The 108336-nt window shown below is 54.8% G+C and overlaps 4 protein-coding genes across 5 annotated transcripts; all 4 read left to right on the forward strand.

The window, feature by feature from the left end:
- The first annotated feature begins 14572 nt into the window (after positions 1 to 14572).
- GNA11 (G protein subunit alpha 11) lies at positions 14573 to 37851 on the forward strand. Its single transcript, XM_028520141.2, has 7 exons — positions 14573 to 14708; positions 28387 to 28571; positions 30633 to 30787; positions 31427 to 31555; positions 33442 to 33571; positions 33688 to 33841; positions 35130 to 37851. Exons 1-7 carry the CDS (start codon positions 14573 to 14575, stop codon positions 35318 to 35320), a joined length of 1080 nt encoding a protein of 359 aa, XP_028375942.1. The 3' UTR covers positions 35321 to 37851.
- A 6857-nt stretch (positions 37852 to 44708) lies between these two features.
- Positions 44709 to 65491, forward strand: GNA15 (G protein subunit alpha 15). The gene is made up of 7 exons (XM_028520186.2): positions 44709 to 45268; positions 52439 to 52623; positions 56700 to 56854; positions 57513 to 57641; positions 59959 to 60088; positions 61235 to 61388; positions 64591 to 65491. The coding sequence occupies exons 1-7, from the start codon at positions 45124 to 45126 to the stop codon at positions 64815 to 64817; spliced, it is 1125 nt and encodes a 374-aa protein (XP_028375987.1). The 5' UTR covers positions 44709 to 45123; the 3' UTR covers positions 64818 to 65491.
- A 6187-nt stretch (positions 65492 to 71678) lies between these two features.
- Positions 71679 to 73721, forward strand: S1PR4 (sphingosine-1-phosphate receptor 4). The gene has a single exon (XM_028520663.2). The coding sequence runs from the start codon at positions 72177 to 72179 to the stop codon at positions 73329 to 73331; it is 1155 nt and encodes a 384-aa protein (XP_028376464.1). The 5' UTR covers positions 71679 to 72176; the 3' UTR covers positions 73332 to 73721.
- Positions 73722 to 78035: 4314 nt separating this feature from the next.
- On the forward strand, positions 78036 to 97570 carry NCLN (nicalin). 2 transcript variants are annotated; one of them, XM_028521657.2, is made up of 15 exons: positions 78036 to 78656; positions 84213 to 84403; positions 85263 to 85407; positions 86947 to 87041; positions 88451 to 88531; positions 90371 to 90474; positions 91270 to 91358; positions 91475 to 91614; positions 92066 to 92244; positions 94049 to 94136; positions 94234 to 94272; positions 94356 to 94516; positions 95466 to 95519; positions 95641 to 95719; positions 95880 to 97570. In XM_028521657.2, the coding sequence occupies exons 1-15, from the start codon at positions 78473 to 78475 to the stop codon at positions 95937 to 95939; spliced, it is 1689 nt and encodes a 562-aa protein (XP_028377458.1). In that variant the 5' UTR covers positions 78036 to 78472; the 3' UTR covers positions 95940 to 97570. The 2 variants fall into 2 exon arrangements, with proteins under 2 accessions (XP_028377458.1, XP_028377457.1); XM_028521656.2 differs by having other exon boundaries at positions 78038 to 78656; positions 94353 to 94516.
- Positions 97571 to 108336: the final 10766 nt, after the last annotated feature.

A 108336-nucleotide genomic window follows, 5' to 3' on the forward strand; every position in this document is an offset into this window, starting at 1 on the left:
GGCATTTGAACGGAGGGGAGATGAAGGCACTGAGAGGTTAAGTGACGACCCAAATCACACAGCCAGGAGGTGGCAGAGCCAGGATGTGAACCCAGGTACTTAGCCTCCTGATTCTGGGTTACTGCCCTTCCAGACGGGGCATGAAGCAGGGCATGGCAGGATACTGGCTGGGGAGAGCGGGGGCCAGAGCTGCGCGGACCTGCCTTCTGCACTGAGGAGATGGGACTTGACCTGGAGGGCACTGCAGAGCCGTGGGGGGGGGGGGGGTTTCAAAGCAGGGATTCTGTCTTCACTGTTGACATTCTGGCCCCGATTGTTCTCTGTGGGGGACTCTGGGCACAGTGGGGTGTTGAGCATCATCCCTGGTCTTACCACTCTCCCAGGAGCACCTCCCTGTCCTGGAGCTGAAAGGTATGTAGACATTGCCCATAGGGGTGGCAGTGGGGGGCAAAATCATCCCCAGCTAAGAAGCCCTGGCCTAGAACAACGGAGAGAGACCGCCAGTGCTGAGGGATAGAAGGTTTTGCTGGTAGTGGGAATGGGGGAAGGCAAGGAAAGAGGCCACTAGATCGGGGAGGGGGTGGGAGTGGGGGTGCCCAAATCGAGGTTCAGGAGAGGGGCAGGCTGGGCTGGAGCTCTTTGGAGGTAGAAAGAACAGCACACAGCAGAGGAAGAAAAGGCAGGGTGGGATGCTGCAACCAAGAAGGGACAGTTTTGATAATGCAACTAATTTGGGGAGAATCAGGGCTTTCGAAGATCCTACTGTCTGGGCAGCTACCATTCCACACCCCTTAGCCCCTACTCAGCCACAGCCCCTTGGGTCCGCAGCCTGGTCTTTTCTCTCCCTGGGGTTCTCAGGACCACATCTGGGACCAGATTGGAGCGGGGATCTGTCTCACGTCACCAACCATCTGAGACGAGCCTGGCTGCCTGCTTACAAATGAGTGCTGGGCCCCATGGCCTCCCGGGCAGAGCCAGGCGCTAGCTGGCAAGTGATGGATGGGGCTGTGTGGCCATTAATCACAGGCAGGGGAAGGAACAGGTGGCCACCATTAGGGCACGGGGACTCCCTCTGCTAGGTCTGGCGGAGCTGGGGCCTCAGCTGTCCAGCTCCGCGCTCAGGCCGTGGCCTGCCGTAACCTGGTGGGGTGACCTGGGGCCATGTGATTTTACTGTTCTTGGTCTCCCCCACACCCGAAGGAGCTATTATTCACCTACTCTCTCAGCACACATCTATTGTACCTACTGTGTGCCAAGCAGGATTCTAAGTGGAGGCTGACAGCAGTGACCAGGGTGAACCAAAATCCCTCCCCTTGCAGAGCTGACAGGCTTCCAAAACTTGACTCAGATCCCATCCCTCCTCTGCCCACAGCCCTCCAGGGCTCCTGCTCTCCTTGTGGCAAAAGGCCAGGTCTTCCCCTTGGCCCAAATGACCCCAGGCAACCTACCCCTCCCCCTGCCCCCTCCCTGCCCTCACCTCCTCTCTCTCTCCCCCTTGTCACTCTGCTCCAGCCTCACAGGCCTCCTCCCTGTTCCTCCAACACGCCAGGCCTATCCTGCCTCAGGGCCTTTGCACAGGCCATGCTCTTTGCTTTGCAGGATCCTCCTCTAGATATCACCGCACTTCCTCCAGGTTTTGGCTCAGATATCAGTTCCTCAGACAGGACGTTGTGTACCTCCCTAAAATTTCATGACACCACTCACTAGCCCTTCTATATTTTTAAAAAAAGATTTTATTTATTTTTAGAGAGAGAGAGGAAGAGAGGGAGAGAAACATATGACATGTGAGAGATACATCCATTAGTTGCCTCTCACGTGCCCCCAACTGGGGACCTGGCCCGCAACCCAGGCGTGTGCCCTGACTGGCAGTCGATCCAGCAACCTTTAGGTTCGCAGGCCGGCAATCAGCCCACTGAGCCGCACCAGCCAGGGCCCTTCTATATTTTTCTTAATAATAATAGCTCTGCCTTTATATTTCCGTTTATATGCTTATTGCCCCCACAAGACCTGAGTGTCAGCAAGGCTCAGATTTAGTCTTTTTCATTTCCTGCACGGCACTTGCCACCCAGTAGGTGCTCAGTGAATCTCAGCTGATATAAAACTTACCTCTGTCAGGACTGGGCTGCCCAGTCAAAGCAGAATGCAGCTGCGTGAGCTTAGGCTGCCGTAACCAAACACCACAGACCTGGTGGCTTCTAAACAATAAACATTTATTTCCCACAGTCCTGGAGGCTGGGAAGCCCAAGATCAAGGGGCTAGCTATTCTCTTTCTGGTGAGAACTCTCTTCCTGGCCTGCAGACGGCCCCCTTCTTGCTGTCCTCCCGTGGCCTCTCTTGGGTGAGCACTATGGAGAGATGTCTCTCTTCCCCTGTTTTTAGAAGCACCAGTGCTGTCTGATCAGGGCCCCACCCTGACAACCTCATTTAACCTTACCTCCTGAAAGCCCCATCTCCGGATGCAATCATATTAGGGGTTGGGGCTTCAACACAGACATTGGGGGTGGGGTACAATATTCAGTCCCTAGCACAGCTAAACCGAGATCTGCTCTTCCAGCCTCATGCAGCCCGGTCCCTGGGACTGACTAGTGCCGTCTGTTCTGCCTGGAGCGTGTGCCTTGGAGCCTCAGGAAGGAAGGACGGGCTCCGGCTCCACCTGGTGCAAGTGTAGCTGGGGAGGCAGGCATTTATCTGATTGCCACTCTAATGTGGTTTCCCAACCAGGGGTGGTTCTGCCCCCAGGAGACACTTCACAGTATCTGGGAACATCTGAGGCAGTGCTCCTGACGTCCAGTGTGTGGGGGCCAGTGATGCTGCTTGACACCTCACAGTGCCCAGGATGGTCCACCACAGGGAGCGACCTGGCCCCGATGTCACCATTGCAAAGAGGGAGGGACCTTGGTGCCTTAATAAAATCCAAGTGACAAATTAGAAGAGGGTGGGGAGTTCCTTCCCAGGAGGGTTTGACAATGAACCTGACCTTTGCTGGAGACCCGAGGTTTGTCCTGTAAGGGTTCCCCTAAAATGAATGATGTGGGGGTTACCTAGTCGACAGCTGACTTGGTTGGAGAAACCTGCACATGCCAAAGCCCAGAGGAAGGGACCAAGCTGCTGAGACTGGGGGTCACGGGGGAGGCTGGAGGGGAGTGGGCAGGGGAGAGGAGAGAGGAGATGGGGAGCGTGAGGGGGCGGACCAGCAGGGCCTTGGACCCTGCATTTGTTCAGAGGGTGCTGGGGAGCCATAGAAGGTCTGTCAGTACCAGAGGAGGGCAATGTGATCTTATTTGGCTTCCGAAGCCTCCCTCTGGCTGCTTCTGGGAGAGCAAGAGGCAGGGCGGCCTTGTGATTTTCATGGGTCCCTTCCTCTGCAAAAAATATTAAGATATTTTACCATAGCGTGGGTACACAGACAGGTATTATCTAGGCTAGATGTATGATGATATACTTGTGATTATTATCATCACTGTTTTCTCCTGATTTTAAAGGAAATTAAAACATGTTACAAGCCCCTAAAAGCACGATGGGGCCTGGGCAATGTGCCCAGTGGGCACCTGAGTCCTGGTGGGAAAAACCTCAGGGAGCAGAGAGGAAACCGGGCAGGTGGAGATGGGATGGAGGCCGGATGGGGGTGGGGGCCAGGCAGGGCGGGAAGGGGCTGGATGCAAGCCAGATTCAGCAGGGTGGCAGTTAGCATTGACCAGCTGACCAAACGGAGGGGCGGCAGGGGCGGCGCATAGAGCCATCATGAGAGGGAGCTGGCCAGAGAGACCCTGTCCGGGTGGTTTGCTAGTTCCGTGTTGGACAAACTGAGTTTGAAAACGTTGTGAAAGGCCCACAGAAATATCAAGGAGGGGAAAAGGAGATACGCTGGACTTCACAGAAATTAAGAACACGAGTGAAAGACATCATGAGAAAGAAACTATAACTCCAAATGGGAGCGAATAGTGGCAAATCTTGTATCTGAGCAGGGTGCATTTTCTGGAATATATAAAGACTTCTACACCTTGCCCTGGCTGATGTGGCTCAGTGGATTGAGTGCCCGCCTGCAAACCAAAGGGTCGCCGGTTCGATTCCCAGTCAGGGCACATGCCTGGGTTGTGGGCCTGGTCTCTGGTGAGGGGTATGGGAGAGGCAGCCACACATTGATGTTTCTCTCCCTCTCTTTCTCCCTCCCTTCCCCTCTGTCTAAAAATAAATAAAATCTTTAAAAAATGAATTAAAAAAAAAAGACTCCTACACCTCAACAACAATAAATCACCCAAGACAAGAACGGGCAAAGGACTTGGATAGACAGTTTTCCAAAAATGCACACATATGGCCAAGAAGCACATCAAAAGACGCTCAACCTCACTAATTACTAGGGAGGTGCAAATCAAAGCCACAATGAAACACAACCTCACATGCGTGAGGACGGTTAATATTAGGAAATGGAAAATACCATTTTTCCTGGAGAAATCGGAGCCCTCGTGCACAGCTGGTGGGACCGGAAAGTGAGGCCGTGCTGCGGGAAACAGAATGGCAGCCCTCTGAAACGTTGAGCGTGGAATTACCGTACGACCCAGTGATTCCACTCTGAGGTGTATACTGCAAAGAATTAAAAGCAGGAACTCAAACGTATTTGTATGCCAATGTTGGTGGTGGCGTTATTCACAACAGCCAAAAGTGGAAACAAGTGTGCATCAATGGATGGTAGTTAAATACAATTTACTGTCTTAACCATTTCTCGGTGCTCAGTGGCATTCAGTACACTCACACTGTTGTGCAGCCATCCCCACCATCAGTCTCCATGACCTTCTCACCTTCCCACACTGGCTCACTGTCCCCATTAAACACTAACTCCCCTCCCCCAGCCCCTAGGTCCCACCCTCTACTTCCTGTCTCTCTGGATTTAACTCTTCTAGGGACCTCCTGTGAGTGGAGTCACACAGTGTCTGTGACCAGCTTATTTCATTCATTCAGCACTCCAAAGAAGAAGCCCCGTTCCCACCCCTCTCCCCAGCTCCCGGCAATCACAAATCCACTTTCTGTCTGGATGTGCCTGTCCTGGACATGTCACATACATGGAATCACACACTGTGTGGCCTTTTGCGTCTGTCACTGAGCATCACATGTCCAGAGTTTGTTCATGTTGCAGTGAGTGCCAGTGCTTCACTCCTTTTCCTCGCTGCATAATATTCCATTTTAGATATTTATCCATATCACATTTTATTTATCCTTAAGCTGATGGATATTTGGATTGTTTCCACATTTTGCCTATTATGAATGAAGCTGCTATGAATATTTATGTACAAGTTTTCCTGTGAACATAGGTTTTCATTTCTCTTGAGTGGACACCTAGGAGTGAAATGGCTAGGTCAGGTGAAAACTGAATGTTTCACCTTTTGAGGAACCTCCAGCCTGTTTTTCGCAGCGGCTGCACCGTTTTTCATTCCTACCAGCGGTGCCTGCAGGTTCCGCTCTCTCCACATCCTCTTCGGTGCTAGCTATTAGCCCCTCAAACCTGGAACCCCAGGTAAACATCTCCCTCGTCTCCCCCGAGTCCAGCCCTGCAGCGGAGACAGCAGCTCCCTTGTTCCCACAGCCCTCAGGTGTTTTTTCTACAGCTCATGAAATCCACGAAAGATAAACAAACAAACAGCAATAATGACCAGGCTGATGGCAGGGGCCTCGTATGTGCTGGGAGCTGTTCTTCTTCATGTATTCTTCCATTTACTAGTAACCCATGTGCAGATAAGCTCCATAGAGGCTCAGAGAGAATGTGGCCTGTCTGGAGGCTCCCCAGTCTAGAAGGGGCTGGGTACCCAAGTCTTTGTCCCTTCCTTCCAGGGTCAAGCTCGATGACGAACATGGTTTGTTTTTGTATTTCTTCTTCTCCCTGGAGCTTCTGGCTGCGCCCTTGGGAACCTGGCATTGGCAGGGCCAGGAGCTGCTGTCGGGGTGTTTAAAGGCCATTAAGAAGAGTTCTGAGCATTTCCTTGGCACTGTGAAATAATTAGGCATAGTGATTAGGGGGCCACCTTCAGCAGGCATGTCACTGGGAGTACCTGGGGACATTTGGGGACTGCAGGGATTGGGGAGGTGTGGCTGCCCACCTGGCTTGCCCTCTAGAGGCCCTTGCTGCCTCTCCTGAGACATCCAAGGGCCAAGTGCCTGCAGCAACTTTGCATCTGGTGGGCCATGTGGCTCTGCACTCGTGTCTGTAGGTCTCTGGGCTTCTGCTGGGTGGGCTTAGTGCCGCTGTAAGGAGAGAAAGAGACCAGAGCTCTCTCTACTATGTGAGGGCACAACAAGAAGGCAACCATCTGTGGGCCAGGAAGACAGCCCTCACTGGGCACCAACCCTGATGGCATCTTGGTCTTAGACTTGCAGTCTCCAGAACTGTGAGAAAATAAATCTCAGTTGTTTAAGCCACCCAGTGTATGGCATTTAGTTACAGCAGCTTGAGCAGACTAAAACAAGGAATTATGTAATTTAATCCCCTGAATGGCCCCAGGAGGAAGTTGCTATCACCAAGGAGACCCAGGGGCCCAGAGAGGGCAAGACACTCCCCTAAGATCACACAGCCAGGAATTGACAGACGTGAGATTCAGACTCAAGTCTGGCTAGTTCCCAGCCCTGCACATATCTCCCCAATCTTCCCTAGGCCCCTGCCCCTGCAAACCACTCCGGGGAGGCAGTTTGGGTTCACGGTTAATGGAGAGATGTGGGTTCGAATTCTTGCTCTGGCATACTGCTCACTGAGTGACAGCGACCAGGGAGCATCCTCTGTTTGAGCCCGTTTCCTCATCTGCAAATGGGAGTCCTAACAGTTCCAGAAAGTTGTGAGGGTAGGGAAAAATCAGGCATGATGGTCATTTAGCTGGGGTTTATTTTGATTTTTTTTTTTAAATTCTGAGAACATGTTTATTAAAGCTGAGGATAGTGAAACAAGGAGGGGCCTAGGACAGAAGAAGCAACAGGAGAGCCCAGGCGGGGCTGCTGGGATGTCAGAGAAAAGGGGCTGTGGAGACAGCTGAGGGGTTAGCCCTGGGCGAGCTGCCGCTGCCCATCACTCCCCTGGTTGCAAGTCTCATGGGGACCCTTGTGTTTAGGAGATGCACATCCGTGGGGGATGGAGAGTGGGAAGGGAAAGTCATGTGGGCGTGCCCCTTAGCTGGGGTTTAGCATGGAGTGAGAAAACTTGGGCAGCTGTCGTCTCTGACCTCAGTTTTTCTTCTATAACATGAGTAGAGCCCTGGCTGGTGTGGCTCAGTGGGTTGCATGCCAGCCTGCAAACCAAAGGGTTGCCGGTTGGATTTCCAGTGGGGGCACACGGCTGGGTGTCGGGCAAGGTCTCCAGCAGGGGGTGTGCGAGAGGAAACCACACAGTGATGTTTCTCCCCCTCTCTTTCTCCTTCTCTTTCCCTTTCTAGAAAAACAAAATAAATATAATCTTTAAAAAATAAAATGAATATAAAGTTGGTATCTACTTGTGTAAAGTGCTTGAGTCAAAGACTTGAGTGGATGGGAGTAAAGAGCTCAGAACAGGGTCTGAAGTTAGTAAGCATTGGATATACACATTAACTTTTTAAATGTTCATAAAAACAAACATGCCCACCAACCCAGAGACACACACACCAGCCCTCCAACCCCCTGTTTTCTCTACAAACTGAGCTATCCAGCCTGGTCATGGAGGGGCACACCTGGCTATTTGCATTTAAATATAGATTAATTGAAATGAAAAAAATTTTCTTCGTTGTTCTGGCACACACAGCGGAAGTGCTGTGACCACAAGCGGCTGGCATGTTGACAGCCCCAAGCTACAATAGTGCCGACTTTGTAGAAAGTGCTGGCGGCAGCGCTGCGTGGAGACGCTCCCCTAGGTCAGGCGGTGCAGGCAGCGTGGTCCCCGGCCCACGGGCGCGGTTCCACAACTGTCCACACGGGGGCAGCATGTCACAGGATCCTGCGACTTGGGCACAAGCTGAGCTAAGAGAACTACGTCCCTCAGCTTGCACGCCCTTGGGAAGCACCCACCGTGGGCCAGGCTCTGTGCTGGATACTGCACAGCACCCCAGACAGTCTAGTCCAGGGTCCCCCACTCTGCACTTGGACATTGGGGTGGGGTCACTTTTTGTGGGGCCACATTCTGGGTACTGTGGGGTGTTGAGCAGCATCCCTGGCACCCACTAACTCGGTTCCAAGAGCACCCCAAGTATGACAATCAGAAATGTCACCAACATTACTGTTTTTGGTAGGGCATAATCACCTTCAGGTGAGAATCACCGTTCACAGCTGCCTCACTGGAAAAATAAACTATAATGATAATTGTTATTATTATAACAAAAAACAACACTCAGACTGTTTACTGTGCACTAGACATTGTTTTAAGCATTTGGCATGAATTAAAACCTCTGAGGTAGGTAAATGTTGCACAGTATCTGTTTTACAAAAATGGAAATGGAGGAAGGTTGAATCACTGCTTCAAGGTCACAGGTCAATGTCATGGCATTGGGACTTGAACCCAGAAATTGTGGGATCAGAGTCTGGGTTATTATCGACCAGCCCACTTCTCACCATTCCCACAGTGTCCACTGTGGTCCAGCCCCCATCGTCTACTGCGTAGACCAGCACGGTTGGTCCCCGTGGCCCTGGTCTTGGAGCTGGAATCCTCGGGCCCCTAACACAGCCTGCCCTCCCAGAAGCAGCCATCAGGGGGCGCTTGCGAGCCCCAAAGTCAGGTCTCTGCCTATTGCACTACTGCCAGAACTCCCATCTCACTTAAGGTAAAAGCCCAACAAGGCCCTGCACCACCTGCCTCCCCTTTCCCCAACCCCCTTCCTGTTCCCTCCATGCCCTCACCTCCTTCTCTCCCCCTCAGCCACTGTGCTCCAGTCATATGTGTTCCTCCAACATGCCGGGCCCTGTCCTGCCCCATGAACTTTGCATGGGTTGTCTCCTCTGCTTGGATAGCTCTTCTTGCAGATATACTGATGCCTTGCTCAGAGAGGGACAACTGTTTCCTGAAAGTCACACAGCTTGAGGGAGGGGCTAGTGTGTGTGGGATAAGAAAGACCCAGACAGTCTACTAGCTGCTCAAAATGAGACTGCCCCGAGCATCTGTGTGCAAATCTTTGTGTGGATGTGTATTTTCACTTCTGTAGGGGAAATACCTAGGAATGAAAAGGCTAGATCCGATGTAGGTATGTGCTTAACCTTTTGAAAACCTGCCATGCCATTTTGCTTTCCCATCAGCTGGGGATAAGGGTTCTAGTTGTTCCTATTTAAAAAAAAAAGATTTTTATTTATTTATTTTAGAGAGAAAAGAAGGGAAGGAGAAAGAGAGGGAGAGAAACACCAGTGTGTGGTTGCCTCTCACATGCCCACTACTGGGGCTCACAACCCAGTTGTGTGCCCTGACCAAGAACTGAACCAGCAACCCTTTGGTTTGCAGGCTGGCACTCAATCCACTGAGCCACACCAGCCAGGACTAATTGCCCCTATTTTTATCGGCACTTAGAAAGGTCAGATTATTTTATGTTAGTCATTCTGGTCTAACTGTAACTTACTGTATTTTTTAATTGATTTTTCCTAAGTGCTTCTTGGCCATCTGTATGCCATGTTTTGGTAAAGAGTAAGAGCTAATCTAATGGAGCTGTGCCAAAAACATTCATGAGCACCTACTGTGGTTCAGGCCAAGAGTTGGGTGCTAAGAACAAAACCATGACCCAGACCCCCTAAGTCTTCTTGGCTCATACTATCTTTGAGAAACTAAAATTAAGTGGAAACAGCCCTGGCTGGTGTGGTTCAGTGGATTGAGTGCCGGTTTGAGAACCAGAGGGTGGCCAGTTTGATTCCCAGTCAGGGTTCATGACTGGGTTGTAGGCCAGATCCCCAGTAGGGGGCGTGTGAGAGGCAACTACACACTGATATTTCTCTCCTTCTCTTTCTCCTTCCCTTCTCCTCTCTCTAACATAAATAAAATCTCAAAAAAAAAAAAAAAAAGGAAACAAATGAATATCTTCTCTGCCTGCAGTTTGGCGACAGTGCTGGGTGGGGGCATAAGGCAGGATCTGGGTGTAAGCCACCTTTCCAGTTCTTCTGAAGCTGTGTCCACGAGCTAGAGCCAATTTTCTTTACAGGGGGAGGCAGTGAGCGCTGTTTTCAGCCATGAGGGGTGTAGAAGGGCAAGGACTTGAGTTCTGTGGAATCTGCCACCCAACTCCAGAGCTGGCGTTTTGACCCTAGATGCCCCTCTGCCTTGCCCGCCTCCAGCCCTGGGCCCCACTCACCTTTGCTCTCAGCTCTGTGCCAGGAAAACGGCTTTGTGCCCTGGCTCCTGGGCCCCCTCATAAAATCAAACTCCTCAAGGCATGGAGTCCAACGTCCTTGGGGAGGAGACGAGGAGGCCCAGTGAGCCAGGACAGCAGGCCCCCCCAGCCATCAAGGTGTGGCAGTGGTGGGTGGACTTTGTCGTCTGGGCCTGTGGATATGGGGAAGGCAGAGTCAGCATTCAGCACTGGCTGGGCCCCGGGGCTAATTCACCATCTCCCTGTGGGACTTGGTTCCCCATCTTATTCACTGGGGGCCTTCCCAGCACCTGCCCAGCTCTGGGCTCATTGCTGGCACTTAGTGGATGGATGAGAACGGAAGACGCCCCGTGGTGGTCTGCTCCCTGCTACTCCCCACTCTTCCCCCCTTGATGCCAGGGCAGAGCTGCTGCTGGGAGGGGGTGTGACAGATGACATTTAATGAATAAATCCTCAGGGGAATAAATGAACTCACCAATTCTTCTCCCATCTGATTTGTTTTTCTGCCCTTAACTGCAGGCCCCACACTGCCTGCCCCTGTTTAGTGTCCTTTTCAACATTTAAGCATTTATTAAGCACTTATTATATGCTTTACAAGTACCACCTCTTGGAACATTTATTATTTTTTTACAGCTTTATTAAGGTTTCAATGACACATTAAACTGCACATGTTTAAAATGTACAACTTGATGAGGTTGGTCATATGCCCCCCCACCCCCCGCACAACCGTGGGCAGAATCACAGTGGCGAACTGACATTTCGGTCATCCCCAAAAGTTCCCTTTAGCCCCCCCTGCCCCTACCCCATCCGCAGGCAGTCAGCAATCCACTTTTAGTCACACAGGACTTCCATAGCTGACATTTTCCAGAATTTTATATGAGTGGAATCAGACGGGACATCCTCTTTGTGACTGGCTTCTCTCACTCAGCATAAAGCACGTATGATCCCTTCATGTTGGCACAGGGCAGGAGGGCTTTTCCTGTTCGTGGCTGAATAATATTCCAGCGCCTGGGTTGACCAGTTCATTTGTTCCACTCACCCGTTGGCAGACATTTATTTCGGTCGTTCCCAGTTTGGAGATGTTATCTATAAAGCTGCTGTGAACATTTGAGTACAGGTCTTGTGTGGATATGTGCTTTTATTTCTCTTGGGTGCATTTGTATTAGAGATCAATTTCTGTGTGACAAATCATCCCTAAACATGGTGCCTTAAAACAAGAAAAACTTCGTTATCTTACACAGTTTCTCAGGGTCAGGAATCTGGCTGCGACTCAGCTGGATGGGTCTGGATTGGGTTCTCTCATGAGACTGCAGGCTAGCGTGTGTCCAGAGTTGCCTCATCAGAGGGCTCCATCTGTGGCTGGAGGAGCTGCTTCCAAAATGGCTCCCTCACATGGCTGTTGGTGGGAGGCCTCAATTTTGCCAGGCATGACTCTGCAGGAGGGTGGCCTCATCTTCTGTAAAGACTGGTACAAGAGGAAGCCAGAAGGAGCCCAAGATGTACACCAAAAACATTTCATAATTGAGTCACATCTCTGAAGTCACATCTGCCATATCCTATCTGTTAGAAGTGTAACAGTAAGTTCAACCTCCCTCCTGAACAGGAGAATTGCACAAGGCCATGAGTGCCAGGCCGGGGTGGGGCTTGCTGGGCCCACCCTGGAGGTTATCAGTCACTGTCCCCTAGTATTTAAATATGTATTTAAGCAAACATTTCTACTGTACACTTCACAATAATTGTCTCCTTGGCTATTTACAACAGCTCTCTGAAGAAGAAAAGAAAAAGAAAGAAAAAAGAAAACCATAACTAATATTATGCTTACCTTACAGATGGGGAAACAAGCCTAGGGAAGTTGTCACTGGCCTACTGCCCACACCAGAGTAAACAGCAAAAATAAGATTCAATCTTGAGCTTTGTAAGTTCTGCATGAGGCAGAGGCTGACAGCAGCAAAGAGCAAGAGCAGAAAAGGGAAGAAGGGAAGAAAGTGCAATTATTATTATATTCTACTCCAGAGAAAAGAGAAGCACCCAGGAGAGCTGGGTTCCTTCCTCAATTTCACAAACTTTCATCAATCACCTGCTCTATGCCAGGTGGTGTTTCAGGCCCTGGGAATGCCACAGAGAACGAGATGAACCAAGTTCCCTGGACATGTGGAACTCACGCATGGGTGACTAATTTCACTCATCAATATCCAGTCTAGCATCCAGCATGCAGGCGTACTGCTAGAGGAAAGGAGAGGCCCGAGTCTCTGTGCTGGATATGGGGGCCCTGTGGTGACCCTGATGCACGTGGTTACTGCCTACGTGGAGCTCACAGTCTCGTGGTGGATACGGATAGCAGACCATGTTAGCAAACAGCAAGCGACTCAACCATTCTTTCCTTCAATATTTATTGAGCACCTATTGTGTACCCAGCTGGGTTCTAGATATAACAGTGATCAAGACAGACACATATGCTATATTGTGGAGGGGAGGATAAACAAGTAAAGAGATAAATAAAAAGGATTATTTGGCGCCATGAAAGGGCTGGGTGGTCAAATCCCACAGGGTGGTGACTGGGGTAGGGGTGGTGTTAGGGAACCCTGCCTAACCTCCTCCCCGGGACAGCATTCTTCTTGTTTCCCTGGTTGTAAGTTCTTTGTTCAAATGGAACTTGTGTCTGTTTGCAAAAGGCAACTGGCTGAGGTGGAGGTGGAAGCCCTTAAGACAAGAGTTTCGAAGAGCTAATCTTCCCACCCTCCCAATCAACTAATAAATGGAGACTTTGACCCTCCTCTCACTCCTTATCTGAAGACAGGAGAGTACACCGTGTCAAGGTGCAGCTTTGAAGGTGTATGATGGGATCTGGGCAGTGCCAGGTGGGGAGAGGAGGTGGGGGATCCAGGCAGGTCTGGGCTGGGAGAGGTGCCATAGTCAGGGACCTGCTTGTCTGTGAAATGGGTTCCCAGTACCATGAACACTTTGGGCTTTTATTCTTTTTTCATTGTTCAGAACACATTGATTGAGCACCTTCTGTGCGTTTGGGCCTCATTCTAGGTCTCTTCCTGTAAAAGGTCAGAGAGTAAATATCTTAGGACTGTCGCCACGCCACAACTCAAGTCTGCTAGAACAGGGTGAAAGCAGCCAGAATTCTGTATGTAAATGAAGGGATGTGGTTGCATCCCAAGAATATCAACAGGGTAGTAGGGCTGGTTTAAGGGGCATAAAGCAATGCTTGGTATACCGTAGGCACTTCATTAATGCTTGTTTGCTGCCTGGAATGTAGCAGGAACTGCACTAATGCTTAGTTTACAGTAGGCACTCCATAATGTTTTTGCCCTCCCTGGTATATAGCAGGAATTGCATTAATGCTTTTGCCCTCTCTGGTATATAGCAGGCATTACATTAATGCTTGTTCATGCCTAGTTAGATAGCAGGTGCTGCACTCACGTCTGGCCCATACCTGGTATATAGCAGGTGCTACATTAATGCCTGGTGTGTGCCTGGTAGATAGCAGGTGCTGCATTAGTGCTTGATCCATGTGTGCTATACAGTAGTCATTCCATTAAAGTTTGCTGCATACGTGGCATATAGCGGGTGCTGAGTAAATGGGGGCCCCCCAGGCCCAGTATACAAGAGGTGTTCCATTAATACTTGCTCCAAGAATGGATGAGTGGCTCCCAGGAGACCACGAAGGCTGGAACCCCAATGTCTCGCGTAGGGCTGGGGTCTCCCAGCCCTGTGACTGCATTGGCGAGGTCCAAGCCTCCAGCTCTCCAGCGGAGCGGGGCCGACTCGGGCCGAGTTGAGCCGAGCGCCACACAGCCAGCCTGCCGAGTCCGCCACATTCCCACAATCCCGGGCGGCCCTGCCTGGCTCCGGGCTGAGCGTCCCCCTTCCCAGGTTTGCGCAACCAAACTGCGGGCGCGCCCGCCTCGCCCCGCCCCACCCCGCCCACCCTGGCCGCTAGTCCCGCCCTCGCGGCGGGCGCGCTAGCCGCCGCCGCCTCCCATTGGTTGTGCCGCCCGCCCGTCGGCTCTGTGCCCTGGAGTGTTAGGTTGTACGGCGCTGTCGCTGGGTCGCGGCGGCTGCGGTTGGCGGCGGCGGTAGCGGCGGTGGCGCGGACTCGGGGTGGCTAGGCTGGAGTGCGCGGCCGAGCGGGACCGGCGTTCTCAAGCAGCCGAGTGGACCCGCCGGCCCGGGGGCTATTGCTGAGGGCCAGGCGGGCGTGGACAGGGCGGCTCCAGGCAAGGGCCGGGCCGGGGGGCAGCAGCGGGGGCGGCCGGCGGGCGGCCGGGGCCGGGACGATGACTCTGGAGTCCATGATGGCGTGTTGCCTCAGCGATGAGGTGAAGGAGTCCAAGCGGATCAACGCCGAGATCGAGAAGCAGCTGAGGCGGGATAAGCGCGACGCTCGGCGCGAGCTCAAGCTGCTACTGCTCGGTGAGTTAGTCCGGGCCTGCTGGGGTCCGCAGCAGCCGACGGTTCGCGTGCTGTCGGGCGGGGCCGACACTGTCGGTGCTGTCCACGCCAGAGACAGGGGCCTGGGGGTCAGTCCTTGTCAGTGCTGTCCACGCCTGGGGTCTGGGGCCTTGGGGTCAGCCCCTGCCTGTGCTGTGTATAGATCCCGTTTACGGGGTGTATCCCTGCCTGCACTGCCCACTGTGGGGCCAGCCCCTGCCCGTACTGTGCACACGAGCTCTCAGGTTTCTTCAGAGCCAGTCGTTGTCACTATCATCCGTGTCGAGATTCTGGAACCCTGTGGGTAAACCCCTACCTCTGCTGTTCACATCCGTATCCCGGATCCTCAGGTTCAGCCTGTGCAGTCAATGGGAGATCCCTGATCCTTACTGGGTCAGCCCTACCTCGGTTCATGTCGGGCCCCCAGAACCCTGGAGGGTCTGCCCTCTGCCCCTTCTCACGAGATGAGCCCCCACCCTGCATAGGGCTGGCCCTCCCACTGTTTCTACCCAACTGAATATTCCCCCTCGTTTCCCCCAGCATCTGTTCAGGCCCAGACCTTTGGGTTGTAATCCGCAGACGCGCCCCTCACCTCCCAGGATCCCATCTCTGCTCTTCCCACCAGGTGGAGCCCTGTTCCCTACACGCAGGGCCTATCCCCGCCCCCCCCCGCCCCCCATTCCCTCAAGCTCTCTGTGTCTCCTTAGCTCTCCGACCCCCCACCCCCACCCCAGCTCCCCGATCCTCCCTTCCTCACTGCGGGGGAAAGAACTTTTTCCCTCCTGAAAAGGGAACACACTTTTGGGGAAAGACAGACTTTCTTCTCTTCTGGATGTTTCTGTTTTAGCTGGAGGTTGGGAGCAGGTGGGGTCCTAAGTCTTTGCAGGTTTTCAGAACTGGCCAACTCATCAACCTTCCCCAAGTCTTTTCGTTTGCCTTTGTGGGAGCTGATTCTCCTGGGTCCTCCTCCTCCTCCTTCTTCCGGGAAGATTCCTGTTGGAGTTCCTACCCCCTCGGGGCACACCTGTTGCAGGGAGTGAGTTGGCCTAGCTGTCAGCAAAGTGTTGTCACCCCAAATAAGGGCTGTTGAAGGACTTACCTATGCTGTCAAAGACAAGAAGGTCATTTACAAAACAGAAACCTGGGCCCTGCCCTTTATGAGTCCTGTTTCATTTTCATTCCTGGACTGTGGGGAAAGTTGGAAATGCTGGCAAGCTGCTGGGAGGTAGCTTTGATGGGCCTGGAGCAGGAGGTCCGGGAGTGTTTAGAGGCCTTGCGGAGCTCCTGATAGTGGATAGTGGCGTTGGGACGCAGCAGGTCTTGACAGAAATGCATTGCTTCTCCCACCTGCAGGGTCCTCCTTTTGGTGAAATACTTGCCCTATTTTGTTTTCCAAGTATATGTATTTTGATTTACCTAAAGACTATGAAAAGGCCATCTTTACAGAAGAGACAGGTAGCGAGTAATCTTAAAGTTTGGAGGAAATGTGCAGTGGTATTCGAGTGGCACTTAGAAGGACCTTGTGGTAGATGGCTTTTGCAGTGGGCAGTAGAGTTTATCTTGGAAGGGCGTTGGAAATTACCACCAGCTGGCCTCCATCAGGGGCTGTGTGAACCTCCAGGCACCCCCGCAGTCTGTCCATAGCATGTCTAGGCTTCAAGACTGATGTGAGGGTCAGGGCCACAAGTCAGCAGCCTGTGCTTCTGTAGCCTTGGTGTGCCTCCTCATTTTCCCTGGGCCCAGAAGCCCCCCAGGAACCTGGCAGCTGATCTAGAAGCAACCAATGCCTGCCTGAGGGCATGGGGAGTCAGCCACAGGGGCACCTGTGTCAGCATTTCCACTCTTCCTCTCCTGTGCAACTCTAGGGGGCCCCTAGCTCACAGCTGCCTGCACAGTGGGGGATCAGGCACCTATCTCTTGAGGTTACATTCGAGGCATGGGGGGCAGATAAGACAGGGAGGGTGACGTGAGCTCACAGGTCCATGGTGAAGGGTTCTGACATGAGGATAGCTGTCAATGCTGGGTGGAGGTCCAGGGGACGTGTGGGGATGGGGGCTGATCCTGAGGTGCTCCTTACCAGTGATCCTGCAGGCTTTGGGCCTGGGACTTTGGGAACCCTGGTGACCTTTATGTGTCCTGTCCTGAGTATATCAGGCAGCCTGTCCTGCCAGACTGAGGACACCTTTCTGGGAAGACTTTGATGACCAGAGGATGGGGTAGGGTGTGAGGATGCAAGGGAGGGCATCCTTACTGAGTACCCTCTGCCTGGTGCCAACCTGCTTATGGGACTCATTCCAGCCTCTCCCCTCCAGCAAGCCAGCCACTGGCCAAGGACTGTCCCATTTTGCAGGGAGAAAATTGAGGGGCGGACCGAGCTTTCCAGCTGCAATCTAGGCTGAAGGGGGCTTGTTTCTGTGAGGTTCTGGTGGTGTCTGCCTTGGCACCTGGGCTTGAAACCAGGGGGAGCAAGTCATCATCACTGGAGGAGCCCTTGCCTACTTCACGTCGGTCCGATGTCTCCCTGGGCCTGTGTGCACGTGACCGGTGGGGCACTCAGCCTGGTGGGAGTTGTTTTGTTTTTAAAGATTTTATTTATTTATTTTTAGAGAAGGGAAAGGAAGGAGAAAAAGAGAGAGAGAAACATCAGTGTGTGGTTGCCTCTCACGTGGCCCCCTCTGGGGACCTGACCTAGCAATCCAGGCATGTGCCCTAACTGGGGATTGAACCAGGTGGTGGGAGTTTTAATGTCCCATCCTGGTGGCGAGAGTGACCAGCCTATGGAGCTCTTGGAGCTATACTCTGGCCCCGCAGACTGGGGGAACTTACAGGCTCTGTCTCCAGTGCTTCCCCCATGGTTCCTTTTTAAGATGGATGTTCATCACCTCAGAAAGGCATCTCTTTTCCATACAGCAGGGTCTCCCCCTTAGCACTGGGGACTTTGGGGCCAGGTCAGCCTCCGTGGGGCACTGTGGGGAGTTGAGCAGTACCCCTGGCTCCACCCACCCCATGGGGGTGATGCCAGGAACACCCCCAGTCTGACAACCACAGATCTTCCCAGACATGACCTGGCGGGCCCTGGGGACGGGACCACCTCATCTCAGAGCCCCTGTCCCGTGGTGGTAGTACATGGTGTGAAATGTGTGTTGCAGTGCAGATCAGTGTACATTATCTGTCAGGTGTTTTGTGAGTGCTTAAAAAGTACGTATTTTAGTTGGGTCCAAAGTTGTGTGTATGTGCATGTATGTGTGCACTTAGCACACAGGGTACATGTGAATACATGGATGCAGGTCTTCAGTGTCACAGCTCCGGTGTTCCTGGCTGTGTCCTTGTTAACGCTGTGTCTGTGGTTGGGAGTGGGATGGCCAGTATGTCTGTGCTGCAGTCCCCACAGCGTGCATCGCTCTCCCGTCCTGTGAACCAGAGCCCCAAGGCCCAGTTGGGAGCTCTGGGGCGGGGGTCCCAGGCAGGCGAGGCGCTCTGCCTCTGGCATGGCCCTTTGCCATGGCTTTCTGCCATTTGGTAGAAACCACCAAGAGGGATCCCTTGTCTGTTCCTCCAGGCAGGTTTCCCATTTGAAACTCAAGGCCCGTCCTAGAGGCGCAGAGGCCCAGAGGCCCAGCGTCCTGACCAGGCTGAGCCCAGTGGCTCCAGGGATTTCTAAATAAAGCAGGGCGGTCAGTTCCGCAGGCTTCCTGTCAGCCAGCTCTGGGCCCCACAGAGCAGTGAAAAGGCCTGGAATCTGGCCTGGGGTGTGGTGGCTCCGGAGGGAAGGGCGCGCCTCCCAGTGCTTTGAGGTGCAGAGTGGAGTGTGGCCCCCAGCTTCTGGCAGAGCGCCTTGGCCGCATCCTCTGCAGACTGAGAGCAGAGAGCACCTTTGGGTGGCCTCTTGTTCGCCCCCTGATTCCCCTGGGGCTGTGAAAGGACCTCAACTCACCCCAGGAGTCTTCATGTACTTTAAATTAAATTCAATTAAATATTTGTGGCTGAAAAGGTCTGCTTTCCCTGGTGCAGTCCCTGGAAGTGCCTCAGGAGCCCAGACTGCCCTGGGGCCCAGCTCTCTGTTTTCCTATGAGGCCCAGGAGGATGCCCAGTGCCTGACAAGGCTCTGGCCCCTTCCCCTGGGCCTGCAGGGCCAAGCCTCTGGGACAGCTCCCCACAAAGGACAGTTAGTGTTGCAGGCGCTCAGAGCGTGGCCTCATCAGGTGTGTCACCGAGCTCTGGGGCCAAGGCTGGCGCTGCACTTCATCTGCACAGACACCCGTGCTTCCGGGCCTGGTTCTGTGTGTGCCGAGCTGTGCCGGTCACTGCGGTGAGACTGGAGGAAGTGCTCGGCCTCAGACATTTAACCACAGAAGGTTTCACTTTCTGCTTCTTATGGTGGAGCTCTCCTAGGTGCAGCCCCACACACCACTGCAGTCATCACTGCCTGTGGCCTTGGACATTTGGAGTGGCGTGAGGGAGACCAGATATAGCTTAGATGAGGACCCCTGGCAGAGGGGTGCATTTCTCTCTTCTCAATCCAGGCCCTGGGCTAGGTGCGTCTGGTCTGGACCTGTGAGCCATGCAGGGTGGACAGAGCTGGACAGTAGTGGGGGGCAAGGGTCCTATCTCTGGTCCCCCAAAGGGTGTTCCTTTTCTAGCTAGCAGCTGTGCCCTGTTCAGTGGGGACTGTTAGCCTAGGTAGCCCTGCGGCCTGGTGTTTGTGAGTGGTGGATGGGTTTTGTTGGTAGAACTCAGGATGCTCACAGAACCAGGACCCCAGACCTCAGCTGGTTGGCTCGTGGACAGAGTCGTTCATAGTCCTTGTGCCTCTAGGCCTATGGTCTCCCTGTGCCTCTCAGCCTTAGGGCCCTGGCCGGCTGTGGGCATGTCACTCTGCCCGGGCGATGCCTCCTCTTTCGATACCCCTCACCCCTGCCCCACCTCCAGGTCCTCACCACCCCACCACCATGTGTCACAGAGCCTCTCGGGCTTCAGAAATGTGTTCTGAGTGACTGATTTGTGATTGAATTCATTCCCCCCAGGCGGGTGGAATGGGAGTCACCTAGCACCCCCTGATGCCCCAACTTGCCAGCACGTGAGGCTCCCTGCTCAGGCAGTCCCATTACCACCTGCCTGTGGTCCTGTGCTCTGCCAGGTAGGTGCACAGGGATTCCGGGGCACAGCTCACATCTGCCTGTCTCTGAGGTCCCCCGAAGGGGGCTCGGCTCAACCACCCTGAGACCTTCTCCACGGACCCCAGCCAGGGTGGGCAGCAGGGGAAGTGCTTGCTCCAGGGTGAGACCATGGTCACTCGGCCGTGTTTCCCAGGCTGGGCTCCTCGTCTGTTGGATGCGAATGGTGCCCCTGCCTCTATGGTGGTATGAAATGGCATGCAGTGAAAGCTTTGCATAAGTTCCTTTTAATTATTTTTTTAGATTTTATTTATTTTTAGAGAGGGGAAGGGAGAGAGAGAAAATCAATGTGTGGCTGCCTCTCACAAGCCCCTCACCAGGGACCCTGCCTGCAACCCAGGCATGTGCCCTGACTGGGAATCAAACCGGTGACCCCTTGATTCACAGGCTGGCACCCAGTCGACTGAGACACACCAGCCAGGGTACAGAAGTTCCTTTTAGAAAGCTGCAGGAACTGGTGGTGGCTCAGTGGGTTGGGTGTTGTCCTGCAAACCAAAGGGTCACCAGTTCGATTCCAGTCAGGGCATAGGCCTAGGTTGCGGGCCAGGCTCCCAGTTGGGGGTGTGCAAGAGGCATCCGATTGATGTTTCTCTCGCACATGGATATTTCTCTTCCTCTCTCTCTCCCTTCCTTCCTTTCTCTCTAAACAAACAAACAAACAAACAAATAAATAAAATATTAAAAAAATAAAGCTGCAGGAGTAGCCCTGGGAGGTGTGTGTCTATGCCAGGACTGGGGTGGGAAGTGCTAGAACATGCCGGAATGCGGTTTCTGTCCACATGTGACTCCCAAGTCTCGGTTTTCTCTTATATGAACTGACAGCGGTTTAGGATTATTTCAAGGATAAGGTGCTCTGGTGATGGGTTTTAAGCTGGGGAGCACTGTTGTTTTTATTCACACTGTCCACACTGGCCAGCAGGTCCCTTGGCCAGTCCCAAGACAGGGAGCAGGCTTCCCTGACTTGCATTGGGGTCCCCAGCGCCTAGGTGGTGCTGTGGGAGGTGGGTGCACAATAAGCTCCTTTCACGGTGTGGCTCCAGCTGAAACGGGCAGAAGCTCCCTGTCCTGTCATGATGTCTGTCTGCTCGTGGACCTCGATGGGGGGCGTAGAACTGGAGGGACAGGAGTTGACAGGTCAGACTTCTCTGGGAGACTCCTGGGGGGTGGGAGTATGACCTGGGGGCGGGTCCTGTGTTTCTGCCCCATAATTCCTTTCATCTGAGTTGGTGGTGATGGCAGCAGGCTGGGCTGGGCATCAGGGTCCATCCCCACCTCTGTCTCCTGGCCCTGGGCCCTGCCCACCCACCTGCAGCTGGGCTAAAAGCTGGGTGCAGAGTGGGTGGGACTGGTGGCTTGTGCTGTTCCTAGTCAGGGCCCAATCGATGTTTCTCCCCCTTCCTCCCTTCTCCTCTCTCTAAAAATAAGTAAAGTCTTTCTTAAAAAAACACAGCATTTGGGGATAAAAATGGGGGCTCAGAAGACACCCACTGAATTGGTGGGCAGAGCCAGCGCCACCCTTGGGCTATTGCACAGTGGCCTCCGCTATAGCAGGTGGAGTGTCCTGACTGAGGGGTGTCGCACCTCGGAGGCCCCTGGGCAGGAGAGGTCAGCCCCCCCTCACGACTGCCCTGGGTGGAGATAAGGTGTGATGAGTCCATAGGTTTGTATTTCTGTCCTACTTCCTGTCTCTTATCAGTGTAGGTGGCTGCTGGGGTGTTCTCTCTCTGGTGGCCCTGTGGCTGCTGGCTGAGGAGCACTTCCCCCAGTGCGCTTACGTGTTCTCACTTCCCTGCGGCAGAGGTTGTGGAACGGGAGAGATGGGAGTCCTGGGGGTGCGGGGAGACACTGTGGTCGTGAAGCCAGAAGAACCTAGTCTTTTGAGGTCCTATGGTTCTGGCTCTGTGACCTCAGCAAAGCCGCTTAACGTCTCTGTGCCTCGGTTCCCTCACCTGTCCAGCGGGAGGCGGGGTGATAGTTGCATCTCGGAGTGAATGAAGGAACGGATGAGTGGGGCTGAGAGGTGCCTGTAGCAGCTCTCCCCAGCAGCATGAGGGTTTTGTATTTTCTGCATCTCCCTGCATGAGGCCGGCAGCCCTTTCTGGTCCCGGATCTGTTGACACAGCTCAAGCGAGGTCCGTGCTGCAGTCCCAGGCTGTGCTTGCAGGAGCCGTGCCTGGCAGTGCTGTGGCCTGGGCCTCCCTGTGGCCCCAGGGTTCCTGGTTTCACCACCCACACCCCAGAGTGGTGGGCAGCCTGGTGACTGCTCCAAACCCCAGTTTCTGACAACGACATTAAGCGTTTACTGCCAGACCGAGGCCGTCTGCTCACGGGGTGCCGACATGATGGCCGTGCACCTGAGTCTGTCAGTGGCACCAGATAAGCGCCATCCTTCCTGCACTCCAGGTTGCAGCTGGCACTGGGCCGAACCCCCTTTCTCTCCCACATTTGGGAGCATTTGCCAGGGCTTGGAGCTCAGACTCACTTCCTTTAATCCAGTCCGAGATCTCTACCAGTTAGCGAAGGCGGGTCGGCAGCCCCCTCGCTGCACAGAGGGGCTTGTTTTCCTCCTCCTTCTCCCATCGGTCTCAGCGGGGGCAGCACTTGCACTGCCCTCCTGGTGGTGGCAGGATTGGGTGTACTAGGGGGTGTCCTGCTGGCCTCAGCCCTGCGCTGTCCCCCAGCCCGCTAGGCCCCATGGACGGGCAAGCAGGCGCTGTCGCCACCTTCCAGGAGCTCAGCTGGGCGGCGGGGGGGGGGAGACCTTCGACCCCTGAGCTCTACTCCCAGGCCTGCCCCAACCCCTGTTCTCAGAGTAACCAGAGGTCAAGTCCAGCCTGCCTTAGCTCAGAGGACCTGGGGGCCTGTGGGAGTACATGACGGAGCCAGCACTGTGGATTGGGTCAGACTTAATCGGGGGATACTTTGTGCAGGGCCTTCTGTGACCTGTGCTAGGGCTGGGGCAGGAGGCCGCAGGCAGACCCTTAGTTTTTGGGAGCTTGCCCCCAGTGTGCTGAAAATGAGAACTGTAGACCTCACAGACACAGAGTAAATGGCCGGGGTGGCCTTTGGAAAGAACGGCTGAGGTGTCAGGGTGCTGGACGTTTCTTGGAAACCATGAATTTGGGCTTCTTGTGCCAGGAGCTCTGTAGGGTTGGAGGGGAAGGGCGCATGGGGGTGGTTTGTATTTAACAGGGGTGGGAGCGCTGGCACCCAGCTGCAGGTGCCCACAGACGTCCTCGCAAAATGCTAAGCTCGTCGTGTTACCAAGAAACTGTGGGGAGGCAGGGCTGGGGGTCCCATGGACGCAAATTTGAGGTCTGACTGTAGCCAGGACCTGCTTGGCTTCCTTATGGGGAGGTGGCGAGAGTGTCACTTCCCCGCAGTATCGTCACCTGAGCAGGCACCTGGACCCACAACCACTGTCAGGGCCTTGAGCGTTGCCAGCACAGGAGGGACGCTCCTGTCCCCCTCCCTATCTCGTTGCCCCTTCCAAGCACCCACCTACTCACCCTCCCTCTCTATAGCTGTCTCATCTCAGAAGTGCTCTGTAAACTGGACCGGAAGGCATATAGCCTCCTGGGGTTGAGTTGTTTCCCGCTTGGCACAATTCTGTGGCACATCAACCATCGGGTGTGTCAGCGGGGCTTCCTTGTCATCACTGAGTAGTGTCCATGGTGTGGGTGGGCTACAGGTTCACTGTCTGCCCAATGAAGGACATGGGGCCAATGCCACTTTTTGACCACTATAAATAAAGCTGCCTGGAATGCCATCTGTGGGTCCAGGTAGCTGCCCTGTGCATGGTTGGGGCGCAGTGGGTGCTGTGGACCAGCAAGCATACTTGGGCAGAATGAGACTCATCTTGGGCATCTTGCAGAGTTTTGCTTGAGGAGGGGGCTTGCTTTTCTCAAAGTGGGGGCAGCTGTGGAAGGGTGTGTGTGACAAGATCTCCTAGGAGGGGCAGGACTGAGTGCTGGGCAGGATATGTTGGAGGCAGGAGGGCACAGCTAGCTGACCAGGGCCCTGGAGAGTCTGCAGTGGACTGGGAGGGTGGCCATGGGGTCCAGGCAGGCTTCACACCCAGAGACTTCTCTGGGTAGGTGGACATTGGTTAGATGCATGGAGGATCCCAGGGCCAGAGAGTCTGTCATGGGTGACATGTACTGACAAGATGTACCAGTGGCTGAGTTGACCAGGAGACAGAGCAGCCAGCTCAAAACGAAGCCAGATCATCTGAAACAGGTAACGTGGGCCAGCATTGTGTGGTCCAGAGCCTGTCCCTCCCTTCCCCCTGGGCGCAGTGGTGGCTGAGCACCTCTCTGGCCAGCCGGGCTTGTCCTGTTCCAGGGCGGAGGACCTGCTGGCTCCTGCTGCCCATGCCACTGCTTCTGGCTTGGAGGTTCACGCTTGGAGCTGGCCCTGACGTCTCCTCACTCCATCTCTGTTGGCCCAGAACACGGGTGACACGTGGCACCCTCTCCAGCATACCTCCCCCTCTGTGGCCGCCGCCTGCACGCCCTCCTTTCTCTGACCTTCCTCAAAAAGTGATGGCTGCCCATTCCACATCCCAGGCCACATCGCCCCTGGGGTGTCCCCCCCGCCCAGCTTTACTGCCTCAGCTTTACTGAGACACCGTTGACGTGGGGCATGTAGTAAGTTTAAGGCATACAACATGACGATTTGATGCAGATATGTATTGCAAAACGACTGTCACAGTTAGATGAATTAACACCTGCACCGCCCTGTGTGCTTGAGCTTTTTTTGTGCCCTTTGCCTCCTCTGGAGGTTGGTCATGACTACTGTCGTTGTAGTGTGGGGGGACTTGCAGACTGATGGCTGAGGGTTTGGAGGGACCTCCGTGACCTTGGCCACTTGCCTCCTGACCCCTGGCATCTCCAGGGGCTGGCAGCTTCTCATCAATCATGAGGTGGCGTTCAGGACCCCTTGACAGACAGGCCCCTGCACTTTCCGCCCTGTCCTGGGGCCCAAGCAGTGTCTCATACTGGTTGACGTGGGCTGCATGCATGTGTGCATGTATGTGTATGTGTGTAGATGTGTGCACACGTGTGATGCACACCCCTCAGTGTGCCTGCACTGCCTCTGGAGAGCTCCATGGGGGGCTCTCATGATCACTTTTGCCCCCACTTTAAAACGCTGACACGAGCCCATGCCTTCCTCGTTCGGGCAGCAGTCGCGTGTCCAGCCTCCTCACTTGTCCCCCTGGCGCCCTCATGTGAAAGCCGAGGCTGCCTTTCCTTCTCTGTAGTTGGGGCAGCGGCAACACTGGGGCCTTGGGGACCAAGGGTGTGACACGCCTGGCCTGGCCTTATCTGGGTGTGTGGCTTTCATTCTTGTACCTGTTTGCTGTGGCCAGTGAGAGACCCTTCCAGAAAGACTGGCGGGGCGGTTACCTTTGTATAATAGTGTTTTGTTAGCACAGGGAGCCCGTCCTTAACCCTGACCTTATGGGACACTGGGTGGTATCTGGGGCATCTGTGGTGGTCATGACGGGGGTGCTCCTGGCTTTGAGTGGGTAGGGGCCAGGGATGCTGCTCAACACTGCACAGTGCGGGGGGCGACCTCCTGCCCCCAGGATGACTGTCAGCAGTGCCGGGGGCGGAGGGCCTGGTCAGGAGGAAAATACAAGTGACACTGCTAGTGCACCGCCCACCCCTCCCTGCAGCGCAGTCCCTCTGGGGAGACCTGGGGTCACGTGTGCGGACCCGCTGCCCTCTACTGCTCCTGGAGCTCGGTGGGTTTGGAGCAGGTGGGTGTTTGGCGTCTTGTACATTTTGGTGGAGGAGATTGTCTGAGGTAGGATGGTGTGGAGGTAATTACCACTTGATGACAGAACCAAAGCCATATTTATTTATTGCAGAAAGGGCCTGAGGTAGTTGATAAAGTAGCAGAAAGAGGCAGTTATGGCCAAGGTCCCTGCTTTGTGCTGTGTCTCATTTGTGTCTCGGGTCTCCCCTAGTGAGCTCAGGCACCTGTGGTCAGTTACTCAGACGCTGGCCGGGGGGCCCCTGGCTGCAGGGTGGTGTGGTCATTGTGGGGCCCATGGGGTTGGCCTCTTCTCCAGGAGCTTCTACTCAGAGGTTGGTGACAGACCCCTGTAGAGAGACTGCCCACACAGGTGGCGGCGGTGGTTCCCAGTGTCCAGGGCCAGGAGCTGCCTGCCTGGGGCGGAGGTCGTGAGCAGATGGCACCATGGACAGAGGCGCGGCTCTGGCAGCTGCATAGAGGTGGGCAGACACAGGGTGACTCACAGAGGGTGCTGAAGATGAGCCTGGTGGGGTGGGTTCCGGCAAGTTTGGGGTGTTCTGAGTCCCTAAAAGGGGGTAAGGGGCTCAGTCTGTGAGAGGGGACCTTTGTTGTGTTATTGAGTACGGTCTGAGACATTCTTGGAATTGAAAGGTTTTCTCTTGCTCCGTAATTGGATCACCCCAAAACTTAGTAGTTGAAGAGCCCAAGGGCAGGAATCTGCACGGCTCTGTCCGGGAGTCTCTCCTGAGGCTGCGGTCAGGCTGCTGGCTCTGGCCGCGTCATCTGAAAGCTCCCAGGCCTGGAGGAGCCCCTTCCACCATGGTTTCCTCACGTGGCTGTTGGTGGGAGGCCTCAGCTCCTCAGAGATTTGTGGACACGTTAGAACCACTGCAGTCGCTGTCCCTGGGAGCGGGGGTGCATGAAAGTGGGGTGACCAGGGCGGTGAGAAGCGGAAGCAGAGAGGGCCCCGGGCTGAACTGGTGCTGGAGTGGGGCTGGAGGGCTCGGAGGTGCGCAGGTCTCCCGGTCGAACCGCCTGCACTGGGGCGAGGGCTTCCTCTCCAGGTCGGGGCGTACGCAGCTGGCCCTGGGGCCCTTTTTGGGTGGCTTCCCTGACTTGGGTCTTGTGAGGCAGCAGAACCTCAGTGTGCCCCTCTCTGAGGTGGGGGGGGCGGGCAGAGTGCTCACCCTAGAAGAGCTCGGTAGGCTGGCCATACCCCTTGTGCTTTTTGAGGAAGAGATGAGACACAAAGGGGTTCGGTGAGGCGCCGATCAGCACGGTGGAACAGAGATAAGAGAGCGGATGTGGTGGTGGGAGGGCAGTGGGTGACACCCTCTGGGTGGACATGGGACGCAGTGCTGTGGTTGTGCTGGATAGAGCCGTGGGGCACCCTGGGATGTCTTCATGCTGGGTTGCATTACAGGTTTGGGGCTAATGAGAAAGGAGCTTCTAGGAACCTTGGGGCGATGACCCTGTGCCCTGCAACTTGATTTAGCCCTCACTGCCGCTGCCTTGGATGCAGATACCAAACTCCTACCCTAAAGGAGACTGTTCTGCAGTTGGGGGTGCGGTGGCGGTGTCGATAGACATTGTCAGATTAGACTGGGATCCAGGGTGGGCTTGGGAAGGGGCTGAGTGAACACCGAGGGAGACATGGCCGGTCGTCCTGACTAGGTAAGGAGGTGGCGGCATCTGGTGGAGAGACATGTAACTTCTGGGGGCCTTCACGCCCTCGTCTGCAGCCCTGTTAGTTCCGACCTGCGCTGAGCCGGACCCAGTGTGGTGGCTGCTTGCCCCCGTCACTGTGGCCCAGCGGGCACTGCAGGGGACAGACCTGCCTTCGTGTGCCCAGATGCTAGACGTCCTCCTTTCTCATTCCCTTTTTATTTTAAAGGTACTGTTTACCCTAAGATTGTGTTTTGCTGTGTATAATGTACACTTTTTTGTACACATTTTTGAGGGAAAAATAAGGATGTGTATTATGCATGTTACACATGGGGAATACCTGAAATACCTTCTATCTGTTCTTATGTCTTGTAATTATTTGTTACATAAAATTTTTTGTAATATGTTCAAAAATAAGTGCTAAAATTCCTTTATAGTACCAAAAAAAGTATTTAAATAAAAATAAATCAATAATTGAATTAAAAATAAATGAAGACTTTTCTCCTGAAAGTTTGGGCCAAAAACATGGGGGCACATTAAACTTGGCAAAATACGGTATTTGCTTTTAGAGAAAGGGGAAGCGGAGGAGAAGGAGAAGGAGAGAAACATTGATGTGCGATGTGCAAGAGAGACAGCTACCAGCTGCGTGCCTCTTGCACGCCCCCAGCTGGGGACCTGGCTTGCAGCCCGGCATGTGCCCTGACTGGGCATCGAACTGGTGACCTTTCGCTTTGTGGAGTGATGGCCAGTCCACTGAGCCACACCGGTCAGGACTGTCCTCCCTTTCTCTGATCCTCAGCGTCCTCTTGTGTAGGACGGTACAGGTGGGAGGATGACTGAGGTGGATCTCAGGGAGGTGCCTCAAAGAGTGGTCGCCTGTTGGTCAGGTGTGTCCTGTGCCCCATCTGAGGGCCAACGTTCCTGCGGCCAGGAGCATGTGTCCCAGAGGCTCGTCTCCTGGACCGCTGGGTGGAGAGGTGGTGGGGACATGGCGAGCTTGCGAGCTGTCAGCATGTTGGCCGCTGTGCTTTCTCATTGGGCCGTGTTGCGTGTCGCAGGCACGGGTGAGAGTGGGAAGAGCACGTTCATCAAGCAGATGCGCATCATCCACGGGGCAGGCTACTCGGAGGAGGACAAGCGGGGCTTCACCAAACTGGTCTACCAGAACATCTTCACCGCCATGCAGGCCATGATCCGGGCCATGGAGACTCTGAAGATCCTGTACAAGTACGAGCAGAACAAGGTGAGGCTCTAGGCTGTTGGGAGGCGCCACCTGGGTGGCATACGGGCTGCAGGAAGAAGTGGGGAAGTGCTGGGCCTGCACTTCCTGGTGGAACCCCAGCCTTCCCTACCAGGTAGGAGCGCCCTCATTCTGTGGGCTGGAAGCCGTTCGGTGGGTTAGTTGCCTTGGGGTGGGCTGTGTGAACTCCTGATTCCTGGCCCCTCAGACCCCTGTCCTACCAGGTGCTTTACACACCATATCTGACCCTCCTGGCGACCCCATGGAGGTGGCACTTCCCTTTTTTTTTTTGTCTTAAAGATTTTTAAAATTTATTTTTAGACAGAGAGGAAGGGAGGGGCTAAAAGAGGGAGAGAAACATCAATGTGTGGTTGTCTCTCATGCGCTCCCTACAGGGGACCTGGCCTGCAACCCAGGCATGTGCCCTGACTGGGAATCGAACCTGTGACCCTTTGGTTTGCAGGCCCATGCTCAATCCACTGAGCCATACCAGCAGGGGCTTTTTTTTTTTTTTTTTTTTTTAAGTAACAGCTCTGTTGAGATGGAATTTACATACCATACAAGTTACCTTTTAAAGTGCACAACTTGTTTTTAACATAGCAACAGAGAGTCATGCACCATCACCTTTATTCAATTCCAGAACATTTCCATCTCCCCAAAAAGATACCCTGTTCTCATCAGCAGTCACTTCCCGTTTTCCTCCGCAGCCCCTGGCCACCATGACCCCACTTCCCATCTCTGTGGATGTGCCCATTCTGGACATTTCATGGAATTTGAATCACACCGTGTGGCCTTTTGTGCCTCGCCCCTCTTACGAGCATCATGTATCCGAGGTCCACTCACATTGTGACGAGGGTCAGAGCTTCGCTCCTTTTCAGGACTGAGTAATGTTCCAGTGTGTGGATGGACCACATTCGCCCATCAGTAGACATTTGGTTGTCCCCACTTTTTGGCCTTTGTGAATTCTAGTGCTGTGACATTTGTGAACAGGTTGTTGTTTATCCCCACTGGAGAATATGTTCATTAATTTTAGAGAGGGAGGAGAGGGGGAGAGAGTGTGAGAGAAACATTGACGTGAGGAAGAAACATTGATCGGTTGCCTCTTGTACGTGCCCCCACCAGGGACTGCACCTGCAACCCAGGCATGTGCCCTGACCTGGAATCGAACCCTCGACCTTTCGGTTTAGAGAGTGACGCTCTAACCAGCTGAGCCACACTGGCCACAGTCGTGAACAAGTTTTTCTTTGCACACCTTTCCTCATTTGGCCTAGGCGTGTACCCAGTGACAGTTTGCTCTCCCCAGAGACTGTTCCAGCAGCTAGCACTCATCATAGCTCTCGCTGGTGACCTCCCTCAGCTTTGCTTTTGTAGATCTGTTTTGGGGGCTTCTCACACACCCAGCAGTTTTCCCTGAGTGAATGCATGGCCCGGAGTCCATTTCTGTCCAAAGAAGGCTTAAGTCAGTCCATTTACTTTTAGGTCTGAGAAGGTCAGTCAGGTTTCTGATGTGTCTCTGATGGGTGTGTTCTTACCTTTACCCCAATCACAGGTTTTCAGGGACCCCCACCAGTCCTGCCACCCTGGCCGTGAGGTCACCTGTGTGGGGCCACTTTGAGCCTGTGGCCCGCTGGGTCTTGGTTTGCATGATCTCTTCCGGCTGAGGCTCAGCAGAGTTGGTTCGCATTTGGACCACAGATGACCCTCAGCATCTAGGACAGAATGGGGCAGACTGCAGCCTGTTTCTGTAAATGCAGCCTTACTGGCACACACCTCCCTCACCTGCAGAAGCCCTCTCTAACACACGGGGACGTGGGGGCTGAGCAGCCCCTGTTCTGAGATGCCTCAGTCTCAATCTCGGGTTTGCTTGAGGACCTAGCCCTGAAGGACAGCTGTGGCCATCATTCTTGTTTCTTTCTCTTTTGTGTTCATGCAAAACTGGAGTCGGTGGCTCCAGCTCTGGTCAGCTGGGTGCTGAGTGTCCAGCCATGTCCTGGAACGAGGGGTGCTCCCTGTGTGTCCAGGCCCGTGGAGAGCCCACGGCCTTTCTCCCTACTTCCTTCACAGGCCAATGCGCTCCTGATCCGGGAAGTGGACGTGGAAAAGGTGACGACCTTTGAGCACCGGTACGTCAACGCCATCAAGACCCTGTGGAACGACCCCGGCATCCAGGAGTGCTACGACCGGCGGCGGGAGTACCAGCTCTCCGACTCCGCCAAGTAGTGAGTGGGGCGCTGCCCACCCACCCTACGGGAAAGTGGGCTGAAGGTCACGTGGGTCCTGGTCGGGGGTCTGGGAAAGAGAAAGGACTGTGGGGAAACTACAGCAACCTGGAAGAAAGGCGGACTTGGTTAATGACCCCGAGAATGCTGACTAGTTAGCGTGACGAGCGGGCTAGACTAACAGAAGACGTTCATGGTGGGGAGACTGGGTGCGTGCTGGGTGTTCCTGTTGAGTCTCTACAACTTTTCTGTGGATCTAAGACAACCCTAAAATAGTAAGTTCGTTTCTGGAAAGTTACCCCTCTAGCACAGCAGCCTCTCTTGGAAACCCTGGCGCTGGTCCCCTTTCTCCTAGAGCAGCTGTCCTGGGGCAGCCATAATTGGAGAGGGCCTCCCGAGTCTTTCCCTGGTCGGCATCATTTCTGTCCCATGTGACCCAGCAAATGACCTCCTCTGTACTGTCTGGATCAGGGATGGGGAGGCCTTGTCCCATCTTGTCCTGAATATTCCAGGCTGCTTCCACCCCTGCTGGAGAGACCCTCGCAGGCCCCTCCCGGATGCTTTGAGGGCTGGTGGTGGCTGGGATGTCCCCTCCTCTCACGGCCTGGCCTAAGCAGCCCTGTCTCTGCTCTCCTGCAGCTACCTGACCGACGTGGACCGCATCGCCACCTCAGGCTACCTGCCCACCCAGCAGGACGTGCTTCGGGTCCGTGTGCCCACCACTGGCATCATCGAATACCCTTTCGACTTGGAGAACATCATCTTCAGGTGCCCGTGTCCTGGCTTCCTGAGGGCAGGGGAGCCCTGGGGCCGCTCTGAGGGCTCTTTGTTCCCAGACTCTGAGCCCCCGTGGTGGGCAGCAAAAGATGCATTGGACCTGGTCTTTGCCCCCAGGGAGCTTCTGATCCAGAATGGGAGATGAGGTCTATAAATAAGTAACTGTCCCCAAGTGCCAGAGTGAGCCAGGCCCCAGTGACTGTTGGGGGCTGGCCAGAGGCGGCCTGCGGGAGATGGCCTTCTGGTGGGGTCTTCAGGAGAAGAGGCCACACGGGGCCGTGCGTGAGGGAGGGTGCTGAGCGGTGCTGGAGGAGAGGGAAGTGGTCTGGAGTTCCTACCAGCACAGGGGTGCTGTGGGGAGTTGAGGGGTCCTGAAGGCCCCTTATCCAGCTGTATCTCATCCAGCTGTGCCCTCGTCCAGCTGTGCACTGGTCTGGTTGTGTGATCACGAAAGACAGACCAGAGCCCTGGCACCGAGCTCATGGCCCAGCCCCAGTCGGCGCTCTGATGTCCTCAAAGGACGGCCTGATTGCTCCAGTGTGGGAGAGGAGCCTGGTCCCAAGGGGGCTACCTCATGTGGGCCTGGTCCCTGGGGGCCTAGGTTTCAGCTCAGCTCTACTGGGGAGGCTCATGCGCCGGAGAGGCTGTGGCCCCAACACCATTGTCCCTGATGGCATTCCCAGACTGGCTGCAGCTGCCAGCCTGTGCTTGGCATCCAAGCACAGGGCTCTTGGTCTGTCACCACTCTCTCTCCTTTCACAGTCACCCTGGCACGTCTGCCCTCCACCTGTGCTTGCTGGAGTGTCCTCTCAGAAATCCCTGCCAGGTGGACTCGCCTCTGTCGGCCTTGGCGGGTCGCCTGTGCTTCAGCCCTGCCTTCCACTTGGGGTGCAGGGGGGACAGTTGTGGGGATCTCCACCTTCTCCAGCTCAGGTTGGGGGGCTTGAGGGCTGTTCTCCTTACAGCCTTTGTCTTCCTTTTTAAAAATAGTCTCTTTGCTCGTTATTGGAAACCCAGGGAACTCACCAGCAGGAAGGAGAAAGCCCCTGTAGCATACTGACTCTCAGATGCCATCCCCAGTCCCCACCCCCACCTACCCTTTTGTTTCTGGACCCATTGTTTCTTGCTTGCTTCTCACGTTGGACAGGGAACTCCGCAGCCTGCTCTCTTCACCCGGTGACCGGACGCCCAGCTCCACTCTGTGCAGCCCGCTCTGCGCAGCCGTCTGTTCATTTCCTTGCAGCGACTGACGCATGTCCGTCAGCGACTGCCCCTTGGTCTATCTGGGTGTCCCTGTTGGGGAGGTCGAGACTGGGGCTAGTGTTTTACAGAGGATGCTGCGTGGTGACCAAGTAGGGGAGGGGTTTCCTCACGAGGGGGGATGTGGGGTTGGAGGGTGGGCGCATCGCAGGTCCCACTGGCTCCACGCCTCACACCCAGCACACGTGCCTGTCCTCGCGCTTTAGACCAGGGGCTCCTGTCAGGACAAGAATCCATGGCTCTTGGAGCCAGACGTCAGGCCTGTGCTGTTTTCTCCTCATTCCCACAGATATGGGGGCCTCTGCTGGCTCCCACAGATAACGGGGGTCCTCATGGCTCTCACATGTATTGGAGATGCTCTGGGCTCTCACAGGTATTAGGGGGCTGTTGGGGATCAGACAGGTATTGAGGGGCCCTCGAGGCTCTGACGTGTATTGGAAGACCCTCAGGGCTCCAATGGGTACTGGGGAGCCCCTGTGGCTCTGGCAGGTGTCGGGGGCCCTCAAGGCTCCGGCAGACGGGGCCATGCTGGCGAGAGGGGCTTGCTGGCAGAAGTGGCAGTAGTTTCGTCTGCGGAGCCCAGCACTGAGTCCCTGCGGCACTCCCGTCCCCTGCAGGATGGTGGATGTGGGGGGACAGAGGTCCGAGCGGAGAAAGTGGATCCACTGCTTTGAGAATGTGACGTCCATCATGTTCCTTGTGGCCCTCAGTGAATACGACCAAGTCCTGGTGGAGTCGGACAACGAGGTAAGGCACCCCTCCTGGTGCTCGGCCTGTGGGGGGAGGGAGGCCGTGGGCAGAGGGGAGGGCTCCCCCACACCGGGCCCCGGGGCCTCGTCAATCCTGGAGCCTTCCCTCTGCAGAACCGCATGGAGGAGAGCAAAGCCCTGTTCCGGACCATCATCACCTACCCCTGGTTCCAGAACTCGTCGGTCATCCTCTTCCTCAACAAGAAGGACCTGCTGGAGGACAAGATCCTGTACTCCCACCTGGTGGACTACTTCCCCGAGTTTGACGGTGAGTGCCAGGCTGTCCTCGCCTCTCTGGGCCTGGGGCTTCCCGAGTGGCTCCCGCAGAACAGGAGGCATTCTGGAGACCCGGGCCCACCGGGTCTATTGGGCAGGCAATCTGGGTGCCTCCAGAGTACCCCCTTTGCCCCTTCAGGCCTTGATGTCCTCATCTGACAGCCAGGAGGGTGGTTCCCTCGGGCCGGTGCGTGGTTGGGGCCGGCCAGGACTTCCCGGGCCCGGAGCTGTGTTCTCACAGTGTCGTCCAGGGCTCTCCCAACACCTGATGGGCAGAAAGGCCTTGTGTCCCCAGGGAGCACTGACTGCGGGAGGGGCACCCCACAGTCAGGGCATAGCAATAGGAGGGATGTGCTAGGGTGCACGGTTCCCAGTCCCTCATCCAGTGGCCTGGCCATGGGGAAGAGCGTGGTGCTGGGAATGAAGAGTGACCCAGGACCACCGTCCCAGCACCTCCCTGGATCAGCCGAGCTAGTAGTGGAGGGCAGACAACTCGTGTGCACCATCCTACCTGCCTTTTGGCACCATGCTTGGTCATGCATGAGCTGTAGCTGTTCACGCTCCAGCATGCTCAGCCACTCCCTCCTCCCAGGGCAGGTGGTGCTGCCTGTGCTGGGAGCCTCGTAACCTGGGCCACTGGCTCCTGCCCTGTAGACCTGAGTGAGGCCTGGCAGGGGTTAGGGTGCTGGGCTCTGAGCTCAGCCCTCTGAGCCCCTTGGGTGGGGCAGCGCAGACAGGGAGTCCCTCTGGTTGGGGGTGAGCAGGAGGTTTGCTGGGAGGGAACAGTGAGGATCACGGGACCAGCATTTCAGGGTGAGTGCAGACTGTGGACTAGACAGGAGGGACATCACAGGCAGGGGCCTCTGGGCAAGGGTGTGGACATATGGGGGGACAGCCAGCACGGCCGTGAGAGGTAGTGGCTGGGGTGGCAGCTGTTTGTGTGTGCACATGGGTGTGTGTACGTGCATATAGGTCTGGGCATGTGTGCACGTGCCGGTCCACCTTTGGATGTGGGGGTGTGTGTGGTGCGGTGTGAATGGGATGGAGTGAAGTGAGGCTGGGAAGGAAGGTCGGCCCCAGTTTGGAGCAGTGGTGGGACCGGCTTGGGGGGGGCCAAGGGCCCGTGCAGACCCCTGCACACACGCCTGCACACACAGAGCTGCCTCCTTGAAGCCGCATCTTGGCCCAGGAACCTACGGCATACGCTGCCCCGTGTGGCTGGCACGCCAGCGCCCGTCCCTTGCACGGCAGGCCTGACTCACCCGCCTCACCTCCCTTAGGGCCGCAGCGGGACGCACAGGCCGCCCGGGAGTTCATCCTGAAGATGTTCGTGGACCTGAACCCCGACAGTGACAAGATCATCTACTCGCACTTCACTTGTGCCACCGACACAGAGAACATCCGCTTTGTCTTTGCGGCCGTCAAGGACACCATCCTGCAGCTCAACCTGAAGGAGTACAACCTGGTGTGACCCTGGGGGGCCCCCGGGACAGGCCCTCCTGTGTGACGGCGTGACCGCGGCTCTGCGCGCGGAGGAGCTGTTTTTTTTTTTTGTTTTTTGTTTTTTGGTTTTTTTTTTCATATTTTTAACAAATGGTTTTTATTTCACAGTTATCAGGGGATGTACCTCTTTCTTTCTATATACTCCGTGCACCTTCTCACCTTTGTCAGCAGCAAAGGCTGCCTTTTTCTGGCCTTGACTGTGGCTCGCCTTTTTCTAGAAAAAAAGTGGAAAAAAGAAAAAAAATGAGACAAGCAGAGATGAGACACGCGAGCACCCTGCCCCCTGCACCTCCAGGCCTCCCTCAGTTTCCCCCACCCCAACCAGGGCCGCACCTTTGGGCCACCGTGGGACAGAGCCGCCCATGGCCCTGGTCCCTTGGCGTGGAGATGTGGAGACTGTGACTGACTGTTCTTTCTTCCTTTTTTTAAGTTATTGCCATCCTCACAACTTTGCTGTGTTCTTGCTCACTGGACTCCAAGAAGTGGGGGTGGGTGGCACCCCCGTTGCCCACCCTGGGAAGTGCCTAACCATTTTTTTAAGGGAAAACAAAAAGTGTACGGGCTCCTCTGCGGTGAAGGAGACGTCTGCTGACCCCGTCTCAGCCTCAGGTGGCTGCCTGGTCCCCACCGCCCTCTGAGAGCCCTGGGGCTTGGGGGGTGTGCTGGGCGGTGTCTCCGGGGCCATCTGGTCTGCTTGGAGCTCCTCCTGGCCTGGTCCCTGTGCACCCAACGGCCACGTGCTCACCACCCAGGCTGGGGAGCGCCCTCGGGAGTCCGCAGGGCCCAGGCTGGGAGGGGGCGCCCTCTGACGGGCCTCCCTCTCGCTCTCATTCCATGTTGTAGTCAGTTTGGAAACAGTGATGACAGTGGGCTGGGGACTTTTTCAGAATATTCTCAGGTCTGTCCCCACAAGGCAGAGAGAAGTTGAGGGAGAGTCCTGCGGTGGTTCCCAGGCACGGTAGCCTTCGTCACACGCACTTGCTGACCCCTACTCCCTGAGCCGCTGGGAATCAGGCAGCGGGGGCACTTTGCCCAGAACTGTCAAGGGTTGCGTAGGAGCCAGCAGCTGGCACCTTGGCCCCTGGGTGGCCTCCAGGCCGTGGCTACTCACTGAGCCAGAGCCACGGGCTGCCTGGCCTGGTGGCCCCTCCCAGAGGAGCTTGGAGGGAGGACACAAGCAAAGGGCTGGTCTTTTGTGGGGTGGAGATGGCATTTCACACGATGTAGACTGAACACTACAGTGTTTGCTTTTTGCACACATGGGAGGGGAATGAACCGCCAGCCACGTGGGCCCTGCCCATGCGCCTGCACCGGACAGTAGCAGTCTGCGTGGCCTCACCGTTTGGCACCATTAACAAACACAAAAGAAACAATGCAAAAATGCAGCCCTCCTAGACAGCCAGTTGCTTTCCCTCTCCCGGTCCCACCAGCAGGACAAAGCCAGAAGGGCCTCGGGGCAGTGGGGAGGGGAAGGCAGGCAGCAGTGGGGGCGGCTGCATTCCTGGTGATGAGCCCCATCCGGGGGCAGAATGGCCCCGCCATTCCAGCTTCTCAGTCAGTTTTCGAAGAAGGGTCCTTTTTGTGCCATGTATCTTTTTGAGGGGGTTGAACATAATCCCCCATTCTCACCCTCAGTTGGGGGAAGCAGGTGGTGCTGTTGCCAGTGGGCCTCTCAAGGGTCCAGATCACAAAAGGGGACCTGGATTGGGCTTGATGGGTGGTGTGAGCATGTCAGGGAGCACCCAAAGAACCAACTCCTCTTGGAGAGGGGGTAGTGTGCCAAGACTCCCACAGCCCAAGGTTGGCTGGAGCGCCAGACCACCCCCGCCTGAGTCATCTGGAACCCTGTGGGCCCGACCCCACCCCAGGAGCTGAGGGCAGGGCCGCCCTCTGTCCCAAGGGAGTCCAAGACCAGTTCTGTGCCAGTGTCAGTGCCAGCCAGGACAGGAGGACTCGGTCCCTCTCTGGTCCCGTGCCAGATTGGATAATGTCTTTGATTTTTACCCTGATGAACTAATGCTCTCTCTCGTGCCAACCTCCCCGCTCCTCCCACTGTGTCGGGTCACAGTACAGCTAATGCCCCCCACACCCAACTCCCTGAGAGAGATGTCCTAGTGCCAATGCCCCCTAGTGGCAGTGCGGGAACTTGCGGCCAGTGGGGTGAACACTGTCTGGTTATACTTGTATATTACAGTCCTGATTTCAGACGATTTAAACCTTAACCTATTTAAAAAAAAGAATATTATATAAAAATGCTGTTTTTAAACTTTTGTCATTTGAAATGCATGTATTGTCGCGCGTGCCGGGGGATGGGCACGGTTAGCTCCATGCCAGCCTGTGGCAGACAAAGGCTGGCCCGTCCAGACGGCGGGACAGCAGGCTCTGCTCAGTGTGTCGGGGCCCTGACCCCTTAATCCAGAGATAACTGATGGAAATTGACTTTTCATATCTTTCTCCTGAAATGAATTGTTTTAAATTGGAATAAATCTCGTTCCTAAATGCTGCGGCCCCTCTGGCTTATTTCCTGTTGCTGGCCACAGGCATAGATGGGGGGCAGTGGAGGGGCCCTGAAGGCCCCCGGGATGTCGCCTGGTCCCCTGTGGGTAACCTGGATCCTGGCGCCTTCCGGCGGGGGTCTGAGCTCACCGGAGCCATAGCCGCAGCTGCCTCAGGGAGGCCTTCCGCCCTGGGCTGGGACTGGGGCACCAGGGGCCCTGCTCTGAGGTCCTCTTACTTTGCTCTTCAAGCTCACTCGCCTTAAGGGCTGGAGCATCCTGTGAGAGAGGCACCTTCTTCGTGGGGGGCAGGGACCAACACGCCACTTGCAGTCAGAGATACTGGGAAGACCAAGCTGCCCACCTTTCTGTAAACTGAAGATGGATGGCAGGCTGTCCGCTGTCTTTTTTCAGTTATTTTTTTTCCTAAAGGTTTTAATCATGATAAATAGGCAACATAAAACTGACCATCAACCATCTTGAAGTACACGGTTCAGTGGCATTAGATTCACAGTGTGGTGCTGCCATCCCCACCATCTAGTCCGTCTCCAGAACTTCCTGGTCTTCCCAAACTGGAACTCTGTCCCCATTAAACACTAATCCCCGGGCACCCCCATCTGCTTTCTGTCTATGAATCTGATGTCCTCTAGAGACCTCGTGTGATTGGAATTATATGGTATTTGTCCTTCTGGGTCTAACTGATTTCATTCAGCATACTGTCCTCCAGGTTCATCCGTGCTGTGGCAGGTGACAGAATGTCCTTCCTTTTTAAGGCTGAACAGTATTCCCTTGTCTGGCCAGACTACCGTCCATTCATCCGTCTGTGGCACTTGGGTTGTTTCCCCCTTTTGGCCATTATGGATAATGCTGCTGTGAACAGGGGCGTACAAATCTCTGAGTTCCTGCTTTTACTTCTATTGGGTAAATGCTCAGAAGTGGGTTTTCTGGGTCATAGGGAATCTGGGAGTCGGAGGAGCCGCTGTCCTTTTTTCACGGCAACTGCCCCGCTTCACATCCCCACCAGCTGTGTGCAAGAACTCCAGCTTCTCTCCACCCTCCTCCTCCATCAACAGCACACCCTCGAAGGCTCCCTGTGTGCCAGGCACCATCCTAGGTGCTGCAGGTACAGCGGGGGTCGGGGGAGCAGCGTTTGTCACCATGACTTCATCGATGGAGAAAAAGCAGAGCAGGGAAGTGGGATGAGCAACAGTGGCCACTTCAGACAGGTTGTCAGGAAAGGCCTTTCCGAGAAGGCAGCATATGAGCGGGACCCTGGAAGACACACAGGGAAGGAGCCGTACTGTGGTGCCCTGAGGGAAGGGCTTTCCAGGCAGAGGAAGCAGCCCGTGCAATGGCCACGGGGCAGGCCTGTGCCTGGCATGTTGAAGGAACAGCAGAGAGCTGACTCGGGTGCTCACGGGTGCCCCTGTGGATGGCACAGAGGAACGGAGAAGAGGGAGGAGGTGAGGACAGGGAGGGGACAGGGGCAGGTCCTACAGGAACTTGTGAGTCACAGGACTTGGGGTTTTCTTCTGAGTGAGGTAGGTGCCCTGGAGGGCTGAAGGACAGGACCTAAGTTGGGTCCTCGCAGGAGCTAGCCCTTTGGTGCCTGCTGTGGGGAGGATAGACAGGAAGGGGGGTGGGGGGAATGCAGGGCCTGACTTGGGTGCTCACAGAGTGCCCTCTGGTGGCTGACATGGGAAGGACAGACTGGGGGGCAAGGGTGGGAGCCTGGGACCAGGTTGGAGGGGGACTGAGCTGTTGCAGGTGGGAGTTGATGGGAGCTGGGCTAAGTGAAGCCTCAGGAGATAAGCTGGACTTGGGAGGTCGGTTTGGGAAGGGATCCTGCTTGAGGCTGCCGGTGCACATGGACGTCACCTAGACTTCATGCCCTCTGTGCCCAGTGGGGGCCGGTTCCACCTACCTGCTGGCTCTATCCAGCATCCACCCAGAGGAGGTCCTGTCGTCGCCCCGGTTCCACACGGGAAACCAAGGCAGGGAGAAGTCAGCCCCTTGCCCTGACGGCAGGCCAGTGCTCCCCTGGTCTCGGCACCAGCTGCAGCCTGTCCTGGTTGAAAAGGCAAAAAGGAAACATGTAGTCCTCATTACAGAATCAGGAGTGTTTCAAAACCAAAAGCCTTTAGAGCCAGGGTCCTACTTTCAGGAAGCTGCCCGGTGCGCCAGAGACAGGCACTCAGCGCTCACGCCGTGGCTGTGTGGCCGTGGTGCCGTGAGCAAGGACGTCTCAGTGCCTGTCCGAGGCCCCATCTCTCTTCTTTCCGATGCACACCCACGGTGGGGAGGGCTGGGCAGCGACTTGTCTCATCCAGATAAACAGCTCATCAGTCAACAAAACAAGGGGTGTAGACTTGCGTGCCCCAGCCTTGGGCCACCCTTACGGGGGGGGGGGGGGTGGCGTGGCCTTGGGTGAGGCCAAGGGCAGGGTCCAGGGAGGGAAGCAGCTGTGACCCTCAATGGCAAATAATCCTATCAGCTGAGGGGTGGGAGACACTTTGAAAAAACTGTAAATATCCTATTCTTCGTTAAACAAAAGGGACACTTTTAATAACATAGAAGCTGCAAGGACTGCATCTTTTCTGAATAAAGGAGAGTCTTTGTGTTGGAGTAAATTTAGCTCTATGAAATCTCCCCAGAGCTAGTGGGGGGTGTAAATCAGTGTGTGCACTTTGGCAAAAAATAGCTAATATCTGGGAAATACCTTATAACTCAGCAGTTCCACAACCGAGTATTTTTCTCACAGAAAGTCACATATGGTCACCAAAAGGCACGGGCTAGATGCTCACAGCTACTCTGCTCACTCCAGCCACAAAGTGCCATTCCCCCAAGCCCCTCAGCAGCAGGATGGAGGTGTAGTCCAGCAGGGCCTCTGCATCGCACATCTGAAAGTTGCAAAGAGAGTAGATCTTAAAACCTCATCACAAGAAAAAAATTGTAGCTGTGTGGCTATGGATGCTAACTAGACTTATTCTGGTGTTCATTTCACAGTACACATAAATACTGAATCCTTGTATTGTACACTTGAAACTAGTATATATCAATTATATCTGATTTTTAAAAATAAATAAACAATTTTGATGAGACAGGAAACAGACGAATATGTGACTAACATCTGGGTTTAACAACTAAGTAGTAAATACTGATAAGGTAATGAGAATCCATGAACTAGAGCCATGTGCACCTGTGGGGATTTACTGAGCAGCTCTAACAGGAGATAGACAGAACCAGACATGCCAGAAGTCATCTTGTGCAGTTCCATTTACAAGTCCAAAAGTGGCAGGAATTAAATGTGAATTTTAGGGTTACTTAATTTGGTCATATATTTATAAAGAAAAGCAAGGAAGTAAAGAGGCGTTATATAAGGGAACCAGCTCACCAAGAGGACATAGTGATCCGCAATGTGTACACACAGAATATATGAAGCAAAATACAATAGAACTGAAAGGAGAAATAGGCAAATACGTCATGGTTTTCCAACACTCCTCCCTGCAGTAAATAGAATGAGCAGACAGAATATGAGCAAGAATATGGAAGATCTGAGCAAAACCATCAAATGCACCAATACAGATTTTTGGCAAAATGCAATGGAGAAGGGACAGTCTCTTCAATAAATGGCGCTGACAATGGATATCTACATGCAAAAAGGAGGGAAGGAAGGTAGAAAGAAAGAAAGAAACTCAACTATATAAAAATTTAATTCGAAATGGATCACAGATCTAAATGTAAAATATAAAACAACAGAAATCCTAGAAGAAAACATCGTAGTGGCCTTGGGTTTGGCAAAGAGTTCTTATAGATAGCACCAAAAGTATAACCCAAAAAGGAAAAAAATGATAAATTGAATATCATCAAAATTAAAAGCTTTTGCTCCACAGTGAACATGGTTGAGAGGATGAAAAGCCAAACCACAGAGCGGGAGAGAATGTTTGCAAACCACACACCCAGTAAAAGACTTGTGTCTGGGATACATAAAGAATTCTCAAAAAACAGTAAGAGAAAAACAACCTACTGAAAGAAACGGTAAAGTCTGAATAGACACTCCACCAAAGAAGATGTGGGTGGTGCGTGAGCACATGAAAAGATCTTCAACATCATCAGTCGACTGGGGAGATGCAGACCAAACTCACAATTGGCTGAAATAAAATAAAAATACAAACAACACCAGGTGCTGGTGAGGATGCAGGAAACTGGAACTCTCAGACATCACTGGTGGGGATGCAAAGTGGTACAGCCACTTTCAGAAAGTGTCCAGCAGCTTCTTACTGAGTTAGACTTACAGGTATGTTAGGACCCAACAGTCCCACTCGTAGGAATTTACGCAAGAGAAGCGAATGCTGCTCGTTCATACGAGACCTGCACATGTGTGTTCACAGCGGCCAGCGGTCACGACGGTCCCAAACGGGAGGCAGCCAAATGTCATTTTGAGGGTGAACGGTGACGCACACACAGAGCGGGAAAACTACTCTGCAGTCGGAACGGACGGGTCCCCATACACCCACTGCGTAGCCAAGTTCCAAATGCTCAGTGACGGGAGCCAGCCTCAAGGGCCGCATCATGTATGATCCCATTTATATGACATTCTCAAAAAGGTTTTTTAAATCCTCACCCAATGAGATACGTATCGACTCTAGAGAGAGAGGGAGGGAGGGAGAGAGAGAAGCATCGGTTGGTTGCCTCCATCAGCTGCCTCCCACATGCGCTCAACCGGGGACTGAATCTACCACCCTTTGGTGTAGGGGACGATGCTTCAGTCAGGGGAGCCACCTGACCAGAGCTCAAAAAGGTTTTTAGAATTGCGGCGACAAAGAGCAGACAGACAGTCCCGGGCTGGGGCGGGGCGAGGGTCGGACAGTACCAAGGACGGAGTTTTTCCGGGGGAGGGCGCTGTGTTCTATCAACTCTCACTGAAAACCTACATGACTCTACACGTGTTAAAACTCATAGAACCAAACGCCAAAGAAAGCAGAGACAACACCATGCACGTCTAAAAAATAAAAAATGAAATAAATGTTGCTGCCAAAAAGCACCCCCCAGACCTAAAAATGCTGTAGAAGTCAGAGCGGTGGTGACCGCGGGGCGGAGGGTGGGGGAGGGGCAGGAGGCGGCTCCTGTTGGAAAGGGTGTCTGGGGACCCCCATGGGGTTGACGATGACTTAGTCCTGGCCTGGCTGAGGGCCGCGTGGCTGCTGGGTTCCCAAGGACTAGCTAGGTTATACATGCACGTGTTATGCACTTTCTCTGTGTGGGTTTCATATGTGCACACAAGCTCCCTCGGTACTCCCAATGCACTAACAGGTGACAAATGTCCCCACAGGTGCCTGGCATGTGGAAAGGAACCAGTCTGCCTTTTTGCCTTTTGGGGGAACTGGAAGGGAGATTTGCGTTGAAACTGGAGAAATTCACAGATGCCGGGTCCCATTGGGGGTCAAGGGAGCCGTGTCTTCTAAGGAAGTCAAGTGGGAACCACCGAAGGTGTTAGACCAGGGTCTGACCACTGGTCCTGTAGCGACATGCTGGGACCTGGGTGAACCTTGGAATGGGTAGCAGGGAGATGCCCGGAGAGGGTGGCCCCCGAGTTCCTGGGCCTCTCTGCACTTCCGTCCGCCCGCCCTCCGGCCTGTGACTCAGCCTGGCCTCCTGGTTTTGCCAAGCTGGTTGTTTCTGTTCTGCGCCGTCCTCCCGGCGCTGCGCAGCCCAGACTGATTTCTGCTTTTCTTCGCTTGCCTGGCAGTGGGAAGTCACCCTCAGCTCCTCTGGGCCTGGATGGCTGGGGGGGGGGGGGGGGGGGGGCTGCTGGGGCAGCGCCTGCCTGCCCCAGTGACCTGACTGGGGTTGGGGTGCCTTATCACACTTCCCATCTGCCATTCATTATGATTCAACAACAAAGAGCACTGCACCTTCCCCGGTGGCTGGGCTTCACGGAGGGGTGACGGTTGCTGCTGTGTGACCCCAGGCATGTACTCACACTCTCTGAGCCTTGATAGTACCATCTGTGAGGATTCCAGAGGCCCCTGAATTATGTATATCTCTTTGGGAGAGCAGTGTTCCAGAACTTTCTAGAGTTTTCAAGAACCTCTCAAAGGGGATTCTGCACCCAGAAACAGCAGCTTGCAATCCCTCCTATGGCTGTGAGAGTCTGGAAGCAGCTATGTGTTCCCCTCCACATGCTTGTACTACTTTGAGGGTCCTGAGGGCTAAGGGGTCCAGGGCAGGGGGCCTTGACCAGCCAGTTTAACTCGCAAGTTCTCCTACGCCCAGGCTGCCAGTTTAATGTCTCCTCCTGGTGCCAAATGCCATCTGGTCAGTGTGACTTTCCTGGACTCCCTTCGTGAAGCTGCAGCCCCACCCCCCAACGCCTCCCAGCCCTCCTCCACTCCACTTTTCGCTCAGAACGTATTGCCATCCAACAGGCTTAAATATTTTTAAAACTACCTTTCCTGACTTGTCCTGACTGGAATGTTAGGCAGAGGGGTCAGGGATTTCATCTTTCCGCAGCGCCTAGGATGCCTGGCACATAGTAGGTGCTCAGTCAGTGTTTGCTGGAAGAATAAATGGCCATCTTGAAGCTGCCTGGTTATAATGGGTCTAGACCCAGGGGCAGCATGGGTCTGTGCCTCAGTTTACTCATCTGTACATGGGAGGAGATAGATAACAGTAACTCGGAGGGGATGGGCACGTGAAACGAGCCCGCACAGGCAAGGACTTCAGACAGTAGGTGCCACCCCGCCTTCCTTGTGGGTGTTTTGAAGATCGCTCCTAATTGGCTCCGAACAGGCTCTCAGGGGTGGGCCTGGTGACAGGGGCGGGGTCAGGGGCCCTCGCAGGATGGAGTCCACCCCTTCTTCAGAATGAGGAAGGAGGGCCCAGTCAGCTGCCGGGACCCAGACTGTGCGGGGGCCCTTCCTTGAGGTGCCCCACCCTCCCCAGGGGCACCCACCTCTCCTTGCTGCCCCAGTCAACCTGTTGGGCCGGGCCGGGCAGGTCTGGAGATGGGCGGGGAGCCCTGAGCCTCTGCACCCCTTCTCCTGCTCCTCCTGCTTCTCCCCCAACGCCTAGTGCCTGGCGCCCAGGCCTCTCCGAGCTGGGCTGCCTGGGTGCCGGAGGCCAGGAAGTTGGGGGTTCCAGGGGGTGACCCCCAAGAAGAGGGCGGCCCCTTCACACTTGGCTGCCAGGAGCCCTCCCTGGAGCCCACGGGGTGGGGGTGCCCTCCCCAGAGGGCCGGGGCCATGCTGCCTTGTGCCTTCTGAGGCCCCGAGTCATGGCCCGGTCGCTGACCTGGCACTGTTGCCCTTGGTGCCTGACGGAGGATGAGAAGACAGCTGCCCGGATTGACCAGGAGATCAACAAGATCCTCCTGGAACAGAAGAGGCGGGACCGAGGCGAGCTGAAACTGCTGCTTCTGGGTGAGTCCTGGGCCTGGTGGGGTGGCGGAAGGAAGAAGGCTGGAGGGGAGGCTCCTCGCCCCAACTGGGGCCACAGAACCTGGGAACCCACTTGCCGGATGAGAAGACCGAGGCGCCAAGAGGCCCAGTTCCTCGTCCAGACACGGGCCCAGCCACCCTGCAGAGCATCTGCAGGAATGGAGGTGGCCTGGTGGGGTGGCCCGGTGGGGCGGCTCCAGCCTGGCAGGCCCAGCACACCCTACAGGCTCTGTGTCGGATCTGTGTCGTGGGAGGGTAACCATGAGCTCAGGTTTGTCTGTGCCTGCCCAGGCCAGTAAGGCCTGGCCTGTCCCTCCATGTCCACAGGGCCCCCCAGTTCCTCTCTCCCTACCACACCAGCTAGCCGGGCGGGGGTGTGGGGCTTCACCTGGGTTCTGGAGGTTTGTTAGTGTGAGTTTTGTGGGCAGAGCGTTGCCATCTGGTTCTGATGGACTGATTGGTTCATTCATAAATTCAAAATGTATTGAGCAACTCCTGGGGACACAGCGGTGAAGGAGATGGGAGTTGTCCCTGCCTCCAGGGACCCCATCTCCTTGTGAGGGAGATAGACGTTAAGCCTGTAAACTGAAACAGTTTCCGGCAGCTAGAAGATCGAGGGGGAAAATGAATGCAGGTGAGGAAGTCGGGGTGACTCAAAGGGCGGCAGACTGTGACCTCTGAAACTTCAAGTCCTGTCACCCACATGCGTCCACCCCCCCAAGCGCTGTACCCATGCGTGGCCCCAGAGCTGCGGGCCTTGGAGGGGCTCCCAGGACCCCTTGAGCTCCGGGTGGGTGCTGGGCAGGCCTTAGGTGTCCTGAAGTCACACCCGCCAGAGAGAGGCCCAGGTCAAAGAGACTGGCCATCTACCTGTATAGTCACGTCTCTCCTTCCTTGCTCAGCGGGAAGTGTCAGGGAGTGGAAAGAGAGTGGGAGCACTGGACCCCAAAATTGCACCCTAATTGAGGGACCCTCTAACTTCTAACATTGCTCCCTCTTGCTGAACTAGTGAAAAGAGTGCCCCCACCCCTTTATTTCTCCAAGAAGATCTGGCGTAAAATTCAAACTCTGGCCCGTCTGGCTTCTCAGACCCCAGCTCCGCTTGCTGGCCGTAGCATTTAGGCGACAGCTGCCTGGTTTCTTTGCTCTCTGTTGAGTATTTTACGTTTTCCTTAAACGTTTGGTAAAATCATGAATGAGCCTGGAAAATTTTTAATTAAGAATTTAATTGCTTTACTACTTATGTCTATATTTTATTTCTTTAATAGATAAGGTATTATATTAATAATATATGTGATATATTAACATATTATTTACTATTTTTTAAGAGATTTTATTTATTTATTTTTAGAGAGGGAAGGGAGAGAGAAAGAGAGAGAGAAACATCAATGTGCGGTTGCTGGGGGCCGTGGCCTGCAACCCAGGCATGTGCCCTGACTGGGAGTCGAACCTGCAATGCCTGGTTCGCTGCCCACACTCAATCCACTGAGCTATGCCAGCCAGGGCTTATTTACTATTTTTAATCAGTGGGGCTATTTAAGCTATTTGTTCATGAGTGAGCTTTGGTTATGGGTGTCTTTCAAAGAATTTGTCCATTTCTTCCAAATCATTAAATTTATGGGCATAATTTTTCAAACATTCTCTCATCATCCTTTCCGTGTGTGTAGGGTCCGTAGTGATGTCCCTCTTTAATTATGTCTCCAGCCCTTTTCCTTCGTCCTCAGACTAGGGGTTATCAATGTTAGTGATCTTTCCGTGCACATTTCAAGTTCATTTACCCGGACCTCAGGGCCTTTGCACTTGCTGTTCTCACTGCCAAGAGCTCTCAGGGTCACAGCTGGCATTGTTGCTCAGGGCAGGTCTCAGCTGGACTGTCACCTGCTCGGAGACGTTCCCCCTGAACCCCACGGCTACACAGAGAGCCCCTGGTTCTCCGTCCTCTGCCTGACTTTCCTTCATAGCTCTCACTCACAGATGCCCTGAGGCCTTTGCCTGTTATCGTCTGCCTCTGCGGTTGTAGAGCGAACAGCACAAGGCGGGGATCACGTCTGTCTTATTCTCTCCCGTGCCCCCGGTGCCTGGCCCAGCAGGACAATGAGCCTGACATATGGTAGATGCCCAGTGCATGCTTTCTAAAGGAATGAACGAATGAATGAATGAATCAATCAATCAATCAGTCTTGATTCAGGGGAGATTTTCTCCAGAGCCGTACCATATCTTCCTGGAGATGGGAAGGACCCTGGCTCCGCCTGCCCACTGCCCAGCCAGCCCCAACTCAGAGGGCCCCTTCTGCTGTGTGGGGAAGGGGGTGGGGAGGAGATTGTCTCTGTGTCCGAGCGCCAATGGTCACCCTGCGGACAGCCATGTGGACTGGTTTCAACTACCCCCATCCTTTCCCTGAGGGCCACCTCCACACCTCCCTCCCTTCTTAAAAACAGGAATTAAATCCAAAAGTAATTTTTTCTAGATGTATGCTGATCCATTTGAGGATGAGGACCTAGTATGTGTGGGGGGAGGGGTTGTCTGTCCCTGACAGGAAGTGATCACCATGTTGGGAGGGGTGGAGTCAGAATGAAGCCATAGCCCCAGATGGGGAAACAAAGGCCCAGAGAGGTGAAGTGACTTGCCCAAGGTCACACAGCCAGTGTCAGAACCTAGAATTCCAGCTCTAAGTCTGTGTGTCTGACTGCCCTGTGAACATGCCTCAGGAAAGAAAAGCCACAGAACCCCAATGACAGACGGGGAAACTGAGGTCCGGGGAGGTGGCAGCACCCGTCTGAGTCAGCAGCCAGTCTGCGCCAGAGCCAAGCCAGAGCCGAGTGAGCTGCCTGCTCTCTGCCCCTGCTGCCCAGCCTGGCGCCTGTACCCCAGGGTCGGCGGGGGCTGGGGCTGCCATCCCCTCCACGGGAGCCACATGCTGTCTCGTGATGCCTGGGTCTTGGCCCAGCTCCTCCAGGCGTCTGCTGGGTTCCACTTCCTCATCCATCCCAGGAGGAAGTGTCGCTTCCTGTCTGGGCTGCAAGACCCCGCCAGGTGGATGCAGCTGCCCCCACCCCACCCACAGCTCCCAGCGCCACGTGGGGGGTTTCCTGAGGCAGCCAGGAGCCAGGGGTTTTAGAGGTTCCAGGTCCCTCAGTGGCTTCAGGACAGGCATGGGCCGCACACAGGGGTTTCCGCCTGTGGAATTTTTCAGAATTCATGCTGTGGTCCATTTGTGAGTCACAAAATCCACGTTGTGGGTGGAGACCAGAATGTTTTTTCTTTAATAAAGCAGAAGAGAAGAGAAAAAAAATTAGCGCATCGCAACCTAGTTAAGTGTTGCTTCCTGAGACCTTTGTCTCTGCACTTCTGGAGGGGGCCTGAGATCCGAGAGCTGGAAGGCCACCGAGAGGTCGAAGGGTGACGTCCTCTGCCGTCGGTCTCGGTGCCGTCTCAGGCAGCACCCAGAGGGACTGTCCAGGTTCTGAGTGTCTGTAGAAATGTCACGTTAACTGGTATCTTGATGACGCCTGACTCACCCAGCTGGCCATGTCCCATCCTGGAGGTGAAGGACGCACAAAGGCTCCGACTCCAGTCCCCTGCTTCTCCACCAGCTGTGTGACCCCGGGAAGGGCGCTGCACCTTCCTGAGCCCGTGTCTCCTCCGTAAACGGGAAAACAGCAGGAATCCCGTGAGGACTGACCGAGGGCACACACCGAGTGTCTTGGCTCCTGTCCTGGCAGATGCCAAGAGTTAAATTATACTCACTGTGATGATGATAGTGATGCCAATTGTTATTATTATTAATGTTGCTATTGTATAGGCAGCACGTGGGACCTTCCTCTATGATCATTAAAAGGCCCACGAGGCTTTGACTGGTGTGGCTCAGCAGGCTGGGCATCGTCCACAACCGGAGGCTCGTGCAGCTTCCGTTCTCTGTCGGGCACGTGCCTGGGCTATGGGCCAGGCCCCGGCTGGGGACCTGTGAGAGGCCACGATCTCTGTTTCTCTTGCACATGGATGCTTTGTTCCCTCTCTTCCTCCCTCCCTTCCCCTCTCTCTAGATATAAATCAATACAATCTTAAAAAATAAAAAGCCCACAATCTCTGGACTCAGGAAGAACTGAGTTTGAGTCTCAGCTTGGCCACTCGCCAGCTGTGCGACCCAAGGCGGTCCCCTCAACAGCTCTGGGACTTGGTTTTCCCACCTGAAAAGTGGGGCCAAGAGCCGTCCCTCCTGCTGTGAGGCCCAGGTACAATGGCGCTTCCTGCTGGCGGCTCTCGAGGGTGCACGGCTCCGCCACTTCTGCCTCCTGCTGATCGCCAAGCTTCTGAAGACTGGAGGTCTCCCCCGGTTTCTGATTAGGAAGCCAGGCTGTGATATTCAGGTGTTTCTATTCTGGAATATTTAGTGAGCTTGATGAACTAAAATCCAAGAAGTTCCAGAATCCGAGACACATGTGGCCCCACACTTGAGAGACTACAGACCTGGGGGACCCGCCAGCGTTTTATTTTTTAAAGGAAACTTTTTACTTGGGGAAATTTTAGATGTATGGACAAGTTGTGCAGGGAACACACAGAGTTACCCTGTACTCCAGAGCAGCTTCCCCTCCCACTCACGTCTCACGGAACCACAGCACCGCTGCCACAGCCGAGGAGGCGACAGGGGACCCTTGCTGTCACAGCGCTGTTAACTGAACCCCAGACGGTGCATTGGGCCATTTGACTGCCTTTTCCACAAAGGCCCTTTTTTGGTTCCAGGACCCAATCCAGCATTTCATGTTGCATTTAGAGTTGTTTTTTTTCCCTCTCTCTTAACTTACTTGAAATGCATCCAGACTTATAAAAAAAGTTGCGCCTGGATTCTTCTGCAAATGTTAACATTTTACCACATTTCCTTTATCCTTTTCCCCCCAAATATATACACACATGTATGTGCTACATGTAAGTGTATATATACAGATTTTAGTTTATTTAATGCATAATTATAGCTATAGTTTATTTACTATACATGTGCATATTTAATACATATGTTTTCATTTTTTCTGAACCATTTGTAAGTTCCAGGCCTGATGCCTTTTTACCCCTAAATACTTCGGTGGGCTTGAGTGCCACTACAAAGCAGGACCCCCCAGGACCACAACAAACGTTGACCATGAGCCCAGTGCGGTGCTGTCAGCCACGTGTCCCCCACTCCCGCCCCAACTCACACCAGCCTGCTTCCCCAGTGTCCCCACTAATGTCCTTTACGGCAACACAAACATGTCTCTCTCTCATTTTTTAATCTCAGCCCAAGGATATTTTTATTAATGATTTTTTTTAAAGAGAGAGAAAAGGACGGAGAAGGAGGGACAGAGGGAGAGAGAGATGTGAGAGAGAATAGATTGGTTGTCTCCTGTATGTGCCCCAAGCGGGGATCAAACCTGCAACCTAGGCATGTGTCCTGACTGGAGATCTTTTTGGTGTACAGGACTATGCTCCAACCAACTGAGCCACCCGAGGGCAAAAGTGGCTCTTTTTCTTAGACTGAGATTCTAGTGTATTTATAACACCCAGTGCTACCTCAGACCTGCCCTCCTTACCCTCAGACGTGCTGGGGGTAGACGGGGGATAAGATGGCCCTGGGGGGTGATGCAAGGTAGCACCTTCCTTCTCTCTGCCTCCCACACTCCCCACCCTCCTTTCTGCTCACCTCCCTCTGCTTTCATTTCCTCTTTCTGGGCTCCAGCCAGACCACCCCTTCCCTTTTTGCTGCTTTTCCAGTTCCTTCTGCACAGGCCCCACTCAGGCCCCTGGAAAACCCCTGCACCCGTGTCCCCCAGAACCAGGCAGGGTGATCGGATGTTGGAGGAGCCTCCCAGCCTTGCGCCTCCTGTCTGGCTGCCACACCCATTTTACAGACAGAAAACAGAGGCGCTGAGAGGGAGGGAGGGAAGGGGGTTCTGGAGCTCAGACAGCAGGGTGCTGAGACTTGGACTTTGAGCTTCTGTGCTCCTGGGCTCTTGAAGATTCCAGAATTGATATCACAGAGGGCCAGCACCCTCTGTCAGAAGGGGCCTGTGGTTTCATCTTGCGCTTGGCCTTGTAGCTGGCCCTGCGAGGGCCTCTCTTTCCACTTTGGTTCATCAAGAAAGCCCTGTTTATTCTGTCTCCCAAATATCTCGCGAATATGACCCCTTCTCACCATTTCCAGGGCCACACCATCATCTCCTACCTCTAGGGCCCAGTGCCTCTGCTCTGGTACCCCACAGCCTGTCCTCCCCAGAAGCAGCCACCAGGGGGCGCATGTGAGCACCCGGGTCTGGTTCCTCCTCCAATCACAGCCCTCCAGGACGCCCGCCTCCCTGGGGAAAAAGCCCAAGTCCTCCCACGGAGACAGACCAGCATGACCTGCCCAGTCCCCTTCCTGCCATCACCTCCTCGCTCTCGTTCTCTCCGGCCACCTAACACTCTTTATCCTATTTTATTTCCTTCATAAAAGTTTCTCTACGTGAGATTATTATAGCAAAAAATATGAATTATAATTATGATAAACACTGATACTAATAATAATAGTGAACACTAATGTAGCTCCTCCTGTATATGAGCATGCTGTAAGCCATGGCCCACAGTTTTTCGGTAGGAGACGGAGAGTAAACATTTTTGGCTTGGCGGACCAGAGGGTGTCTGTCCGACTGCTCAGCTCCGTCACTGTAGGGAGAAAACAGCAACAGACAGTTCAAACACCGGTGGGTGTGGTCATGCGCCAGTAAAACTTTATTGATAGACGCTGAAACCTGAATTTCATTTATTTTCACGTGATACGAAACAATTTTCTTTTGAGTCCTTTCAACCATTTAAAATATAAAAACTGGGACCGTGGGAAGTATCAGAAACAGAAAAATCATACAGACTGTGAAAGCGCCCTGGCTGCGCAAAAACAGGCTGTGGCTAGATTCGGCCGGAGCGCCACGGTTTGCCGACCCCGCCCTGGAGCCCCCCTCCCATGGCCTCATTCCGCCCTCACACTGTCGGAGCAGGCAGGGCCTATCCCGATCCGTGGTTTATAGGTAGGGAGACTGAGGCACAAGGTGGTGAAGACTCTCCCCAAGGTCCCTGAGCGCGGCCTCGGCCCAGGGGATTTGAACCCCGGGAGGTCTGGGTTGAGGCCGAGCGCTGGCTGCCCCCCCGCAGGCCCTGGCGAGAGCGGGAAGAGCACGTTCATCAAGCAGATGCGCATCATCCACGGGGCTGGCTACTCGGAGGAGGACCGCAAGGGCTTCCGGCGGCTCGTTTACCAGAACATCTTCGTGTCCATGCGGGCCATGATCGAGGCCATGGACCAGCTGCAGATCCCCTTCAGCAGGCCGGAGAGCCAGGTGAGCGTCCTGGGGCTGCCACACGGGCGCCACGCTAGGCGGCGGGTCGCTTAGAAACCTCCAGGTCCTTGTTAAGAACACCACTCCTGGGGTTTCTTGGGATCCTGCCGTGCGTTCCAAGCAGCTCCACACCACATGCTCCTCCCTTCCTTGTGTCTTGTGCACCCCCAGCGCTCCACCCTTGGACCCCATGATTCGCGTGGGAGTCCGGAGTTAGCGCCAGTTCCCTGGTGGCAATATTAACACAATGGACTGATTACTGCGGGGAGGGGCTGCTATTCATTTCATGCATCGCATCATCTTTAAAAAATTATTTTGTTGTGATCAGAATATTCAACATGAGATCTACCCTCTCAAATTTTAAGTGCACAGTACAGTATCGGCTGGAGAAAGGATGTTGTGTAGCAGAGCTCAACCCCGAAAGTCACCGAAAGTGCCCATTGAATAGCACATCTGCATGCCCACCCCCTCCGCCCCACCCCGGAGCCCATTCTGCTCTGGTCCCTTGAGTCTGCCTATTGCCTCGTGTAAGTGGGGTCATGCAGTATTTGTCCTTCTGTGACTGGCTTATGTCACTTAATATGATGTCCTCAAGGTTTATCCACATTGTGGCCTATTGTAGAAGTTCCTTCCTTTTATTTATTTATTTTTTATTTTTATTTTTTTTTAAGATTTTGTTTATTTATTTTTAGAGAGGGAAGGGAGGGAGGGGGAGAGAGACAGAGAGACAGAGAGGCAGAGAGAGACAGACATCAATGTGCAGTTGCTGGGGGTTATGGCCTGCAACCCAGGAATGTACCCTGGCTGGGAATCGAACCTGGGACACTTTGGTTCCCAGTCCGCGCTCAATCCACTGAGCTACGCCAGCCAGGGCTAAGTTCCTTCCTTTTAGTTTGTTTTTTAACTTTATTTTTTTAATTAAAATATGTCTATTTATTGATTTTGAGAGAGACAGACATCAATTTTGTTGTTTCTCGTAGTGACGCACTCATTGGTTGATGCGTGCACGTGCCCTGACTGGGGTTCACCTGCAGCCTTGGCGCATCGGGTCGGTGCTCTAACCAATGGAGCCACCCGGCCAGGGCTTAATTTTTATTTTTCGATCCCAGTTGACATTCAGTTATTTCGTGTTAGTTTTAGGTGTACAGCATAGTGGTTAGGGAGTCATAAACTTTACAAGAATTTTCTTCTTTTTAAAGGCAGAATACTGTCCCCTCTGTGGATGGGCCCTGTCGTCTTCACCCGCCGTCCGTCCACGGGCGCGGGGCTTCTCTGCACCTTGGCTGTGCACAGCAGTGTCCCCGTGCACACAGGTGCGCTCGTGTCCTTCCAAGATGTGATTTCATTTTGTTTTTGGATAAACGTCCAGAAGTTGAGTTGCTGGGTTATGTGGAGATTCTATTTTTGATTTTGGGGGGAACCTCCGTACTGTTTTCCAAAGTGGCTGCCCCGTTTTGCATTCCTGCCAATAGTGCAGAGTTTCCGGTTTTTCCACATCTTCACCAACACCTGATGGTTTTTTGCTGTTTGTCTGTTTGTTTGTTTGTTTGACAGTGGTCACCCTAAGAGGTGTGAGGTCACATTGCCTCCCTAAAATCTAAAAGCATCTCACTTGTGAATCTGGGATGGCCCAAGGACTTTGGAAGAGCAGCTGGGTGGGCCAGCGGCCCCTCCCTCACAGGGCTGGTGTGAGGGTGTGGCGAATGGAAAGCACTGGAAGTGCTCAGCACGGCCCGGTCTGCCGTGTGGGATTCATGAGCGTTCGCAGGCGAGATGATTCTTTAATCCTCACAGTGACCCATCTCCGCTAGTACCTCACTTTACAGCTGAAACGGAGGCTCCCCCGAAGGACAGCCACTGTCCCATCTTCCATCACCATGCATTTTCTTAGTTCTCAAGTTCCCTGGAATGATCTTTCATGTCTGGCTTCTGGTGCTGTGCAGTGTATCTGTGACCCATCCATCTCTTGGTGGCATAGTTGGGGTTTATTTTTACCGTAACTGCATGCCATGGTTTGTTTATTTGTCTGTTCTAATGTTGTTGACATTTGGGTCATCTGCCTATTTCGGCTGGGTATCTACCTAGAGGGGACATGCAAGAGACACCAAAATGTTTTTTAAGTTAACTGTAGAAATTCATATTCCCACTGGCAGTGCATGCAGAGTTCTGGTTGCTCCTTGTCCTAGTCAACACTTGATGTTGTCTGTCACTTCATTTAAGCCATTCTGTTGGGTGCTTGGTGGCATTTCATTGTGGTTTTGATTTTCATGGTTTTGATTAATAATGAGCTTGTGTACCTTTTTGTGTATTTTCTTGGACACTTGGACATTATGTTTTGTGAAGCAACTGTTCAATCTTTTTGTCCCATTTTTTAATTTTGTTTTTTTTTACTTAAAAAAGTATACTTTCTTAGTTTTTAAAAAAATCTTCAACTGAGGAAATGTTTATTGATTTTAGAGACAGAGGAAGGGAAAGAGAGAGAGATGTGAGAGAGAAACATTGATCAATTGCCTCCCGTACACACCCTGACCAGGGATTGAACCCACAGCCTAGGCATGTGCCCTGACCAGGACTCAAACCTGTGACCTTTTTGGTGTACTGGACAATGCTCCAACCAACTGAACCACCTGGCCAGGGCCCTCAGTGTTTTCTTTACTGATTTGTAGCAAATTCTTTGTATATTCTAGATATAAACTCTTTGTTTCACATGTGTTGTCAGATTTATTCCTAGGTATTTGCTGTCTTTTGATACTGCTGTAAATGGGATTTAAATCTTAAAAAATTTCTACTAGTTAGTGGATAGTATGTAGACACACATTTGATTTTTGTTTATTGATCTTGCATTTGTGGCCCCTGTTAAGTTCTCTGGGTTATTTTAATAGTTTGTCTATAGACTATTTTGGATTTTCTACATGTAGTCATGTCATCCCTGAATGACCACAGTGTGATTTGTTCCTTTCCAAACCCGACCTTCCGTTCCTTCTCCCTGGCGGGGCCGCAGTGCAGCGCTCATTGGAAACGGCGTGAGTGGACGCCCTTGCCTCCTGTCCCGCCCGCCGTCCGTCAGAGCGACGGACCCTGTTCACGTCATTCAAAGCACATCAAGCTCCACTCGGGACCTTCACGGAATACAATTTTTACGAGGATTTTTTTCTTAATGTTTGCTTTTACAATTATTTTTCATTTTTACTATGTTTTTAAAAACTTTGGATTTCACCTATTTTCAGGCTGTGCATTGTTTTGCTCAGGCTGCCGTGACCCGGTGGCGCCCACCGGGGAGCTTGCACGGCAGAAACGCATTTGTTCGTGGTCTGAGATCACAGCGTCAGCGGGCCGGCTTCTCGGGGCTTCTCCCCTCGGCTAGCAAGTGGCCGTCTTCTCCCTGTGTCCTCACGTGGCCACCCTGTTCTTTTGTGTAAGGCCACCAGTTGTGTATGAGATCAGGTCCCACCCTCAGGACCTCATTTTAACTCAGTCACCTCTGTAAAGACCCCACCTCCAAATACAGTCACATCCGCAGGTCCTCAGGGTTGGGACTTACATATAGGAATTTGCCAAGAATGAGGTGGTGGACAAATCCAAGCTGTTCGTAACAGGCTGCGAGCAGTGTGATTGATTCTACACAGGGATTATTCACAGATGCCCAGGCCTCACCCGTTCCCACCCTGGGGCTGTCCTGTGCTCTCCTGCAGTGTGGGGCCTGGGCACGTTGCTCTTGTGCCTCAGGAGCCTAACCTGTAACATGGGGACACCTGTAGGGATTGTCCCCTAGGAGTCAGGTCCCAGTGCTTTTAAAGAGCAGGAGGGGTGCGCCACGCTTAGGAGGCCGCCAGTGCACACACCATGGCCTTCGCCCGCATTGCTCTCGGCAGCACATTTCTCTGCTGCCCCTGGTGCCAGGCCCCGCTCTCCCCGCGCTCCCTCTGTGGTTAGATGCATGAATGAAGGCAGGAGCGCGTCAGAGGAGACAGGGAGGTGAGAACATGCAGGGGGTTCCTGGGCTAGGAAGGAGAGGCGGCCGAGAAAGGAGGGGAAGAGGGCTTGCTGGCTCTGACCTGCCTCGTCCGTCCCGCCAGCACCACGCCAGCCTGGTCATGAGCCAGGACCCCTACAAAGTGACCACTTTTGAGAAGCGCTACGCGGTGGCCATGCAGGAGCTGTGGAGGGACGCAGGCATCCGGGCCTGCTACGAGCGCCGGCGGGAGTTTCACCTGCTTGACTCGGCAGTGTAGTGAGTCTGGGGTCAGGGTGGCGGGCGCGGGGTGCAGGGGGTGGGGGCTTTGGGTGAGGTGGTCACTGGGCACAGCTACAGGCCGAGATGCAGCCAGCGGAGACCGCGTCCCAGGACTGCGCCTGGACAGAGGGGGTCCCAGGGGCCCAGCTCCCACCCTAGGGACCTGCTGTGGGGCACGCTCTGGCTGTGGGATGGTTGTGCCCCAGGGTAACATCATCCCTGGGGTGACATTGTCCCTGGGTGATCCTGTTTTGGGGGTGATGTTATTCCTGGGGTGAGGCTGCCCCAGGTAACACCATTTCTGGGGTGATGCACGTGGTGGTCTGTCCTGGGCATGATCTGGGCACCTCGGGTGATTTGCTCCCAGGCCATCACTATTCTGGGGGCAATGCCACTCTTGGTGACAGCCCTCAAAGGTGACACCCCTCTGCAGTGTTGCTCTTCTTGAGGTCACACTGTCTATGGTCACGCCACTCCCAGCCGCTCCTCCCAGTGCTCCCACGGCCTCTGGGTGGCGTTCCTGGGCCCCAGACCCCAGAGATCCTGGCCCCTCCTGGGGGCGTCTCCCCCAGGGTGACCTCATTGGGCCCTGGGTGGTGGTTCTGAGAAGCCAAGGGAGACTGCAGGCCTGGGCTCAGGACTCGTTGCTCCCCAGCTACCTGTCGGACCTGGAGCGCATCGCCGAGGAGGGCTACATCCCCACAGCCCAGGACGTGCTTCGCAGCCGTATGCCCACCACCGGCATCAACGAGTACTGCTTCTCTGTGCAGAAAACCAACCTGCGGTGAGCGCAGCTGGCAAAGTGGGGAGCGCTTCCTGGAGGAGGGGCAAAGCAGCTGGGGCCCTGTGGGATAAGTAGGAGTTTCCTAGGACCAGCTGCCTATGGGCTTCTAGCCTAAAGGAGGCAGAGCTGGACATGGACACCTCCAGCCTCCCATATAGTCAGGACTAGAACCTGGAAGAGCCCAGAGTGAGGCACCAGAGCTCTGGGAGGGGAAGTCTTCCTGGAGGAGGGAACATTAGTATTAGGGTATCAAAGGAGGAGTAGGCGTTCACTAGTGCCAGCTCTTGGGAGGTTGTTGTGCAGGAGAAGCAGAGGCTGTGTGATCAGAGCTATGGCCAGAGGGATGGATTTGAGGCTGGGGAAGCTCAGAGGGTGGTCCTCTAGTGGTCCATAAGGGATCCACAAGTGGTCCATAAGGACTGGGGGTCTGGGGAGTTAGGAGGCAGGAGGCATGGTCCAGACAGGAAGGGTTGGTAAGGGCCAGGGAGGTGGCCTTGGGGATGGAGGTGAGGGGATGGTGCAAGACATGTTTCTGACGTAGAATGGGCAGGACTAGGTAAGCTCGAGACTTACCGCAGGGAGTCGGAAATGACTCTCAGTTTTCCCAGGAAGGTGACCGGGTAGAAGGTGCAGCCACTGCGGCAGCAGTGGCATGGGGGTGTTAGACAAGATGACCAGGTCTGAGGGGTCTGGGGTCCTGGGGAGGTGGCTGGGCACGTGCAGGCCTGAGCTGGCAGACAGAGCTGAGGTGGCCAGTGCCACACGGCGGCGTGCAGGTAGGGTGCTGGCCAGAGCCAAAGTCCAAGGAGAGGTCAGGAAGACCACAGCGGGAGAAGAGACTTCTGGGATTGGCAGTTAGAGGGTCGTCAGTGACCCGAGCAAGCTCCGTGTCTGCTGGCTGGTGTCAGGGAGCTGTGGCGAGTGTAGGTGGTATCTGGGCACAGGGTTTGTGATCAGCCCCCCCCCGCCCCCGCCCGTGCTGAGTGTCTCACTTCCCCACGCCGCCTCCACCCAACCCACAAACGCTGCTCTGGCCTCTGCGATAGTCCTTTCCAGGGAGGGTCATCATTTAGCTGTTTTCCGTGGGTCCCCTTCACTAGATGGAGAGTCCCACAGCATTGGGGGCTGAGTTTCAGCCTCCCGCTTCATAGTGGTGATCAGAATGAGGTCAGAGTGGAAGTCAGCAAATGCAGCAGGATGGCTGGAAAGATGGGAGGAGGAGCGTATGGGTGGATGGACGGATGGATGAATGGATGGATGCACGGGTGAGCGGATGGACGGGCAGACAAATGGATAGATCGATGAATGGACAGGTGTGTGGGTGGAGGATGGATGGGTGGGTGGGTGGATGGATGGGTAATAGTTCAGGAGTGAAGGTACAGGCTGGGGACATTCACAAGGGAGGCTGGGCAGGGGAGGGGATTTTTAGGCGGGAGACTTGAGTATGTTCTAAGGCTGAGGAGAGAGGGCAGTCGGTGGAGCGAGGGTGCAGAGACAACAGGCTCTGAGATGGGGGGCCGGCACACAGTGGACCCCACTTCTGTCTCAGTCTCCAGAGCCCCACTCTCATCCACGGCACCCACATCCTCCTCTGGATATGGGGGTTTGAGGGAGTCTAACGCATGAGAGGGGTGGGTTTCTGGGATCAGGAGCCACAGGCACCAGCTTCTTTCCCCTCCCACCCTGGGGCAAGTCCCTTCTTGCTCTGAGGTTTCTGGCATTTCCTGTTGGCTGCCTGAGTACCGGTCGTGTCCTGGGGAAATGACGCAGGGCTTGTTATCTGCGACCCGCATTTCTTAGAAGGCGGCACAGGAAGGCAGGAGGGCCCGGGCTTCTGTTGTGGTGAGTGAGGATGGAGGCTCTGCTCTCACCTTGGGCCACGCACAGAGGGGGTGGCGTTCATCACTGGACAGTCTCCTGGCCAGCCAGATCACAGCACCCCATTTCACTAATACGGAAACTGAGTCGTGCAGATGGTCTGTGGTTTCCCCCGGGTCAGCCAGCCAGAACCAGGACAGATTCCGTATCTGTCCTCCACCATGAGGGTAGAAATCAGGCAACCCAGTGCACTAGAAGCTTGGGGAAGTCCCCTCTCCTTCCTATACCTCAGTTTTCTCATCTGTATAATGGGTGCAATAGTGATCCCACTGGGGGGTGAAATGCAGTAACACACAAGTGCTGTGGGCCCAGCGGCTGGCCTTGTTGTTCTTGCTGACTGTCATGTTGATCTTGGCATGTCCCAGATGTGACTGGGATCTGGGTGCCCTGCTGTGGGGTTCTGATTAAGCCTGAGCTCTGAAAGGGGGCACTTTGGTAGGATTGTCGATGTCGGGGGCCAGAGGTCGGAGCGCAAGAAGTGGATCCACTGCTTTGAGAATGTCATCGCCCTCATCTACCTGGCCTCGCTGAGCGAGTACGACCAGTGCCTGGAGGAGAACAACCAAGAGGTGAGGGGACACCCGAGAGGCTCTTCTCCTCCCGGGGCCCAGCGACCCCCAGCCGGGCGGGGGGCCTCAGTGCCATTCCCGAGCAGCCTGGGGGTGTCTGGTGAGGCTCGGAACCCCATGTTCCCTTCTTTCACGATAGGATGAGCCCCAAAACTCTGATCCACAAGCCTTTGTGTTGTCAGCGACACGCACATGTGGCATGTGTGCACCCCCCATACACACACAGGGACAATCATGTGCTGAGGCACACCCCGCCCCCCACGCCAGCACAGTGCAAACTGTCCTGGAAATACTGTCACACAGAAGGGACAGGGTCACACCTTGAATCGGAAACGCTGTGAGGATCACTTTTTGTGACGTCTTCTAGTTCACTCCCAGCATGGAGGTCCGGCACGCTGTCACCTCTGACACGCGCACGTTGAGTGGCTGAAGTGTCACGTGGGCAGTTTGTGCATTTGAGAGGGAGATGTTACAATTCTGACTGTCAGACTAAATGAGACAGAACGCATCTGAGGTCGTCCGGACAGAGCTCTTGCTCGAGTCCAGAGACAGGAGATGTCCTAGGTCGCTCAGGCGGCTGTAACAGGGGACCACAGACGGCAGGCGGGGTAGGGCTGAGACGACAGAAAAGAACTCCCTTCCGGTTCTGGAGACTGGAGTCTGAGACCCAGGCGTCAGCAGGCTGGTTCCTCCGGCGCCCCCGGGGACAATGATCTGTCGTCCCATGCTCCCCCGACGGCTGGTGACTCTGGCAGTCCTCGGTGTCCCCTGACTTGTGGGTGCATCGCCCTGCCGCTGCCTCCATCGTCACGTGGCTTCCTCCCTGTGTGCGCCTGTGTCCTAATTTCCCCTTTTTATAAGGACACCACTCCTTGGAGTCAGGGCCAGCTACCCAATTTCAGTATGACCTCTTCTTAACAAATTACATCTTTAAAGGCCCTGCTTCCCAATAAGGTCATGTTCGGAAATTCCAGGCAGACATGAATTTGGGGGGGACGCTAAAACCAGGTGAAGCACAAAACCATGTCGGGCACACAGAGGCGGCTGGCTGCACGCCCTCAGACCCATCTCCACGTTGCAGGGAGGGCTCCTGTTCGGCCACGCTGGCCGGCCTGAGCCATGAGCCACCTCTGTCCCCCAACCCAGAACAGGATGAAGGAGAGTCTGGCCCTCTTCGGCACGATCCTGGAGCTGCCCTGGTTCAAAAACACATCCGTCATCCTCTTCCTCAACAAAACCGACATACTGGAGGAGAAGATCGCCACCTCCCACCTGGCTACCTACTTCCCCAGTTTCCAGGGTGAGTGTTCTAGAGCTTCCAGTACCTGCCTCCCACAAGCAGCTCCCAAGAATGATGCCCGTCCAGGCCTTACCCCAATCTGGAGTCAGGGGAGTTTCAAATACGATTGGATGGGCCTGAGTTCCAGACCCAGGTCTTTTCACTGCCCGGCCCGTCTCTGTCGTCAGTTTTTCCGTCTGTAGAATGGGGTTATATAGCAGACACCTTCAAGCTCAATGTGATCGCTTCAAGTGGAGGATTCTCAAAGACATATATGATGGATCTTGTGCGGGCAGGTCTGCTGGACAGAGTTCATTGTCATAAAGCATACCCAGAAGGCGTCACAACTATTTCCAGAATCTGCTTAGATTTTTGACACTTTTCTTTTTCTAACTTTCATTGGTGGCTCATTTGTACCTAATTGTATAGTGATTTTGTATATATTTTTTATTTTTAAAGATTTTATTTATTTATTTTTAGAGAGAGGGGAAGGAAGGGAGAAAAAAGGAGAGAATCATCAGTGTGTGGTTGCCTTTCACATGCCCCCACTGCGAACCTGGCCTGCAACCTAGGCATGTGCCCTGACTGGGAATCAAACCGGAAACCCTTTGGTTTGCATGCTAGCGCTCAGTCCACTGAGCCACACCAGCCAGGGCGCAATTTTTTTCTTATATCTTTGACGTCTGAACGAGTCTTTCCAAAGCACATGGCCCAGTTTTCAGTGATGTAGCAACCCTCTTTCATGCTGTGCTTGTAGCTAATACATTTGTGTAGTGTCTCGTTAAGCGTGCATTAATCAGGAAGAATACAGCAAGTTTGGGGACAAACCTTGGGTGCGCCCCGAGGCACAAAGCTGAAGGGCCCAGGCTAACTAGAGCGGAGCACAGTGAGTGCTGGGCACCATGCAGAGTGTCTTACAGAGGAGACCTGGGCTTCGGTGAGTCCAGGGCAGGACGCACCAGCTAGCGCTTTCCCCGGAGTGCCGCTGTGAAGGTGAAGGGAGCTGCCAGAAGTGTCGCCGCTGAGTCACAAATACCTCCCAAAGTTAGGGGCTTAAACCAGCCATTTCACTTTGCTTACGATTGTGGGGGGTCAGGAATCTGGGGAAATTTGAGGCTGGGAAGTTCACCTGTGGCATCAGTTGGGGTGGCAGGGACTGGAGATGCACTTCGGAGACTCTGTGCTCCTCCCTCTTCCTCCCCCTCCTCCTTCTACTGCCCCCCCTCTCTCTTTCTTTCTCTTTCTTTCCCTCTCTCTCCCTCTATCCGGTGTCTGCTAATCCAGGGTTAGTTCACAGCATGGCTGTCTCAGGATGGTCAGACTTCGGCCCAGGTGGAAGCCTCTGCCCCTGACCTTGCCTCAGAAGTCCCAGACGGTTACTTCTGCTTTATTCCGTTGGTGAGGAATATCAGTCAGGTCCGCCCAGACTCGGATAGAGGCAAACAGAGTCTACGTGATGGTGGCCAAATGGCATGCACCTACGGGGGGCGGGGCGGAGAAGGAGGCAATGGCGGCCGCCTTGGAGGCCAGCTATCTTTGTTTTCCTGGGCTGCTGTGACCAATGGCCTTAGAACAGGGGCCTGGAAACAACAGACGTTTGTTCCCTCACAGCCCAGGAGGCTGGAAGTGTGAAACCAAGGTGCTGGCCAGTGAGTGGCCAGGCAGGGCCGGTTCCTCTGGGGGCTCTGAGGAGGCCCTGGCCCAGGCCGCTCTTCTGGTGTCTGGTGGCTGCCTGCCGTCCTTAGCTTCCTTTGACTTGTAGACGCATCACCCCAGTCTCTTCCCCCATCAGCACTTGGCCTTATCTCTGTCTCTGGTTATCTCTTCTCTTTTTATAAGGACACAAGTCACAGAATGTGGGGCCCAACCTGAGTATGACCTCATTTCAACTTAACTCATTACATCTGCCCTACATCCAAATACGATCATATTCGGAGGTTCTCAGTGGATATGAATTTGGGTGAGGAGACACGGTTCACCCCAATATACAGTCAGACATGGTAGATGAAGCCCTTAGGTCACATGGACTAAGCTTTGGTGGCATCACTATGGGTGTGACCCTCTGACCTTGTCAGAGCCCAAGCAGCCAGTCTTAGCCAATCATACCCACAAAACTCAGGGTCTGGGTGACAGATGTCAATAACTTGTTCCAGGATGGTGGCCTGGACACCCCTCACCCCCATTCTCAGCCAAGCAGCACTTGGAGAGTTGGGGAACAGGGATAAAGTAGATAGTTTTGAGGATTATTTGTTTTCTTCAAGGTCAAAGGGAACCCCCATGACTCATCCATCTCTCCCAGCCAGAGGCTGGAGCACCCAGTATACTAACCTTCTGGCTCTTGGCCTTTCCCTCCTGTGTGCTAAATGATACTGGTGACAGTGACTAACCAGTAACAACTAGCGTCTGCAGCACCGATGGAAGCATCCTTACATATTGACTTAATCTTCATGAAAAACAACAACCCTGTGAAGTAAAACTCATTCTTCTCACCACTCTAGAGATGGGGAAACTGAGGCATGGAGAGGTACAGGCACTTGCCAGAAATCATACAGCCAGTGATAGGCAGGATTCTAACCCAGGCCCTCCAGATCCAGAGATGGCAGTGCTATGCTAAGCCGCCTTTCTGAGAGAGTGGTGATAGCACCCACTCACGAAGCCTTCTGATCACCGAGCACAGAGCCCTGGAAATGACTGCTTTGAGTCCTCACAGCTCTGGGAGACCTGGGACTATTCTGATCCTGATTTTACACACGAGGAAACTGAGGCTCACAGAGGTTTTATGGGTTATGACATGACCAAACTAGTACTAGCAGAGCCAGGCACTGGGCCCTTAACTCACGTTGTGCTTTCACCATATCGGCGTGTGCTGCCAGTGCTGCCATCCCTCCCCTTCTCTTGGCCTCAGTTTCCTGTCTGTACCAACATCTGTCTCTGCAGCTCCCAACCCAGCAAAGAGACAGGGTCTCTCTTTATCACAAATTCCAACCGGAGTCCTAGAGATCAGGCTCTTTGGTACATCCCATGTCATGTGACCCACCCAGCCCGATGCTCCCATTGGCTGAGCTGGAGTCACGTGTCCCGCTAGATGGCGTCCTCCTGCTGGGATTGTAGTGGATGAGTGGTCCCTGGGGTCTCTGTCACCCTAAGTTGCCCATATCGGGAAGAGGGTCCCCATCTGCCTCAGAAGCCTTGTGCCCTGACTATCCTCACCTCTGCCCTCTAGGCCCAAAGCAGGATGCGGAGGCAGCCAAGAGATTCATCCTGGACATGTACACCCGCATGTACACCAGCTGCGTGCACGGCGCTGATGGAGGCAGGAAGGGCCCACGTTCCCGACGTCTCTTCAGCCACTACACTTGCGCCACCGACACCCAGAACATCCGCAAAGTCTTCAAGGATGTGCGGGACTCGGTCCTGGCCCGCTACCTCGACGAGATCAACCTGCTGTGACCTTGGCCCCGCCTCCCTGGTCGGATGAAAGTGTAGCAGGCAGGGCATACAGGCGGGGCCAGAGCTCAGAAAGCCGAGGCACCCAACTTGTCGCTCCTGGCCCAGGTGGTGGGAAGGCCACGAATGAGTTGGGGACGGAAAGCCAGTCGCTGCCTCTCCTCTGCCCCTCTCCAGGACAGTCTCTGGGCTACCCTCCAGACTCAGTTTACCTCCCCGGAAAAAGCACAGTGGCCACTTGGGATGCCAGGGTGAAAGAAAAGGTGAACAGAGCAGGGGATGGAGGACTTGGGTGGGTGGGCTCTCTTAGGATCCCCACCTCTAGGTGTGTCCCCTCCTGGGCAGGAGTTTGGAATCCCCCATGGGTAATGCACACCCCCAGGGATGGGGCTGTGGTCCTTCAGGCCAGGGGCCGGGCTCTGGCGCCCCCTAGCGGGCAGGAGACGGTATCTCAGCCTGAAGCCTGAGTACCTCAGGTACCTCCCAAAGGGAGGTGTACTTTCTAAGAGTTGTTATCCTGTTCAGGATTGCAGATGAGGGAAACTGAGGCCCACAGGCATTCCCCCTCCTTCCCAGGCTGGGGGCTGGGCGCACTGCATCTTAATACTTACTGTATTTATTCCCTCACCTGCAGGGCCCTTGGCAGGTTGAACATTAAAGAAATGATATTATGGAAATCTGTGATTTCTTAGGGGTGTCCTGTGTATCCTCCCGCTGTCCCTTCTCAGATGTCCTGTCCAAGATGGGGTGGAAACATGGAGAAGGAAGGGGAGAAGTTCTAGTTGGTCACTCACTGGTGCTGGGCAATTGACCCAGAGCTCTCAGGGAAGGTGTGCACTTCGAGCCCCCAGGTGGAGCCCCACCCCCTCCCCTGGAGGGGAGACATTTAAGCCCACCCCATGTTGCTGCTCACCCAAAACCCAGCACAGCTCCCACCCATCTCTGAAGATGAAGATAATGGCTCCACTTATGCCAGGTTGTGGGGTCCCGGCATCCTCAGGGATTCTCCATGTAGCACAACCCCTACTGTTCCCGTTTTTCAAATGTTTTAAAATTTGATTTTAGAGAGATAGAGAGGGGGAGGAGAGAGGGAGATTTGTTTTTCCACTTACTGGTGCATCACTGGTTGACTCGTGTGTATCCTGACCAGGGATGGAGCCTGCAACTTTGGTGTGTCCAAAGGACGCTCTAGCCAATGAGCTGCCCGGCCAGAGCCCTCTCACTCCTGTTTCACAGATGAGGAAACTGAGTCACGGGGCAGTTTGTCTAGGGTCACACACCTGGGAGATCACAGAGCCAAGATTCTATTCATTCAACAGGCTTTTTGTTTTTACTGAAAAAAGTTTATGTTTAAAATAGTTAAATTTACAGAAAAATTGTGAGGATAGTACAGAGTTGCCTTATAAAAAAACACCCAATTTCTCTACTATTAACCTCTTACATTAACATGGTACTTTTTGTATAATTAATGAACCAATATTGGCACACTATTAACTAACATTTATACTCTATTTGGATTTTCTCGATTTTTCCCTAATATCTTTTTTTGTGTCCCAGGACCCCACATGACATTTAGCCATCACAGCTTCTTAAGCTCCCCCTGGCTGTGATGTTTCCCAGACTTGCCCTGTTTTTGATGACCTCGACAGTTTCGAGGAGTGCTGGTATTTTTCTGGGCGCTGCTGTAACAAAGTACCACAGACCGCATGGCTTAGACAGACTGGGTGGCTTAAAATGACAGAAACGTGTTCTCCCAATTCTGGAGGCCAGAGTCTGGGATCCAGGCGCCAGCAGGGCCGCACTCCCTCTGCGGGCTCCAGGGCAGACTCCTTCCTCCCTCTTGCAGCCTCTGACTGTCCCAGGCATCCCTGGGCCAGTGGCCAGTCGAATGGCTCTGTTCCTCAGCCCCCTTGGCAGGACCCCGGGTGGCCTTAAGAGTTCGTGGTTCTGGCCGGCGAGGTGCCCTTCGGCTTGTCCTGTACCTCCCCGGCGCCAGCTCCGCATTCGGCCCTTTCTCCAAGGAGCCCTGATTCCTTGTAATGAAACGTGTTCAGAGACCATCCCCTGGCCACGAAGTCTGGAAATCCCTCTTTTCTTCATCGTCTTTTTATTTTGAAAATAATTAGAACCTACAGAAGTTGCAAAACTATTGCAATGAACTCCCATCTACCCTTCATCTAGGTCAGGGTTCAGCAAACTATGTGCTCAATGCCTGTTTTTGTAAATAAAGCATTATTAGCACACAACCACACCCGTTCATTTACATGCTGTGTCTGGCAGCATTTCCTAACTTTTGCTTTGTATTTCTCTATAAACATAATATAAACGTGCGTTATATATTCCATAGAGAAGGTACCCATTATTTTTCTTAACTTTCTAACTAATTTGAGAGTAAATTGGAGATAAAATCCTGCACCTTTACTCCAGAACACTATGTATTCTTATGAAAACAACCTTCTACTGTATGAGCAGAGGGCGGTGGTCAAATTCAGGAACTGCAGCATGCGTACAGTATTATCTAATACACGGCCCACATGAAAATGTCCTCACCGTTGTCTTTTACAGCAACTTTCCCCGTTCCAGCCTCTCGTCGGGGACCACTCAGTGCATTTAGTTTGGCGTGTCTTGGGTCTCCTTTTATTCAAGGCAGGCTTAGCCATTTTTTTGTCTTTCATGACCTTCCCGACCTTGACTTTTCGAGGAGTACAGGCCAATTATTCGGTGGGACGTCCTGGGCGTGCGCCTGTCTGCTGCGTCCTGGTGATCCGATGTGGGCTGTGTCCTCCGACAGGAATGTCACGGGAGGGCTGCGTCCCCCTCAGTGTCCTATCAGGAGACCGGGCATGCTCGTTCAGTGCATTTCTGGTGACGTTTTAACTTGGATCTCTTGGTTAGGGTCACATTCACCAGGTTTCCCAAGTAGGCTATTTTTCTCTTTGTAATTAATATGTACTCTGTAGGAAGATACTTCAATATTATGCAAATACCCTGCTCCCCGACACAACTGCAGCCCAATAATTTCAGCAACGATTCTCGGCCGGATCAGGGACTGCTCTGACAGTTACACTAGTGGTTATTCCGACTGTTATGGGACAGACACCTGAGAATGGAATTACTGGATCATACGGGAAGGTTTTTTCCCTTTTTTTTTATTGTGGTAAATTACCCATAATATAAAGTGACCATTTTAACCGTTTTAGGTGAATCCTTCAGTGGCATTAAGCACATGCACAGTGTCGTGCAGCTGTCATGACCTCCCAGCTCCAGAACTTGTCATCTCGTAAAACTGAAACCATCCCATTTCAACCCTGGCTGCCCACCCCCTCCCCCAGGCCCTGGCCCCCACCGTCTACTTCCTGCCTCTCTGATTTGAAGATCGTGCATTGCTGGTGCTCATGTAGCTGCACGTGGGGCCCGCAGCCCCAGAGGCTGGCTCCTGTGTCTCTGGGACAGGTCCCCATCCTTCTCGGAGCACTTTTTTGCTTTCTGACACACCAACATGTTCCAGGCTCATTTTGCACACTTCCTGCCTCACTCCTTTTTTTTTTTTGAAGGGGGTGATATTCAGAAGCCAAGATCTGGGTGTTTGAGGCTTCCATTGCTGATGGGGAGTTTCGGTGGACAGCGTCAGGAAACAGATTTTTGTTTGAATCATGAGTTCACACTGGTGTGACGGGTACCGGCCAGCAGTATCCATCGCTGCTGCAGGTGCTCGAAACACGAGAAAACATACACACGGACGACGAGTCCTGTGGAGGAATAGGAACGGCATGGCCACTCTCTCTAGTGGAGAGCACCCCGAGTTGCCGCCTGAGTAGTTTGTGGATTACAGTCTGGCAGGAATATCAAAAGGAATAGGTGGTTTTCAAAGGGACTGGCAGAACTCCCGCTGGGATTCTGGGCAGAGAGTTTGGGGTTTTATCACTTAAAAAGACTACAGGACCTAAAAGGCCAGTTTCGTTTCCTGCCTGTGCCTTCGTATTCTAATTAAAGAGCATCCTCTGGCAAGCAGATCTCACAGGATCTTGCATATTCTATGTCCCAGGTCTGATTACCTCGGGGGTCCACCGACTCTGGTGTGGACTGCACCGCCCCTGTTATTTCCGCAGGCCTGAGCTGGGCAGGGGAGACAGAGGCAGCCAGGAGACTTGGATTTCTCACAACTAAGATCAAGGACTCAGGCTTTGTCAAAGCCGAGGGGCAGGGGTCGATGTCGATCATCCCTTCATTTCCACAGCCCCCCAAGTCCTTCCCTGAGGCCTCCACGTGATCATACCTGTCTTAGGCGATTCCCCCCTTGGGAAATCTTACCTGTCATTGGCTAACTGATCAAGCATTGGGGTCCAGGCAAGGAGCAGAAGCAGTGCTCCTGCCAGGGGCATAAGCTTGTCTCCTTAGTGGCTCCTGGTCCAGAGGTCTCTCACTCAGCCTTAGCCACGGCGGGTTACAGCTTCCTGAGACCAGGCAGGGCAGACCCCAACACACTGGCACTTCCCATCCTGCTCTACTCCTGTGAGGTTTTTCTGTGTCCTCCCATGGCACATCTACACCCCACCCCCAGGGAGACCTGGCTTTTGCTGTCGATGCACTCGCTACTGCGCTTGGCCCCACAATGTGCAGGGCAGGAGTTTCAGAATCACTGTCTCCTTTCCACTCTCGAAAGCACATCTAAATGAAGTTCAAAAGCTCTTTGCAGTTCCTTTTGTCTTTAGAGCTAGTGCTGTGTCCAAAGTTTGTATGGGCTGGTTCCTTTCTATTTCTGGGTGATTATGTTTTTCATGTGAAATGCAATTACTTTAATTTCTTTTTTACTTCCATCCCATCTTAAAGCTCTTTTTCTCCATCCTTGTTGATTTAATTTCATTGTGGACTCTAGGAAGCATTCACTGAGCTCAAAAACTATGCAAAGAGGGACACTCAGAGGGTGTCATTCCCTCTCTTCAATTTCAGTCCCATCCACCTCTCCCATAGGCAACCAGTCTCATTGGTTCCTGGTTTATCTTTCCTGGGTTTGTTTTTCACAAACAAATAAGTATGTGTATATTTTATCCCACTTCTTTATTACACAAAAGGTACCATATGACCTAAGCTCTTTTGTACTTCCCCGCTACTTAACAATATGGCCTGGAAATCACGCCATTCCATTCACAGAGGTCATCTGTGTCCTTTTTCACAACTGCGTAGTGCTCCACTCTGGTGCAGCAGGATTTATCCATGCCTGTGTATAGGCATTTGGCGTGCTAACGTTTTTTCATTTACAGACAACAAGGGTGACCTTCTGCGTGTTGTTAACCTGCATATTGTTAGAGCTGTGTCTTCAGGGCAGATTCTAGAAGGAGCTTGTGCTTCTGCCGCACAGAGATGACTGTGAGATTAAAAGAGATGCGATGTGTGTGTGGCCTCTCTCTGCGGTGAGTGGTTCACGGGAGAGGTCACCGTTGGACAGCTCTGCCTCGGTAGTCACACTGCTGCCTCCCAGTGTTGTGCATTGCTCCTGAACTTGCTCTCTGGGCCAGGGGTCAGGGGCTCAGCTGGGGCTGGGGTTTCATCGAGGTTAGGGCTCAACTGGAGTTGGGGCTCAGCTTGGGTTTAGGGCTCGGGGGTCTCACCCAAGGTCATGCATCAGGGTCATGGTCAGCTTATGGTCACAGGCTCATAGTTCAGCCTGGAATCAAAGTTCAGTCCATGATCAAGGCTCAGCCTGGGACCGGGCTCAGTCAAGGTCAGGATTCAGCTTGGGATCAGAGCTCAGCCCAGGATCAAGGCTCAGCCTGGGATTAGAATTCTGTCCAAGGTCCAGGCTCAGCCCGGAATCAGGACTCAATCCAGGATACAGGCTTAGCCTCAGAACACACAGTGTGTCTCTGTTAATGCACCGGAGTCAGGTGGCCCCTTGTGTAGCCAGCAATGAGGGTCAGCGGTCCCACTGCACAGGGTGGTGCCGGGAAAGACTTGGCTGAGCTTCCCGCCTTACCCCCGGCCTCAAACCCCAGCTGCCTGCACAGCTGCCTGGGTGGCTCCTCCCCCAAACCTCCCCTTTAGGACCGTTTTTTGCTTGTCACCTCCAGTGACAATATGCTACCACCTCCTAAGGCAGTGCCTTGCTCTGAACTTCCCTGTAACGGTCCTGCTGCCACAGCTGAACAGCAAACAAAGAGAGGAGTGCTGGGCAGGGGTCACGGTCACCTGGACTGCCCTCCCTGCCTTTCGTGTGGGCCTGGCAAAGGAGACTCCTCCCCCGAGACCCCAGGGCAGGGCTGTGCTTCACCCCCTCCAGTGCCCCAGGACCACTCTACTCCCCCCAATTCATTTTTTATTTTAAAATTTTATTTAGAGAGAGGGGAAGCGAGTGAAAAAGAGTAGCGGAGGAGAAGATTGATCGGTTGCCTCTCAGATGCTCCCGACTTGGGACTGAACCTGCAGCCCAGGCCTGTGCCCTGACCAGGAATCGAACCGGCGACCTTTCACTTAGTGGGGCGATGCCCAATTGACCGAGCCACACCAGTCGGGGGTGCCTCTCCCACTTCTCACCCCCACTTACTGCCCACACCTCAGTCTTCAGCCACTTCAGGCTCAGAAAGCTCGAGCTCGGTCAGACGGACATGGGTGGGGTGGGGCGGCCCCCGTCTTTCCTGTGAATTCCCCCTCCCAGAGGTGAGGGACTGCCCTGGGTGGGGGCTCCCAACTCTGCTCCGAGTAGGGCCTCGCTCAGGGGGCAGAAGAGACAACCACAAACTCTGGTAAGGAGGGTCTGGACCAAGAGACCCCTGTGTCTGTAGGTGGCCACCTCCCACTGTGTGACAGCTGGTGCCACCTCTTCAGGCCTCAGTTTCCCCTTCTGGGACAGGTGTTACTGCAGGTCTGTTGTGGCCCTGTCATGAGGATAAAATGGGATGCACCTGAATCTCAACAAGGTGGCCGGCAGTGTTTATGTTCATGTGTGGGCAGTCACTTAACGCACACTTATTAAGCACCTGCTGTGTTCCAGGCACAGTTGGAGCAGTTGGGGAGACAGTGATCGAATTGCCCCATCCTGGAGGGAGTAGCCAGAAGGGGTGGCAAGTGCTTTTTGGGGCACATTTTCCCTCCCTCTGGGCCCCCACACCCCTGGGCTTTCGAGGAATGGGGGCGGGACAGAGGCTGGGGTCTTGCTGCAAGGGTGGCTACAGCGCCCTCCTGAGTCCTGGGGTTAGAGCAGACCGTTGGGATGCCCCTCCCCTCCTGGGCCTCACCCCCACCCTGGGGGTACCTCGAACATAACAGGAAATTTCAAATAACAGGAAACCAAGACCAGGCAAGGCAGCAGCTCCACCCTGCCCGGGGCCAGCCACCCCGGGCCTCAGTCTGCCCTGGGGGACTGCCATGAATGCCACAGGGTCCCCAGTGGAGGCCCACGAGGCCTGCCAGCAGCTGGCGGCCGGTGGGCACAGCCAGCTCATTATCCTGCACTACAACCACTCTGGCCGGCTGATAGGGCGGGCGGAGACCGCCGGGAGCCTGGGGGTCCTGCAGGGGCTCTTTGTGGCCGTGAGCTGTCTGGTGGTGCTGGAGAACCTTCTGGTGCTGGTGGCCATCGTGACGCGAATGCAGTCCCGGCGCTGGGTCTACTACTGCCTGGTCAACATCACGCTGAGCGACCTGCTCACCGGCTTGGCCTACCTGGTCAACGTCCTGCTGTCCGGGGCCCACACCTTCCACCTGGCACCCGCCTCCTGGTTCCTGCGGGAGGGCGTCCTCTTCATGGCCTTGGCCGCATCCACCTTCAGCCTGCTTTTCACTGCCGGTGAGCGCTTCGCTACCATGGTGCGGCCGGTGGCCGAGAGCGGGGACACAAAGAGGGGCCGGGTCCTGGGCTTCATTGGGCTCTGCTGGCTGCTGGCCGCCCTGCTGGGCCTCCTGCCCCTGCTCGGCTGGAACTGCGTGTGCTCCTTCCAGAGCTGCTCCAGCCTGCTCCCGCTGTACTCCAAGGCCTACATCCTCTTCTGTGTGGTCATCTTTGCCTGCATCCTGGCCACCATCATGGTGCTCTATGGGGCCATCTTCCGGGTGGTGCGGGCCAATGGGCAGAAGGCCTCGCGCCCCCCGGTCCGCCGCAAGGCCCGCCGACTGCTCAACACAGTGCTCATGATCCTGGTGGCTTTTGTGGTCTGCTGGGGTCCGCTCTTCGGCCTGCTGCTGGCCGACATCTTTGGCTCCAACGTCTGGGCCCAGGAGTACCTGAGGGGCATGGACTGGATCCTGGCGCTGGCCGTGCTGAACTCGGCTGTCAACCCGATCATCTACTCTTTCCGTAGCCGGGAAGTCTGCCGGGCCGTGCTGGGCTTCCTGTGCAGCGGGTGTCTCAGGCTGGGCCTTCGAGGGCCTGGGGACTGCCTGGCCCGGGCTGCTGAGGCCCACTCTGGGGCCTCCACCACTGACAGCTCGCTGAGACCCAGGGACAGCTTCCGGGGCTCCCGGTCACTCAGCTTTCGGATGCGAGAGCCACTGACTAGTATCTCCAGTGTGAGGAGCGTCTGAGCCACAGCTGGGGAAGATGGTCCAGCTGCCAGTGCCTGCCCCCATAGGCCCTCCTCCTGGCCTGGAGGAGGCCCACGATGGGGGGGCTGGGAGCCTGGGAGCACGCAGAGAGGCAGCAGGCAGGCCCAGATGGAGAGGATGGAGCAGGAAACCAGCCGGGGGCCCCAAGGCCCTGTGTTCCTCCTCACAGCCCCAGGTCTGCCGGTGTTTCACGGTCTCGGAGAAGGAGGTGACTGCTCGCTGGAACAGAGAGCGCCCTGGCGTGGAGACAGTTGGGGTTACTATGTATGCCCCAGCTTCTCTCTGGATTTCAGTGGGACTCCCAGGCAATGAGGGGTAGGCTGTGGGGTTGGTGCCCTAGCAACATGGAAATTCAATGATGGTATGAGATGTCTCAGCCTTCCTCTTATTCACGTTTTTGCAGAGGGACGATCGCATGAGGGCTGCGGGTCTGCTGGGAGCCTGCATCCTTGGCTGCGGCCGGTGAGGGCCTTGGGTCTGTGTGCTCAGGGGAGCATGTGGTTGTGAGAGTGGGTGGTGTGTGTGTGTGAAAAAGGGAGAGGAGGGGGGCAGAGGTGCATGGACTGCACCTCTGTGCTCGCACAGACGCTTCCTGGTGCGGCAGGCCTCAGGCCTGAGGGGGTGTGTGCGCACACCCCTGCGGGTGACTGGACCACTTTGCTGAAGTATTTGAGCGTTACGAGGCTAGCAGGGTGGAGGTCAGCAAGAGTTGACACCCGCCCCTTCTCGCTCACTCACTTCCCCTTTCCTGCCCCATATGTCATCTTGGTCCCCCCCGCAGCCTCCTTCCTCCACCCCTGGGCTCCGCCTGGCTTGGGAACCCAGCCTTCAGGCCAGCAGAGGGGCAGCAGCCTGGCTCGGCTGACCTCAGGAAATGGGCTCACTCTCTAGAGTTCCCTTCAGCACTAACAGCCTCATCCTCACCTTCGTCCTTCCCCATCTAAAGTGGGCTGCTAACAGGCAGAACCCACGGCCTGAAATTGTTGTTACTTGCTTGGCGTTCGCCACAGTAAGTGGCATCCATGCATCCGACAAAATGTCAGGTGATGGTGAAAGATTCTCCATCTGTGTGGGCCAGTACAGGAGCCCCACGTGGCTATTGAGCACTCAGTAAGGGGCCAGTGCAACTGAAGAACTGAACTTGGAGTTAATTTGCATTTAAATGGCCCATGGGACTTGTGGCAGCCATGTTGGACTGCACAGGTGCTCATCCCCCACACGTGGCCACCTTTGGCTGGGCTGGTGTTCTTTTTCCGTCCTCCCCAGACCAAGCCAGTGCCTGCAGGTCTTCCCATCTCCCTGTCTTTCCAAGTTCTCGGGGCCGCCCCCCATCTCTGTTTTCCTCTGCACAGTGTGGGGCGGGGGGCAGGGCACTGACTGGAAACCGTCTGTTGCACTGTCCAATGTAGCAGCCACTAGCCACGCGCAGCTATTTATCATGAACTAAAATGAAAGGAAATTAAAAAATACAGTTTCTCGGTGTGTTGGTTCTCTGAGCTGCCATGTCAATGTTCTGTAGACTAGAGGGCTTGAATAGCAGACGTTTATTCTCTCCTGGTTCTGGAGGCTGGAAGTCTGAGATCAAGATGCCAGAAGGGTTGGTTCCTTCTGAGGCCATGAGGGATTCTGGTGTCTGTTGGCAATCTTTGGTGTCCCTTGGCTTGTAGACACAGCATCCTCACCTCTGCCTTCACATTCACACAGCATTCTCCCTGTGTGTGTGTGTGTGTGTGTGTGTGTGTCCTAATTTCCCTGTTATTTTCATAAGGACGCCAGTCATATTGGATTAGGGCCACCTTAACTCATGACATCTACAATGACCTTATTTTCCAAATAAGGTCACATTCAGGGGTCCTGGGGGTGAGGAATTCAACATATAAATTCAACCCATGGCAGTCATGCTACCGCATTTCAAGTACCCAGTGGTGACATGTGGCTCATAGCAACTGTTTCAGGCTCTGTAGAGGCAGAACATTTTCATCATCACGGGAAGTTCTGTTGGGCACAGCTGGGGAGAGTCCTGGCATGTATCTGGGTGCACAATACGCTGGAATGATTCTTACATTTTCCTGATGCCTTTGTCAGATGTGTTTACCTGGGGCGGCAGTAGGCAGGAGGAGGGCTTTGTAGAATTTGAGGTGAGTGGAGTTTGGACCACCCCCAAAGCTCTCAGCCTGTGCTCTGAGCCCGTGTTGAGCTGGCTCTTAGTTGCCCCATCTGCCCTGCCCATTTTTCGGGTTTTAGCTTTAGCACCACCTACTCCGGGAAGTCTCCTCTGATTACTTCCCCTTCTCTAGTCCTCCTCTGGACTCCCACAGTTGCTTGTGAGTCCCTTTGTAGCCCTGACCACCCTGGTCATGTGTCCATCTCCTCCCCTGAACTGTGTGTGAGCTGAGTGGTGATGGGAGACTGTGGTAAAGTCCAGGTCACCACTATGTCCCCGGCACTCGGCACAGAGCTCAGCATACAGCAGGTACTCAGTGACTAGGAGCTTTGGAAACACAAGAATCAGTAGCACTCCTTCTGCTGAGCCTTGAGAACCTCTTCCTCTGCCCCCCCCCAATGCCTTTCCTTCCCCAGCCCTCCTCCCTGACAGTGGCGAAATCATTCCCAAGAATCCTTGTCTCCTGCTTGTTAGATGGCTCAGAGGTCTGTAACCTTTCAGCATTTCTCAGCTCTGCTGAACACCATGGACCTAAGCTTCTTCATCTGTCAAATGAGGACAACGATAGCCCCTGCCCACCTGGATGTTGATAACCTGAGACATAAAGAGGCCCTGGAGCTATTATGTGTGTACTTGTAAAAGAATAATAATAACAACAACAATGCCTTATATATCACTTGGTGCCTAGTGTGTAATCATTTTTGTATTAACTCATTTAATCCTCACAAAACCTCCCCATTAACTCCATTTTATAGATGTAGAAACTGAGGCCCAGAGATGTTAGGTAACTTACTCAAAGTCCCACAGCTGGGAAGTGGCAGAGCTGAGATTCAATCCCAGGCAGGTGGCTTCTTGATCCATGCATGTTACTGCCTCCTCAATGATTAAATGAATGGATGAATGAATGAATGAATACCAGTTCCTTTCCTCCTCAGAAAACTCAGAACCAATGTTAGATATCATTCTTTGGGCTGCCTGTGGTTTCATCTCCACAGAGTAAGATTAGTTGACCCTCCACATTTAAGACAGAAAAACCAAGGCTCGGGAGAGGAGGCAGCATGGGCAGCTATAGGGTTTAAGCCTCATTGTCTGAGCCATGTTCAGGCCCCTATCTTGGCCTGTCTCTGGGTATGTGTGTGTTTATCTTGTGTGTTCATAGCCTGGCCTGGGAGAATGGGAGGCAGATGGAAGAAGAAGGTAATAAACGTTTGTCGATGAAGAGCATGTGGGCCAGAATAACTTCCTGTCTCTTTCCCTGCATTGCCAGGGCATTTCCAACTCCTTGGGCCTAGAACCTCCCTGGAGAGGCCTGGGGTATGGCTGGAAGCAGGGGAGTAAGAAGAATGCCTAGGAAAGGGGACTGGTGTGTTGGAGCTTTCACTGCTCCTTACTTAGTTCATTAACTCACTTATTCATTTGCTCAACGACTGTGTGTGGGGCTCTCTTCTGGGCACCCAAGTCCCAGCTATAAACAGTTGCTTTCTGCCCTTATAAAGGTTCCACTTTGGTGGGGGCAACAAACACCGAGCTAAGGAACTCCCAACAACATTTCAGTAAGGAGCTAGCCATGCAGAAAAGTGGGGGAGAGTGTTCTGCAGGCAGAGCAGATGCAGTAGTCCTGGGGCTGCACAAGTGGGTGCATTCTCATAATATCAACACTCATCGAGGGCTTTATGTGTGCCTTCCCCTTTCCGAGTTAGTTCACGTGGATTATTTGATTGAATTCTTAAACACCTCTCTGGGAATGGCTCTCTGGGAAGAGCCATTGAGTGTTTGATTATTTATCATGTTTGGCAGCTGAGAAAAATGAGGCTCAGAGAGGTGAAGAGACTTGCCCAAGATTTCACATCTGGGAGGTGGAACAGGTGGGACTTGAACCCAGTGCTGTTAATCAGCACAAATGCTACCATATTGGAGCCTGGGATGTCAACTCGCTGTGGGCCAGGTCTGTTGTATTGCTTACCCTGGTTGTGACCTCAGTCTTCCCATCTGTACAAGAAGGTGTGAATTATTCATGCTTGTCAAGATCTCTGGCCCTGAAACAGGGGTGCTTAGGGCGGCCAGATTAGAAAATGAAAATTTGGGACACCCAGTTAAATTTCCATTTCTGATGAATAAAAAATAATTTTTCATTATGAATATTACCCCAAAATGAATAAGCATAAGTATGTCACCAATCCCTGCACGAAGAGTCCCCAGACTACAAGTCCCATGATCTATTGTGTCAACCTTCCAGGAACCTTCTATAATGATTTGAACATTCATTCATCCTAAGATTTTATAGCCCACCCACTGTGTGCCAGGCCTTGTGTTAGGTTGCGGGGATATATCAATGCACAAAACAGACCTAAGTCTTTGCTCTCTCGGAATTCAACATTTATAGTCCTTGAAAGTTTTAAGTGATTTTTTTCGGAGTTCTGTCACGAAGACTACAGCTCCCATGATCCCCTGTGGTCGCTCAATGGGACTACAATTCCCAGGAGACCCAGCGCACCAAACAGGCCTCTCCCTCTGTCCCCAACAATTTTCCCGGTTGCAAGGTCAAGTTCTACATCCGCAGTCGCCTCCCCCTCTTCCCTCAACAAAGACAGGGTTTAAGTAAGCTCCACTGAAGTAGTTCTATTTTGAGTCTATTTTTTGACGTGGAGTTTATGTGAAACTTTAGCAGTTTTAGCCGAACAGCCGACTACAGCTTACACTGGGGAGTAATTGAGTGGGCAACTGGGTGGCACCCACGCAGTGAGAACTACACTTCCCAGGAGGCAGTGCGGCAAGCGGGGCGATCTGCAGCAATGCCTGTAGGACCCCAGGGCTGCCCGGCGCGGTGGCCGCAGGACCCCAGTGGCTACCCATGCCGAGGTGAGTCCGCAAGAGTCGCTGCTGTCGCTGTCCGTGTTCCCGTCCCATCCCGGTCCCATTCCTGCCGCCGCCCCGTGCGGCTCCCCCGCCGGCCAGGATGCTGGAGGAAGCGGGCGAGGTGCTGGAGAACATGCTGAAAGCGTCGTGCCTGCCACTCGGCTTCATCGTCTTCCTGCCTGCGGTGTTGCTGCTGGTGGCGCCGCCGCTGCCCGCTGCCGATGCGGCGCACGAGTTCACGGTCTACCGCATGCAGCAGTACGACCTGCAGGGGCAGCCCTACGGTGAGTGTATCCCGGCCCCCCTTTTGGGCCTCTTCTGGGCCCCCGCGTCCCTCAGCCTCCCACCCCACTCCTCGGTCCCTAGCCCAGCCGGCCTTCCCCGGGCCCAGCCTCCCCTAGGCGAAATGCTCCCTTCCCTCAGCGGGGTCTTTGCCGCTCTTTCCCGAGAGCCCGCCACTCTAGCCTGTCCAGCCGGACTGCAGCGGCCAGACCCTCACCCAGGCCCGGTCAAGTCAGAGCCTGGATTCCTGAACCTTCGCTAGGCTCCCAACTCTCCATACAGTGCCCCCAGGAATTACCCCCCTTCCCGCCTCACTGGCTCCCACATTTTCCCGTCCCAGACAAGGGCTTCATGTCCCAGAACCCACAGCTCCGACTCTCAGGCCAAGCTCCCCCTGCCCCGGACCCCTGGGTTCCCTCTCCAGTTTACAGCCGGGTCAGAGTCCCGTTGCCCAGTCCTCCCCCAGCCTTGGGACACCACCCTGGTGCCCGTCCTCACTGGGTCATAGTCTACACCCAGAGCTTCAATCTCTGTTCTGGTTGATTTGGAAGTGAGCCTCCCTGCCCAGGGTCTGCCAGGTGAGCTGCCCAACGAGGTGCTCCAACCAGCTCCCGCTCTCCAAAGCCCCTGGGTACTGTGGTGCTCTTCCTGCCCTGTCCACGTTCTGTTCCCCTCAGGGCTCCAGAGCACACATTGCTAACCAAGCCCTGGCCCCATGTCAGGACCCATCTCTCTCCAGGCTCTCGACTCTCCTCCGTCCCAGCTCAGGAGCCAGAAATCTCCGAATTCCTTAGCCAGACTCCCCCCACCACTTCCCCTCATTTAGTCCCTGAGCCTTTAGGTTCCTGAGGACTTAATGGACCCCTGTCTTGTTCTCTCCTTTGGTGTGTGCTACCCTCAGCTTCCCTTCCTTATCCCCAGCTTCCTGGAACCCCACTTACTCCCTCTCCCCAGGATTTCTGTATTGTATCTGACCCCAGGACTTGGCCCCTGCACAACTTCTTGCTCCCCACTCCCGCCTCTTCATCTTCCTGTGATGGTCTGACTCCAGTGCCCAAGTCATTTTAAATTCCCTTGGATCTGTTGTTCCAGAATCTTCTGGCCTCTAGGTTTCTCTTCCAGCCTGCTGCTTAGGTTCCCCTCAAGTCAAAGCCTGATTTCCTCATAAAGGAGCCCCTGTCTCCAGTTCTCCAGGCCCCTTCATCCCCGAAGGGTCTGCCTCAGTTCTCTTGGTCTCTCCTCTCCTGTTAGACCATCTCATGCCCAACCTGAAACCCCCGATTCCCAAGCCACTGCCAGGCCTTTGAAGAGCCTTAGTCTCTGGAGACAAGTTCAGACGTCCCCTGAGGTCCTGCGTCTCCACAAAGTTATGTTGTTTCTGTTCAGAGCAGTGTTTGTCAACCCACGGGTCACTGGGTGATGACTTTATGATTGTCACATTGGAGGTGCTCCTGGCTTCTAGTGCAGGGGTGGGGCAGGGATGTTGCTCATCACCTCGCAGTGCCCAGGACAGCATCTCCCAGAGAAGGCTCCAGCCCCAGTGATCTGGCCCCAGTGCTAGGAGAGAACCTTGGGATTACAGTGATGGTTCTGAATGAAAAGCTCTGGAGGGGCGGAGGTGGGGGGCCAGGAGCCCTCAGTGTTGTGGGCACGTTCCTGCTGGTCGACGTTCTCCTGGGGGAAGGGTCCGTGTTGTGCAGTGGAACTTGCTGCGACTGTCACTGGGTTTTGTATTTCCACTGATACGGAAGCCACCAGCCACAGCTGGACACTGGGCACTTGAGATGTGGTTCATGCACAGATGAAGGGAATTTTTTGTGTTATTTAATTGTTGTGAAGTCAAATAGTCATGTGTAGCTGGTAGCTGCCGTCCTGGTCTAGACTTTTTCTTGGTTTCCCAAAGGAATCCATAGTCCAAAAGGCCCAGATCCTAAAGCTCAGTATAACCACTTTTTCCAGATCCTGAGCCTCAGCTCCTTCATTCACCCCTGTCATTCAGTCCCATCTCAAATGGCTCACACTCAGGAGCCTTGCTAAGGGACTCTTGTCTTGCTCCTCCCAGCACACCCAGCTTCTCTCTCTGGCACCTTTGGCAGCTGTCATCTGCAGCCTGGCTGACCCTGGCCTCCTCCGGACCTCTCGACACTGTCCTGCTTGCACCTGATGAGGCCTCCTCTCTCGTCTCCAAACCTGCTCAGGAAACACTGGCTGAATTTGAGGAGGAAGCAGGTGCCAGGTCACCATCTTTCTGAATGCAGAGCCACATTCTCCGTCTCCCCCTGTTGCAGGTCCTGGGGACCCTCTCTCCCTGACCTCTTCTCTCCTTTCCCTGAGCTTTCTTTCCCTTCTCCCCTCTCTTCTCTGAATCCTTTGCTCCTGATCCTGGGGTTCCTTCCCATTCTTTTTTCTGACTTGGTGTCTCCCCCCACACTCCCTCCTTCCTGGCCCCCCATCTGTTGCTCCTAGTTAGACACTTAAACGCTGCCTGCCCTACACGGGGCATTTATAAAGTCTGTGGGTCCCGGGGGTGATCAGAGAGGGCATGGTGGGGCGCCCACCCATCTCATCCAAGTGCTTCTTGTCTGCAAAGCAGGGAAACAGAGGCCTGGCTTGAGAAACTTTGATGAGGCCCCACGAGTGAGGCTTGCATGTCCACACGGGTCACCCCTGGTGATGTCCCCTGCATAGATGTGGGGCGGACCATTGCTGCTTGGGGAGAAGCTGGTGGGATAGTTAGTGCTGTGGAGGGGGAGTTGGTTGTTGGAGGGAAGGCCCCTCAGGAGTCTGAGGCACTGCTGCTTGTTCTCCAGCAGCGGAAAGACCCAGTGTGGCCGGAAGAAGCCCCAGGTCCCTCCCTGCCCGTGGTGCCTTTGAGAGCTGGTCTGCTAGGTCACTGCTGATTGCAGTCTCCACGGTGTCTTTGACACCCTCCTCTACAGTGCACGCCCCAGGCTCCCCACCTCTGGTGCAATTCTGGCTCCGGGTCTCTCGTTTCCCAACTTCCTGTTCACTCCTGTTGAGAAACTGGGCTGGGCAGCTGCCCAGGAAGGAAAGGTGTGTGCTCTTTGTGCTGTGCTGTGAATTGTGTTGAGAGTAATATACTAGGTACAGGGCCGCAGATGTGGCTTCCCCATACTACCAGGTGGACTCTGGCCTTCCTGAGGTGGCTGCTGCTTCAGCAGTGCTTGCTGGGTGCTCGTGTGCTGCGGGTAGCAGCCCACTTGTGCCCATCTCAATCTCGATACCATAGGCTCCACGAGGCCTGAGGAGGTAGGGGTGTTGGCACTCACACTTGCCAGGGCTTCTTCACCTGGGATTGCCCTTGTGCCATTGCTGTAAGTAAAGTTTTGTTGGCACACAGCCACGCCCACTAGTTGATGTGCTAAGTAGCCGGGACAGAACGGGTGTGGCCCAGTCAGGCCAGAGGATTGATCCTTTGGCCCCCAATAGAAAAGATTGTGGGCTCCACTCAGGTCTGGTCCTGCTGTGGGAACCTGCGACTTCTGTCTAGGTGTCCAGGGCCTCCCACCAAGCCCGAATCTCTGCTGGTGTAGAGCCAGGGTGAGGGGGTCACATCAGCAAAGACAGTCTCTGCTCTTGGGGCGCTCAGAGCCTGGGGCACAGTGCCTGGCTTTGCTCTCCTCCCCCTCCTTCTCTGGCCTCGTTTCCTCCCTCTGGAGATCGGGGTCCCGACTCCTGCCCTGCGGGAGCTCCAGGCCCAGGGGGAAGACGCGCACAATTGGCTCCACAGGCTGCCCTCCACAGTTTCCCCACTGAGGTGGCGTCAGAGGCTGTGGGCCCCTGGGAGGCAGAGGCCTGAAACAACTGGGGCTGGAGGTGGGGCCTTCAGGTGTTTCAAGACCTTCAAGGGCGTCCTGAAGGTCTTTGTTGCCCTCTTGCTGCCTAAAGCAGAGGAAAGGTCCCTGGGGATTGGGGGTGGAGTCAGGGTGCCGCCTGGCCCAGGGCATATGGCCCCCCTTCTCTCCTTGGCTGCAAGCCGCCTGCTCCAGAGATGGCCTCCCCTATTCCCACCTGGGACGCTGCTCCTGCTGTGTCCTTCCAGCCTCCTCTCCCCACTGTCCACTTAGGGCACTCTGCTGGAAGCAGCTTTTCTTCCGTCTGCTCACTCTCCCAAGAGCTCATTCCTGGAAAGCAGAGGCAGGGATCTAGGCTCCTGGCCCTGAGCCTGAAGCTTAGCATAGCCCAGCACAGGTCTGCATCTGTTAGTACACGGATGGCGCCTTCCCTGCGCTTCCACCTCCACGACGGCTCGAGGCTGGCTCCCCCGGGGAAGCCCAAACGCTTCCACGTATCCTTCTCTGTGCTCACCGCCCGGGTCTCAAACTGGAGGCCCTGTGGACCCCATGTATTCCCCATATGGCTGGGGGTTGCTTGCTTGCTGCAGCCTGGGCCAGCCTGCAGTGTGTGGAGTGTTCTGGACTCCTCGCTTCCCGGTGCTGCTGCACTGGCCTCCATGCTCCAGGACTTAACCTCAGTAGGGCTTCTTGGGACACCTTTCTCCAGCATCACTCTCTCAGGGCAGCAGTGTGCATCTGTTGTGTGCCCAGGGGACCCCTGCTGGCCTTAGAAAAGCTCTCTGCGACATTCTGGTTCTGACCCTGCTACTTTTGGTTGGGTGGGAGTGGGGGGATTCATTTGCCTGGGGGAGGCTTGTGAGTGGCCAGGTCCATGCCCGTTCTGAGCCTCAGGCTTTCCCTCCCGCTCCAAGTCTTTATCTTTCTTGAGCTCTTGAAAGAGAGGCGGAAGGTGGCACTTGGGCGTAGAGCAGGGAGAAGTTTCTACATGGGGTGACTGCCCCCAGGAGACCCTTGCCCCTGTCTAGAGACCTAGGTGGTTATTGTTTAGGGACATCTGTGTTTGTCATTCCTGGAGGTGCTCTTGGCATCAGGTGGGTGGGGGCCAGGGATGCTGCTCAGCCCCTGACGGTGCCCAGGACAGCCCCCTACAGAGAATGACTTGACCCTGGCCTGTCTGGAGCCTTCTCAGGGTCACTGGGGGACTTAGTGTTTGCTTATATGTTCTCCTGGCTGGAGTCATCAAGAACCCGTGGGCCAGGGGTGGCTGTCAGTGCTAGTTTCACACTGCGGTAACCAAGGTCTCTACCCTTAGAACCCCAGGCTTATTAGAGGGTTAGATAGTAATAAGCTTCCTAGTTGGTGCCGAGGCCCCAGGGAAACAACCAAGGTGACGTTAGAGGGGATGGGGCACCTGGCAGGAGGGGCCAGAGAGAGCAGGACAGGGCCGGGCCTGGAGTTTGGGTTTGCCCCAAGGTTGTTGGAGCTTTAGAACAGCAGGCCTGTGGATTTGCTCAGGAAAAGGGTCTCAGTCTTCACTCGGGTCTCAAAAGGTGCTGCAGCTCTCCAGGGTTCAAGTGGGCACTGTGTTCCTGGGCAGTGGGATGCTGGCTGTGGCAGACTCAAGTTGGGCGTGTGGGCAGAAAGCTGGTGGGACTCTGGGGGCTCCCGAGTCAGCGGTCTCTAGGCAGAGGTCTGGGATCCTGCTGAGGGAGTGGTTCCCCTTCTCCGTCCCTCCCACAGGCACACGGAACGCAGTGCTTAACACGGAGGCGCGCACCATCGACGCGGACGTGCTGAGCCGCCGCTGCGTGCTCATGCGGCTGCTGGACTTCTCCTACGAGCAGTACCAGAAGGCCCTGCGGCAGTCGGCCGGTGCCGTGGTCATCATCCTGCCGAGGGCCATGGCCGCCGTGCCCCAGGACGTCATCCGGGTGAGCCCCTGCCCCCACCTTCTGCCCAGGCCAGGGTCCAGAACATTCTGTGGAGAAAGGACTGCCTGGGTTTGGAGTCGGCTGTGTGGCGAGTCATTTTACCTCCCTGAGCCCTTGCCCTTCCGGAAGCGGACGGCGCCTGTTCCCCTTCATCACTGGTCTCTCTGGAGTGACTTTTGCAGGGGACACTGGGTGATGTCTGGGGACATCTGTCGTTGTCACAACTGGAGGTGCTATTGGCATCAAGTGGGTGGGGCCAGGTATGCTGCTCAGCACCCTACAGTCTCTGGGACAGGTCCCACAGAGTGACCTGGCCCCGATGTCAGCAGTGCCCAGGGGCAGAGATCTGCTTTGAAGGAACAGGGTCTGATGGGATTGCCCCCAAACTCTGTGTCAAAGAAGTTTTTGCAGATGAGAAAGCGGTGTGGGGGTTGGGTGGGGGAGCCCACACTTTCTGGAAGCCAGCTCTGCGCCGGGCAGGCAATTCGTGCCCAGTGTCCATACGGGTCTTGGACATCAGCTTGGGAAGTCAGCACCCGTTGCCCACTTAGAGCTGAGGACGTGATGGCCAGTAAGGGCAGGTGGCCCACGGTGACGCCAAAGCTGACCCAGCCTGGCTGGCCTCAGTGCCTGTGCTCCCAGCCTACTCCCTCCCTGCTGCGGCCCCTGGGCATCGCCACACCGCACCCGTCCCTCTTCCTTCGCCGCACTCCCCGGTCCCCCTCCGGCCCCTTCCTCTTCTGCGCAGTCCTTGCTTCATTAGCTGCCTCAGAGGAGGCAGTCTTTCAGGCGCAGGCCTACCTGCCCTCCAGGGACAGCCGTTGGCTATAAGTCACCTAAACGTGTGTCTCTTCTACAGCAATTCATGGAGATTGAGCCCGAGATGCTGGCCATGGAGACCATCGTTCCCGTGTACTTCGCTGTGGAAGACGAGGCCCTGCTCTCCATCTATGAGCAGACTCAGGCTGCCTCCGCCTCCCAGGGCTCTGCCTCTGCTGCCGAAGGTGGGCCAGAGGCCGCAGGACTGGAGTGGGTTCGTGGGGAGTCCTCCCTGTCGAGGGCCAGGTCACCCCGTGCCACTTCTGAGACCTTAACACGTTACCCGTATTACAGCGCAGGTTGCCAGGCCCTGCCCAGACCTGTGTGTCACAGTCTCGGTCTGCTGTCGGTCCTGCCTGCAGAACGTGTCAGGGTCGGTCAGCAGCCTTCTCGGGGGAGGAGAAAACCCATTTCCTCTTTCCAGGGACTGGGGGTGCCATGCGGAGCTGGGAGCAGGGGTGGGTTGCTGTGGGGAGAGGGACAGCACAGTTGCTCAAAGAATTGTAGCCGGTAGGAGCCACCCACTGCTCTGTTTCCACCTGTTGAAGTGGCAGGTGTTACAGGAACAGTCACTCAGAACTGATAGGAGTGGACGGACAGGCGGGCTGGTCCACGTGGGGAGACCCAGCCAGCTCTGTGGGGAAGTGGTTGGCGCTGTGTGTTTAAGCTTTGGGCAGAGTTTCGTTCTTCCTGAGCAGGTGGCTGGCTGCGTGAGCCGCTAGATCGGGGGTTGGCAAACTAGGGCCCTCAGCTGCCTGCCTGTGCAAATAAAGTTTTATTGTCACTCAGCTACGTCCATTCGTTCCCAGCTGAGTGGCTATGGCAGAGCAGAGCCGAAGAATCTGCCTCTCTGGCCCTTTACAGGGGAAGTTCGTCAGCCCCTGGTCTAGATCAGAGTCTTGGCGGCAGCCATCTGTGTTGTGGCGGCGGGAGCATGAAGTTTTGGAAAGACCTACATTTTCAGTTAAAACAGAATAGAGGAGGAATCTTCTGCTTAGTAGGGTATTACATAGTCATTAAAACTGACATCGGGCAAAGTGGTAGCAGCATGGAAAAATGTTTATTTTACATTGGTAGGTGGAAGAAATGGCAGATAAAAATCATCAATGTTGATCACAACTGTCTGTTTTAGAAATTCATTAAGACTTAGAAGAAGTTGAGAACCTACCCCAGCGCCTGAGGGTCCTCCAGGGTGACGTCTTACGTGCCCGTACAGTGTGTGTGTGAGGACGTGAGTGGCAGCAGGTCCGAGGTGGGAACGCAGGGCTGATTGCAGCCCCTGGCCCGAAATGCAGAGGCAGGTGTTTCTAGTCAGGAGTGAGCGGGTCACGACCCTTTGGGAGCTCAGGCTGTGTGAGCCTTCGGCACGGGACTGGGGGGTCGTGCGCCGCCCGGTGGGAGACTCCTGTTTCCCCGTCACCTCTGACCGCTGTGTGGAGGCTGAGTCAGTCCTTGGGAGGCTGGGTCAGGGGGTGCACGTGCCTCTAAATTTGGAATGGAGGCCTTAGGGCCCTGCAGAGTGAGGGTGCTCCCCACCTGCCTGGGCTCAGGGAGACTTTCCCCAGCTCTTGTCCTGGCCGCCCAGCCTCTTTCCCGTGTCCAGTCATCGCTTTGTGTTCTAGTTTGTGAGGTCAGTTCTGCACACCGCTTTGCATAGGCTGAAAACCTAGGGTCCAGGGTGTTGGGGAACCCTTGGGCTGACCCTTCCCTGCTCCTGTCCCCAGTGCTGCTCCACACTGCCACTGCCAACGGCTTCCAGATGGTCACCAGCGGGGTCCAGAGCAAGGCCGTGAGTGACTGGCTCATCACCAGTGTGGAGGTGAGTGCCTGCTCTGTTGCTGTGCCGAGACCGCTGTCCCGTCCTCAGAGTCCGCGCCGGTGCCCAGTGCCCAGTAGGCCACCAGCGAGCACTTGGAGCTGAGCGTGCTGGTCCCCTCAGCCCTCTGCTGGGACCGGACTGCCTTTAGCACTGACAGGGCTTCTGTGGGCCCAGGGCTCCAGGGGTTTACACCAGATGGTGCGAGGCTGCTCAGCACTGTCCCCCATGTCAGTGCGCAGACTCTGGTAAAAGTTGGGGTGCAGCCACATTGTCAGCCATGGCTCTCCCTTCAGAACTAAGTGAGTTTCCCTCAGGGCTGCTTAGCACTCACAGTCAGTCGAGAATCCCGTGCCTTTCTGTGAGTAATTTTTGAGCTCCTACTGTATGCAGGGGGCAGTGGTGAGCAAGATGCCATCCCTCCCTAGAATTTCTCCTGAATTTTCTGAGAGGCACTCGGGGACGTGTAGGCTGAGAGGCCTGGGGCCGAGCGAAGCGGTGGTGAGGGCAGGGCGGGGTCCTGGGTGGAGCCGGCTGCCCCACCGAGACCGGGGAGGGAGGAGAAGACACAGCGGCAGCCGGCAGCTGCCAGAGAGGCCTATTCAGGCCGATGGGGAGCTGCTGCAGCCTCTGAGCAACCGACACAGAATCAGACGGGTGCGTGTTTTGGAACCGTGTGAGATGCGGTGGTTCGGGCGGAGGGAACGTGTGCTGGCAGGAGGCCTAGTTGTCAGACCCCAGAGGCCGAGTTCAGCTGCAGTGGGTCCGGTTCCCTGGGGGTCCCAGGGTGGGCCACTGAGGGTCTGGTGGGCCCCTCTCACCGTGTGGGGCTCTCTCCCAAGCTGCCAGCCTGGCTGCCGTGGCCTTTGGCTCTGTGAGTGTCGTGCTGCCATGTGCCCTCTGCCGTCCCTGTTGCTCACCTGGGAAGCAGGGTCAGGGAGGATGTCGGGGTGCTTGGACTCCCCTAGCTGTCCCCAGCTCATGTTGGGACCCTGACTTGCTGGGGCTCTAGGGGCTCCATTCACAACTGCATTGTTTTTCCTCATCAGCAGAGCTCTGCCCCCCAAAACAGGGGCATGTAGCTCAGCCTCTGAAGGGTGGCCTTGGTTTCCAGGGGGAGAAGCATGGTGCAAGAGGAGTGAGCAGATTCTTGTCGCTAGAGCCATGGTCAGCAAACTGCAGTCCTTGGCCAAGTTTGGCCCTGAGCCTGTTTCTATAAATAAAGTTTTATTGGCACCTAGCCATGTCCACTTGTTCACATATCACCCACGACTGACTAGTCATGACATCCCATGGAGCCAGCAAAGCTAAAAATACTGCCCCCGCCCCACTCCCACTGGGTGGGGGAGCCGGGACCGTTGTGGTGATCAGGGCCTCTGCCGGCTGGTGCTGCACAGACTGTCTTTCCACAGGGGCGGCTGACGGGCCTGGGCGGAGAGGACCTGCCCACCATCGTCATTGTGGCGCACTATGATGCCTTCGGAGTGGCCCCTGTATGTATACACTTGCCTCGGAGGAGGGGAGGGGGACCTGTTCTCCCACACTGCTCTAGCCGGGCTCGGGGGCAGAGGCGGCTGTCTGTGGGCAGCAGCAGCAGTCAGAGCAGCGGCACCGACTTGGAGGCCCTTGAGGCATTACATCAGCTCCCTGTGAGGACCCCACAGAGTGGGTGGCGTCGTGGAGCTGAGACAGAGGCTAAGCCAGGGCGGGTCTTGTGGCCAGGATCCCACTGCAGATAGGTGATCAGGCCAGGAATAGAGCCCAGGGTGTCTATGTGGCTCTTCAAGGTAATTTGCTGGGAGGACCCTGGACTCAGCAGGTGCTCGTCCTCATGGCTCTGCTTTGTGTAGGGGCAGGGCAGAGCAAAGGGAGCCAAGGGGAGAGTGCAGGCAGCCGTCGAGGTGGGGATCAGGTGTCTCATGGTGCCTCTCCAGGTGGAGTCCACAGGACGCACTTACTCCCGCAAAACAAGGTGTGACAATGCGTGTGAGGAGTGGTCCCCAGGGGTCTCATTGGAGACCCAGTGCCCAGGGTTTTCACTGGGGGCCAGTCATGCGGGGCGCTCTGCCTGGCGCGTGCCAGATCCCGGGCTCCAGAAGGAGAACACGCACGTGATGCACCGCGTGTTTGCACAGGCAGGGAGCCCCCGGGTTCAGTTCCGGGATGTCACTCACAGGCATCAGTGGCGCGCTCAGCCCCACCCCCAGGCTGCAGGCCTCTGACTCGGGCCCTGCTCTCAGGTTCCCCAACACAGTGAGATCTGGGTGCATGCCAGGTGTGACTCCACCTCCTTCGTCAAGAAAGTCTGGCTTTGAAAGAATAGTCAGTGAACCAAGCAGGGTGCTGACGGCAGGTGGACCTGCAGCCTGGTGCGAGCTCCTGACTGTGCCCGGGCCAGTGACAGCTGTTCCAGAGGCCACGCTACCTGGAAGGCCAAGGCCAACCTTGAGAACACCTGGACCAGTGGGGCCCAGTGTCAGACCCTGAACAGTCAGCTGAGAATGCTTCTCAACTTGTTCACTATTCCTTTTTTAGACATTTTTGTCCTAATTTTTCACCGTCTGTGAAATTTAAAATTTTTTGAAATATAGGTTCTGTAATGTAAAATTCACCCTTTTAAAGCATACAATTCAGTGGTTTTTAGTATAGTCACAGGATTGTATACCCATCACCAATATCTAATTCCAGAATGTTCCATCATCCCTAAAAGAAGCTGCATCCCCATTAGCAGTCTGGGCATCTCACGTAAATGGAATCACACAGTATGTGGCCTTTGGTGTCTGGCTTCTCTCGCCGAACATCATGAATTGAATTATGTTGATACGACATATGTCGGTTTATGAACCGTGACCTTGGGAGGTTCCCAAGCCATTATGGCATCCCAAGATTTTCACCCCCAAGAACCAGTCATGGCCTCTTTGAAGTACTGCTTTCGATCACAGAATCCAGCTGATGGGGGTGGGGGGAGGCTCTCAAGGCCCAGGAGGCTGGTGGCCTGGTTGGAGGGAGCCGGTGCCGCTGACTGCCCCCACAGTGATGGGTGCGAGGGCCCAGGTGCACGTGCTGAGGCTGACAGAGGCTGCCCTGGTGGCACAGCCACCTGCCAGGCACAGACAGGTGCTGTGAGCAAGGGACTCAGAAGGGTCTCGAGTGTCCAGGGCTCCTCCCTGTGAACACCAGGGTGCTGGCAGCTCTCCCAGCTGTGCTCTGAACGTGGACGAGGGGCAAGATCAGGGACAGAGTGGGTCGCAAGTGCTGTGGGGGGGGGGGGTGACGAGGTGCTGTGCGTTACTGTTGGGGGTGACTGCCAGCCTTGTCTTGCCCGCCCACAGTGGCTGTCGCATGGCGCAGACTCCAACGGGAGTGGCATCTCCGTGCTGCTGGAGCTCGCACGCCTCTTCTCTAGGCTGTACACCTACAAGCGCACCCATGCGGCGTAAGTGACGGCCAGGTGGGCGGACTGGGGGCCAGCCGAGGCCCCGAGCTGGTGGGGCCATAGCGGGTGCATTTGAGCCCCAGGGCCCCTGTGCAGTTCCGGCCCCAGGAACATTGTGTGTGTGTGTGTGTGTGTGTGTGTGTGTGCGCGCGCGCGCACTCACTGGAGGGCCGCCATGGGCCAGGCCTCCCCCAGGCACTGCTCGGAGTCCCGCCCAGGAGGCCCAGCTACTGTTAGTCCCGGGGAGCGTCGTGGATGCCTTCAGCTGCAAGTGATAGAAGCACTCGATAAAAAACAGCCACTTAAACTGGGTTCCTCATCCCAGCACTGTGGACACTGGGCCAGGGGGTTCTGTCTGTTCACCCGCACTGTCCTGCCCTGGGGCAGGAAGGGGCTCAGTGAGATTGTCAGTCCCCTGGAGCTGTGGTCACCTCACGCTGCACGTGGGGCCAGGGTCGCTGAGTAGCAGACATTCATGTTCCCAGTTCTCTGGCCTTGGGAGCTCACAGAAGCCCCTGGAGCAGTGATTCTCACCCCGAGGGGACGCTGGTCCATGTCCCGGACATCGGTGGTTGTCAGAGCTGGGGGTGCTCCTGGCGTCAAGTGGGCGGGGGTCCGCAGTGCTGCTCAACACGCCAAGGACAGCCCCCCAGAGACGGCCCGGCCCTGATATTGGCAGTGGGCAGCAGGGAAGCCCTGCCCTAAGGGGTTTTGCACTCGGGGGAGACCACCTCCTCCTTGTTGAGGACCTGAAGGGTCAGCTGCCAGAACTGACACCTCCGCTGTCCCCACCAGGTATAATCTCCTGTTCTTCGCCTCTGGAGGGGGCAAATTTAATTATCAGGGGACAAAGCGCTGGTTAGAAGACAACCTGGACCACACAGGTTAGTGGCCCCCAGCTGGTACAGGACAGGTCAGGGACCCTGGTTCTCCCTCTGCACTCCCGCACCCCTCACCCCCTGCCACCTCTAGTCAGCCCTTGCTGCTCCCGCTCCCACAGATTCCAGCCTGCTCCAGGACAACGTGGCTTTCGTCCTCTGCCTGGACACCCTGGGCCGGGGGAACAGCCTCCACCTGCATGTGTCCAAGCCGCCCAGGGAGGGGACACTGCAACATGCCTTCCTGCGGGAACTGGAGATGGTAGGTGCCCCGGGAGCACAGGAGCCTTCCAGGCAGCAGCTTGACCCAGGGCCAGGCGTGTGCCCATTTCACAGAAAGGCCCCCTGAGGTTCTGAGAAGGGTGGCAGCGTGTCACAGGGGACTCAGACCAGGCCGGGTTATCTGCCCTACTGTTCCTCATTAGCTAGTGTTCACCATCGGCCAGCTATCAGAGCAGGTGTTTTGTAGACCCTGGGGCCTTGCATGAGCTTCAGTTGGATTCCTGGGGCGGGGGGCAAGTGAGTTCCTCCCCATTTCCAACTGCAGGAGCTTTAGGGAGGGACGTGGGACGCTCCTGGCTCTCGGGGCCTGTGTGAACATTTGTGAAACGAGCTCAGTGCACGGGGTCCCTCTGCAGACTTGGTGGGATGTGGCTGGGACCCTGGGGCGAGGCAGTGGGTGGACTGACTCCCCGACTGTGCTGCCCACACAGGTGGCCACTCACCAGTTCCCGGAGGTGCGCTTCTCCATGGTGCACAAGAAGATCAACCTGGCGGAGGACATCCTGGCGTGGGAGCACGAGCGCTTCGCCATCCGCCGGCTGCCTGCCTTCACCCTGTCCCACCTGGAGAGCCACCGGGATGGCCAGCGCAGCAGCATCATGGACGTGCGGTGAGTGGGGCCCCGGGCTTCCCGCTTTCTCGTAAAGCTGTCTTTCTGCCATCTGGGTCCTAGGAACAAAGCTCTTTCTTTCAGAGTTGGGGGGGCTGGCAGTGGGTAGATGTGGGTGCCTGGGGGGAACAAGCCACTGTGTGGATGGTGGGGGAGGGGCTGGCACTGGCCTGGCAGCTGAAGAAACAGGAGGGCGGTCCCCCTGCGCTAACTCAGCTGCTGGGGACAGGGAGGACACAGCGAATGGCCTGCCCCCACCCCAGGCCCTGGTGCATGCCTTTCAGGCCCTAAGCGCCTCAGTTCGCCCTGTGGCTTCTGCGCCCAGGCCTTTGCACAGTAGTGCTTCGGCCTGGAGAGCTTGCCCTGTCTCTGTGGACCCTCGTGCCTCCTTGGGAGCCCTCCCAACCAGTCCCTTTTTACTTCACCCTCTGGGACGATGGGTGTCTCTGGCTGCTGTCATTTTAGGGCCTTGCATCCCCTTGGTTCCCCCTGCTGGCATGACAGCCCTCAGTGGGGCCAGGGTTTCATGGTGGTGTTGGCTGCCAAACACAATCCTGGGAGTGTCTGCCTCTGCCCTGTCATTGGCCACTGGTGGGCAGTGGCCTAGCTACTGGACGAGTGTCAGTGAGGGGGCGGGAAATGAAAAGGTAGTCCTGGGGGGGCCCAGGCAGCCTGATGACGGGCCCAGAGAAAGAGAACAGGCACAACGGGAGTATTGGCAGGTCGTGGAGCTGGAGGGCTTCTTGGAGGAGGTGGCATTGAAACCAAGGGACATGAGTCAGGAGAAGGGTGTTCCAAGGCAGAGAGAGCTGAGAGTGAAGGAGAAGTGGAGGGAAGGAGAAACAGAGACCAAGGAGTGAGCCAGGCCACCCCCTCCTTGCCCCTCCCAGTGAGAGCTCAGCATCTCACACCTTGGATCAGTGACATTTTACCTCCAAAGTGCCTCTTTTTGGGTCTGTGTTGTCAGCAATCCTTGGTATCTCTTGGCTTGGGGCCAAACCACCCAAATCTCTGCCATTGTTGCAAATTTTCCTCTTATAAGGACACCAGCCATGGGATGTAGGGCCACCCACTTTAGTGTGGCCTCATCCTCACTCACCACATCTGCAGAGGTCCTGCCTCCCCATCAGGTCACATTCCCGGGTTCAGGTGGGTGTGGATCTGGGGGCATAGTTACCTACTACTGGGTGTAACGTTGACTTTGCCCTCAACAAACCATGGAGGCAAGTGTCCTGACCACCCCATCCCATGGTCCAGGTGAGGAAACAGGCTTCAAGGGGGTCCAGTCATTTCGGGCATTTCGGGGGTCCAGTCACAAGGAGCCCTGCCTGCTTCTCTGCACCTGCAAATCACCCCCGAGGGTGCTGGGCAGCCTTTTGAGGAAGACAGGGTGCCCTGTTTTAAAGTGGAATCTGGCCCTGACTGGGTGGCTTAGTTGATTGGAGCATCATGCTACACACCAAAAGGTTGCAGGTTCGATCCCCAGTCAAGGCACAAACCTAGGTTGGGGGTTCGATCCCCAGTCAGGGTGCGTACAGGAGGCAACTGATGGATGTTTTTCTCTCTCCCCACCCCCCTTCTCTTTCTCTCTAAAATGAATAAACATATTCTCGGATGAGGATTGAAAACAAACAAACAAAAAACCCCAGAATCTGAGGTGTGAAGAGGTGCCCACCCTGCCTGAGGAGGCCGTGACTTTTCTTACTCCCATTGTCATTGATGTGTGATTGTGTTTGCTTTTTGGTGATTGTCAGTGGTGCTGACTCTAAATATTTATAGATTTGTTTCACACCTGCCCTTGAAGGTCCCGGGTTGACTCGAAAACCCTGACCCGCAACACGAGGCTCATCGCGGAGGCCCTGACGCGAGTCATCTACAACCTGACAGAGAAGGTGAGCCCCCCACTGGCGAGACCCCGCTGTGGCCTCGGGCCCTCCACAGGCCCCACGTGGGTCTGGGCTGAGGGCCTGTCCCTTCCTCTCATTGCAGGGGACCCCCCTGGACATGCCCGTCTTCGCAGAGCAGATGGTAACCAGCGGGCTGGGCGGGTGGGGACCCTGGGGCAGTGCTGCGCAGGGGTCCCGTGACCATGGCCATGTCCTTCGTAGCAGATCCAGCAGGAGCAGCTGGACTCCGTGATGGACTGGCTCACCAACCAGCCCCGGGCCGCCCAGCTGGTGGATAAGGACGGCACGTTCCTCAGCACACTGGAGCACTACCTGAGCCGCTACCTGAAGGAGGTGAAGCAGCACCACATCAAGGCTGACAAACGGTGAGGCGCGGGCGGCCCCTGCCCCAGGCTCATCAGAGGTGCAGCTCCCAGTGAGCACACTCCTTCGGAGTCTCTGCGCCTCCCAGCGCCCAAGCGAGCGAGCAAACGGAACAGGAGATAAGAGACTACAGGGTGCCGGTCAAACTTGACAAACAACAGTCCTAGACAAACAACAGATTGTTTTTTAGTGTAAGTGTGTCCCACACAGCATGCTGAAGGCCGATTCTTCATTATCTCAGTCCACGGAGGACTGACGTCCTGCGTTGCATCCGGCAGCCCTGCACTACCCCCCTCCCCAGGGCTGAAAGGACCAGAGATCCCGTTGCGTTCTGCATTAGGTGGCTTGTGCCCGGTCTCGGTGTGCCCTTAGGGCGCTCCTCCCCACTGCCAGCCCCTGGATTGTCTTTTTTCTGCTCAAGGCTCCCGAGCTCCTCGGTTGTGCTGAGCAGGCCCCTCAGGGTCTGCGGTAGCAGGGGCACCTGGGGGTATCCACGGGCAGGAGACGTCCCCCAGAGTGTTCGTTGCCCTTGCCGGCCTCAGCCTTCCTCCCGGCTTGTGGCACTCTTGGGAGACAGAGCGCTTAGATGAGGCTGAGGCTGAAGTGGGTCCACGGCCGTGGAGCCAGGGTCTCCGATTCCCAAGCCACGGCCACCCGCCCTGTGGAGGAGCACTTTCTAGACAGCACAGTGGCCGTGGTCATCGTCTTCCGCTGTTACAGAGTGTACTTGAACACCCAGAAGAGCAATAGAGAGGAAGGGGTTTCGGAACGGAAGGTAGCCCTGCCCCAGGATGGACAGCGGCAGCCTGGAGGAGGTGCACACATGGGGTGCTCCCTGCCACACTGCGGGCAGGCGGGACCTCCAGGTGGTCTGGTGTCAAGGGGGGGCGTGTGCTGCAGGACTTGGCCCGGCTGTTGGGGTGAGTCCACTGAGAATGCACTCTCCCCCAGGGACCCCGAGTTTGTCTTCTACGACCAGCTGAAGCAGGTGATGAATGCTTACAGGTGAGCTGCTTTGGACCAGGAGCCTATGTCCCCTGGGTTACCATCCAGGGGACTGGTCCACAGGACAGCCAGGGGAGGGAGTCCCATATCCTCCCCTGACCCCTAACTCCCCTCTCTCCAGGGTCAAACCAGCCATTTTTGACCTCCTCCTGGCAGTCTGCATTGGCGCCTACCTCGGCATGGCCTACACGGCAGTCCAGGTGAGCTCGGGGGGCTCGGGTGGGAGAGTTGGGCTGGCCAAGCGTGTCCTTGCCCCCATCCTGCCTGGAAGCAGGTGACTGCACAGGTGCCTGGGCCTTCCCTGGTGGGGTTTGTCCCCAGCCTCCCTCGTGACCACTTGTGCCCTCCTGCTGCCCCCAGCACTTCGACCTCCTGTACAAAACAGTTCAGAGACTGCTCCTGAAGGCCAAGACACAGTGACAAGCACCGCCGGCCCCCCGCCGCCATCCTCACCACCCTCGGTCTGCAGGGGCTTGCCGAGACCCCGAATTACAGAGCTTTTCTGTGTTGCTCTTGAAGATTTGGGGGATTCTTTCTCATTTTTGTCCTTCGAACTCCTTGGAGGAGCATTCACTGGAACTCTGGGGCCAAGCCACGGACTTGGGAACAAGTCGTGGCCGAGCCTGTGGCCCGGGAGGTGGCCCCGCAGCCCACAGGGCACTAAGCTACGCTGCAGCAGGAAAGTTGTCCGGCACAGCCTCGGGGCCGCTCCTGCGCGGGATGCTGGCCACAGCCAGCACTGGCCCTGCGTCTGTCCTCCGAGCTGTCTCCGCCCCCCCGGTGACGCGGACACTCTCCTCATGCCTGTCTGAAGAGGGCGGCACCAGCCTCTGGGTCCCCAGGTTGTGGCTCCTCCCCGGGCCAGGGCTGAGGGACATGCCTCCCCTGAACCACACTGGTGCCCCGAAGACCCAGCGACGTGGACATGCCTCCCCTGAACCACACTGGTGCCCCGAAGACCCAGCGATGTGGCGCTGCCCCCACTCTGGCGCCGCCCTGTCTGGCCCTGCACCCATCCCCTCACTGGAGCTTCCAGCCTCTGCTCCCTGTCACTGTGCCCTGGGGAGAGTGGCATCTCCCTGAGCTGGCTTCTCTGTTGGAGCCTGGGCTCCCAAGCCCTGGCTGTCAAGGGGGACACGGGTGTCTGGGGAGGCCCCAGGGCCAGAGGCAGCCCCGGAGGAGGCCCTGGAGGAGAGGCCCCGGGCTGGAGGCCCACTGGTCCTTCTGCTAACTCACTCCTTAGCCCATCCCTGGGGCCTGTTTTCTCATCTGTTAGAAGGAAGGTGTGTCCTGGGCAAGCAACACCCATGTGGGGGTGGTGTACCAGACAGTGCTGGCTGGAGACGATGCAACTGTGGGACCCAGAGGGGAAGGCGTGGGCTTCGTGGGAGCTTGTGCCCGAGCCCTCACTCCACAAACCAGGTGCCTCATGGGGTGGGAGCTGCTCTCGTGGTGGGGAGGAGGCCTCAGCACCAGGTGGACCTCAGGGAAGTGCAGGTGTACCGATTCGTGAGCAATATAATCAATCAAGCGTTACGTGCTACAGGGAGGGTCAGGGCTGGGGAGAGGGGGCTCTGGGCGCTCCAGGGAGGCCTGAAGTAGCCTAAAGGGGCTGGAGGCCTGGCCCTCCCACCCCTCCCCTGGCCTGCCGCTGCCCCTTCCCCACAGCCCACCAGCAGGAGGGCCTGGGCTCCGCTGGGGACTCTTGTCTCTGCCCCTGACTCCACCTTGGCCGGCCAGCCCTCCCCTCCCTGAGCATGAGCAGCCTTCCAGGCTCCGGGTGTTGGCTGAGCCTGGCCCATGGGAAGGCCAGCACGGGGGCCACAGGTTCTGCCTCGTTCAACCTCGTCTGGCGGGCCAACTTCCCCAGAGACTGGTGGCTGGATGCCCAGCCACCTCTGGGGGCTCATCCTTCCCCTTGTGACAGCGATGGGTGCACCATCTGGGGTTGCCCGACGGGGGTCCTCCTGCAGGGCAGCTGACTGTTCAGAGCTCAGGCCGGTTGTGGGATGCAGTCCGACGGTCAGAAAATAAAGCCATATCGAACAATCGTTCTCGAGTGTCCTTTCTGGGGGTGTGGTCGGGGCTGATTCCTGGGGCTGTGAGAGGGTCTGTCCTCGGCTTGTGGACGCATGGCCTTGTCTGCCTCCTCCGTCTGTGTGATCTTCTATGTGGGATCTGTGTATGTGTTTGTGTCTGATGCGGACACTGGTCGTGGGGGGCGGGGTCCACCCTGCTTCGGGCACGCTCACCTCACCTAACAACACGTGAAGACCTACTTCTCAAATAGGGTTTCATTCTGAGGTTCTCAGGGGACATGAATTTGAGAGGGCACCATTCAACCCAATACAGGGTTGGGGGGGGCTCCAAGCTGTGTAGAGGCCCCTCCAACTGGCAGGCCCACCTCTCAGCCCCACACCAGGCTCTGGGGATATCCTGGCTTGGGCGCAGCCTCCGGGATACTCTGGGTTTATGGGGTGCTGTCATGCTGGGTATGGGCAGAGGGTCACAGCTGTCTTCCCCCTGCCTTCCTCCCACTGAGGCTAAGTGGGTTTGGCCTCAGCGTGGATGCGGGTAAAACTCGCCCCATTTCAGAAGAAAGGCCAGCCTGTCACCTCACATTAACAGGCACTCGTGTTTCCTTTATTCTTTTTACACAAGAAGTCCCACTGAGTATAGCCAGGGAAGCAGAACCACCACCAGCCCGGCTGGCGAAGGTGGCTGCCGTCGGCACGTCCGTGTGCTTTCTCCTGCCTCCCGTGTGCGTGCGTGGGTGGGTGAGCACGCGCAGTCTCACTGTCACGTTCCCCCCTCTGCCGGGTGCTCAGGAGGAGAGACCCTGTCGGGGCCTGCAGTCCCCTGGGGAGGACAGGTAACAAAAACAGGTGGGGCAGTGATGGCTCCCTGAGGCTGGGGCTTTTGAATGAAGTCAGTGACGGGAAGGGTCCAGCCGTGTGGACGCCCAGACCCATGGTCCGGGCAGAGGGCACAGTCGTGCTCAGGCCTCGGGCAGGTGGAGGCTGGTGTGCCGGAGGAGTGGTGGGCAGGCCTGTGTGGCTGGAGGGGAGCCAGGGCGGAGGTGTCAGGCCACTCAGAAGGGTCTTGGTGGGGTGTTCCCATTTCACTCTTCAGTGTGATGGGGCCTGTGGGGAGGGATGGCCGAGGAGAAGAGGGTGGGGCCTGGCTTGCACCTGGGAAGGTCACTTGTGCCCCAGGGGCGACTGTGAAGGTGAAACGAGGCCAGGCCGGTCACGCCAGGTTCGTTGGGGGTCGGGCTCCCTCGGCCCCATGAGCGTGGCCCTTGGTCCCAGTCACTTCCTGGGTGGCAGCAAGCAGTTTGGGCAAACATGTCCTCCGCCAGGACCCCAGAGGGGTCCCAACCAGCGACTCTGACCTCTTCCCTGGGGGTCTTTGTTTTGAGGCAGTAAAACACGAGTCAATGCCCCCAGAACCACTTCCGTCTCTCCCCCTTTTACCCAAAGGCGTGGTCCACTGCCACACCCCTTCCGTTCTTGAAAACGTTTTTTACAAACAGACTTACGAACACACGAACAACAGTCAACATTTTTCTGTACGGCTTAAACATTTTATATAGGCAACAGCTTACTGGCCTTATCTTGCGTTGTCTGTTTTTGAAACCTCTGAAACAGCTTCACTGATCTCTAATCAGATACCATCAAAACGATGAACAGAGTCCTCGCTCTCAAAGTTTTTTCTTGTTCTTTTGTCGTTTCTCCTTTGCCCCACCCCAGGCAACCACTGATCTGCGGTCGCTCCATGTTAGTCAGCCGGCATTTCTTAGATTTCTACCTGGATGGGGTCACGCCGCAGGCGACCTCCTTACCCGGCTGCTTTCACTCAGCGCGGTTATCCGAGGCTGGCGCTGTGGCGGCGCCCGCAGTTCATTCCTTTCTCATCCCGAGTCTGTCCCGGGGCGGTGGGCGCACTGCAGGCGCTCGGGTGACGTCACTCCGTTCGGTGTCGTTTCCTCGCAGCGTCGGAGTGCGGCCTGTGGGGACCGATCCTGTCGTGTGTCGTTTGGCTTACAGTCGCAGAACTTTTTGATGGCATTACGTGAGGACTCAGGGTACCATGGTTTGTTGTCAGTTCACCCGTTGAGAAACATTTAGGTCGTTTCCCAGTTTTGGGTGTTACCCATCAGCTGCTACAGGCATTTGTATACAGTTGAATGCATGGACATGTGCTCCCATTTCTCTTTGTTAAGTGCCCAGGAGTGGCGTGGCTGGGTCTCATCATTGGTGTCTTAATTTTTTTGAAGATGACATTACCATTTCATGTTCCCGCCACCAGTTCCTCCGTGTCCTTGCCAATGCCCGGTGTGGCTGTCTCGTGCGTAGTGCTGTCGCCGCAGCTTTAGTTGGTATCTTCCTGTTGACTGTCTGCACATCTGTATCTGTCTCCCACATCTCTGGTGTGTCTTCCTCTGGTGACATGCCTGCGAGAGCTTTTGCCCATTTTCTACAGGTTTTCATTTATTGACTTGTGTGAATTCTTTATATATGCTTGATGCAACCTGCTTTTCAGCTATACATTTGTAAATATTTTCTTCCAGTCTGTGGCTTGTCTTTTCATTCACTTAAGTATCTTTCAAAGAGCAAAAGTTCTTAATCTGTATCAAGTCCAAGGTGTTGGTTTGTTGTTTTATGAATTGTGCTCCGGTGTCAGTCACACCTGGGAACTGTTTCCCAGACTCAAGGTCACAAAGATCTCTTTCTGTTTTCTTCTAAAAGTGTAATAATAGGTTTAGGTTTTACATTTAGATTTCTGATCCATTTTGTGCTTTTTTTTTAGGTATTGAGGTTTTTAAACTTAGGAACTGATGTTTAAAAATTTAAGCCCTTAAATCCATACTTATTTTTACTTGGCACACTTGTTATTTAGCTACAAAAATGTCTGTTTTCTTTGATGATGATGAAAATAGCATGAAAATGAAAAGAAGCAGTGACATCGATGCCGTGAGGAAGACCGAGGTACGGAAGGGATCAGCCCCCACTTCAAAAATGTGTTGCAAAATACGGAGCAAGTTTAGATTTTTACGTACGAATATCCCAGCCATTGTCCCAGCACAATTCGTTGAAAAGACTGTCCTTTGTACCTGTTTTTTAATTTATTTTTTAAATCAACTGATGGCTGCATGTGGATCAGTTTCAGGACCATGTGTGTTCCCACTGACCTGGTGCCTCTTCTTTCGCCAACACCGCGCCGTTTTAGTTACCTTGGCTTCCTTGCAGGTCTTGAAGTTAGGTAGTGTGAATCCTTCCATTTTGGCCTTTTCCAAAGTTGTTTTGCCTATTCCAGTTTTTTTGCACTTCCACATGATTTTGGAATCAGCCTAACAATTGTTCTTTTTTTTTAAGCCTTGGGTTTAACAGGGATTACAGTGAATCTATAAATCAGTTTGAAAAGAACTGTAGAACTGAGAAGTTACTAATTGCAATGGTTAATTCTTTGTGTCAACTTGGCGAGGCCATGGTGCCCAGCTGTTTGGTCCAACATCAGTCTGGATGTTGCTGTGAAGGCATTTGGGGGCATGGTTAATATTTAAAACCATTGACTGAATAAATGTCACCCTGTGGAACACGGTGGGCCCTGTCCGGTCAGCCGAAGAGAAGGTCCCAGGAGGAGGAAGGAACCCAGCTCAGGGCACCTTCAGAGGCAACACTGGCTCCTGCTGGGATTTCCGGGCTCCGGGCTTCCCCTGGGGGTTTCCAACCACCCAGCCCGCACCCTCTCTCTACACACATGTCCACCTGTTCTGCTTCCGGAGACCCCCGACTAACACACTAACACTGAGACTTGTGGCCCATGTTTGTGGCTGAGGAGACAGGCCAGCCAGAGGGGAGGAGACGGCACCTTTTAGACCCAGGCCTCTAGGCCCTCATAAGTCACGTATGCAGCGTGCCAAACTTCTGCCTGGCAGTGTGGGCCCCACCACCCTGGGCCACACAGTGCATCTATTCTCTGGGTGGGCCCAGCTCTTGCTTTTATGTATTTTGTTTACACACGCACACACACACTCCTTTTCATTGCTGTATCGTATTCCATGAGCAGTGCCTTGAGCTGTCCACCCAGTCCCATGCTGATGGGCACACTGCTTTTGCCCACCTTTGCACCATAACCTTTATAGGTGCCTCTTGGCACACCAGGAGGGAGTGTGTTTAACCAGATATCCGTAAACTGCACCCTCAGCCTAGTCTGGCCCTCTTACTATTGTAAATAAAGTTTTATTGGCACAAGGCCCTGCCCACTCGGTTGTGTATCTTCTGGGGCTGCTTTCACATGCGAGGGTGGAGCTGGACAGTTGCAGCAGAAACTGTGGGGCCTGCCAAACCCAAAATGCTTAGCACCCGGCTCTTTACAGGAAAAGTTTTCCTTCTCTTTTGTAGTGGATAAGTGCTGGCCACTACCAAGCAGTAAAACAGGTTCATTTTGCAATGGACACACATTTTTGGCTTCTTATGACATTTCAACCTCAGTTCTGAGAGTTACTAATGATTTTAATCACCACTTTGATGTACAGAAACATCCAGAGCAAATTGAACAGGGGTGCTGGGTGGGGCATGAAAGAAACATGATCCCAAGGGGCTGCACGAGCTTCTCCACCGCCAGCCCAAATTGCAAGGGCATCCTTAATCCATGCCTGGCACCTGCCCTGGGGCCAGAGACTTCAGGGCCCAGGGAGGAGCAGGCAACAGGGATGCTTGCAGCTGGGGTTTGAGGCAGACGCCAGCCCATGGCCCAGCCACCGGCCGACTCCCCTCACGGCCCTAATGGGAGAAATTGGGTACGTTGCCCAATGCTTCACAACATGTGTTTTCCTTCTGTTTTCTAACGTTTTATTTTGACATAATTTCAGATTTACAGAAATCGTACAAAGAGCTTTCTAAGCCCTTCCTATATCCTGCAAATGTTGACATTTTACCACCTTCATCTTGTTCTTTTCTGTCTCTGCCTCCTCGCCCTCTGTCTCTCTCTCCGCCCCTTCACTCCTAAATGTGCAGAGGTGTAGTTCCTAGTACCCAAGGCATTCTCCTCCGGGCCCACAGAACCACCACCCAGATCAGAAAACTGGCACCAGTGCCACAGTGTCAACAAGTTGCAGGCTTTACCCACACGTCGGCCCTTGTCCCCCACAGTGTCCTTCACAGTAAAGAACATTCCAGATCATGCACTGCATCCTGGGGGCCTGTCCTTCTAGCCGTCGTTGCCCAGGAATGGTTCCCCATCCTTACGTCTCATGACCTTGACATTTGTGAGGAGTCCTGGCTGAGCTGTTGCAGGATGCCCCTCACTTTGGGTTTCCCGGTGTTCCCATAGGACTGGGTTCAGCTGATGCACTTTCCGGGGAGGGGCGGGCCTATCTCAGGATGAAGTAAAGTGGGGATGGAGTGTCTCCGCCAGGGCGTCCCTGGGCTGTGAGCCCTAACTGTGTGGGTAATGGGCGGTCTGCTGGCCCTCCTCTGGAGCCACCCTCTTCCCCCAGTGAGCAAGTTGTGGGGAGATACTTTCGGGTGGTGCAGACACCCTGTGGCTCCTCAAGCGTCGCCCTCTGGTTTTCAGAGCCACCGGTGATCCCTGCGAAGCCACGATCATGCCGGTGGCTGCCACGTGAGGATCTTTTCTCACTGTACCCTTTGTTGGAATTATTTAGTACATATCTACTTTTATTTCCAACTTATGAAAGGGGACGAAAGGGACATGCAGACAGGTGAGCCATCTCGCCTTAAGGTCTCGTGACAAAAAGGAGGCACAGCTTGCACTCACACACAGCTGGGTTTTTTTTTTAAACAGCTCTATTGGAATGTTCACTCACTGTAAAGCCAGCCATCCTAGGTGCACCGTCCAGTGGTTTCTAGTGCGTTCACAGAGCGGTGCAACCAGCTTCTCTGTCCAGTCGCAGAACATCCCATCACTTCAGAAAGAAGCTCCGTCCTCATCGGCAGTCACCCCCATCCCCACCCTGCCCCCCACACCACCGACCCACACTTCCCATCTCTGCGGTTGTGCCTGTTCTGGACATTTTACGTAAACGGAACCCTACAATACATGAACCCACGCAGTTTTGATAGCAAGTTACGGGAACACACTGGGACTGGCTTATGCAGAAATAATGTGTTCCTCTCTTTCTCATCCTAACGTTGGAAAAAGCCCAAGTTCAGTGTGGTACATGCTCAGCTCCAAGAATGGTGAGGCATCCACTCCTCTTATTCCCAGGGAAAGACTCCATCGGCCCTGCAGGGCAGGTGTCCCCTCCTGGTCCCATGGGCTGTGACCAGAAGGGTGGAGCCACATCGAATGACTGATGAGGAGAAGGGACCAAACCCCCTGAGGAGGGAGCGTGGCCAGTTCTTGACCCCTCTATCCCCCTCCCTCCCTTCCCTGTACCCTGACTGGCTTAGGGGTGGCCAAGCTGTGCCTCAGGCCTCATACAGCCCCAACCCGTCCAGGAAGTGGAGTTTGTTGGGAGCGAGCACCAAGGGGTTGGCCCAGTGAGGAATTCTTTCCCTTCCCTGAAGCCAAGTGGTGGGGCCAGGGACCTGGGAGAAGCCAGGCAAAGACTGGGGTTCCTGCCGGAAGGTGAATGGAGGGGAGGTGGTGGGGTCGGGGTGTGGCAACCAGAGATCTCTGTCTGCTTTGTGTCTGTCGATGTGTGAAGGTGGGAGGCATCTGGGGCGGGTGGGGACTGTGGGCTAGAGTTCTCAGGGGACACATCTCGAGCCCCTAGGCGTTGGTAGGGCAGGGGTGCTTCAACTCCTGGGAATGGGCTAGAAGAGCTGCAGGCAGCCTGGGCGAGCGACCTGGCGGCACAGAGAGGACGGGGCCCAAGGGCCTCCGGGCTGAGGGGTCAGGGCGAGGCTGCCGTATCACTCGGGAAGACGGTCAGCGGGCTGTGCAGACCACTGAAGAGCAGGGGCCCCAGCCCAGGGCAGCTCCAGGCTGGGCCCCACCCGCTGACCCTGCCCCCTCCACCCCCAACCCTGCAAGCAGAAAGCCAAGATGTTGGCAGAACAGGAGAGGGCTGGGGGGACCCAGAAAGGACCAGAAGCCATTTCTTGGCTGAGACCCTCAGGTCTCAGCCCTTTTTCACACCCACGACCCATGACGTAAGAACCTTGCTATGAAATGTCAGAATGGGAACATGGTAGGCATCTCCCCAGAGCTTTGCTGCCTGCCACCTGAAGGTTTATTAGAAAATGCAGGCCCAGCCCCACCTTGGGCCTGCTGGACCAGGCTCTGCATTCTGAGCAGGATGCCCAGGAGAGCACATGCACACCTGCAGGCAGACCCCAACCCCCCTGCCGAGGTCAGTGCCTTACCTGTCTGTGCCAGCGGGTCTTACTCGGGAGGCTCTGCCCTACGAGGGACACTGGGAGATGTCTGGGGACATCTGCGCTTGTCACACCTGACGATGCTCCTGGCACCAAGTGGGTGGGGCCAGAGATGCTGCTTAACCCCCCACCCAGGTGGGTCCCCCATAGAGAATATCCCAATGAACTCCTCTTTCCTTTAAGATAAATTTATTCACCTTTGTGTGTTTTGAGAAGCCCTGTTCTGGGCTTCTGGCTCAGTGACCAGGTTTCCTCTGGTAACAATACGTCAGAAAACTGGCCTCCTGGGCTCCGAATGCTTTCAGGCACACAGCCTCGGAAGTTTTCTCTGCCTTGACCTTGAGTTGTGTCAGCTGGGGCAGGGAATCAGCTCTGGAGACGAGTATCCTTCGGCAGGCGGAATGCTGAGATGACATTCCTCTAGGCTACACTCAAGCTAGGCTCAGACCCTCCTCACCCGTTCCCCCCAGTTTATTTTGGGTGTTAAGTAAGAGTCTGGGAAAATTCATCTTTGGCTCACAGGAGGGCTGGTGGGTTTTAATTTTTATTCTTTTTAACCACTGTCTGGCACATCAGAGGCCAACAGGGCTTGGAACATCCTGATTGGGCCTCCATGGAGACAGAGGCGGTCTCAGGCCCAGCTCCACCATCCCAGCCTGGGGCTGCATGCTGGGAGCCAGAGACCAGAGGTGGCTCTGCTCCTCACCTGACCCCGATACCCTGCTGCTGTCTGGGGCTGGGCAGGTGGCTGCCTGTAACAGTCATGATGGCAGCCACGTACTGAGTGCTAAGGACATGCCAGGTGCTGTGCTAAGCCTCACCTATTAGCTCACCAAGCTCAGCTAGTTCACCAATTCCACACCAAGGGCTCCATCCTGTTCACTCTCTAGTCTCACTTGGCAAACGAGGACGCCAAGGCTTGGCTGCCTGAAGCGTGGAAAAGGGGGTGTGAGCTGGTGGGAAGTGTGTGGGCGCCAGTGTGAGTGCTGGATTCAATCCCAGCACGCTCACTCTGTGACCTTGCAAAAGTGACTAGGGCCCCAGTGTGCCCCTCTGAAATATGGGTATAAGGACAGTACTGACCTCTTAATGGTTGCTGTGGTGAGTGGGCAGGGACCAGGGTGAGCATACCTGGGGAGCAAAGTTTAAGGGGGCACCAAAAAACTTCATCATCAAGATAAAGAATGTTTCAATACAATATTTTTTAAAGATTTTATTTATTTATTTTTTTAGAGAGAGGGGAAGGGAAGGAGAAAGAGAGAGAGAGAAACATCAATGTGTGGTTGCCTCTCATGTGGCCCCCACTAGGGACCTGGCCCCCAACCCAGGCATCTGCCCTGATTGGGAATTGAACCAGCAACCCTTTGGTTCACAGCCCACACTCAATCCTACTGAGCTACACCAGCCAGGCTTAATGCAATATTTTAAACAAATTAAAATTAAATACCCCTCAAATTCATGATGAATAAAAGGTCAACATTTTAAATAGAATCAGTATAACTGAGTTTTCCTTTGGCTGCTCATGGCATTGTTACTGATCCTTTTTTTGTTTTAAAATAAAGAAAACAGTCCTGGCTGGTGTGCCTCAGTGGACTGAGCACCAGCCTGAGAACCAAAAGGCCACTGGTTCGATTCCCAGTCAGGGCACATGCCTGGGTTGTGGGCCAGGTCCCCAGTAGGGGGCGTGTGAGAGGCAACCACACATTGATGTTTCTCTCCCTTGCTTTCTACCTCCCTTCCCCTCTAAAATAAATAAATAAATAAATAAAAGCTTTAAAAAAATAAATTCAGAATCGATAGACTGCTTCCCAGTCACTCGGGGAGTGCTCCACTCTCCCTGCTACAGTCTCCTCGCTGCTCCTCCACCTGTCAGGATGCGTCCTGCCTCAGGGCCTTTGCACCTGCTGCCCCAGTCTTATCTCAGCTCTAAGTCACTCTCTGTTATCAATTTTCCCTGAATTGCCTTCCCGCCACTCACCTAACTGTGTTTCCTTCACTGAATTTATCATAGTCTAAAAGTATCTTGTGTATTTATTTGTAACCACTTCAGGGGTTTGTTGTGTGGATCGAATGTGTTTGTTCATGTCCAGAACTTAGCACAGCATATTAGAATTAAATTACATTAAAATAGGTATAAATATTATGGAGGGAAAAGAAAGCCTGAGAAAGGAGATAATGGTGGCTGAACGATTTTAGATAGGATGGACAAAGTGTTGGGGATTGAGAGAGTAAGCCATGCACCGTGTGGGGGAAGGTATTCCAGGCAGAGGGCAGAGCTTGTGCAAAGGCCCTGGGGCATGACAATGCCTGGTGTGTTGGAGGAAAGGCCAGGAGGTTTGTGCGGCTGGAGCAGAGTGAGTAGGGGGAGAGAGGGAGTGGTGAGGGCAGGGAGGAGATGGTGCAGGTGTTGTAGGGCCTTGGGTACTACACAAAGGACTCAGCTTTAATTTTAGGACATTTTTGGAGAGTTTTAAGCAGGGTGACATGATGTCCATAGAGTTCTTGCCCCAAATGCATCAATATCCTTTGAAATATTTTGAACACTGTGTGCACATAGCAAGTGTGACAAAAAAATTGTTATTTCTCATTGCTGTTGATATAGCATGATGGCTATTTCTAAGTTTTAAACCCGAATGTGCTGAGCACAGTGCCTGGCACATGATGTTATGGAAAGTGTTCTTTCCTGTTGCTATTATCATTGTCATTATTATTTTGTTAATGCCACTTTATTCAGCCTTCCGTGTTTCACAGCTGCCGTGAAATGTAACGTCGACAGCTGTGCCATTTGTGGACAACTAACAAATGTCTCTCATAGCCCAAATATTTAGTCTGTTCATTCCCTCCCCTCATGTGCATTGGAAACCATCGCTAAAAGGTATATGATAGGCTTTAGATCTTTCTTTAAAACTCTCGGTTTACTATTTTTAGGGGGGATGAGAATAATCTTAATTTCAATAAAACAAATAAATGACTGACTTCAGTAGTGTTCTGTTAGAGGATGTATTTACAGTAGTTGAGAAAAGATTGAGTCAATCATTTCTCTCAAATGCGTCACAAGGGAGCACTGTGGACCATGGCTTCACGGCTAGTTTGTATGCTATGGCTGCTTTTTAAATTAAATTTGTTGGGGTGGCATTGGTTCATATGGTCATATAGGTTTCAGGTGTACATGTTTTTAAAAGTTTTTATCTATCTATTTATTTATTTTTTAAAGTAGTTGTACCTTTTTAAAAAAATATTTTATTTATTTTTTTTTTTAGAGAGGGAAGGGAGGGAGATAGAGAGAGAGAGAGAGAAACATCAATGTGCGGTTGCTGGGGGTTATGGCCTGCAACCCAGGAATGTACCCTGGCCGGGAATCGAACCCGGTACACTTTGGTTCCCAGCCCGCGCTCAATCCACTGAGCTACGCCAGCCAGGGCTTATCTATTTATTTTTAGAGAGAGAGGAAGGGAGGGAGGAAGAAA

This window comes from Phyllostomus discolor, chromosome 8 (genome assembly GCF_004126475.2).
Source record: "Phyllostomus discolor isolate MPI-MPIP mPhyDis1 chromosome 8, mPhyDis1.pri.v3, whole genome shotgun sequence".
NCBI lineage: Eukaryota > Metazoa > Chordata > Mammalia > Chiroptera > Phyllostomidae > Phyllostomus > Phyllostomus discolor.

Coding starts and splice junctions, on each gene's coding strand:
- GNA11 (XM_028520141.2), top strand. CDS start 14,573: ATGACTCTGGAGTCCATGATGGCGTGTTGCCTCAGCGATGAGGTGAAG. Junction 14,709..28,386: donor GCTCAAGCTGCTACTGCTCG/GTGAGTTAGTCC, acceptor TGCGTGTCGCAG/GCACGGGTGAGAGTGGGAAG. Junction 33,572..33,687: donor TGGTGGAGTCGGACAACGAG/GTAAGGCACCCC, acceptor TTCCCTCTGCAG/AACCGCATGGAGGAGAGCAA.
- GNA15 (XM_028520186.2), top strand. CDS start 45,124: ATGGCCCGGTCGCTGACCTGGCACTGTTGCCCTTGGTGCCTGACGGAG. Junction 45,269..52,438: donor GCTGAAACTGCTGCTTCTGG/GTGAGTCCTGGG, acceptor GCCCCCCCGCAG/GCCCTGGCGAGAGCGGGAAG. Junction 60,089..61,234: donor TGGAGGAGAACAACCAAGAG/GTGAGGGGACAC, acceptor CCCCCAACCCAG/AACAGGATGAAGGAGAGTCT.
- NCLN (XM_028521656.2), top strand. CDS start 78,473: ATGCTGGAGGAAGCGGGCGAGGTGCTGGAGAACATGCTGAAAGCGTCG. Junction 84,404..85,262: donor TGCCCCAGGACGTCATCCGG/GTGAGCCCCTGC, acceptor TCTCTTCTACAG/CAATTCATGGAGATTGAGCC. Junction 87,042..88,450: donor GGCTCATCACCAGTGTGGAG/GTGAGTGCCTGC, acceptor GTCTTTCCACAG/GGGCGGCTGACGGGCCTGGG.
- S1PR4 (XM_028520663.2), top strand. CDS start 72,177: ATGAATGCCACAGGGTCCCCAGTGGAGGCCCACGAGGCCTGCCAGCAG.